At 41.4% G+C, this 121,896-nt stretch overlaps 1 protein-coding gene across 3 annotated transcripts; it reads right to left on the minus strand.

The window, feature by feature from the left end:
• Positions 1 to 50,696: 50,696 nt before the first annotated feature.
• On the minus strand, positions 50,697 to 118,979 carry CENPF (centromere protein F). 3 transcript variants are annotated; one of them, XM_073338916.2, is made up of 19 exons: positions 118,922 to 118,979; positions 113,217 to 113,423; positions 110,718 to 110,914; positions 104,339 to 104,454; positions 103,046 to 103,137; positions 101,028 to 101,319; positions 98,685 to 98,887; positions 88,090 to 88,215; positions 83,226 to 83,354; positions 80,802 to 80,924; positions 77,374 to 77,509; positions 72,165 to 75,727; positions 64,678 to 66,987; positions 60,765 to 60,941; positions 58,184 to 58,345; positions 56,528 to 56,690; positions 54,317 to 54,790; positions 52,931 to 53,124; positions 50,697 to 52,284 (listed from the first exon to the last, which is right to left on the minus strand). In XM_073338916.2, exons 2-19 carry the CDS (start codon positions 113,376 to 113,378, stop codon positions 52,075 to 52,077), a joined length of 8,829 nt encoding a protein of 2,942 aa, XP_073195017.1. In that variant the 5' UTR covers positions 113,379 to 113,423; positions 118,922 to 118,979; the 3' UTR covers positions 50,697 to 52,074. The 3 variants fall into 3 exon arrangements, with proteins under 3 accessions (XP_073195017.1, XP_073195018.1, XP_073195019.1); XM_073338917.2 differs by lacking the exon at positions 118,922 to 118,979 and adding an exon at positions 114,697 to 114,937; XM_073338918.1 differs by lacking the exon at positions 83,226 to 83,354.
• Positions 118,980 to 121,896: the final 2,917 nt, after the last annotated feature.

Here is a 121,896-nt window from a genome sequence, read left to right on the forward strand (position 1 = left end):
CCCCCACACAAATTCACTCTCCTGCTGGTGATAGCCCATCCAAAGTGACAACTCTTTACACAATGTGCATGACAATCAAGTTGGGCTATTTCCTGCACAAATCCAGGTTTTCTCACATCCCCCCACCCCCATACACACACAAACTCACTCTCCTGCTGGTAATAGCTCATCCAAACTGACCACTCTTCAAGTTTAAATCCAAGTTAAACCAGAACATCTGGGGGGGGGTAGGAAAAACAAGAGGAAACAGGCTACCCTGCATAATGACTTAGCCACTCCAAGTCTCTATTTAAGCCTAAATTAATAGTATCCAATTTGCAAATGAATTCCAATTCAGCAGTTTCTCGCTGGAGTCTGGATTTGAAGTTTTTTTGTTTTAAGATAGCGACCTTCATGTCTGTGATTGCGTGACCAGAGAGATTGAAGTGTTCTCTGACTGGTTTATGAATGTTATAATTCTTGACATCTGATTTGTGTCCATTTATTCTTTTACGTAGAGACTGTCCAGTTTGACCAATGTACATGGCAGAGGGGCATTGCTGGCACATGATGGCATATATCACATTGGTGGATGTGCAGGTGAACGAGCCTCTGATAGTGTGGCTGATGTTATTAGGCCCTGTGATGGTGTCCCCTGAATAGATATGTGGGCACAATTGGCAACGGGCTTTGTTGCAAGGATAAGTTCCTGGGTTAGTGGTTCTGTTGTGGTGGTATGTGGTTGTTGGTGAGTATTTGCTTCAGGTTGCGGGGCTGTCTGTAGGCAAGGACTGGCCTGTCTCCCAAGATTTGTGAGAGTGTTGGGTCATCCTTTAGGATAGGTTGTAGATCCTTAATAATGCGTTGGAGGGGTTTTAGTTGGGGGCTGAAGGTGACGGCTAGTGGCGTTCTGTTATTTTCTTTGTTAGGCCTGTCCTGTAGTAGGTAACTTCTGGGAACTCTTCTGGCTCTATCAATCTGTTTCTTTACTTCTGCAGGTGGGTATTGTAGTTGTAAGAAAGCTTGACAGAGATCTTGTAGGTGTTTGTCTCTGTCTGAGGGGTTGGAGCAAACTCTGGACATCACTGGTGCCCCATTTAATTAAACTCAATAACAAGGCTAACCAAGATACAATGATGTTCTAAAAATGTAACAAAAGTCATCTTGGTTGTCACCAAGGAGTGAACCTGTGATCTCCAGAGCTAATAGCATGACCCCTTATTGCTCGAGGTAGAGCACTAGGTCTTCTAGGTGGGAGCTGTACTTGATTCATATTCTCTGTGGATCAAGCACAGAGGGGACACATAACATACACTGAGCAGTGGGTTACAATAGAATCACAGCAGAGATGGAAGAGATTCATCTCTCCAATTTCCAGCCCAAGTAACTGACGTGGGCATTGTGAATTGCACGGGGGAAATGATGGAGGCATCCTCCCTCCATCCCGGCCTACAGAGCTCTTGTGGAGGCTTCTCCAGGCAAATGGCTCAATGGTTTCTATGCCCCTAGTGCTGCTTCTCCATTCAGGAACAGGGGAAAAGGGAAAGACCAAATGATCCACAAAACAGCTGATTTCCTCACACCACCTTTCTGTGTTCAGCCCTCAGGGTTCCCCCACAGATCTGTGATCCAAGTGGGCAGAAGGTTCATAGATCATAGAATCTCAGGGTTGGAAGGGACCTCAGGAGGTCATCTAGTCTAACCCCCTGCTCAAAGCAGGGCTAATCCCCAATTTTTGCCCCAGATTCCTAAATGGCCCCCCTCAAGGATTGAACTCATAACCCTGGGTTTATCAGGCCAATGCTCAAACCACTGAGCTAATGCATAAGTCTATCCACCCATACCCTCCTGTCCCCCTTGCACAGCACAGTAGGGTTGAAGTGGTGTGGAGAGTCCATTGTAGGCTCTATGCACTGAAGTGAATGTTGCCCTAAATGTGTAGAAATGGGTCTGATTTTTCAGAGGTGCTGAGCACTCACTGCTGAAGCTGAGGTCAGTGGGAGGCTGCATTTGCAAGCTGGGCCCAATGTATCTTTGCCTGTTATTTATCAGTAGACAGATGTAAACGGCTATTGTTCTTTTATACTTTACTGAAAGGCACTGGATGCCTAGCCAGTCGTCTTTCTGACAGATGAACCCCAGAAATGACTGTTTCCTGTGACATAAAGGTTTGTAAGCAGCAATGGACAAAATCACAATATTATCAAGAATGTCATATCCACAGGTAAGAAGTCAAAGTGAAGTGACCCATGGGAAATGGGTCTAAAGCTTTAAATAGGACACTAACACAATGGAACTACAGTCACAGCTAATGGGGTTGATGTGCAAATCATTCCTGCAGTATACAATGACTTAATGGTTACAAAAATAGGCCTCTGCTTAGTATTTGCATTTTGAAAAGTACTGAATAAACAGGGGATGTTTTGCGAAGCTATTAGAGTGATATGAGGACATAGGTATCAGAGTAGCAGCCGTGTTAGTCTGTATCCGCAAAAAAGAAAAGGAGGACTTGTGGCACCTTAGAGAGTAACAAATTTATTTGAGCATAAGCTTTTGTGAGCTACAGCTCACTTCATCGGATGCATGCAGTGGAAAATACAGTGGGGAAATTTTATATACACAGAGAACATGAAACAATGGGTGTTACCACACAGACTGTAAAGGGAGTGATCAGGTAAGGTGAGCTATTACCAGCAGGAGAGGTGGGGGTGGGAGGAGAAAGATCTGTCTCCCAATATCTGTGAGAGTGATGGGACACTACGGTGCTAATAAGCAATGGTCACATAAACACCACCCTATAACGGAAACCTACTGACCTCTATGCTTACCTACATGCCTACAGCTTTCATCCAGACCACACCACATGATCCATTGTCTACAGCCAAGCTCTACGATACAACCGCATTTGCTCCAACCCCTCAGACAGAGACAAACACCTACAAGATCTCTATCAAGCATTCTTACAACTACAATACCCACCTGCTGAAGTGAAGAAACAGATTGACAGAGCCAGAAGAGTACCCAGAAGTCACCTACTACAGGACAGGCCCAACAAAGAAAATAACAGAACGCCACTAGCCATCACCTTCAGCCCCCAACTAAAACCTCTCCAACGCATCATCAAGGATCTACAGCCTATCCTGAAGGACGACCCATCACTCTCACAGATCTTGGGAGACAGGCCAGTCCTTGCTAACAGACAGCCCACCAACCTGAAGCAAATACTCACCAACAACCACACACCACACAACAAAAACACTAACCCAGGAACCTATCCTTGCAGCAAAGCCCGTTGCCAACTGTGTCCACAGATCTATTCAGGGGACATCATCATAGGGCCTAATCACATCAGCCACACTATCAGAGGCTCGTTCACCTGCGCATCTACCAATGTGATATATGCCATCATGTGCCAGCAATGCCCCTCTGCCATGTACATTGGCCAAACTGGACAGTCTCTACTTAAAAGAATAAATGGACACAAGTCAGACATCAAGAATTATAACATTCAAAAAGCAGTTGGAGAACACTTCAATCTCTTTGGTCACTCGATTACAAACCAAAAGTAGCAATTCTTCAATAAAAATACTTCAGAAACAGACTCCAACGAGAGACTGCTGAATTGGAATTAATTTGCAACCTGGATACAATTAACTTAGGCTTGAATAAAGAGTGGGAATGGATGTGTCATTACACAAAGTAAAACTATTTCCCACCCCCACCGTTCCTCACACGTTCTTGTCAACTGCTGGAAATGGCCCACCTTGATCATCACTACAAAAGGTCCCCGCCCGCTCTCCTGCTGGTAATAGCTCACCTTACCTGATCACTCTTGTTACTGTTTGTATGGTAACACCCATTGTTTCATGTTCTCTGTGTATATAAAATCTCCCCACTGTATTTTCCACTACATGCATCCGATGAAGTGAACTGTAGCTCACAAAAGCTTATGCTCAAATAAATTTGTTAGTCTCTAAGGTGCCACAAGTACTCCTTTTCTTTATGAGGACACAGCTAATTTTCTCCCTAGTAGAAGATTATAGTGTGTTCTTTTCATTCAAAAAATTGAGAAAACTTTCCCCCTCTTAATGATGTTACTGTTTAATAAATATGGCATTCCTTTAAGTCCATGCAGGTTACCATAAAGGGCAAGGGCTTTGATAAACACAGACTCTGGTATCACAACAATCATTCTTCATGATTTCTTACCTTGTCTTAGTCCACATGCTCCTGTAAATACAGGTCATGCATTTGGAAAGCTCCTGTAAATACAGGTGATGCATTTGGCCTGTAAGAAAATTCAGGTCATTCAATAGCGAAGCCAAACAGCTGCTGAGATAAATTTAAATCCAGATTCTCTGAGACAATGGCAGAAATACTGTATACCAATTCTTTGTTTGTTTTAATGAAGAATAAATACACCACGGACATCTATCTTGTAAGTAGTTAGCTCCTTTGACGATCTGAAAATGCACTGTTTTACAAGATGTTTATACTTTCACTGATTAAGACATATATGGGCAGGACAGGTGCTAAGACGTCCAGTTTGTAGGACTTTCCCCTCGAAGCCTTCAGATAGACTTTGGATTTAAAAATGCTTTTTTTCCTCCTTACAGTCATTTGCCTTTACTGTGTTCACATTTACACAGCCACGTACTCTAGAGTAGCTAGGAGTATGGTGAGAATTAGCTGTATGTACTTCAAGAAGGGGAACTCATTTCCCACACACTGTGTTGAAACACTCTTCTTATGGGCCTTTGAATCTGGTTAAGAACTTGACTTAGATGCAGCCTCAGCATAGTGCACAAATGACAGTGTACTAGCACATGTTCCTAAATAAGGACTCTGTTTTACGCATATCTGCCACCCTTGAAATTTGATAGCACCAGAACCCTGCATTACTGTCTGTGCTTTTTGTTTGTCATAATTTTAGAGCATAAAATATGAATAAAATGGCATACAAAATATAGTGTTCATGCATTTTCCGGTACATCAGATTTTAATATATTTCCAGCACAAGCTTGTTATGGCTTTTCTGACTTATTTATGTTGTTATACAGTCTGAGCTTGCTAACAAAAAGGGAAATGGTTATGTACAGTAGGGACCTTAATACGTAACTTAATAGTGCAGCAAGAAAACCAGTGACATACAGAATTTTCCAGTATACAGTAACAGCCCTTGCTAAGAAATATAAGTGAACAAAAATAGACGTAAACATTTTCACCTGGCAAACTTGTGAAGGTCAATATTTTATATATGAAAAAGGTCAAATATTTTATTTATGAAACAAAGTCTTGCCATCTTTGGGTAGTTCCAGTATTTTTTAAAAAGTGGTTTACAGATTGTCTTAGTTCATGAGATCCTTTGATCCTATGGCTATTGGGCTCAAGGTATGCTTTTGTTGGAGAGTTTAATACTTTGGTACTGGGGCTGGGAAGCAAGGAGCTGATTCTCAATCAGAATATTTTACCTTTTGATCAGGGGAAGTCTTGAAAAGAGACTTCACAGTAGTTAGTGCATTTGGCAGGACTATAGGTTTTAATGCTGCATCTTTAATAAGGGGATTCTTATGCTGAATGCTTCCAGTTTCACACACAGTGAAACAGGGCATCAGCAAACTGCTTCATTGGTGGGTGGGTGTGTAAAATAAATAAAACTGTACCCAATATATGTTGAGATGCTTTGGGTTGGTCTCTAAGATAGAAGCAAGACTAATAAGGGTGGTCTCTTGTATTGGCTATGGAATGATAACTAACTCAGGTCAAATAATGAGGCTTGTACGCTTCAATCTAGTAATGGCCACCATTCAAAACTTCTGTTGAGATTATGCAGTCTGATGGCAAATGTTGCAGGGAGAAGGATAGTGGCACTGGGAGGATCTCTGAGCTATCTTAGCTACACAACACATGGCTGGGTCCAAGTCTTCGTCATATTGGTGAGATTGTTGCTCTTGCTATTAGAACGGGAAAGCAAGTGCCCAGCACTCAATTCTCCTCAAAGGATTGGGGAGAAGGGTCTATCAGCCTCATGACTGAGAAGTAAAAGCATCTGCTTTAGTCACATCAGTGTCTAGCAGAATGTGAGACCTGGTTCCTCATCTGTGGTCTCACAAATAAGCATCGCTGTTGCAGATAAAAGGAAGCAGAGATACTTTCAAAAGCCATGAAAGTGGCACTGACCTCTGAAAACACACTTGATTTCATGGCCATCCCTATGGCCTGGGCTGCTGTGCTGAAAATGCCTGCTCAGGAGGAATTTTGGGTTTCCCACCGTCAGAATCAGTGGAAATCAGGTTTGCTACAAAGGTGGTGCACTCACTCTGTGGGGAAAGGGCATTTGGTGCACTCCTTTCAAGACCACGTCAGAAGCTAAGTTTGAGAGCTACCTTGGAGGAAGACAAACATCCTACACCTTCCTCTGGAAATAGTGGGGTATAATAATCATGTGTTAATGGCAAATAAGAATTATGGTGTCAAAAGAAGTTTCAGAGTAAAAACAAATTCTTCAGGAAAAATTGACAGATTTTTATCATTACACACAGTGGGCCTGATTCTGCTTTCAGTGAAGTGTAAATCTGGAGTAACTTCACTGAAATCAGGGGGCCAGATCCTCATTTGGTGTAAATTGACATAGCTCAACTTGACTTCATTGAATTACTGTAAATCTTGATGGAGTTATGTCAGTTTACACTAGCTGACGCTCTGGCCCAATGGACTTAAACTGGTCTAAAGTCTGTATAAGTGAAGTGAGAATCAAGTCCAGTGTGAGTGTATTTTATATACATATATATAACTCCGCTTCTAGGTACCAGTGGAGCAACAAGAGCTGGGTTCCGTCTGTTAGCTCTGACTTAAGCAGTTAAAAGGAAATATTTCAAATAAATACAAAATTGCAGTATCTTTCCACAAGAGAGCTGCAGCCTATGTGGGTAATCTATATTAATCAATTACATAAATCGAGCCTTTTCCCTGTAGGATGTAGGAGTATTAGTCTCCATAAATGTAGGAAAATGTGATGGATTATTCAGCAGTCTGTGAGAATTAACTTGTTTATATACACACACACACACACATTAATGCTCTATAAAATTTGTAGTGCAGGTGTTTTAATAATTCTTTAATTTTATGAGTTATGAAAACAGTTGTGCATGTGTACCAAAGACAGAGTTCTAATGAAGTGAGTGAGATTACAACCACATGTAAGAGTTTAGTTTACTATATCATAGTCAAATATCTATGCTAGATCAATCAACTCAACTGGTTCTTTTCCCTGCAAGTTTCACAGTAATGCCTAGAAGCTCCCGCTGAGATGAGGGCCCCATTGTGCTAGGTGCTGCACCTATATCTCGGCAGAGGCAATCTCAGAGGGTTTAATGCCCAAAGAGACATGACACAAAGAGTGGGGGAAAGGAAATCTTATCCCCATTTAACAGATGAGGAACTGAGGCATAAGGTGGTTAATTAACTTGCCTAACGTCACCTAGAAGACTAGGGTTGAGATGGGAATTGAACTCAGATCTTTTGACTCGGACACCAGTGCCTTCACCACAAAACCATCCTTCCTCTCACAGTGAGCCAATATAGTGATAGTTGAGAGTGTATGTAAAGATATACATTTATTTAATCTCTGTTGAGAAATGACACTCTACTAGTACCATTTCAGCATACAGAGATCAAGAATACTACCACAAGCATTGTGTATTGAGTCTGTTTTAACTGGACTTCTCTATGCCATTGTCAAAGCAAAGTAAACTTCAGCAGATTTTCTGTACTTAACAGAATTGAAAGAAATCACATGTGCTTATGGTACTGCAGCTTTTACAATTCCATTTTTTGCAGTATACCAGTTGCATGCTAATAGATCTTGGGTTGCATTTTATCCCCATCTCCTTTTGGTTTTGTCTTATCAAACATTTCAGAAAAAGCAAACAAAGGACACGGAAAGATATGTTTGTCAAGAATACCCAGAATCCACACCTTCTTATCAGTTTTCAGCCAAACTTATACTAAACTAAATATTATTATTATTATTATTATTATTATAATATTACAAACTAAATATTATTTCTGTATATTCTATCATCTTCATCATCATGTAGCTGGATCGTTAACTTATTCTCATGGAATAACAGTGCAGCCAAATTTGTTATTTCACGGCACATATATTCAGATATAAATAAATATGTTCAGAAACCAAGGAAATTTGAGAAAACAGTGAGTATTTTCATCTCCTAAAGCCAGGAATGAGTGGCACCACTCAACTAGAGTAAGGAGTTATTTCCAGAAGTAGAGATGCACATTTCCATTGCATATGGATGGACGCAGGACTGGTTGACTCAGGGAACTGGTAAAACCAAAAGCAAAGAAACAAAAACACCAAGCATCATTTGATATCCCAACTTTGTGATATGAAATTTTGTTCTCAAGAATAATCAAGAATGGTTCTTGATTTCTTGATCAGAACAGGGCACAAGGGAAAACTGGCAACTGAGGCCCTCCTCCCCTCACACCAGCCCCTTTTCAAGGAATAGAGGAAGATGTTCAATGTGGCTGTAAGAGATTTTACCAGTTTCTTACAGTTTAGGAGGCTAGAAATATGATAAAATCAAAACCTGTTTTGCCAGATTCACCACCGTGTTAGATTAGTTCCAGGTGTGTGATTTCCATGGATTTACACTATTCTTCCCATAAAAGAAACAAGACAACTATGGTTTGGGATATAGATTTTACAGGTGGTTTTTTGTTTTTTTTTAAAATTCTTTGGCATTGACAATGGTTATATGAAAGCAGTAGAGACAGACAGATGATCCTACTGTCCTTAGAAAATTCTTGCTTGTGAGCAGTGCAACCTAAATAGCTTGAGCAGTTGAGCTTGATAAGATAGTAGATAACATTCAAAGAGCACATTACTGCATAACCTGAAGAGAACTGGTGCATGTTGTGTTTGAAAAGAAGTGATAACCAGATGGAAGCAAAAAGGGCTTCCACTTTTAACCCTTTCATTGATAAATTTAATAGTGATCTATGATGACAAAGTAGGCAGTGCTACCACATTTGGGTTGGAGGGGTGAACCGTTGGATTCTCACCAGCCCCAGGGACTGAGGGGGAGGGATAGCTCAGTGGTTTGAGCATTGGCCTGCTAAACCCAGAGTTGTGAGTTCAATCCTTGAGGGGGCCATTTAGGGATCTGGGGCAAAAATTGGGGATTGGTCCTGCTTTGAGCAGGGGGTTGGACTAGATGACCTCCTGAGGTCCCTTCCAACCCTGATATTCTATGATGACTTTGGTAGACAATCACCAAGGTGACTTGGTGCTCCTGCTAAACCCCAAATCCCACAGCTCCAAATGTCACCAAGCCATTGCCTGGTAGGCCAGGATAACTTCCCCCAACCCTTTCTGTAATGGTCAGAAAAAAACAAGCTACAGAAAACGTAGTTCCAAAACACCATCATCCACACCTAAAGTCTTTAGCCCCAGTTTCCTAAAAGTTCTCTTATCTGTCAGCCAAGTCCAAAGTCTCCTAAGGAGGCAGGCCCCAGCCTCTGCCCCGCTCTCCCCAAATTCAATACCTTTTCCCTAAGGGGTTTGTCTCTCCTGCCTCATTCCAGAACTGTTTTCCCCTTGGCACTCCTTCAGTCTTAAGTGTTGCCTCTCCTCTCTTTCTAGAATGAGCTGGGTCTGGCTTACATAGACCCCAGACCGCTCCCCCTCCCAGCAGCCTCAGAGAGAGTAGTTAATTGGAGTCAGCTTCCTGTGTTTTCTTTTCCTCCTTTTCTGCCCAGGAGACAGTTCACACTGTTGCATGGGAGGGGAGTGCAGGAAAGGTGGGGAGCAAAGAGCATTGCACAGTGAATTGGAGAGGGCAGTGTGGGTATGAGGGCTTTAGCAATACTGGAGCAATGAGATGTGGAGAAGGAGCACAGGGAGAGAAACAGATGGGAAGGATCATCTGAAAGAAGAGAAAAGCTGGAGAGGGCACTGCTAGGAGGGCTTGTAGGCGAGTGAGCAAAGCAAGGGGGGCCCATTGTGGGAGTTGTCAGGCAGCTTGGACACGCACGCCAGCCATTTCCAAATGGCTTTGTGCGGGTGAGGTGTGTAAGAAAAAACAGTCTGTTGACTGTTGGGGAAGAGGGCTGGAAATGGCTAGAAAAGCCAGCCCAGGAGATTTCCTGACACGTGTCTTTTGATATCACACGTTGCTTTGAAGTGAGAGAAGTCGCAGTGCATTTCTGTAGTGGTGTGTCAGAGCCAAGGCGTTTACACCTGGCCAAGGCACCACCAGCTTACTGCAGGAGTGGGTCAATGCCTTGTTAAAGTGTCATTGAACTCAGCATGAAGTGCTGCTGCTGAATAAGCAGAAGTGTTAAAAACTTTCTAAAGTAGGTCCTACAAAAAGTAATATTTCTGTTTTCTTGTAGAAGAAATAGTTGATTTTTTTAAAAAGCAGTTAGATGTTTAGAATCCAAAAGGCAATTTGGTAATAGGCATCATTTTGGGCATAGACTGGCCGAGAATGGCTCTTTAAAGTGGCTGAAGGGTTTTTGGTGCACTGAAAAAAGTGATAGCTATGAACAATAGCTAAAATTGGTGAAATCAGTTTTCCCTTCAGCCTTGTAACCTGGCTTCCAGGCTTGCAAGGACGTGCGATCATAGCATCATCCTATTAAGAACATGGTGAGAATGCTAAATCCTATTCAGATCAATGGAAAGCAAAAGGATTATAAAACCCATCGGGAAAAGTAACAAATGTTCAGTAACTATCATTCAGAGTTTAATATCTTGAGCTTTTATCTGTGTTTGCACAGCAACCAGCACAATTAGTCCTCATTATATAATTTTTATTTTAATTATAATGTGCAGGCAGTTTAGTCTAGTCACAGTCAGGAAACGTGAGTTCTGTTCCTGCCACAGACCTATTACATGACCTTGGGAGAGTCACTTCACCTCTGTATGTTTCTGGTTTTTGTATGTTATTTCTCTTTTAGATTGTAAACTCAAGGCAGGATCTCTCTCTTATCATGGGTTTGTGAAGCATTTAGCACAATGTCGGTGAGAGGTCCTAAATGTTACTGTAATATAAATAATGTTATAAAGAGACAGAGTTTTGTTACATATCACAACTCATTCAGATATATCCCTTTCATTTAGAAAATTAAAAAACAATGCTCAGATGCCACATGGAAGACACATTTGAGATGAAATCCTGGTTCCACTGAAGTCAATGGGAATTTTGTCATTGATGTCATAGGATCAGGATTTCTCCCTCAATGTAGATTTAGTAGGAAGGTAACTTGATAGAGTAGCTACTGAGATAAAGTAGGAAAAAGATGCAAGGTAAGCAGATGGTTGCTATAGATAGCTACATAAATAGGTCTTACATTCAAAGCATAAGGAGAAAAGGGCTCAATGGTCTGTGGCATTTTAAACGCAAGATGTCTTTGCTTTTGTAGTTTTAAGGTGCAAAGTAAGCTGTTGTAGTGTAAGTTGTGTACTTGTTTTCACAGACTGTAACAGCGTTCTATTACAGTAGTGGACTGGTGACAGGAAAAACAGGCTGCCCCACGTATGCCCCCTGCTTTTATTAATTTTCACACTAATAAGAAAACAGGGTTATGGATAATCAAATAAATCCATTCAGCTTCCTTAAAGCTGCAGTGCTGCCAGTCATGACTTTCCACTGGTGGGCATTCATGCCAAATGTTAATGCATAATGTTGATGACCATACAGTATTAAATGCTAATGAACATAATATTGAATGCAAGTGGTTTGTGAACCACCCCCTATATAAGCCCCCTGCTCTCTGTCCCCTGACCACCCCCTCCCTAGACCCCCCACCCTAATTGCCTCCCAAGACCCCACCCCCTACCCAACCCCCTCTGCTCCCTGATTGCCCTGACCCCTATCCACACCCAGGCCCTATGGGACTCCCACGCCCTATCGAAACCCTCCCCCCTGTTGCCTGTCCCCTGACTGCCCCCCCAGAACCTCCACCCCATCCAACCACCCCCTGCTCTCTGTCCCCTGACTGACCCCCGGGACTCCCTGCTCCTTATTCAACCGCCCAGCCCCGGCCCCCTTACCATGCTGTGTGTGGCCTGGACGGAGCTAGACGCGCTGCCCTGCAGGAGCGCACAGCCCCGCCCCACCCGTGAGGCGGAGTGGCTCCTGGGAAGGGGGAAATGGGGGGGGAGGGGCTGGGGGCTAGTCTCCCTGCCGGGAGCTCAGGGGCTGGGCAGGACGGGCCTGTGAGCCAGATGTGGCCCGCGGGCCGTAGTTTGCCCACCCCTGGTCTGTTGTCACTAACTGTGAAAATTTAGATTGAGTGATTAAAAAACTAAAAAAAAAATGCTTAAAACCTATAATGATCTGCAACCATGAAAATTTAAAAAGATAAAAATTGAAAAAAATGCTTAAAAATAAACACTGATATTATCCATCAAAATTATCAATGAATATCAAATTCTTCTAACCTTACAAATAAATGACAGAAGTAGCTCATCAGGTAGGTATTAATACAAAAATTGACATGGCATGTATGTCTGTTTGATTGCATAGAAATCTGAAACTGTTGTCACTGGTGATCCTCAAAGAAACTGCAAACCTTAGACTGCAACAATTGACAAACACGTTTGTATTTCAGCTAGTAATGGATCACCTCACATTAAGCTCACTGAATGGTCATCATAACAGGTCACTGAGGAGCAGTGTTGATATACAAAGTATCAGGAAGTTGTTTACTGTACTTTGGACCATAACCACCTCCCATTTAAATCAGTGGAGAGACTTTCATTCAGTGGGAGCTGAATCAGACCTTTGGTGATTAATTATTGTGTCCGCTGATAGTTTTGAAAAGCTAAAAAGACCAGATAACATTAACGATGGGATTTTCAAAAGTACTCAGTGAAGGCTTAAATCTGCTCCCACAGACTTCAATGTTCATTTGATTCCCAATTCCTTCTAATATATGGTTTTTAAGCGTGGGATTTTCAAAGCACTCCGTTCTGGCCTAATTCAGTTCCCATCCATTTCTCCAAACCCTTGTCCTTCGACCACTTTAGATTGAGTGGAGAAGGAGACTAGAAAGTGCAGTTTCTATTCACTGTCCAGTGACAAAATCTCCCCAGCGTAGATGGCTCATGGAGCTGGCTCAGTGTAGATGGCTCATGCAAGGCTCTGGGCTGAATTTCACCCCAAATACAATGCTTTTTTGGTGAGCTCTGGGGAGTAACTGAGTGAACTTGCCGATGAAACCTTCCGAAGACAGGGGATTTGCCATCTCTGTATGTAAGTGGGTGTCAAGAGAAGGTGATATCACCTGGGGGGCAAATACTAATATTCTGTCACTTGACCATTGCTTAGCCTTGTAACGGTTCCTTTTGCATTCTCACATGTACAGACAGGGATCAGCAAAAAAAAGAAAGACTTGTCAAAGCAGTTGAAAAATATAAGAAGGAACTTGTATGGATAGTTTCTGCCCCCAAATTTAACTGCAGGAGTGTTTCCACGAAACAGTAGAAGGTAAGCATATTCCTTGCTGGCTGTTGTTGTAGGATCTGAGTACATTTGCATTAAGATGGCATTGAAGTGCATGCAAAGGAGACACAAGCTTTCTCTCAAATGGCTGTAGTCTGAAAGGCATGTAGTGCAGTTTTAAATGCAGTTTTATTACCTATGGCTTGTTTATGTGTTAACCAAACAACTGTATTATTATTGTTTAACATAGTTTATTAAATCAGGAATAATGTTTGATTTAAGTTTGGGGAACAAACTAAAAAAAACCCAAAGCCCCTTTGCTACTCTCATGCTGAATAAAACTAAACCACCATGATTTTTTGACACAAGCTGTAATACACTGCCTTAGTCATTTTTGATGATAGCTACAGCTTATGCCTACTGCAACCTACTCATCTCACTGTTCTAATCCTTACTTGGCCTCATCACTGACAAAATAGGTCTTCCTGAAACACACGTTTGCTCATTTGAGCCATGGTGTTTTAATGTTCAGCCCAGGAAAGATACTTAAGCCCTGGAACAGGTTACCTAAGAAGGTTGTAGAATTCCTGACACTGGAGGTTTTTAAGAACAAGTCAGAGAAATATGTGTGAGAGATGGTCTAGGTATGCATAATGCTACCTCAGCATCTGAGGTCCCTTCTAGCCCTACATTTCTATGATTCTATAAAGTATGATACAAGAAAAAGCTATTGTATTTTTTGTGTGCATGCTATGGAAATGACTGACATTTAGTTCTTTTTGAAAATGTATTCTTACAAAACTAGTCCTTCCTCATAGCAGTGATGGAAAGTACATCGTTAATTTTTTACAAGTGAATTATTTCAAATGATTCTTTAACATGTAATGGCACTTGATTTTTGTTTTCCAACTTTGATATTGACTCATTAGCCCCAAGCATCAATGCAAAGTGACCAGTTACAAATTTTCATCCCTAATATTTAACTCGAATCTCCCTTGCTAGAAACTAAGCTGGTTACTTCTCATCCTATCCCCGGTAGACATGGAGAACAATTGATCACCATCTTCTTTATAACAACCTTTACATATTTGAAGATTGTTTTGTCCAATCATAGCCTTCTCTTCTCTAGACTAAACATGCCGAATTCTTTCAATCTTTCCTTATAGGTCATGTTTTCTAAACTTCTGGTCATTTTTATTGCTCTCTTATGAGCTCTCCCCAATTTGTCCACATCCTTTGATGCCCAAAACTGGACACTGTACTTGAGGCTCACCATTGCCGAATAGACCAGGACAACTACCTCCCTTCTCTTACATACAACACTCCTGTTAATACATCCAAAAATGACATTTGCCCATTTTGTCACAGCATCATACTATTGACTCATATTCAATTTGTGATCTACTGCAGTCCCCAAATCCTTTTCATCATACCTACTTCCTAGCCAGTTATTTCCCACTTTATAACTGAGCATTTGATTTTTCCTTCTTAAATGTTGTACTTTACAATAGTCTTTATTGAATTTCATCTTATTGATTTCAGACCAATTCTCCAATATGATCAAGATAATTTTGAATGCTAACCCTGTCCTCCAAAGTGATTGCACCTCTCCCAACTTAACATTGGCCATAAAGTTTATAAGCGTACTTTCCACTCCTTCATCCAAGTCATTAAGGAAAATATTGAACAGTTCTGGACCCAAGATTGACTCCTCTGGGACCCCATTTGATATGTACTCACAGCTGGAACCGTTGATGATTACTCTTTGAATACAGTCTTTCAACTAGTTGTGCCATTCACCATACAGTAATTTCATTATTTCAGGAAGAAATGAAGACAAATAGAATTTGCTTAATCTGTCTACGTGTTTAACTGTCAATTACCACAGCATGCAGAGACTTGTAGCACTGTGGGTAGGTGCTGTGAAATCTTCCACACCAAACTCTGCTAAAGGACTTCACTTCTAACCTGCAAGCCCACTACAGTTCTACTACCAGTCCCTGACTCTGTCTTGAGCAGAAATTGCTTAGCAAGTACATTGTGAGGTTCGGGTTTTCTTAGAGGGTTTGGAATTTTCGTTTGTTTGTTTGTGGTATGACAAATGTTTACCTGGAACTTGGATGAGACAAGGCTGTGTGCCTTTCTGGAAGATATGCTTTAGTCTGAACACAAGGGTAACTGGGTGACATTCTATCGCCTGTGTTATACAGTAGGTCAGACTTGATGATCTGGTGGTGTTCCCTGATGTTAAAATCTTAACTGTGACAATACAGTCTGTCTGAAGAGGTGGAAGGTTAGCATAATAACCCCATTGCACCACCAAACCTGAACTCCTGCTTTGACTTAAATCAGTACTTTATTCATTCCAGTACAACTGTACAAGGAAGTTACATTTCTTACATCCTTCAAATTCCCATTGGCTCTGTTCATGGAGTTATGCCATGAAGCGTGTTGCAAGCATCTGAATTATGTAAGGGTTAAGCAACACATGACAGATGAAATCCTGACTTCATTGAAGCCAGTGTCAAATCTCCCATTGACTTCAGTGCGGCCAGGATTTCACCATTTATGTTTAGAGCAATCAGACAGCATATGACTTCCTATTTGAATTCAAACATTGGGGACCAGTTGTGCTAACACCTGCATGTGTATATAAGGCAGAAAGTGGATGATGCAGTCCCAGTGGATTCTGTTTTGGTAGAGAGTCTGTGAGCTTGTTTCCAGGGGGCACCAGTTCCACAAGCAGGAATACACAGAAGCCTGTGGAGAAGGAAGAGACATTCCCCTCTTCCGATCCGTCTCCTTGAGCCAGGCCCAGCATACCAGGAGCTCTTGAGCTGAGGGAGAGCAGTGACTCTCCAGAGCTAGTGTTACTATGAGCCTTAACCTCCATAAAGGGCATAGAGTTGGGGGCAAGGCCATGACCAGGTGTAAGGGTGGCACAGCAGCTTTGCTTCCATCGCAGTCCCCAGAGCTCTGGAAGTCATTGTGACGCAAGGCCATGTAGAGCTCCTTCTGGAGCAGTGAGCCTCCTCTTAATCATTCTTAAACAGAACACTATGGTGAAACGGATTCGTTAGAGACACTCTGTCTTTTGTAAGCTGCGGCATTTGTGTCTCATCTGTTTTGTTCTCTGAACTGCAGTGGCTGGATAAGAGTCGCCTGTATTTGGCACCACGTGGGAAAGTCTGCTCCGTGACTCAGGAAGAACAGCGCTCACCTGTACCCTTTCAGAAACCCCCCTCAAGAATTCCATCACCCGTTTTAACTGCACAAGAGACTATTCAAGACACTGTTCAGCAAGCTTTGTCTCAGACTCCTGTTCACAGATCCAATATGCTCAAACTATCCACTACACCACATAGCTAGGCTCACCTGTGTGCGGTGGTTTGCAGCAGGAAGACAACATTTCAAGACCCTCAGAAGAAAACATATAGTGGCGACCTCCTTGACAAACATTCTGATTGGTTCACAGAAAAAAAACAGCCTTTTGCCCCCCAAATTTTAAAGACATCAAGTCAATCTTTTCTTTCAAGGTACGGGTATTATAATCCTCCCCACAAAATGAAGAGCATCTCACCTGGAAGACCATCTCTTAGATCAACTGGAACATACTGTGTAAGGCCAAGAGAGTTATGCAGGTAAAATACTGGAAGAAAAGGGGTACTTCTCTCTTCTGTTTGCACATTAATGCTAAAAATTAAATGATTTCATTTCCAAGAAAATCATTTAAAACTGCAGTCATTTTTATTGATCATTTTTCATTTAATCTTTCAGCTCTGTAGAAGATGCACATCTGAGATCTGATGCAGATTGCTCCACGCGGCATCCAGTTAAGGTTATTGTACTCATTTGGTATGAGGTGAAAATATATGGCAGCACTATTCAGAGACAAAAGCTGACTTGGTTCTGAATGTAATGTGCTTTAAGAACAATTGATAACATAATGGGGCTTCATGGGACATAGCTAAAGGAGAGTGACAAACTTGAATCATGTTATAAGGTTTCATTTATTTAAACAGGATATGTAAGCTATTGAGAAGTGAGAAATCTGAGGAATCTAGCATGTTAGGCTAGATAATGACAATAGGTGTGTGTGGTTACAATAGAAACAGCTAAAATAACTGAGTTCTTTGAAAAACACAAATTAGGCTCTGAGGTATATAAAAATAATAGCTCAATATATTCCAGCACCCTGAGTTCTTTACGCAGGGAATGAATGTGAAGGCATATTTGTGTGTGAAACTAGTCTAATATAGTTAGTTATCAGATGGGAAAATGCACAATTCTGTTTCTATTCTACAAGTCCTATTTTCTTAATGTCAAATGCTATCCTATATTTATTTTGCTTTTGAGATGTCAAAGTGACAGGGAACAAGAACAGCGAACAAGAAGTCTGAAACCATCTTGCAGAGCGTCCCCTATTTCTTTTCCATTTGGCCAGTCTTGAATATTGCAAAGGCAGTGGGGACTGCATGTACTCTGAAGAGTTCCAAAGGATTTTCAAAGACAGCAAGAGTGATCTCAAATCAAAAGCCAAGTGTATCTACAGTGTATGTGTAATGAAGTGAATCTTATTCTCTGCCAAGTTGATGAAAATAGAATTCACAGCTAGGAAGGAACTCACAGAGCTCTGGGAAATGAGGAACATTTACTGAATTTGGTTTCTTAACTCATCAGAGCAAGGACTGGTATTTTTAGTAGATGCTTCTAAATCCTTGTGAGACAATAGCATTGTATGCATCTTGTAATGTAGCGGTTAGATAAGACTGATGAGTGGAGATGTACTGCTAAACAAAGCCGCTCTAATGGTAAGCTAGCACAGCTTCACACAGTGGGCAGTTGTTTTAGTTCAGGGATATAAAAAATGCAGAGTCTCATCCCTCCTGCAATATGATGAAGATGCTTTATGCATTGGATTGGACCCAGATGCCCTGGTTGTCTGAGAATGCACAAGCCCATTCTGCTGAAAGTGAACTTTTCCCTGGTCCTAGCTGGCCAACATCCCCCATTACTAACCGTCCTTTCTCTGAAGCCCCTTGGCCCTGCTGACCTCCTGATGCCCTCCACTCCGAAGATTAGGAGCCCAGAAGCACTCTGTTGAAACATTAAGCACACAGGAATGCAATGGAGTTTGGGCCGTTCCATATCCCTAATTCATTTGCCAAAACCTTCCTGCACCCTCCTTAAACTCAACCCTGGTCCCAACTGCTAAGCCCTTGTGCACCTTCCGGTGAGAGATGTGTCACATACAACTCCCTTCCTCATTAGTGTTTTGTGTCTCTCTGTCATAGATCCAAAGGATTGGTGCTATGGCCCCGGATTTGGAACAATCTCTGGGAGGACCCCTTCAGAGAGCCAGACCCGCTGGGGGTCTCACTCTTCCTCCAGGGGAAGCCACGCAGCTTCACCACCTCTCTAAGCTGGACCTCAGGTCCTTCAGACTCCTGCTGCACAATGTGAGCTCCGTTCAGTGAGTCCAGCTGAGGCAAATACTTGAGGGAGACTTGTACAATCTTAGGGAGCAAGGCACCTCTTCCAGTATCTGCAGGGACACTCAGCCAGCATTGTCAAACAGTAGGGTTTATTAGTCGACTGGAACACAGCATAGGAAGTCCTTGGTTAGCATAGAGGAAAGAAAGTTACAGCATAGTCCATCTTGGTCAGCAGAGCTCAAAGCCCTGTCTCTCTCTTTGTGCTAGTTCAGGTGTGTGCCAGAAACCCTCAGCAGCCAACCTTCACCCACCATCCCCAGCACCTTCCCAGTCCTTTGTTCTCCAAATGGGCAAACAGTGCTGGCCTTCTTGAAGTGAAGTGGGCCATCCGTGGTTGTTGGTTGCCAGGTATCAAAGTCCCGCTGAGTAGAGTTGCCACTGTCACCTCAAAAGCTCCTTTGATATGGGGCCCAAACCCTAGACAGCTAGGAGCCATTCAGCCCCAAGTCTCTGAGCCTTTATGGAAAGCAAACAACCCTTTCTACTCCCTAGGTAACGCTGCAGTACATAGGGGAAACTGAGACATACCTCAGCTTCATTAAAAAAAATACAAAAATTCCCACTTTCTCACACTCTCTTTTATAGATAAAGAAATGTATTCTAGGATGCATCCTGGAAAAAAAAGTCTTGAAATTATTTTAGGAAACTCCTCAACTGTTCTCCATTTCTCGAAACCTGCCATTTCAATTTATTGTAGTGCTTGTATCCTTCATATCAGGTTGTGAATGTTTGTTTTTCTATCTACATAGACACATTCTGCTTTAAAATGATATATTTCCCCTGTACTTTGCTCATACTGATTATCATTCCCGGGGGTTTCATATGCCACTGAGTCATCTACTGTGTATGAATCGGTCTGTTGCTTCAGTGTGCTGCTGTGTAAAAGCAACAGAACTGGAGTGCTCTTATATGTGTTTCAAGCCCAAATAGTTTTCCCCTGACAATTTCATTGGGAATATAAAATGTTAATATAGCGGTATTAAAGAATCTTATTTCTCTTCATTTGAAAATGATAGGAACATGAATTGTGGTTTTTGAAGCCTCAAACTCCTCATTCTCTAAGATCACAACTTAAGGAGAAGTAAGTGAATTATTTGTTCTCCCTTTCAATTATTTTTTATTGTGTGTTGAAATATTTAAAGTAAGAAGCTAACAGAAAATTGAAACCATATCACCAAAGCTTGTTTAACTACCAGGAAACGGGTACAATACAGTAAGCAGAAGTGACGACACAAATGATACAGATTTTTGTCATGTAGATGGGGGATTATCTCACAGTAACCATACCCCTGGATGTTGCTATTATTTTTCTTAAATAGGTTATACATAAAAGGCGAAGATTTTTCGAAGTAATATTTGGGTGCCCAACTTTAAACATTTTAAAGAAGCTTGATTTTCAGAAAGTTCAAAGCTCCCTACCTCTGAAAATCAGGCCCCAGCTCTTGCAGGTTGGGCACCCAAAAGTGGAGACACCCAAAAATCAATAAAAAGAACAAGAGTACTTATGGCACCTTAGAGACTAACAAATTTATTTGAGCATAAGCTTTCGTGAGCTACAGCTCACTTCATTGGATGCAAAAATCAGTAGTCACTACTGAAAATCTTGACCAAATTCTTTATTAGAAAAGTCTTGTAATCACTGTGAATGCCAGCCAAATAAGAACTTTCTGGGAATGTTCTTCAGTAAATGTTTTCATCCATAGGATTGCTCAATAAAATCAGTCCTTAAACAAGAGCTGCAAATAAAACAAAGCCTCTCTTTTGAATGTTAAAATCAGTGGTATTGGCATTGCAGTAGGAGAATATTGACAATGGCCTGGAAAAAGCACCATGCTAAGATAAGGATGAGTGATAAAGGGAGGGTGTGTGTGTGGGGACCACTGACTAGCATGAACTGCTCTCCTGGACGAGCAATGATCAAAGAAAGAAAGGCCTATATCTCAGAACAGCCAGCATATTTACAATTCTTGCAAATAGGAACAATTGGCAGACAGCAAGCCCTCCATATAGGAGCAGGGACATCCCCAAAAGCTGTTTTCCTGTCTGCATCCCTGGGAAAGGGTGCATTGTCCATGCTCTGAGTTGGCACATAAGCTTACTTTACTAGATACCTTTGAACTTTTGTTCACATTTTAACAAAGCCTCTTAGGGTTTGTCTCTCTTTACAATAAACTGGTCAGGTAGACAAGGATAATATGGTGACCAGTGTGAACTCTGCTAACTTGACTATTCAAAGCTGTACTGAAACACAGTAAGATTTCCTAATGAAGACAAGCCTTTAAAATGCAATCAGTAGTAAAAAATGAAAGCCACCTTTGTTGAAATAAGATCACACTCATTAGTACTGCAAGTTGGTTTGTGTTCTGTTTACATTAAAAAAGGAAGGAAATAAAACACAAAGCCCTATCTTGTCTGGGGATATTGATGCTGATGGTCTGTTTCATGTTTGTATAGAGAAGAAGAGTTGAAATACCTTCAGTTTCTTCAAGAAGTTACAAATGATATTTTGATTAGAAGTTGTTACCACAAGGAGTAAGTAACTTGACATTTCTTCTTATTTATTCATCTGAAGAAAGAAATTGTGACTAATTTTATAATCAGTATGAAGTATTGGAGGACTTGTGAAGATGAAGGCCATAATGCTATTCTTGAAATCAATTCCTTTGATTTGTCCTTTTTTTCTTTCCTGGCTTTTACACTTTGTAATAGAATCGCCAATAACACACACAGCTGAGAAACAAAATGGGAAATATTTGCAGTGATCTTCCTATTTCCTGATAATGTAGAGTAGATGTAAACAGACATTATGTTCTCAGAGTCTATTCGTAGGACTGAGCTATTGCATAAAATGGTGAGATGCATTGTTGTTATAGTGATGGCTCTGTGTTCCAGTTCTGGTTTTAATTGGTTTCTCAGAGCCTAGATAAAGTAACACAGAGCTACATTGAGTCTTCTGTAATAAAGTGCCTCAGAGCAAGAGGTTTTGCACAGGGGGCTTTTTCTCCCCAACACAAGAACAAAAAAGGTGGAATAAATTAATATCTATATAGAAATGCTTTTTTCTTTAGAGTATACAATGCATCATTCCACTTGACTTCTCTTATTAAATCATTAATGAGGATAAAAAACTAATATGCCCAGCCAACGCAGGTACCTAACTGTTGCATCATGTGCAGTTTTCATGTTGCCTAATTTAAATTATGCATTTACACTCTTACACTGTTTTACATTTCTAATAATGAAGGTTGTGGAAGGTTCTGATAAACCACACTTCCCTGTTTGCCCTCAGTGAATCCAAGCATGACAAAATGTACTTTAATGTAAGTCTGCCCTCTCCTATTCTACTTGATGCCCTGCACCTTAACTAGAAGGTGTTTTGTCTGTAAGGATGAGAGAGAATTTAACTGCAAGCATGTTTAGACCTTGATCTTTGTGAGGTGCCATCTAGAGAAGGGAGAGGTGCCAATCCTCACAATCAGTCATGTCGTCTTCTTCGGCTATCCCTTGATGCGAGGATAATGTCTGCCAAGGGGGGCTCACTGATGGGTTTTTAAGTGGCTGAGGAGCCCGATTCGTGCAGATTTTTCCACAGAAGTGACAGGTGTAATCTTGGAGGAGACATAGTTGTTGGCTGGACTGTTGTGCCCTTTCTTTCCTCCTTTGTCATTTCTCTGTCTCATGAGAATGTCTGTTCTCCTCAAAATGAGCTGTGGTTTGGTGTATGATGTGGCGCCACTGTGTTCTGTTCCACACTGAGTCTTCTCAGTTTGTTGGGTTGATGCCTCCCTTTTTAAAGGTGTACTTTCATACATCTTTGAAGCACTTCCGCTGCCCACCATGAACCCTTCTTCCCTGACTTAACTGAGAGAAGAGTACATGCTTCAGGAGGCAAGTGTCAGGTATACATACACAGCGGCCATCCCAGCGGAGTTTTATGACCTGTGCCTCTATACTGCTGATGTGGGCTGCAGAAAGAACGCTGATGTCAGTGTGTCGATCTTCCCAGCTGATCCTGAGAGGCAGCGCTGTTGGAACCATTCCAGTCACTTGAGATGTCCTCTGTAGATTACCCAAGTCTCACACTCATAGAGAAGGGTGAGGGTGACAACTGCCTTGTAAACCAAGGTCTTGGTGCCCGTTTCTAGATCCCTATCATTGAAGACTTGTTTGAGTGGTCTTCCAAAGGATGTGCTGACACAGCGTATCCTGTATTCCATTTCTGTGTCAATGCTGCTTCTTTGGGAGAGGTGGCTGCCAAGGTATGGAAAATGGTCCACATTTTCTCCAAGGGTTTTCCGCTGATGGAGATTTGTGGAATACGAAGAGTAGTTTGTGCAGGTGAGGGCTAGTAGAGTACCTTGGTTTTCCTGGTGTTGAGAGAGAGACCCAGGCTGTGATAGGCATCTGCAAAAAGATTTAGGACTTTGCAGATTGGCCTGTGTGTGTGCGTGCGTGAGAATGACACAGTCATCTGCATACTGAAGGTCAGTGATGCCTATTCTTGTGATCTTAGATTTTGTTTGGAGACGTCAGAGATTGAAGAGTTCACCATCCATACAATGCTCAATCCCGATTCCATCAGGAAGGCGGTCATGAATGAGAATCAGGATCACAGCAAGGTAAATGGAGAAGAGTGTTGGAGTAATGACACAGTCTTGGTTGACACCAGTGCGAATGATGAATGGTTTGGTCTCTGAGCCATTGCAGAGTGATGGCACTTTTCCCATCATGGAATAGTCTGATGATGGAAATGAATTTCTGTGGACAGCCAAACCTACACAGTACCTTCTATAGGGCATCCCGATGGATAGAGACAAAGGCCTTGGTTAGATCAATGAATGCCATGAACAGTTCCTGGTGTTGCTCTCTGCACTTCTATTGAATCTGTCATGCCACGAAGATCAAGTCAGTTGTGCCTCGGGGTGGCCTGAAGCCACACTGTGATTCGGGAAGAAGTTCCTCAGCAATGGGGAGAAGGCAGTTTAGTAGGATCTGGGCAAGGATCTTCCCTGTGATAGAGAGAAGGGCAATACCTCTGTAGTTCCCACACAAAGATTTGTCCCCTTTCTTGAATTGTGTAACAATGTTCACATTCTTAAAGTCAGGTGGAATTTCTTCAAAGGTCCAGAATGTCAAGGAGTTGCCAAAGTTTGCGTTGGGGCATTGTTCCACTGTCCTTAAAAAACCTCAGCTAGGATGCCTTCTGGGCCTTGTGTCTTGTGAATTTTTTGTCTTGGTGTTGGCACACTGGATTTCCTCAGAAGATGGGGGATCAGCAAGATGTTCCATTGCCAAGCATTGTGGAATAGACTCCATGGTGTCTTCAGAGACTGTGGATTCATGGTTTAGTAGGCTCTCAAAGTGCTCCTTCTAGCGTTGTTTAATGGCGCATTGTCCTTGAGGAGGGTGGAGTCATCCTGGGAACATAAAGGGGTTGGGCTGTTGGAGCTTGGCCCATATATAGCTTTTATTGCTTGAAAGAAGCTTCTTATGTCATCCTGGTCCATGAAACCCTAAATCTCAGAAGATCTCTTGCCACCACTTATTTTTAATGTCTCATAGCCTCCTTTGGACTTCAGCTTTGAGCAGGTGGTAAGCCTCATGTTTTCGTTGGTTAGAGGAATCATTTTGCCAGTTGCAGAATGCAGTTCTTTTCTGTTGAATTAATGCTAGGATTTCCTAGTTGTTTTCGTCACTGACACCAAATCAGAATCTGTCATTTTCCTTCTAGCAGACTCCAGCCAAAATCTTTAAGATTGAAATTAAAAAAACAACAAAAAACCAGCCATTAACACAATTGTGAGGTTTTGGTTCTTGTTGGATTTTTTTGAGAAATCACTTAAAGTTCAGGGTTTTCTTCCTGCCCCATCAAGGATAAATGGAACAGGTCTCTGACAACCTTAGGCTCAGCGGAAAGCACACTTCTATGCACTGGTTTATATCAGTTTACATTTTTAATAGCCTAGGAACATTCGTCATTTGTTTAAAAAATACTGAAGCTTTGCTAGGTTTGGGAAGTTGCAATTAATTAAATATTTTGTGTGCCTATGAATATATTTGTAACTTAGATATTATTTTAAAGCATGCGCTGGCAGCAACTAATTGAATTGGAAGGATTGGTGTCCATCAGAAAATACCGCAAATATCATCATCAAATAAAAATCACACAACTGTAGCTACATTAACCTTCTTTACTGTGGTTTCCTAAAACAGTCACAAGTGGCTCTCTTTGCCAGATCACCTTTTAGCTTTCCCCTAGGCATACATAGTACTAGATTATGCCTTGTCCTGTCTGGGTGCACAGAAGGTGCAGGGTGCCTATCATCTGCAATGTGGGAGATAGACACAATCCCAGTATAGCACCTCAGTCCTGCAAGGACTGGAAGATCTTAACACCCAGAGCAGAGCTAGACTCCTTAAAGAAGGTGGGATGAGGCCATCATCCTTCTTTCCCTGTTTCCATTGGCCAGTAGAGCTGAGCTGGTGTATGGGAATGAGAGAAGAGTGTGCCCCACACCCTGCACATTGACATAGCCACAGGTGCTGCTGTGTGGGGCTCCCATAAGTATCTTACCTTTCTGTATCACAGTGTCCTTGGGAACAGCCACCAGTGCACAGCCTCACTTCCCCACAACTCAACGCCACGTTTGCCCTTTTGCTCTCTGAACATACAGGGGTCTTGGGACATGTGGTTTGATGCAGGTTGTCCACACTACAGGCCTACAGGGTGCGTGAACCAAAGTCTGCTGGGGACTTCCCTGTTGATTTTCTGTTGAAGGCACTCAGATACTATGATGATGGGTGGCAGAATAAAACTCTAAGATAGATATATTATAAAAAGTGAATAGTGGCCCAGTATTGTTCTGGTAAATCTCTAACAACAACATTTAATCTCCTTGAAGATTAAAACTTCTGGTCAGTAATGGTCTCTTTTTAAAAAACTCAGAGTTGAATTGCTAAATTGATTTTAAGGAGAGCCTATAAAAGGTACAACTGGTGGCCTTGGCTGATTTCTTGCAGAATGAATATAATAGACGTACGTTTTAAAGACTCCCCTCATTTAGCTCAGTATCTCCAAAGGAAAATACCCAGTTCAGATATGCAATATAAGTATAATGCTTGAAGAATTTGACTGAGACTTCTAGTTCATTACAGTTATGCAATCACTGGGGCAGAACTAGATCTGAATTACGATTGCAGAACTTGAAGTTCTAATTTCCCGATTCAGTTAAACCCTTATTTCTTATGTCTACCTGTTTCCATTAGTGTTTCTTTTATATTTGTCACAGCCATCTTGAAAAATAGGGATTTACCTACTGGAGTAAGAAACACATTCTGAAAGCATTTTCACAACAGAACACACCTTGTAGTATAAAGTGTAAGAGGTTGTGTTCAGGTTAACAAGGATTTGAGCTATGAAAGTTCTCCCCTTAGTGAGTCCCTTAAGAGTTATTGAAAGAGAAGCCTGTTTAGAGAGCGAACCTACAAATGGCGTATGTGGATACCAAAAGGTAATACATTTTGAAATCCAAACATTCTTGTCTGAATAGCGCTATGTTCGCAGCATGTACACACAGAGTTAGAAACAAAACATCAGTACTCTAACACACAACAATCAAACACAGAGAGCGATATAGCCGGCTGTCACTTAAAGCAAAGGGGCACAATTCAACCCACGTTTCTCCAGACTGGCTCTTTTGCAGACTATTGCAGAGGACCCTGATCACGTGCTTCCCTCGGAGATTCCCTAGCCTGCAAGCAAGACCAAGAAATCCTTAGGATTTAAAGTGATAGCTTGTAAGTATTGTAAAGGTACGTCACTCAAATGTTGATCCTGCCCCCTGAGTCCATAAGGCTCCCACCACGCTCCATAAGACCCTCCCATGGTGTATTACTTCCAGGGCAGAGATTAGCACGTGTCAGGAAGGAAAGGATAGTATGTGACCCTTCTAAAAAGGGTCTCTCCACTGCTCTCTACCAAATGGAAATGGTTTCAGCACAGTAGGTCCTCCCCAAGAGCAATGTGACCAATTGGTGCACGTGTAAAAAACTTTGTCACTCATTTTTTCGCTTCTTACAGGAATAATTGTTTTCTTTCACATCTAAATGTCACTCAGTTGAGAACCTTTCGCCCAACTCTTACTGGGCCACCCTAACCATTTCACCAGTAGCCACTTTTTTCTCCCCTTTCTTCTCTCATTTAGAACTTTTTTTAAAATCCTGTAAATCCTGTCCTGTTTGGGGTTAATTTTTTGTACTTTTTCAGGGTAAAAAGAGCCAGAAATTTTCTCACCCCCATAATCTTTTAATCGGCATATAGTTCTCTATTCCTTGGTTAAGGCTTCATCCCCTTTGAATATTTCATCAGTAAACGTTTCTTCATAACCTGTTTCAACAGCTCCTTTGCTTTCAGATGGTTGCATTCTGTCGTCTTTTCTAAAAGGGGTACCAATCTTCTTTATTTTAAAACTCTCTTCAAAAAACATTTTTCATACCTTCAGAGAATTTGAGGGATTAACGTCAGCAGGTCTGATACATATAATTCTGTGAAAGTTTTAGTTGTAACTGTTTATAAACTCTGGTAACACGTCAACGTAGTGAAACGTGTTGTGGGTTGTAAAATATCTCCACATCTTAGATTTTAAAGTTATGTTAAACGGCTATACAACCCCTGCTTTAACTTCAGTATTAGTAACAAAATGTTGAACATTATGTTGCTTTAGCAGTTTACTTAAAATTCTTTCCCCCATTTGCTTTGTAATTTTTGAGGCATGAGACCTTCGCTGAAAATAGTTTTAAAGGTTTTGGATACTTCACCTCCCATATTGTCTTTTAGGAGTAGGACCTAAGCATGTTTAAATATAATGTCTATCGCTGTTAGGATATACTTAAAACCACTGTTGTGTGGGGAGACCTGCTGCATATCCACCAAATCTTCCTGCCATTGTGCATCCACATCTGAAACAACGGTCTTGTTTCTTTTGACACGTGTTCGCACCAGTTTGTGTAAAGTGTAAGTATCCTGGTCTGAAAGCCAATATGTTCCCTGTCTTCTATGCAAAGTTTTACTAGGTTTTTTGGCCGCTTGAAAAAGAGGGCTCACCCTCTGTAGCTTCCAACTGTCCCGGGGGCATAATATATTTTCTTTAACTGAGCCTCCTGTGTAGATATGACAGTTATAATCTCTTTTACTAACACGAGTATAGAGAAGATGTTCATAGTGACAAAACAAAAACAAGTTTTATAGTCACATGGTTTAACACGCTCTACAGCAGCTTGTGGAAAAAGAGTGCTGTGACCCATGACAATTACAAGGTCTGAGCTGGTACATTCTTCCATTTTGTTTTTATCTGGGGTCTCCTCTGTGAACTCTGCGTCTCAGACATGAGCCAAAACAACTGATGCATGATAGATTCAGCCCTACTGCACTACCGTTGTGTAGGTTTTTAGAGGTCTCTAGAAAAGTGTTGTCATCAGTGATCTTCCTGAAAACATCATCCTAGCCACTGTGGATGTAGAAGCCCTCTACACCAACATTCCACACAAAGATGGACTACAAGCTGTCAGGAACAGTATCCCCGATAATGTCATGGCAAACCTGGTGGCTGAACATTGTGACTTTGTCCTCGCCCATAACTATTTCACATTTGGGGACGATGTATACCTTTAAATCAGCGGCACTGCTATAGGTACCCACGTGGCCCCACAGTATGCCAACATTTTTATGGTTGACTTAGAACAGCGCTTCCTCAGCTCTCGTCCTCTAATGCCCCTACTCTACTTGCGCTACACTGATGACATCTTCATCATCTGGATCCATGGAAAAGAAGCCCTGGAGGAAATCCACCATAATTTCAACAATTTCTATCCCACCATCAATCTCAGCCTGGACCAGTCCACATAAGAGATCCACTTCCTGGACACTACAGTGCTAATAAGCGATGGTCACATAACCACCACCCTATACCAGAAACCTACTGACCACTATACTTACCTACATGCCTCCAGCTTTCATCCAGATCACACCACACAATCCATTGTCTACAGCCAAGCTCTAAGATACAACCGCATTTGCTCCAACCCCTCAGACAGAGACAAACACCTACAAGATTTCTATCAAGCATTCTTACAACTACAATACCCACTGCTGAAGTGAAGAAACAGATTGACAGAGCCAGAAGACACCTACTACAGGACAGGCCCAACAAAGAAAACAACAGAACGCCACTAGCCATCACCTGCAGCCCCCAACTAAAACCTCTCCAACGTATCATCAAGGATCTACAGCCTATCCTGAAGGACGACCCATCACTCTCACAGATCTTGGGAGACAGGCCAGTCCTTGCTTATAGACAGCCCCCCAACCTGAAGCAAATACTCACCAGCAACCACACTCCACACAACAGAACCACTAACCCAGGAACCTATCCTTGCAACAAAGCCCGTTGCCAACTGTGTCCACAGATCTATTCAGGGGACACCATCATAGGGCCTAATCACATCAGCCACACTATCAGAGGCTCATTCATCTGCACATCTACCAATGTGATATATGCCATCATGTGCCAGCAATCCCCTCTGCCATGTACATTGGCCAAACTGGACAGTCTCTACGTAAAAGAATAAATGGACACAAGTCAGACGTCAAGAATTATAACATTCAAAAAGCAGTTGGAGAACACTTCAATCTCTTTGGTCACTCGATTACAGACCAAAAGTCTTAATTCTTCAACAAAAAAACTTCAAAAACAGACTCCAACGAGAGACTGCTGAATTGGAATTAATTTGCAAACTGGACACCATTACCTTAGGCTTGAATAAAGAGTGGGAGTGGATGTGTCATTACACAAAGTAAAACTATTTCCCCATGTTTATTCCCCGCCCCCCTCCACTGTTCCTCACACGTTCTTATCAACTGCTGGAAATGGCCCACCTTGATTATCACTACAAAAGAGGGTTTGTTTGTTTGTTTGTTTGTTTTCCCTCCTCTCTCCTGCTGGTAATAGCTCACCTTGCCTGATCACTCTCGTTACAGTGTGTATGGTAATACCCATTGTTTCATGTTCTCTGTATATAAAATCTCCCCACTGTATTTTCCACTACATGCATCCGATGAAGTGAGCTGTAGCTCACGAAAGCTTACGCTCAAATAAATTTGTTAGTCTCTAAGGTGCCACAAGTACTCCTTCTCTTGAAGTTGTTGAGAGATTTTCAGAAAAGAAACAGCTGTAAATCTCCTGTTTAGATTTACACAACCCCAGGGCAGTTCCTACCCCATTACAACTACCTTGACCTCTGCTTTTTATAGTCTATTTACCTGAGCTATTCCAAGGAGCCTTCCTCCATGGGTTCAGTTGTTGGGTGGGCATCTTACTGATCACGCTGACTCATAATTTCATAGGTCTTGCTGTCAGGTTCTGGTGTGTCCAGGAATAGCTGGGACAAAGGGTACAATCATCCTTTGGCACCACAGTTACAATTTGTGGTGTGGTTGGGACATAGCAGGACAGCCTGAGGCAGCTTACTGGGACTTAGATCTAACCTGCAATACAAGTGTTATAAGGGGGCCACCATGTTGCAATTGAGTGTTATATTGGTACCATAGACAGACCCTCCATTAAAGGTGGACGAAAGGAATATATAGGAATTGAAATTAAAAGCACGAAGTGGGAGCCCTGTTGTTATCTGGTTGTATTTCATCCCAGACAGAACTCTCACTGATTGATGTGCGTACTTCAGAATGAAGGGGATTAGAATTTTTTAAAAAAAAAAATTCAAATACTTGTGAGGTTAAAAAAAATATGATTATACCTTTGGTAGAAAAGTAGGGAACCTAGAATAAAAGTGAAAAGTTAGGATGCATCTATAAAGATTTGAAAGATGAACCAATCAGTATTTTTTATTTGCAAATATATTGTCTTTCATGTGGGTTTTTTTTGTGCTGATAATGGGGGCGGGAGGGGTTGTTCTCTTTCTAAGGCAATAGAGGATGTATTTCAAATGCACATTAGAAGTAGAAACCATGACCTTGATGAGGTGAGCAAAAAATATTATTAAATACTCTGTCACCTAGAGCAGGAGAAATATTTTAATATCAGTGCGCAACAATTTATACCATTCTGACTCCTACGCAATTTAAAATGAAAAGAGGTGAGGGGGCAGGGAGAGAAGAAACCCTGTTCCGACAAAAGGCAACAGCTACAGGATATGTTATAGCTAGAGCTAGCAAAACAAAATTTTTCCTGTATGCTTGTATGTACATTTCTATTGTGGCTTCCCAAAAGCTTTTAATTAAGTACTTAATGTTCAGATTAGTTTAAATTGCACAGGGCCTCTGTGCAAGTGTTTGTCTCTACAGATTTCTGCTCTTTCTGCCATTGCTGTAGCAGACAAAGCAAGGGAGGATTTGTACCCCAATGTTTTGAAAGTGGGTCGATAGAAGGATGAACTTCAAAGCTCAGCAACAAACTTTGAAGTTCCCTCAGCTTCAAAACCCATTCCTTGCAGCATGTTGTGGACCAAAGTGCAGGCTGAGTGAAGCCAAATAAATACTGCAAAGCATCATGAACATTAATTTAGACAAGAACTGCAAATCTGCCTGAATCCTATTGGTGACCCCTTTTGTTTTCACTCCCTGGGTATTCATCTAAGCAAATGTTCATTTGCAGAAAACTCTAAAAGAGCTATGACTGTGCATCCATGCTGCACATGTTTGGCAGCCATTTTGAAGGTTTTAGGAGTCATCCAGTCAGATAGCAGTCAGCATGTGTAAAGTCTGTGGGACTGGAACAATCTTTTTGTTCTATATTTATACAGCGTCTAGCAAAATGGGGTTCTGACCCATGGCTGGGGCTCCCAGGCACCAATAACACACCATCTAGCTCTTCTTTAGTGCTCTTCATCGGTAGAGCTCCAGGTGCTTTATCAAGGAGGTAAGGATCAATCCCCTATTTTACAGATGGGGAAACTGAGGCACAGAAGGGGTGATGTAACTTACTGAAGGCCACTGAGGAGGCCAGTGGCCAAGTCAAGAATAGAACCCCGGTCTCCTACATCGCACTCCAGTGGACTGGCCACATTATGCCATTCAAATAAATAATAGGACTGGCAACCAGTCACTGCAAATAGCAAATTACTAAGAGAAAACATTTTAAGCAAAAGCCCTGACAAAGAGTTTGTGAGCAACCCATATGCAGCAATACACTCACACAAATAATGTCAAATAATGAGATAATCTGAAAAGATTGAAGCCTCCTTATGGATAACACAAACAGAAAGAGGGGTTTAAAGTAATACATTGTTCTCTGGAAATGGTTTGTCCAGCTCTAGGACTGACCCATACTGGATAGTAAAGTTAGTTGATAACCACTTAGGGGTATGAAAAAGAGGAGGAAGAATGGTCCAGTGGTTAGAGCACTGGCCTAGGATTTGGGAGACTGGGTTCAGGTCTCTCCTGTGACACAGACTGCCTGTGTGAACTTTGGCAAGTCACTTAGAATGGGATCCATGAAGAGACTGAGGCATTGCAATGCTGAGCCTGGCAGTGCCTAACTTTTAGACACCTAGAAAAATCACAGGAACCAACACTGTGACCCACAAATACCAGTGGTTCTCAACCAGGAAGGATAAAACTGGGGCTGGGGGTCTCATGGCGTATGTGGTCCAGGACCCCCCAAAACACCTGGATCCTTAAAGTGGTGAACGTCACATTTAGAAAAAAGTAGCTGTCATTTGCTTCTCTTGCACTAGAGTGTGGTACTTACCTTTATGGAAATCAAAGTTCTGGGTCCTTCTCATTGGCGGTACTGCTGACTGCTGCACACTGGCATCAGTGGTTTTTTGTTTGTGCATATATCTGATCCAGGAGATCCATGTCACTCACGTTACGCCACTGAAACATCTGTGTTAGAAACTTTCTCACAGACGTTAAATATTTTAGTATTCAATTCTCTGCCCCTGGAAGAAACAGCTTTCCAATGAGACTCAAAGGCAATGAAAAGGGAGAATGTTAAAGAGACCGCATTCCCCTAAGCCCATCTTCTCTAACCTGTGTCCTCTGCGCTTGCATTAGTGGTCAGAATGCCCAAGAACTAAATGATTAGCAGCGTCAGACTGGCTAACTGCTGTATCTTTCCATCATTGCTATGTTATTATTTGCATTCTGGTAGCATCTAGAGGTTGCCAGTCAATGAATAGGGCCCTCTTGTGCTAAGCACAAAGTACTAAAATATGACTTGGTGGGATAACTCACATGACTGGAGTACTGTCATGGATGGTTATAAACTGTTCAGGAAGGACAGGCAGGGCAGAAAAGGTGGGGGAGTAGCACTGTATGTAAGGGAGCAGTATGACTGCTCAGAGCTCCGGTACAAAACTGTAGAAAAACCTGAGTGTCTCTGGATTAAGTTTAGAAGTGTGTGCAACAAGAGTGATGTAGTGGTGGGAGTCTGCTATGGACCACCGGACCAAGGGGATGAGGTAGATGAGGCTTTCTTCCGCCAGCTCACGGAACCTACTAGATCGCATGCCCTGATTCTCATGGGTGACTTTAATTTTCCTGATATCTGCTGGGAGAGCAATACAGCGGTGCATAGACAATCCAGGAAGTTTTTGGAAAGCGTAGGGGACAATTTCCTGGCGCAAGTGCTAGAGGAGCCAACTAGGGGGGGCGCTTTTCTTGACCTGCTGCTCACAAACCGGGTAGAATTAGTGGGGGAAGCAAAAGTGGATGGGAATCTGGGAGGCAGTGACCATGAGTTGGTTGAGTTCAGGATCCTGACACAGGGAAGAAAGGTAAGCAGCAGGATACGGACCCTGGACTTCAGGAAAGCAGACTTCGACTCCCTCAGGGAACGGATGGCCAGGATCCCCTGGGGGACTAACTTGAAGGGGAAAGGAGTCCAGGAGAGCTGGCTGTATTTCAAGGAATCCCTGTTGAGGTTACAGGGACAAACCATCCCAATGAGTCGAAAGAATAGTAAATATGGCAGGCGACCAGCTTGGCTTAATGGTGAAATCCTAGCAGATCTTAAACATAAAAAAGAAGCTTACAAGAAGTGTAAGTTTGGACATATGACCAGGGAAGAGTATAAAAATATTGCTCGGGCATGTAGGAATGATATCAGGAGGGCCAAATCGCATCTGGAGCTGCAGCTAGCAAGAGATGTCAAGAGTAACAAGAAGGGTTTCTTCAGGTATGTTGGCAACAAGAAGAAAGCCAAGGAAAGTGTGGGCCCCTTACTGAATGAGGGAGGCAACCTAGTGACAGAGGATGTGGAAAAAGCTAATGTACTCAATGCTTTTTTTGCCTCTGTCTTCACTAACAAGGTCAGCTCCCAGACTGCTGCGCTGGGCATCACAAAATGGGGAAGAGATGGCCAGCCCTCTGTGGAGATAGAGGTGGTTAGTGACTATTTAGAAAAGCTGGACGTGCACAAGTCCATGGGGCCGGACGAGTTGCATCCGAGAGTGCTGAAGGAATTGGTGGCTGTGATTGCAGAGCCATTGGCCATTATCTTTGAAAACTCGTGGCGAACCGGGGAAGTCCCGGATGACTGGAAAAAGGCTAATGTAGTGCCAATCTTTAAAAAAGGGAAGAAGGAGGATCCTGGGAACTACAGGCCAGTCAGCCTCACCACAGTCCCCGGAAAAATCATGGAGCAGGTCCTCAAAGAATCAATCCTGATGCACTTGCATGAGAGGAAAGTGATCAGGAACAGCCAGCATGGATTCACCAAGGGAAGGTCTTGCCTGACTAATCTAATCGCCTTTTATGATGAGATTACTGGTTCTGTGGATGAAGGGAAAGCAGTGGATGTATTGTTTCTTGACTTTAGTAAAGCTTTTGACACGGTCTCCCACAGTATTCTTGTCAGCAAGTTAAGGAAGTATGGGCTGGATGAATGTACTATAAGGTGGGTAGAAAGCTGGCTAGATTGTCGGGCTCAACGGGTAGCAATCAATGGCTCCATGTCTAGTTGGCAGCCGGTATCAAGTGGAGTGCCCCAAGGGTCGGTCCTGGGGCCGGTTTTGTTCAATATCTTCATAAATGATCTGGAGAATGGTGTGGATTGCACTCTCAGCAAATTTGCGGATGATACTAAACTGGGAGGAGTGGTAGATACGCTGGAGGGGAGGGATAGGATACAGAAGGACCTAGACAAATGGGAGGATTGGGCCAAAAGAAATCTGATGAGGCTCAATAAGGATAAGTGCAGGGTCCTGCACTTAGGATGGAAGAATCCAATGCACCGCTACAGACTAGGGACCGAATGGCTAGGCAGCAGTTCTGCGGAAAAGGACCTAGGGGTGACAGTGGACAAGAAGCTGGATATGAGTCAGCAGTGTGCCCTTGTTGCCAAGAAGGCCAATGGCATTTTGGGATGTATAAGTAGGGGCATAGCGAGCAGATCGAGGGACGTGATCGTTCCCCTCTATTCAACATTGGTGAGGCCTCATCTGGAGTACTGTGTCCAGTTTTGGGCCCCACACTACAAGAAGGATGTGGATAAATTGGAGAGAGTCCAGCGAAGGGCAGCAAAAATGATTAGGGGTCTAGAACACATGACTTATGAGGAGAGGGTGAGGGAGCTGGGATTGTTTAGCCTGCAGAAGAGAAGAATGAAGGGGGATTTGATAGCTGCTTTCAACTACCTGAAAGGGGGTTCCAAAGAGGATGGCTCTAGACTGTTCTCAATGGTAGCAGATGACAGAACGAGGAGTAATGGTCTCAAGTTGCAGTGGGGGAGGTTTAGATTGGATATTAGGAAAAACTTTTTCACTAAGAGGGTGGTGAAACACTGGAACGCGTTACCTAGGGAGGTGGTAGAATCTCCTTCCTTAGAGGTTTTTAAGGTCAGGCTTGACAAAGCCCTGGCTGGGATGATTTAACTGGGAATTGGTCCTGCTTCGAGCAGGGGGTTGGACTAGATGACCTTCAGGGGTCCCTTCCAACCCTGATATTCTATGATTCTATGACAGGGTATTCATACAGCTCACTGCATGGGGTTCCCTTGGGTGAGAAATTTAAAAATTGAGTTTCTCTTCTGACTGGACAACTAAGACTTCATGGGTCCTTTCACAGGAGAAAAGATTAGTCACTATAACCTTGACCAACATTCTATACCCTCAAAGCCCCTTATAGTTCAGTGTGTAGTGTGCCCTTTTGAGTATGACTTTGTGTATTTATGTACTGTGCGTTGGCATCTTTTCAGATGAAAGGAAGAGACACGTATAAATTAATAGTATTTATTATTGATGCACCAGGCATTCATTCTTCAGAAATACGGTGCATGTTATAAGAATATATATAAATAACAGAGCTAAACTGAATATCACACAAACAAACAATAATGACTAAGACCTTAATACATGGAATTTCCTAGGGTTTAATGATCAACTGGAGTTAATGACGCAAGGTTTAGGGTATTGCTGCTTAAAACTCACACTGCTGCAATAGATTCAAGTAGAATCAGTTTTTGAGGAATTGGCATGCAATGTCCTTTAAAACTGTAGGGCTGTCTTTGCTTACTTGTTTCCATAGTGTTGGAGTGCTGCCTGGTGTACTCTCTTAAACAGTGGGTTATGTGGGAGTTAAACCATGTGCCTTGCATGAAGATTAAATAGCAATCTAGATAATTACAAAGTAATTGGAATGCAAAACGTAATTTTGTGTCTTTTGAAGTGCTTCAATTCAGCTAGAATGGGTGTTTTTGGTAGCAGTTTAGACATTAGTCTGAGTGACAGTCAGTAGGCAGGGAAAAGGCTATTGAAGAACAATCAAAGCTGAAGTTAGTGAATTCTAGGTTAATTTCATAGACAAAGGAACTTTCTGAAGTGATGCATTAAATTGAAAGGATCTGTAATTTAGTCCTGACTAGACAATGCCGAGTGTATATTGCTTAAGGTCTAATCCTACAAGATCCTGAATGCCATATGTTGAGATACTGTGCACCGTCAACTCCAGTGGGAACTGGAGGGGGCTTTATTCCTCTCTGGAGACACTCAGCACTTCTAAGGATAGGGTCCTTAAATGGTAGTGGATTTTTTTTTATTGTATCCCACTGCACTGTATTTGTTACCCAAGAATTTACTGTACTGTCCCCAGACTAAGAAGTTGAGGTCTGGGCATATTCCTGTCAAAATTATTAACTAACTAGAGTGAATTCAGAAAAGAACAACAAAAATTATTAGAGCAGAGGAGGAATTGATTTATAAGGAAGAGTTTTTAAAATGTCAGGTATAACTGAGGTTGGCTAAGCAGTATTTGCTGGGGAACAGCAAGATCATCTAGACGAGTTTGAAAAGTGTAAACACCAAGGAGGGAGAGGTATCATATAAAAGGGTATAAATAAGGCTTAGATTAAATAAATGAGAAATGTACTCTTTTTGTCAGAAACTTGCTGACACAGATAAGATTGGAGAATAGTTTCGCTTACCCTCCATCCCCACACAAGGGAGGTGATGGAAGCCCACTTACTTTGAGACTTTAATGCATAGTCCCCATCATCTCTTTAGAGAAGAATCCTGCATTGGCAGTGCCTTGATGATCTAGATCTTCTCCACTTTCAGTTTCTATTTGTCTTTAAAACAAAGCATTTGTTTTCACTTAACATCTTTTTAGACACACAACCCTTTCCAGAGGATGTCTGCAAGCCCAGTTGGACTTCTAGGCAACTAGTCATTTGACTAGTAGGGTGGTTACTTCTTTAAGCTACAAGGCTGGTCAGCTCCTCCCATACACATACTCTCCAAAGTCAGTGTGGATCTCTCTATTCCTGATGGCAGCTGAATGTACAGCACAATGCCTCAGACCTAAACATAGAAACAGCACCTACTATGGACCCTTGCTATGTGTGCATCACCAGGGAGCTAAGGTGAATTGGGTGGCCTTGCCCATTGTTCTTTTAACTTGCCTCTGCTGAGCCTCATATGCCACCCAATTTGGCTTGAAGCTCTTCCTCTTATTTACTAGGTGTGATAGGGCATCCACCCCACAGTAGCATGCAGGAGGAGCTGCAAGGAACAGCCAATCTGGGCACAGCAGGCCCATATAAGAAGAGCTGCAGGGCAGGGCAAGATCAGCTACTCCCTGGTGCTCACGGAGGAAGAACTGGGTGCCTGGCAGGCAGAAGGAAGCTATCACCCTGGACAGAGCAGTGCTGCTAGCAAGGATCAGGGGAGATAGAGAACAGTTCCTGACTGGTTGCTGGGTTTTGCAGGCTGAGGCAAGGGTGAAGAAGGTGCTGGGCCACAGGGAAGTGGCTGGACAATTGGCTGCAGTCACCACTGTGGAAATGGCGGGACAGTTGGACTGCAACCCTTGCCCTTGGAATGGGGTAGCACAGTTCATAACATGGCTGGAGGACTGTGTTATGAAGATAATGCTGTAGTCCTTGGAGTAATGTGGGCTCTGAGAGCAGAAGTGATGGCAGGTGAGGAACCACCAGGAGTGGGCATACTGATCTGCGAAGCTAATCCCCAATACAACTGCAGCAGCCACCAGTGTGGTGAGTGGAGCCATATTACATGAGGAAACAAGCATCTGCAGCAACAGTAGCCTCCTCCCAACCTCTGGAGAAGAGGCAAGATAGAGCAGAATCATAGCCAAGTTAGGGAAGGAGATTATGTGCTTTAGTGGATGATAGGGGAGATGAGAGTTTGAACAGATAGGTTAGAAAAGAAAGAGGAGAATGGGAAAGCTGGGAGGGAGGGAAAGTGTGTAGAATGACACAGGGAACAATACACTACAAGGTATCCTGGGAAGGAAAGTGAAAGAAGGACAAACACTGGAGCCACAGGAAGTTAAAATATTTAAGAAGTGTTAAAATAAAACACCCACAAATAGTGCCATAGTGGCTGATTTATATAGACTATGTATTTATCAGTGGCAAGTGGAGGCACAAAAGGAAGTACTCTGTCTGATGGAGTTCAGTCCCTTCACTAGTCTCCACCCTGACACCGCTTTCATCCCAGGCTCAGCCAAATACTTCAGAGGAGCAATTTTGTTTGCCTTTGGAATTAATGTTCTTGCATGATAATTACAATTATGAGGAGCACATAATTCCAAACTATTTGCACCTCTCCAGCCCTGGAAGTTCATAGATGTTTCCTTGGGCTTTATGACAGCCTTTTATCTTTAACATTAAGGAATTCAGGAGTTTTCTGACAGCTTTTTATGGAGAGACATTGTCCCTATTTACTGCAGTAAGGGTCATCGTGATTGGAAATTACTGCCTTAAGGGCTGCTTACCTTTCCCCCCCCCGATCAAAAATTAAATTTGGGAGTCCATTAACCCTTAGAAGTACATTAGCGATACAGAAGATCATTCTCAAAATCTGTTCCATGCTCAGATTCAATTCAAGAAGCCATAACATCCATGGGAAATTTTCTTTAAAAAAAACGTATCTTCTCATGTTAGGAGCCAAAAAGAGGGCTTCTAGGAATTCAACAAGCTGGAAAATGTCAGTCTTAGCCCTAAGCTAGCTGCTGCAATATGTTTGTAAGTACAGCATACCATTTTGTGAAATGGCTGGTAAATAACAGCAGCTGTTGGGGGGGGCAGGGCGGCTCTGGTGGCTCTTCTTCTGCAAAACAGCTCATTCCAAGTAACTCCTTTCCTGGAAATTTGTCATAGAAACCAAAAGATAAATAGATTTAGAAGACAGTGTAGCAATATCTGACATTTATGGAATGCCTTTAATTTCAGCTGATCCTGAAGTGCTCTCTCAACCAAGGGTAGCCAGACACCACTCCAACTAGCCTGGGGGTGAAGCACAGCAGCTGTTAAACAGCACTTAGCAATGTTACTAAACATTTTAGGCTAGGAAGTGAAGAATATTATAGGCAGCTGAATGCCTCACCTAGTTGATAGTGTAGGGAGCCATTTAACTAGGCAGAAAGTAATTACTAGATCTGGAATTTGTGTAGGATATTCAACGTCCTGCAGAAAGCACTATGGGATTTTAATAGTCATAAGTGGTCAGGACCATAGTTTTAGTACCTTATATCCAAAAGATGGTCCAGCTAGAATCACAGTGCTAACACTATGCTGGCTCATTGCTTCAGTACTGAAGCAGAAAAAAGAATGCCTGTATTGAATCCCTCAATACTGTCTCCTAGGGTTCTCTGGTTTTCCCCTATCCCAGTACTAACCCCTCCCTTGCTTAGCTTGGCAGAGCTAACGGGATCACAATATAAGAAAGTATAGTTGCTGGCCAGCATAACTTGAAATATGTGAAAGCATTAATTACCAGCTTAATCATCAAAACTTATAAGCATTTACAACAAACATTTTCAGCATCATGTACTGGTATTGTTTAAATCCAAGGTAACAACAACTTGGTTTTCTTATATGCTGTAACTGGATGTGGCATTCGGAGGTATTTTAAAGACAGATAACAGTAAATATCAAAATATTCCTGCTGTGAAACTAAAACAGTGTCCAACTGTTGATCTGTTGCAGTTTGTATCCTCACCAGATAGAATTCTGTACAGTTTTTTGACTTGCAGAAAATTCTGCCAGTGAGCCAGTAAATGGAACTCTTCTCTTGGAGTCAATATAGAAGCAATGGCCCCAGCATGGTACTTTTCTGCTGGAGGTTCCATCTTCATGATGAGACTTAAAAACAGGGATCTTATGCCCATTAATGATACCATGGTACTTCTCTGTAAGAGCAGGAGCATTATCCTTGCTGTCCTAGCCAAATTCTAGCTTGAGTGATTATGTTTTGCTTATTTATATTCTCTTTGAGGTTTTGTATGGATACACTGTTCTTCACTGCCTGCCCTGACCTAGGGTAGAGCACTGCTATATACTGTTAAACTTGCCTCATTTCATGCATTTTGATGGTGGACATAGTGATCCCTCTGTGCCATTCAGTTACTATTGCAGTCAGTTTTCCTATTGACTTCAGTGGGATCAGGCCCTGTGGGCCCAATCCTGCAACCCTTCTCTCCAGATGAGTTCATGCAAGTAGTGTCCTGCAAGTTGACTAAAGGTTGTAGGATCAGACTTTACATTTGCAGAGCACTTTCTGATTCTCTGGAATCTGTCACTCTTATGTATGTAAAATAGCACTGATCAGCTTGGTATGTGAATGCCTGTGTGATGAAAGGTTTCAGAGTAACAGCCGTGTTAGTCTGTATTCGCAAAAAGAAAAGGAGTACTTGTGGCACCTTAGAGACTAACCAATTTATTTGAGCATGAGCTTTCGTGAGCTACAGCTCACTTCATCGGATGAAAGGCACTATTTAAATATAGAATAGTGCTATGAGTAGGGCTCCTTACTAGTCTGTAAGAATAACCTATTGGTGGGTCCACTTACTGCAAGGAATCTAACCTTCTGTTGACACACCTTCAAATCAATCTTTTCTCTTGCTCACCTATTATGCTGGATCATAGATGCATTTAGCACATATCCCATAACTTGTAAGGTTGCAGTGGACGAAAGTTGGTCACAGGATAGCACAGAAAAATCTGATCTACACTAGAGAATTTTGGAATTGCAAACATCTACCATGCTTGGTAAGAAACCATGTGTCTGTGCACACCAAAAAAACAACGCTTGCAGTGGTTCACAAGCACTGCCAGCAGTTACAATTACACCTCTTTAAAAGAATTCTTGCTGCTAGCCATGTTGCCGTTCTAGTGTAGATAGAAAGCACATTGGTGCTGATAGACTGTTAAAATTGTTTCCCCCGGAACAATCACAGAATGTCCAGCAATTCTTTCATCAACATGCTGTGGTTATTCTCTGGTTAGAAAATGCCATGAGGATAGTCTTCTGCCACAAGTAGTTACATTTCGCTTACTTAAACTCACTCTGCAGTTTCAACTTGATACGGTAGAACTTTTCACTTCCCACGCCACACTATTCTATACTGCTGCTATACTCTGTTAAATGGCTATTATATTTCACCCCAGCACTAGCTGCATTTTGTTGCTGATTGAAGTGAACCTGGGCTATGTAGTCTGAATAGTGGGGTGCAAATCTCTTTGGGAGGCCTGTAGATGAAAGGTGCTGAATAAAAAGAAAGATATCCAGTCACTGAGTCTCCTTTTAATGAGCTAAAAGATATAAATGAATGAGATGGTGAGGGCAAAAATAGTATGTACACTGATTGAAACCTTATTCCAGTTTGCTTTTCTAAAGCCAATTGAGTACAGAGAGAAATTAGCATAGAAGGCATATTTTAAAGTAATGATGTACTGCCAAAAATCAGATGTTAACACGGCTTTCAAATAATTTGGGGGGTGGGGAGGAAAGAATGAATAGGAGTGCTGAATGATGTACTTTTCATCATCCAGCAGTGTGAGTAAGATGTTTGACCGGGAACTGCTGTACAATACTGGCTGCTGAATTGGTGAGTTCGTAGAAATCTCTCCAGTGTCCTAAAGACAAAATAAGAATTTTGTGAACTCCCTCTGCTTGCTAAGAGTAACCGAGCAACAGGGCCAGCTTGGATAGAGGACAGGAGAATAGCATTCCCAGCAAATTCGTAGAATATACTAGATGCAACAGCTATAACTGCAGTGACAGAAAATGGTCTATTAGTTCCTAGGCAGGTTGTAATCAAATCGTTTCCACTCACAGTAAAAGATGTGTGCTCGGAAACAAAATGGAAGGAAATGCCCAATGACATTTCGCAGTTGCAGCATCTTTCATTTTAGCAGCTCAAAGCTTCTTACAAGTTGAGCTTCACTCCACCCTCCGAGACAGGAGAGTACTGGTATCAATCTCAGCTGTAGCACAGGATCAACAGGCATAGTACTTGCCAGATGTTTATGCAGTCCGTCTCAGAGTGCTGCCACCCAGAATTCAGTTTACCCAAATATGAAGGAGCCGACCCGAGGCCACATTTACAGAGGCTCTCGCAGCCATACTAAGGACATAATCTCATTCTAGTCAATTCAGTTGCCTTTCTATTTTTATGTGACTTTAGGAACTGAAAATAATGGTTTTAATACAAGGCACCAGCCAGCTGCTGTGTAAGCTTCTCAGACTGTTCTAGCAGTACACCTCCATCTTGACTTGCAGTTTCAGTTTTGGTCCCCCTATGCACAGATGGCCAATCATGTCCAATTGAAGTGAGAAACTTATTTCTCCCAATTCCCTAGTTCAGCAGTTATGAAAAGTGAGTATATTAAACCCTCTCATCCCCAGCAAATCATAAGGAGGATGTGATTGCAGAGCCATTGGCCATTATCTTTGAAAACTCATGGCGATCGGGGGAGGTGCCAGATGACTGGAAAAAGGCTAATTTAGTGCCCATCTTTAAAAAAGGGAAGGAGGAGGATCCGGGGAACTACAGGCCGGTCAGCCTCACCTCAGTCCCTGGAAAAATCATGGAGCAGGTCCTCAAGGAATCAATTCTGAAGCACTTAGAGGAGAGGAAAGTGATCAGGAACAGTCAGCATGGATTCACCAAGGGCAAGTCATGCCTGACTAATCTAATTGCCTTCTATGACGAGATATCTGGCTCTGTGGAAGAGAGGAAAGCCGTGGACTTGTTATTCCTTGACTTTAGCAAAGCTTTTGGCATGGTCTCCCACAGTATTCTTGCCAGCAAGTTAAAGAAGTATGGGCTGGATGAATGGACTATAACGTGGATAGAAAGCTGGCTAGATTGTCGGGCTCAACGGGTAGTGATCAATGGCTCCATGTCTAGTTGGCAGCCGGTATCAAGCGGAGTGCCCCACGGGTCGGTCCTCGGGCCGGTATTGTTCAATATCTTCATTAATGATCTGGAGGATGGCGTGGATTGCACCCTCAGCAAGTTTGCAGATGACACTAAACTGGGAGGAGAGGTAGATACGCTGGCGAGTAGGGATAGGATACAGAGCGACCTAGACAAATTGGAGGTTTGGGCCAAAAGAAATATGATGAGGTTCAACAAGGACAAGTGCAGAGTCCTGCACTTAGGACGGAAGAATCTCATGCACTGCTACAGACTAGGGACCAAATGGCAAGAGAGCAGTTCTGCAGAAAAGGACCTAGGGGCTATAGTGGACGAAGCTGAATATGAGTCAACAGTATGCTCTTGTTGCCAAGAAGGCCAATGGTATTTTGGGCTGTATAAGTAGGGGCATTGCCAGCAGATCGAGGGACGTGATCATTCCCCTCTATTTGACATTGGTGAGGTCTCATCTAGAGTAGCGTCCCCAGTTTTGGGCCCCACGCTATAAGAAGGATGTGAAAAAATTGGAAAGTGTCCAGCGGAGGGCAACAAAAATGATTAGGGGACTGGAATACATGACCTATGAGGAGAAGCTGAGGGAACCGGGATTGTTTAGTCTGTGGAAGAGAAGAATGAGGGGGGATTTGATGCTGCTTTCAATTACCTAAAAGGAGGGTTCCAAAGAGGATGGATCTAGACTGTTCTCAGTGATAGCAGTTGACAGAATGAGGAGTAATGGTCTCAAGTTGCAGTGCGGGATGTTTAGGTTAGATATTAGGAAAAACTAACTTTTTCACTAGAAGGGTGGTGAAGCACTGGAATGCGTTACCTAGGGAAGTGGTGGAATCTCCTTCCTTAGAGATTTTTTTAAGGTCAGGCTTGACAAAGCCCTGGCTGGGATGATTTAGTTGCGGATTGGTCCTGCTTTGAGCAGGGGTTGGACTAGATGACCTCCTGAGGTCCCTTCCAACCCTGATATTCAATGATTCTATGAACTGCTGGGGTTTTTTGTGAAGAAATCCTAAATATTTTGGTTAGGTAGCTTCCCAAATACTTCAGTCCAAACACACTGGCTTAGATAAAACAACAAAACAAATGTATTGACAATAGAAAGATAGATTTTAAATTACTACAAGTAATGAGGCATCTAAATCAGAATCGGTTACAAGGAAATAAGTTAGGAATTAGTTGTGTTTTACCTTTTAACAAGCTAAGTGAATAAAAAGCAAAGATCTCTCTCTCACCACATGTTCCAGCAGTCTTACTGGGTGAACCTCTTTCAGTCAGGATCTCACCCCCAGTCCAGTGCTACTTCCTTTGTTCTTCAGGTGTGGATGATGCCAGTGGCAGAGAGCAAGGGAGAGATGATTTGAGGCATCAGCCATCTCCTCTTATAGCCCTGTCTCTTGCACAAGTATCATCTCCAGCTGATGTCTGGCCAGGAAACAAACTACTTTGTTGTCAAAATGTAGATGTTTTCCCCCATACCTCTCTTCTGCCAAAGCGTGGCCACTTACACAGGGGGTTGTTCATTTGAGCTCATTAACACCTGGCTGAGCCATGGGCTAGCCTTTTGTCTCTGGGGAACTTGTTTGTGACTGCCCTCCAGAACATGTTGGAACCTATCTTTGGTTATCTTTGAAAAGTCATAGAAGATGGGAGCGATTCCAGAAGACTGGAAAAGGGAAAATATAGCGTCCGTCTATAAAAAGGAAAGTAAGGACAACCCAGGGAATTACAGGCCAGTCAGCTTAACTTCAGTACCCAGAAAGATAATGAGGGAACTAATTTGCAGACAGCTAGAAGATAATAAGGTGATAAGCAACAGTCAGCATGGAATTGTCAAGGACAAATCATGTCAGACCAACCGAATAGCTTTCTTTGACAGGGTAACAAGCCTTGTGGATGGGGGGGAAGCAGTAGATGTGGTATATCTTCACTTTAGTAAGGCTTTTGGTACTATCTTATATGATCCTCTCATAAACAAACTAGGGAAATACAACCTAGATGGAGCTACTATAAGGTGGGTGTATACCTGGTTGGAAAACCATTCCCAGAGAGTAGTTATCAGTTCATAGTCAAGCTGGAAGGGCATATTTAATGGGGTCCCGCATGGATCAGTTCTGGGTCCAGTTCTGTTCAATATCTTCATCAATAATTTAGATAATGGCATAGAGAATTCACTTATAAAAGTATGCGGCTGATACCAAGCTGGGAGGGGTTGTGTGACAGGGTCTGCTTACCCTGCACTAGCCCAGACAGGGTTAAGCCCATATTATTGACAGTGGAAGTCCCACCTCCTCAGTGGGACTGGGCATGCTCCAAATGTTCTTGTAGTATAAAGGGAGGAAGCCCAGCTCATTCTGGGCTGGCAGCTGCAGGGGAAGGACCTATCTGGGAAGCTTCTGCAGTAGGCCAGCCACAGCCCCTGACTGCATCGGGAATCAGAGCCTCCCCAGGCCCAATTGAACTCGGGCAACTGGAGGAGTCAGAGAAGGCAGCCAGCACAGCTGTCCAGGGAGACTCCGAAGACTCATGGGAGACAAACACAGAGACCAGTAGGAAGTGACCCAAGGAGGGTGAAGGAGTGGTACTAAACAATCCCAGTTCCTTCAGCCTGTCCACATAAGTCATGTGCTCCAGCCCCCTAATCATTTTTGTTGCCCTCTGCTGGACTCTTTCCCATTTTTCCACATCCTCCTTGTAGTGTGGGGCCCAAAACTGAACACAGTACTCCAGATGAGGCCTCACCAATGCCGAATATATGGGAAAAGACAGTTACCTTTTCTGTAACTGGTGTTCTTTGTCTATTCCACAATAGGTGTGCGTGCTCGCCACATACACTGGAAGTTTTTCCCCTAGCAGTACCCCTAGGGGGGGGGAGCGCCCCAGCGACCCCTGGAGTGGCACCTCCATGGGAGTCTTCTCTTCTCCAGACTAAACAAACCCAATTTTTTCAATTTTTCCTCATAGGTCACGTTTTCTAGACCTTGAATCATTTTTGTTGCTCTCCTCGGCCCTTTCTCCAGTTTGTCCACTTCGTTGCCAGAGTGTGGTGTCATAACTTGCCACAGTACTCCAGTTGGGGTCTTACCAGTGCTGAATAGAGTGGTAGAATTACTTCTTGTGTTTTGCTTAATACACTCGTGCTAATATTTCTTTTTGACTTTCTCAGAAGAATTGAGGACCCTAATTGATCGCTGCTGACCAAAACTACTGATAGGTTATTTTTCAATTATATAATAAATCCAGGCCATTCATACTTTGAAAAATCAGTAGTAGCACAGTGTATTGAGAGTTACTTAGCACAAGCCTGAAAGAATAAAAACGAATACTTATTTCAGTGCAAATCAATGGAAAAAAACAATTCTGTCTCATTTGCTTCTAAAAGATGTAGGACAATGAAAACCAAAATATAGAACATGTTAATGTGGTCTGGATGGTTGCCTAAGTGTCTGTAAATTAAATAAAAAGAAAAGGAGTACTTGTGGCACCTTAGAGACTAACAAATTTATTTGAGCATAAGCTTTTGTGAGCTACAGCTCACTTCATTGGATGCATTCAGTGGAAAATACAGCGGGGAGATTTATATACACAGAGAACATGAAACAATGGGTGTGACCATACACACTGTTAACGAGAGTGATCACTTAAGGTCAGCTATTAAGCAGGAGAGCGGGGGTGGGGGGGACCTTTTGCAGCAATAATCAAGTTGGGCCAAATCCACACAGACACACCCCTGGAACCCTGACCTGGGGTTTTCTATCTGCTACCCAAGATCCATAAACCTGGAAATCCTGGATGCCCCATCATCTCAGGCATTGTCACCCGGACAGCAGGATTGTCTAGCTATGTAGACTCCCACCTCAGGCCCTACGCTACCAGCACTCCCAGCTATCTTTGAGACACCACTGACTTCCTGAGGAAACTACAATCCATCGGTGATCCTCCTGAAAACACCATCCTGGCCACTATGGATGTAGAAGCCCTCTACACCAACATTCCACACAAAGATGGACTAAAAGCCGTCAGGAACAGTATCCTTGATAATGTCATGGCAAACCTGGTGGCTGAACTTTGTGACTTTGTCCTCACCCATAACTATTTCATATTTGGGGACGATGTATACCTTCAAATCAGCGGCACTGCTATGGGTACCCGCATGGCCCTCACAGTATGCCAACATTTTTATGGCTGACTTAGAACAATGCTTCCTCAACTCTCGTCCTCTAATGTCCCTACTCTACTTGCCCATCATAGATGACATCTTCATCATCTGGACCCATGGAAAAGAAGCCCTGGAGGAATTTCACCATGATTTCAACAATTTCCATCCCACCATCAACCTCAGCCTGGAGCAGTCTGCACAAGAGATCCACTTCCTGGACATTACTGTGCTCATAAGCGATGGTCACATAAACACCACCCTATACCAGAAACCTACTGACCGCTATTCCTACCTACATACCTCCAGCTTTCATCCAGACCACACCACACAATCCATTGTCTACAGCCAAGCTCTGCGATAAAACCGCATTTGCTCCAACCCCTCAGACAAACACCTACAAGATCTCTATCAAGCATTCTTACAACTACAATACCCACCTGCTGAAGTGAAGAAACAGATCGACAGAGCCAGAAGAGTTCCCAGAAGTCACCTACTACAGGAGAGGCCCAACAAAGAAAATAACAGAAAGCCACTAGCCATCACCTTCAGGCCCCAACTAAAACCTCTTCAACGCATCATCAAGGATCTACAACCTATCCTGAAGGACGACCCATCACTCTCACAGATCTTAGGAGACAGCCCCTCAACCTGAAGCAAATACTGACCAGCAACCACACACCACACAATAGAACCACTAACCCAGGAACCTATCCTGGCAACAAAGCCCGTTGCCAATTCTGTCCACAGATCTATTCAGGGGACACCATCATAGGGCCTAATCACATCAGCCACATTATCAGTGGCTCGTTCACCTGCACATCTACCAATGTGATATATGCCATCATGTGCCAGCAATGCCCCGCTGCCATGTACATTGGCCAAACTGGACAGTCTCTACGTAAAAGAATAAATGGACACAAATCAGACGTCAAGGATTATAACATTCAAAAACCCGTTGGAGAACTCTTCAATCTCTTTGGTCACTCGATTACAGACCTAAAAGTTGCAATTCTTCAACAAAAAAAACTTCAAAAACAGACTCCAACAAGAGACTGCTGAATTGGAATTAATTTACAACCTGGATACTATTAACTTAGGCTTGAATAAAGAGTGGGAGTGGATGGGTCATTACACAAAGTAAAACTATTTCCGCATGTTTATTCACCCCCACCCCCTGTTCCTCAGACATTCTTGTCAATTGCTGGAAATGGCCCACCTTGATTATCACTACAAAAGGTTTTTCCCCGCCCTGCCCTCCTGCTTAATAGCTCACCTTACCTGATCACTCTTGTTACAGTGTGTATGGTAACACCCATTGTTTCATGTTCTCTATGTATATAAATCTCCCTGCTGTATTTTCCACTGAATGCATCCGATGAAGTGAGCTGTAGCTCATGAAAGCTTATGCTCAAATAAATTTGTTAGTTTCTAAGGTGCCACAAGTACTCCTTTTCTTTTTATGAATACAGACTAACACAGCTGCTACTCTGAAACCTGTAAGTTAAATGTTTGTCTTTTCAGCAATGTTATTAGAAGCATATACATCATGTTCCACACCTACTCTAAGTGGCTCCCTTCAAGGAACTTGCAACTCTCAGAAGACAGTACGGAATATTGAAAACAGACTTTCACTAATCTGTCATTTTTCTATTTAATTTATAAAATGGGACATAGAGAGGAGAACATTGAGGGCTGCAGATTTTGCAGTAAACAGATCAGTCTCAGAAGCATTCACATAAAGATCTGAAAGCTTGAATTATGAATATAGATTGATTTGTCAGGCATTTAAAGAAGACAAAACAATGCAAATATATTTGAGGATACTGAATTGTTTTAAAGCTACCCTCTAGCTTTTCAAAGTGCTGTTCAGTTTCTGAGCACATTAGACATTGAAAAGCTTTATATATAATTGTATCATCTTTGGAACCGCAATCTTAACAGTTCCATTTTGATGCAAATCCAGGAATTTACTGTGGGTTTATAAAATCAATTTCAGTACTATCATGGTTGAGATTATATTGTAATCCACATTTTATAGAAGACAACCAAATAAATACTCATCAGCATTGCCAGAAAAAGTTTAAAAAATTGTTTTGAACTGAACTCTCCACAGAGGATTGAAAACCTTAGTATATCTTGTTTAATAAGGCTGTTGCTAGGTAGGACATGTTTTGCTTCATAGTGGTGATGGGAATTAAAGCCATTACAAGGGTCAAGTTGGCCTAAGTCCTAATGAACAGGAAGCAGCCAGGCAAAACCAGTCACAGGGGCAAATCTATAGAGAAGGGCTGTAATCTACACCAAGGGCCAATGTTTTTCTTCAGGACAGGGCACATTTACCTTAGTCGGCTAAGTTTTCATTTATAAAATGAGCACATTTGTAATTCATAATGTAAAGAAAATCCAGTTTAGTACACATGTTCTAGTTCCCTCTCTGATCTTCTTCTAAGAATTGTAGGACTACATGGAATTATATTCCAATGTACATGTCTGAATCTGCCCAGGTTTCAGATATAGATAGCAGCTCCACCTAATATGTTATTAATATTTTCTCCTTAACATGTGACACAATTGTGTGCAATCACTACCAGCAGCAGACAGAGAGAAGCAGAAAAAGCAACAAGATGGATGGTGTTAAGGCATTTCTTCCCCTTCTCAAGAAAAATTCTTACAGGACTAGTAAATTCTTGTGAAGAGCGTGATGTATAGCTAGCATTAACTACTGCAGCGGTGTACACAACAAGGCAGTCTGGTGTTCCCTTTGAATACTGGCGCTTCAAAAAGTAGCATAGGTTTGGTAAGTACGTTTAGTTCAGTTGGGAGCTATATATGTATACTGTTGGACATGAATGAACTGAGTTGCTAGGTGGACTGTAGCTGTCAAGGCAAATGTTGAGAAATCATATGTGGAGAAAGTGAATAAGGAAGAGTTATTTATTCCTTCACATAACACAAGAACCAGGGGTCACCCAATGAAATTAATAGTGCTGGACAGCATAGACATCAGTACAAGTGTTGAATGCTCTTGCAGAGCAGGGCATCAACGCAAACTATATCAAAATATTAAAGGAAGCAAATTCTGACGACACTACAGATATAACCTTATTTGATACTCCCCTTCACATCCCAGTTAAGAACGGTGTGAAACAAGGCGACATGGTTTCACCAAAACTCTTCACAGCTTGCCTTGAAATGGTAATGAGGCACATGAATTAGAAGGGTGGAATCAACATCAACGGAGAACAGTTTAACCATCTTGGATTCATGGACTATATTGTGTTGATTGCCAAAAATACTATCAAACTACAGAAAATGCTGCGAGAACTCAACACAAAAAACAGCCAAGTTGGACTGAAAATTAACCACTCCAAAACTAAATTTATGCAGTTTGATACCTTGCCAATAGCCCAAATAACAATCAAGGGAGAACAAATAGAAGAAGTAGAGAAATATGTCTATTTGGGCCAAGAAATTAACATGCGCCATGATCAGGATGGTGAACTCTCGCAAAGAAAGAAAGCATGTCGGTGCGCATTCAATTCCATCAAGGATGTCCTCAAGGAAAAATCAACAAGGCAACATGCACCAGCCTCTTCAACTCAACCGTACTGCAATGTTGTACGGCAGCAAAACACAGGCACTGACAGAGGAGCAGCAACTGTCTGTCATGGAGAAGGCGATGGAAAGAAGAATTCTGGGAATTTCAATCCACGTCCGAGTCTCCTTGAAGTGATCAGACAGCAGAGTGGAGTGCAGGATGTTGTTGTTGAGAGCAGGCATAGTAAAATGCGATGGGCTGGGCATATAGTGAGGCTCACTGACAATCGATGGACTGCAGCTGTCGCTAAGTGGTACTCACGGGAACTGAAATGATCACTTGGCCGACCTCCAAAGAGATGGGTAGATCTTATCATGAAAAGACATGGTCACACATACTGCTAATGTAATGTAATGTGTGGTTTGGTATTTAACTGCATTTCTATTAAACTTTATTTCAGACAAGTTTCTATAGAATTATTTACAGAACATTGTAGAATGATCACCTACATTACCAACATATTGAGAAATAAAAATGGATATGTCCATTCTTTCAACATAACACTTACTGATATCTATGTCAGTAAAGCTAACAACAAGTCCTATAAAAATGATTTAGTGTTCAAAGTAGTATACAAATGCTTTTGACAAAAAATAGTGGGCATATAGTTTTCATACCTAGTCATGAAAACTATTTATCTTCCAAAGGTTATTTTGATCTGAAGTGATATAACTGCAGGTTTACTGTACCATACAGTTTTTTTCTTGTTCATTTTGATCAGGCAATGTTTGTGTGCTCAGGGAACATCTGCCTTTGTGTGTGTTAAGATTCTCCCTACAGATCCCAGCAACAGCTTTTGTGGTTTGCTTATTTATGCAAAGAGGAGATCTTGAACTAGATTCCATGGGTTCAATAGCTGTTTCCGCTTGGCACTGTTGAGTATCAGCTACCTGCAACATAAACAAAAAAAAATCTCATGCTTTAGTGGTATGGGAGAACCTTGTTAATTACCAGCAGGAAGTGAGAGACCCATTCCAAGTGACTGAATAGCATGAATTAGCAGACACACTCTAAAAGCAAGAATCTTCAATGTTTATATTTATCACTTTTAAAATACAGCAGTGCTATACTGTGCTAAGGGGAGGAGAGGAAAACTGGGACTGGCTGAGCAGAGAGACTGGGACAAGGAGCCTTAATTCTGGCATATCCGAACTTTTGAGTGCTTTTGCGTGTAATCCATATACGCATGCACACATACCCCCCCTGCTCTAGGCATCCAGGTCTTTCAAGAAATAATCAAATATTTGTGCATTTGAGCATTAAAGTAGGAAGATTTACCTCATTTCCATTTACCAAGTTAATGAGCACTTGGCATGAGATCACAGATTTGATCATACCAACAATTTTAAGTTTACCATTATGCCCAGACCTTTGTTACGCCAAGCTTTATTCATTGTATTTACATTTATGACCTTGTCTTCAGTAGATTCATGGCAGATATACCATGGCATATCTTCAAACTCACCTGGATAAATAAATACATAATGTGGATTTCCCATGCCCTGCATATTTAGATACATTTTTAAGATCAGTTACCTTTTGTGATTTGCTGCCACCAGCTGTCAGTTTAGAGATCTCGGCAAGATTATCTGAACTGCCTTTTTGTAAACTTTGGGCACTTAGTGACAATATTTGGCTTTGGGCAGCAAGATGGGGACTGGTTCTTAGGTTTAGAGTTGTTCTACGCAAAACATAAGGACTGATTTTCTCAACAGGAATATCAGCAAACCCTGAAAAATAAACAGCTTCAATTAACCAGTTGATTAAATTACTTTATTGTTCAAATCAATTTGATCTTCCTCATTTCAAGATGGAGATGACAACAGATAATAATATAAGAAAGTAAAATGGCATTTACTCACTGAATAAAATATAATGGGGGAATTATTAGGACTATTTTGTGTTTCCAGAATTTTATATATGAACTCAGGCAAGCGTGTGGATCTCTCCAACAACTCTACTAAAAAGGCAAAAAGAGTTTTCCCCAAGAAAATGTTCCCTTTTTCCTTTAAAAGGGACACCATTAACTGAAAAATAATTTCCATCTGAAAATGATGTCTTTTCTATTGTTCTAAGTAGAGCTGGCCAGAGGGTGACAATTCTGTTTTGCGACACCTTTCGAGGTTTCAGAATTCATTTTTTTCCTGATTGGAATGAAAACAAAAGCCTTTCAAATGCTTTCACAAAATGAAATTGTATCAAAAACATCAGGTTTTCAATTTGGGGGCCTTCCTCCCTGCAAGAGTTCACTTTGCACCTCAGAAACCTTCCCAGCGAAAACTTTGTCAGAATCAATACATCTCCGTGAAACATTTAGGCTTTGACAATACAGCATATTTCAATGAAAAAACATTTAGTCAAAAATGTTTAATCAAAAATATTCCCCCTTCCTATCAACCAGAAGGAAGGGGTGTTTTATATTGGGAATGACTGGGCCTGGAATCCCTCTCTTTTTGCCAGAGGACTTTTGCAAAGTTTTTGGAGGAGTCCCAAAGTCAACAAAATTTATCTAGACTGATTTTCAAAACTACAACCTGATTTTAGGATTCTGGATTTCAGAATTTTTGGCTGTTTTCCTTTTGTCATCAACTACTACAAAACTGTACAGATGGGCAGACATCACACAGACCAAAAGACAAAACCACTAAAAATTACATACACCTACAACAAAAGATACTGTCCCCTTATAGCCTTAATTGTATAATAGGGCTTTTTTTTAAAACATATGGGACTAAACTCAGCTCTGACAAGTTGAGTTTAATGGAGTTATGCAACCTATACCAGGACTGAATTTGGCCAATGATATCCAAGTTTTTACAATGCTTCCAGGTCACACATATGACAACACGATTATTTAGATAAGCATGCGCACACACACTCCCCACAAATGTGGACAGTTCTCCTCTAAAAAGTAACAATTACCTTTTTTCACCACCTCTGGGAGTCCGTCTGGCTCATACTCAGTATTCTCATGGGTCAGTGAATGTTGGTAGAATGCTCCCTTTTTCATTTTTTTAGATAAGGTCTCTGGTATAGGGGATTTTGGTTCCCCATCATCTTTCTTGGTTTCTTGGCATCTTTGTCTTTTACCTGAAAGCTTAGTAGGGTCTTCATCTGACCTCTTCTCTGTAACTGACTGATTGTTAAGTGTTACTGGATTATCTGAATTTTGTGAAGGAGAATTAACACCATTTGCTGGTTGTTTCAGCTGAGCACTCAGCAGAGAGACCTGCGTTTTTAACATCTCATTTTCTTCCTCTAGTTTATAGTTCTTAATAATCAGAGTGCAGTACTTCTCCAGGTTCTCTTCTGCTTCCTTGGTTTTCTCTTCTACAGATTCTTTTAGTTCTTCCAGCTTCAACCTCATTTCTTCTGCACTGGCAACCTCATCAGCACCTGACCAAAGGAAAGAGTCATTACCTGTACAAATAACTTTAAGGAGACTCTGCATTGTAAACTCATCTTTCCAATGATCTCAATCATTCATTTGTTAATTAAGTACATAAGGTGTGTCCTTGTGCAACCACAATAAACTAAACTATACCAAAAAAAACCAAAACAGACATCATGTAAAGGTTACTTTACAGAAGAGATCTCAGTTGATACCATATTTACTGTAAGGATGCCATGTACCCCAATTCTTTGGAATCTGTTCCTGACACACCATGCATGGGCAACATTAATTCTGGCATTTTCTAACTTTTAAGTGCTTAACATTACCACCTTACCATTATTTTAACAGTTTTTGTTTATATAATTGAATATAGCTTACCTCAGAAATATGGATCCCTTTTTATACCACTAGCGATTCTGCTTATTGGACACTCATGAATATTTGCTAGCCTAACTTACCCTAGATAATGGCAGTCAAGTTGTAGTATTTTACACATTGTGGTGATCACTTTAAATTGTTGTTCTATTTAGCTCTGTACTTAGTCTCTGACAACTCTTGAAATGATTGAAGTTTGTGATCAATAAAACCCCTATGTATGTGTCTTAAAAAACATTATTTGTTCAAATTAATAAACTCCAGCACTTCCTGGTCCCAGAAAGCTGCAGCTAGTACCAGGCTGATGATATTTAGAAAGTGGAGGTACTGTCTGAAGCATAACACTTTAAGAGCTGCTCCTCTCTCACTGTCTACAATCCAGGAGGACACCAAAAGCTGTTGGGAAGGACATATGTATAAACTCTAAAAGATGTAAATTTTTCCGTGGTGGATGCTGAACTATCAGCCATCTATACCCAGAATGTGAATTTTCTTTGTTGTTATGGTCAGCAACGGAAAGAACAGACACACTCCAACATTTTACATTCTGTCAGTAGTAAATGTCTCAAACAAAGCATTTGTAAGAAGTTACACACCACACTCTACTGTTGTTTAAAAAAAATAGGCTCCCTTTCATCCTAAGGTCATTTTCGATTTCAAAACATAGATGTTGGAAATTTATATTCATAACATATAAGAAGACTCTGAAATTTGAGGAGACAGATCTTGGGCCAGATTCTCAGCTGGTGTGAATGGCATAGCTTCAGAAGCTATACTGATTTACACCAGCTGAGGATCTAGCCCCTCATCTGAATCTAATGTAATAATGGATGTTCTGAAAACATGTTTTATAAATGAATGCATTAAGGCTAGAAACAGGATCATGATTAAGGCTGTGTTTTAGCCACGAGTATTTTAAGTAAAACTCACGGACAGGTCACAGGCAATAAACAAAAAGTCACGTCCCCATGACCTGTCTATGACTTTTACTAAAAATACCCATGACTAAATCTCACCTACTGGGAGGGGGGGTGCTCCTGAAGACTGCTGCAGGGGGGGAGGACAGAGCAGGGTGATGCTGCTGTGGGGGGGGGGGGGAGGGGTGTGGCCAGGGGCCCCGCCACCGCTGGTCCCAGACTGGTGCTCCAGGGACCAGCTGCCTGGAGCTGCCAGAGCAGTGGCTGGTGATGTTGGCTCCTGGGCTTCCCCAGCTGTTGGGGTGGTCCTGGGGTCAGCTGCACCAGCGCTGCAAAATTCAGGGAAGTCACGGAAACTGTGACTTTCGTGAATGATTTGCAGCCTTAATTATGATTCACTTATAATGACATTCTAGTATAGCGTTTCCTTATTAAACTACCACATACTTGGCTTTTGTTTCTTTAATAGAGCACCATGTTCAGCAATTTGTTTCTGCAACATTTCTTTTTCCTGCTTTAGCTGTTTACAGGATTTCATCCATATCTCCATTTTACTACAAGCAAATTCATTTCGCTTCTTCAGTTGAACTATACACTTCAGATTGTCCACCTATAAAATAAAAATATTATTTTTAGTTGCTAACAGGAAACTCCATTCTTCTGTCTAAGCATTATATGCTCACTAATGACATCTCATCTGCCAGTAAAAGTTCAGTGCAACTAAAAAAACCAGACAAAAGTTATAATATGAATTTGTACAGTAGGAGTTCACTTAGTAATATACAATTGAATTATAGGTTTCAGAGTAGCAGCCGTGTTAGTCTGTATTCGCAAAAAGAAAAGGAGGACTTGTGGCACCTTAGAGAGTAACAGATTTATCTGAGCATAAGCTTTCGTGAGCTACAGCTCACTTCATCGGATGCATTCAGTGGAAAATACAGCTTATGCTCAAATAAATCTGTTAGTCTCTAAGGTGCCACAAGTACTTCTTTTCTTTTAATTGAATTATAGCAGCTTCTAATTCCAACAGAGAAACATTAAAGCCATGTTTATTGGAAAGCTACGCGTGTAGATTTCCTTGATAGAGAAATAATAATTAAATATAATATTTGAAATAAACAAATGACAAAACCCAGCTGAAAAGCACATGGTCCAGGCAGGTTTGTCCACCCTATGTGCATTGGAATGCCAAAATAAATGAATGGTGGATATCTAGCAGCCTCATAAAATACACCTCAGGATACGTAAATATCAAGCACAGTGCTCCATTAGCTGGGCATGGAGTGAGTACTGTAACTCAGTGCCTGCTTGCCACAATATCAGCTCCACAGTGTGCTACATGAGTGCTTTTTGATGTGTTTATTTCTGAAGTGAGAGCACAGAACTACAGTCCGTCATTCACCACAAATGGAAGTAGAAAAAGACTGCACGCTAGAAAATACAGAGGGAATTGATAAGAAAAATTCAGCTAGATGGACAGGTTTAAAAACTTTACCCCTTCTGATTGGCAGTAAACACCCAACCTATGTGCGTTACAAGTAAAACTTCATACAGTCCTTATCAGTTTTTTTTTTTGCAATGACGTGGAATTGTTCACACTCCTATCTAAATTATTAGCAAAAATAGTGCTGTCATAAGAAGAATCACTAAATAATTTAGATGGAAATTCTGCATACATCAGGACTGATATGCTCGCACAAAGTGAGTGTGACATAATGAAACACTATTTAAAGACAATAGGGGCATGTCTACACTGGAAAGTTTCATAAGGTATTAATTAATGTGTTAATTAACATGATGTTACAACATGCAGTGTCGACACTGCACTGTTATGTTTAATATCACATCAGTCAGTTATGGTTAACCTTAGGGGCAGAGTGAAAAATGTTAAACACGGTGTAATTTTCAAGTACAGACCTTGGCAAATAAGGTATCTTCATTTTAGTTGGTGAAATTAAGGCAGAGTCAAAGCCAGAGGTCAGCTCAGGAGCTCTTTACTTCCAGTTCTGTGCTTATACCATTATACTATGCCTCTTTCTAGATACTACATTGCAATTTAGTTTGAAAGTCAAAAATTAAACAGCTTATAGGGAAAATACATACCTTAATTTTCTTAAGTTCTTCTATTGTCTGGTTAGCATCTTTCAGAGAATTATTTAATTCCTCTTTACTTGACTTCAAGAGCTCCATTTCCAACTTTTGTTCACTCAGACACTGCTCCAATGAATTCAATTTCTCTTGACAGGCCTGAATTTCTACTTCATTCTATAGGCAAATAAATAGATAACAAGTACAATTTTTAAAAGGCCCCCTACAGAATACTACACAGAAAATGTACTTATTGTCTGCAGGAGCTTTGCAGTAAGCTTGCATAATATAAATATTTATTTTGAATTTAAAATGGGAAAGACCAATTTGCTTTATGTGTAAAACTGGAAGAATTCTACAATATTTTAAAAAGAATAGTTTACTAGAATTCTTGTTTAAAAACAAAAACAATGTTTTTAATTCATAGGAATGAAAAGAATAAAAAGACACACAGAATTTCAAATGGGTTATTTATTACAAGAACTAGGGCACTGAGTATCTGAAAAGCTTCCAGGTACACATTTTTGCAGATAAGCAGACAACTCTTTCAAAAGGAGAAAGGAGGACTTTTTAATGACTATTGAGTAAATATATATTCTGAAGTGTTGTTAAGCCTTGTATTTTTCAGTACAATTTGTAAAGTATAACTATTTTGAAAAATCTATAGAACTAAGTTACAGTAACGTTCAGTGTGACTTAAGCTCACAAAAGCCAAACATTACACTTAAAGATGAGAAGAGATCCTTAAACAAATCAAAGCGTTGTACAACACTGGCAGATCTAACAGATCATGCTTTTTCTTGTTTTCATAGGTTCAGACCAATCATTCATATTTTACTAGCTTTTCTGTATGGGATCTATATGGGCTCTCTGTAAGACCAAACAGTTAAAAGTTGTGTTAGCATTCCTACTAAAAGCCTCCAATTCTTGCATTACTAAGCTAAATGTAGAAATACTACTCCTCAAGGTTCTCCCTTCTATTTGCTCTCATTTCTCCAGCTGCCTCTCAAATCTTCTGCTTGGATGCCACACAGGCTCCAGCTCAGTCTCTTCAAATCTGAAGTTCTTGGGTCAGATTCTGCTGCCCTGCACCTTGTGTTGTCATTTACCCCACTGCAAAGTTACTTTACACTGGTGTAGATGACTACCACACAATGCAGCACACAGAGAATCTGGCCCTTTATATATTTGCTATTAATTAATTTTCACCACATTCCACCTCTGTCACCTCTGATACAATGGGACACCTACTTCACAGAGATGTTTTGTGGCTTAAATAATTGTTTGTGAAACAATGAAATCCTAGGATAGAAGGACTAGTATTATTACTATTACTATTATTATTATTACTAGTATTATTATTATATTAGTATTATGACCGCTATCCTGTCACCTTCAACTCTTTCCTTTCCCTCATATTCAGTCTCTTCTCAAATCCTGCCACGTCCTCCTTTTAATCACACTTGACTCTTTCCTCACAATCCCCAATGCTGTAACCTTTGTCTTTACCTAGATTACCATAATATTAGACCCACTCTAACAAGCCCTTCCTCCCTGGAATAGTCCCAGTGAAGATGTGTGAACACAGCACTCAAAGTATTAAGTTTATGACAGACTATACACATTCATTTTTCCCCATAGTAATTATCGGAAGTAAGTGCTTTGAAATACTATAGCAAAGACAACCTCTTTTTAGGGGATATTATATACACATAAGTTGTTTGCTGAATATTCAAATCTTCCTTAAGATCCCCTGTCATAAATACAAAGGGAAGGGTAAACCCCTTTAAAATCCGTCCTGGCCAGAGGAAAAATCCTCTCACCTGTAAAGGGTTAAGAAGCTAAAGGTAACCTCGCTGGCACCTGACCAAAATGACCAATGAGGAGACAAGATATTTTCAAAAGCTGGGAGGAGGGAGAGAAACAAAGGGTCTGTGTCTGTCGGTATGCTGCTTTTGCCGGGGATAGACCAGGAATGGAGTCTTAGAACTTTAGTAAGTAATCTAGCTAGGTATGTGTTAGATTATGATTTCTTTAAATGGCTGAGAAAAGAATTGTGCTGAATAGAATGACTATTTCTGAGTGTGTGTCTTTTTTGTAACTTAAGGTTTTGCCTAGAGGGATTCTCTATGTTTTGAATCTAATTACCCTGTAAGGTATCTACCATCCTGATTTTACAGAGGTGATTCCTTTACTTCTATTTACTTCTATTTCTATTAGAAGTCTTCTTGTAAGAAAACTGAATGCTTTTTCATTGTTCTCAGATCCAAGGGTTTGGGTCTGTGGTCACCTATGCAAATTGGTGAAGATTTTTTCCAAACCTTTCCCAGGAAGTGGGGTGCAAGGGTTGGGAGGATTTTTGGGGGAAAGACGTGTCCAAACTATGTTTCCCAGTAAACCCAGTTAGAGTTTGGTGGTGGCAGTGGATATTCCAAGGACAAAGGATAAAATTAATTTGTACCTTGGGGAAGTTTTAACTTAAGCTGGTAAAAGTAAGCTTAGGAGGTTTTCATGCAGGTCCCCACATCTGTACCCTAGAGTTCAGAGTGGGGGAGGAACCTTGACATCCCCCGTGCCCTTTTCTTGTTTGCTTTACCTTTCTGTTTGCTTCTGCCAGAAAAGCCTGATGATTTTTCTCCACTTGAAGAAGTCTGCTTTGATATTCGGATATTTCTCTTTCGATTTCTCTCTTTTTTTCCTCCAGCTCTTTCTGAACCCCATCCAAACTCTTATTTGGTTCATTTTTTTCTGAAGTAGTTGGATCCAGTTGAATCTACAAACAAAAGTTGCTCAGTCTTTGGTAATTACATTTTTATAGATTGGGAAATAGCTGACATATTAGACAATTTGGCTTTGCATCTGGAAAAATCTTTAAATGTCAAAAACTGACAAGGTAAGAGAAAACTATTTAATGGCTGTATAAGTACAGTACTGTAGTCCCAGACTCAAACTTTTTAAACACAAAACAGTAGCATACAAGATTACAGAGAAGATGGGCCTCTCTGTCATTTACAAAGGCATTTTAGCTCTGGTTTGTACAAGAAGCTTCATCCCACAAATGATGTTAGCATTAAAGCCAAAGCTAACTTCACAACATATACAGCAATTGTTCCTACTGAGAATGTTCTGAGAAGTTCAGGGTCATTAGTCTCACCATGACAAAGATGTTGCAACAATCTGAAGTATTTAAGCTGTCTATTTTTGTGACTATTCTGTGGACATATTAGGATATAGAGAGTTAATTCTGGGTCTGATTCCTAAAAGTCACACTGAAATTCAGGGCAAAACATTTATTGACATCCAGGAACAGGCCCATAGCCATGTAGTTTTGCACACGGTTTCTGCAGCTAACATGCCTATTTAAATTAGAAGCAATGGTTACATAAACAAAAGCAAGGCTGCACTTCATATGATTTGTAAGACATCAAATGTGGAGAATGAAATATGAGCACTTTAGAATAAGAGGCTTAAATATGAACCTAGATTTTATCTACCCTAGAGAGAGCTGTCAAAAAGTTTATTTTTAAAAAATAAGTACTTGAGAAACATTATACTTGTTATCAAATTGATCTCAGATACTCCGCTCATGGAAGACATATAAATGCCTGAAATAGAGAAGAGCCCTTTGTCATAGCAGCCTTTCCAGGCTGACATCCTGAGGCCTCCCATTTCATAGATAGATAGATATCTAGGCCAGAAGGGACCATTATGATCATCTAGTCTGACCTCCTGCACAACGCAGGCCACAGAATTTCACCCACCACTCCTAAAAAAGACCCCACACCTATATCTGTGCTATTGAAGTCCTCAAATTGTAGTTTGAAGACCTCAAGGAGCAGAGAATCCTCCAGCAAGTGACCCGTGCCCCATGCTACAGAGGAAGGCGAAAAACCTCCAGGGCCTTCCAATCTGCCCTGGAGGAAAATTCCTTCCCGACCCCAAATATGGCGATCAGCTAAACCCTGAGCATATGGGCAAGATTCATCAGCCAGATACTACAGAAAATTCTTTCCCGGGTAACTTGGATCTTACCCCATCTAAAAACCCATCACAGGCCATTGGGCCTATTTACCATGAATATTTAATTACCAAAACCATGTTATCCCATCATACCATCTCCTCCATAAACTTATCGAGTTTAATCTTAAAGCAAGATAGATCTTTTGCCCCCACTACTTCCCTCGGAAGGCTATTCCAAAACTTCACTCCTCTGATGGTTAGAAACCTTCGTCTAATTTCTAATCTAAATTTCCTAGTGGCCAGTTTATATCCATTTGTTCTTGTGTCCACATCGGTACTGAGTTTAAATAATTCCTCTCCCTCTCTGGTATTTATCCCTCTGATATATTTATAGAGAGCAATCATATCTCCCCTCAACCTTCTTTTAGTTAGGCTAAACAAGCCAAGCTCCCTGAGTCTCCTTTCATAAGACAAGTTTTCCATTCCTCGGATCATCCTAGTAGCCCTTCTCTGTACCTGTTCCAGTTTGAATTCATCCTTCTTACACATGGGAAACCAGAACTGCACACAGTATTCCAGGTGAGGTCTCACCAGTGCCTTATATAACGGTACTAAAACCTCCTTATCCCTACTGGAAATACCTCTCCTGATACATCCCAAGACGACATTAGCTTTTTTCACAGCCATATCACATTGGCAGCTCATAGTCATCCTATGATCAACCAATACTCCAAGGTCCTTTTCCTCCTCCGTTACTTCTAGTTGATGCGTCCCTAGCTTATAACTAAAATTCTTGTTATTAATCCCTAAATGCATGACCGTACACTTCTCACTATTAAATTTCATCCTATTCCTATTACTCCAGTTTACAAGGTCATCCAGATCCTCCTGTAGGGTATCCCTGTCCTTCTCTAAATTAGCAATACCTCCCAGCTTTGTATCATCTGCAAACTTTATTAGCACACTCCCACTTTTTGTGCCCAGGTCAGTAATAAAAAGATTAAATAAGATTGGTCCCAAAACTGATCCTTGAGGAACTCCACTGGTAACCTCCCTCCAACTTGACAGTTCACCTTTCAGTAGGACCCGTTGTAGTCTCCCCTTTAACCAATTCCCTATCCACCTTTCAATTTTCCTATTGATGCCCATCTTATCCAATTTAACTAATAATTCCCCATGTGGCACAGTATCAAACGCCTTACTAAAATCTAAGTAAATTAGATCCACTGTGTTTCCTTTATCTAAAAAATCTGTTACTCTCTCAAAGAAGGAGATCAGGTTGGTTTGGCACGATCTACCTTTTGTAAAACCATGTTGTATTTTGTCCCATTTACCATTGACTTCAATGTCCTTAACTACCTTCTCCTTCAAAATTTTTTCCAAGACCTTTCCAGTGGAACAGTTTTCAAATACAAAGTATGAAGGAAAGGGAAAGAACAGTGAGCTCATCTTCATTCTGTATTAGAGGAGAATATTAACAGAGTATTAAATTTCCTAAAATGTTGGAGCCAGAACCTCAGTTGCTTTAAACTGGCAGAGATCCATGGACTTCAATGAAGATACACAGATTTACACCAGCTGAGCATCTGGCCCTCAAACTTGGAAAAGTCAATTCCTCATACAGTAACGAACTTGGCTGTTTTCCCTCTGTTCCTGAAGATTATTCATCTTTCTGACTGCTTTTTCCGCAGACTACCTTTACTCCCCTCCCCCCCCCCGTGTCCCCCAATGTTAATTTCATTGTCCTTTCTCCTCTTCCCTTCTCAGGGAAGAGAAAGATTCTGGCATTACACTTACTCTTCCTCACGCGCTCTCTCCTGTTTCTCTAGCTCTGAGTCATCTCTCCACAGCCTAGTGGCAGTCTCCAGCTCTATAACCCTCCCGGAATACCTTGATCCAGGATACATTTTAAAAGGGACATTTGTTAAATAGGCAATAAGAATCTGATTCAAAGCCCAATGAAGTCAATAGGAGTCTTCCCATCGACTTCCATGGACTCTGACTTGCGCCCTAAAGCTGCCAACGATACCACATATACAAAAACCCTAAATACAAAACACACACAGCTTTCAGTAGGTCTGTGGGTATAGGCAAACAAACACCTACATTGCATACACATTACCTGGTAAGTGAATGCATATCTGTTAGTGCATACACCCAAAATCTTCGTAGACTTGCAAGTGCACACATACAATCTTATGGCTTTTCTACATTGAGGAATTAATTCAGATTATGGTAGGGTATGAATTTATAGTGGCATAGTTATTCCTGATTAACTCCCTGCAAGGATGATCTTATTCCAGAGTAAAAGTATCCACATAGGGAGTTAATCACAAATAGCTATTATAGAACAACTCAGTGTGAGACAAACATTCACTGAAAATCAGACCTATTGTTTCCACAGCACCACAAATTGTCGTCAGTGATTACTGTACAACCCTCAGTTTAAACTCGTCTGGACTTTAATTTGTCAAGGAAGCGGTCAGCCCAGAGGACTTTCTATCTCCATTCTTACAAAGAGGGCTGTACAATAGCTTAAATTGAATTACCTTTTCAACAAGAGCATTTTTTTCAGACAGTGTGGACTCCAGCTCCTTTTCAAGATCTTTATGAGTTGCTTTTAGATTTTCTAGGATAGTCTGCAAAATTTCATTATTAGATAGACGTTGAACCTTCTGCTTCAATTCAGCTATCAAATTCTGCAGCCCTTCTTTTTCCTGCTTCCAGCATTCACGTTCACTTTCTGCATGTGACAGCTGTACAGAAAGCTGCTCTACATTTTTAATCTTCTTTTGTAGCGCACCATTTTCTTGGATCTTCTCATCCAGGGTTTGTTTACAGTCTGCAAGTTCCTGTACAAATGCTTCCAGTGATTGTTCTAGTTTGGTACTGATGTTTCTTACTTCCTGAAGTTCTAGTAATAGTTGTGTTTTATCATGTTCAAGACAACCCACTTGATAAATTAAGTCTTGTTCTTTTGCCTTACAAATTTCTAGTTCATTGAAAGAAAGCTTTATTTCCTCACTTGCATTTTTCAGCTGAGATTTTATCAATACCGTGACATTTTCAGACTCTTCTTTAATTTGCATATTTTCTTTCTCCTTTTCTTCCAGCAGTCTTACAATGTTAGAGTTAGAAGATTCTAATTCAGATATCTTTTCTTGCTTTTCTTGTAGTTCTTTAGTCAAACCTTCTTTTTCTGACCTGAAGGCACTGACTGCTAATTCTAAACTTTTCAACCTTTCAGCCATCTCTTCCATCTCAATTTTTAATGTTTCTGTCTCTGTGTTAGCAGTCTCTGCCTGAAGAATTGCACCTTCTAGATTTTCTTCTGACATCTGCAATTCTCTTTCAAGCTTCTCAGTTTTGTCCAGAAGAAAGTCTGCTTTCCGTTCACTCTCTTTCAGTTTTTCAACTGTGTGGCGCTTTTTCTTCTCATCAGATTCTATTTTCATTTTCAACTTCTCAATTCCGTATCGCAGTTGATCCACCTCTTCTTGTGTTGAGTTCAGTCTAGCAGCAAGTTCGCCCTTTTCAATTAATGAGCCTTCCAAAGTTTTGGAAAGCTTAGAGTTTTCCATTTCTGATTCACTTAACTTAGTCTGCAACATTTCAGGCTCCCCTAGAATCAATTTTTTTTCCTCCTCCAGATCCTGCATTTGGTTTTGCAACTTTTCTTTTTCTAATGTGAGAACCTCTGCATCCTTTTCCACATTCTGCAATTGCTGCACAAGATAGTCTTTTTCCCTTGATAACTGATCTACATCAGATTTTGTGGTCTGAAGCAGTTTGGTTTGTGTCTTAGCTTCAGCCTCTAATATCCTGATAAATTCAGTAGCATCTACTTTATTTGACTCTAGCTCTTTTATTTTCTCCTGCAGTGTTTGATACAATTGATCCAACTCCTCTTTGTTCTCTGACAAAATGCTCAGTTCTTGACTGAGTTGGTTTCTCTCCCTTGTGATTACAGCAAGTTGCTCTTGAAGAGTTGAAATAGTTTTCAGTTTATTTTCACTGTCTTTTTCTAACTGCTGATTTTTTCTCTCAAGTTCCTCTATGTTACCTTCTATGGACAGGGCATGGTTCTCAATGTTCTCTTTCTCAGATTTTGTTCTCCTCAATTCGTTTTCAGACTGAAGGAACTTCTCATGCCAGTCTCCTTTGGTCATTTCTAAGTCCTCCAGCATGTCTGTTACATCAGATAATCTAACTTTGTACACGTCCAGGTCAGACTTTGCTTTGTCAAGTTCTTTTTCTAGAATCATAACTTTATAAGCTATCTGGTGCTTATCAAAAGAAACAGATTCAAGTTTCTCATTTAAGTCCGAGTTTTCTTTTTTAAGTACTAGAACTGTTTTTTCTAGTTCTGCATAAGCAGTTACCTTTGCAGTTAGTTCTGTATGCTGCAAATCCAACCTTGAGTTTAATTCTTTGATTTCCATGAGCAGAGCATCAACCTTTTTATTGCTTTCTTCTATGCCATGGAGCAGCTTCAGGTTTTCACTAGATGTCTGCTTTATCTGTAGCTGAAGAGTTTCAATTGTTACCTGATTTTCCAAGAAATCCAGAGGTGTTAGAGATATGTTGTGATTGGAAAATGATGATTCACTGTGGCAGTCTGTCTTTTTCTCCGATGTATTTCTATATTCAGTCTCAGAGATCAGTTTTGCTGGACATTCTTCTGCAGATCTTGCTTCCGTGACCTCAGCTACATTTTCACATTCAGAGTTCTTTTCTATAGTAATTTGTTCACATAGTCTTATCTCAGGTTTCTCTCGCTTGGGTGCCAAGTTTTCATTAGGCAAACTATGCACTTGCAACGGATGCACGCCGTTATTTTCTTGTTCATTAGGAGAAGTCTGCAATTAGTAAAAATCAGTGAAAATAAGAGTGAGTCTACAAAGAACACAGAGAAATTTCTTACCTGGTAATTTTCCGCTAGCAACTTCTCTTGTTCCTAACAAATCGGTAATGTCACTCACCTGTGCAATTTGATCCAGTATTGTTGCTGGAGGCTACAGGATCAAGTCTCACCCTTCAACTCAGGCCATTACAAGAGTTATTCCAAAGATATAGGAAAACTCTCGCAAACTATAACTAACCTTAAGACAACCTGAAATTATAATAACTAATCTTAAAATGATTATATATTTAAATCTCCCTTTAGAAAAAATATTCCAATTTTTTATAAATTGTGTCATGTTCATTTATCAGATAAGGACAGTGGGCTGAATGAAGAGATGCTACTAGTAGAAAGAAAATGATCAGGTAAGAAATTTCTAGGGCTGTCGATTAATCATAGTTAACTCACACGATTAAATTTAAAAAATTAATCACGATCAATCACAGTTTTAATTGCACTGTTAAACAATAGAACACCAATTGAAATGTATTAAATATTTTTGGATGTTTTTCTACATTTTCAAATATATTGATTTCAATTACAACACAGAATACGAAGTGTACAGTGCTCACTTTACATTATTTTATTACAAATATTTGCACTGTATAAATGATAAACAAAAAATAGTATTTTTCAATTACCTCATACAAGTATCGTAATGCAATCTCTTTATCGTGAAGTGCAACTAACAAATGTAGATTTTTTTTGTTACATAGCTGCACTCAAAAACAAAACAATGTAAAACTTTAGAACCTACAAGTCCACTCAGTCCTACTTCTTGTTCAGCCAATGGCTTACACAAACAAGTTTGTTTACATTTACGGGAGATACTGCTGCCTGCTTCTTATTTACAATGTCACCTGAAAGTGAAAACAGGTGTTTGCGTGGCACTTTTGTAGCCAGCCTTGCACGGTATTTATGTGCCAGATATGCTAAACATTTGTGTGCCCCTTCATGCTTCAGCCACCTGTAGCAGGGTGGTCACCTGCTCCTGCCCTTAGGGGCTTAAAACAGTCCAGGAGAGGGTTGTGGCTGGGGGCAAGCAGCTCCTGGGCTGATTGGGGAAGCAGCCTCAGTTGTGGCCACGCCCCAATCAGAGTTCAGCTGGCCCTCATAAGAGGGCAGTGGGCTAAGAGCTTGCTCTCTCTGCCTTTAGAGGGAGAAGGGCCTGGCTGCTGGGGAGCATACCTATGTACCTAAGGTGGAGCAGGGCTGGGGGAAGGAAAGAGGAGGTGGGGAGCTCCAGCCTGGAAACCCCCCAGGCTGTGGCCTAGTATAAGGCCGAATAGGTACTGGGGTTGCAGGGGACAGCCCAAGGGTAGGCAGAGGCAGCAGGTCCAACCCCCCCCTTGCCTGTGATGAGTGGTTTGTACACTGCAGTCTGCCCCAGTGTGCGGGGGCTAGATGGTGACTGGCAGTAGCCAAAGACTGAGGTGAGGTAGGGATAGTGGGTGGGGGTTCCCCGGGGAGGGGAGACCCAGAGACTGTGGGGGTACTGCTAGGGGGCAGCACCCTGGGTAAAAGGGGCACCGGGGTCCAGGATGGACACGGGGGCCAGTGGCACGTGGGACAACGGCCTGCAGAGGGCGCTCCGGAGGCTGGAAGAGCTAATTCCCTGAGAGACCAGCAGGAGGTGCCACAGGGGTGAGTCTCGCTCTGTGACACCACTATTCTGGAGGACATGCTTCCACGCTGATGATGTTTGTTAAAAATATAGTGCATTAATTAAATTTGTGACTGAACATCTTGGGGAAGAATTGTATGTCCCCTGCTCTGTTTTAGCCACATTCTGCCATATATTTCTTGTTATAGCAGTCTCGGATGATGACCCAGCACATGTTGTTTGATTTACAAACACTGTCACTGCAGATTTGACAAAAATGCAACGAAGGTACCAATGTGAGATTTCTAAAAATAGCTACAGCACTTGACCCAAGGTTTAAGAATATGAAGTGCCGTCCAAAATCTGAGAGAGACTAGGTGTGGAGCATGCTTTCAGAAGTCTTAAAAGAGCAACACTCTGATGCAGAAACTACAGCACCCGAACCACCAAAAAAGAAAAATCAACCTTCTACTGGTGGCATCTGACTTAGAGGATGAAAATGAATATGCGTCAGATCATTACTGAGCAGAACCTATCATCAGCATGGATGCACGTCCTTTGGAATGGTGGTTGAAGCATGAAGGGAGATATGAATCTTCAGCGCATCTGGTACGTAAATACCTTGCAACGCTGGCTACAACAGTGCCATGCGAATGCCTGTTTTCACTTTCACGTGACATTGTAAACAAGAAGTGGGCAGCATTATCTCCTGAAAATGTAAACAAACTTGTTTCTCTGAGTGACTGGCTGAACAAGAAGTAGGACTGGGTGAACTTGTAGGCTCTAAAGTTCGACATTAAAAAAAAACAATGCAGTCTTTTGTACATAATTCTACATTTTTAAGTTCAACTTTCATGATAAAGAGAGTGCTATTATTAAGCACTATTATTAACAGCGTGATTAATTTTTTTAGTCGCTTGACAAGCCCTTGAAATTTCTCATTATGCTGAAGAACTTCTCTTCATTCATCACAAATGGGAAATAGCAAGCAGTGATTCACAGAAGTGTGTGTGGGAGGGAAAAAGGATAAATCAGAATTTTCAGTTTTGTTAGAATAGGACAGAATTAGGAGTTCACCCCATATAAAGCAAAAGCTTCATATTGAAGGAATTATTTCGGAATCAACCAAGGAGCAACCTACAAAAGGATGCCTCTGCAGAGAAATGGGAACCTACTTTGCAAATCTTCCTCAGATGACGCTGATACTTTTGTCCCACAATACCATTAGGGACCTTAGGGAGAGAGCCTTGATTCACTCAGTGAATGGTTTCTCAAATGCCTAGGGTGCCAACTAGTGAAGGATTTTAATATCTTGTCTGTAGCAACTTTGAAACCCCCAGGTCCTGCATTTTGGATGTCAAGAGATGATGAAGTGTACCCTGACATACTGAAAAACTGTACAGCACAAGTTGTGAGGTTGAGAAAGCTGGATGCTCTTTTTTCTGAGTGAGGGACCATAACCCTGGGGTCATCTTGCCTTCCAGGTATGCTCTTCACTATGTGAGATTTGTTCCTGTAGCAATCATCCAAGGGCCAAAGTGAAAACTGGGTTGGCTTAAAGTATGTTGCTTGTACTTACCTGCCCCAAAAGAGACATTTGGACAGGATCTGAGAATGACATGTCCACAAAAGGAATTTCTGGAGGCACATTGTGAAATCCCACTCAGAAGATAGTACCAATGCATGGCATCAGCAAACCTGGTCACTGGAGAAGGCTGGCTACAGGGTGACTGCTGCCAGGATACAACTGATGAGATGAAGTTTTGGGTCTTCGTAAATCTTTACCATAGTGGTAAATTTATAGTCAAAGCCATGCCTATTTTTAACCTGGTTTAACATCTAGTTTTAACTGGAAATGATGATCTCAAAGGAGGAAAGTATGAGAAACTAGATAGTTTATTATAGAGGTTTTTTTCAAGACACTGGTTTCCAGTGCTGAGAGTCATCTGGATCTGGGGTTTTTTTCTGTGTGGTGGTGTACATGGGGTACTTCCCCCAATTGTTTACAGAAGTGAGGTAGCGTAATCATCCTGATCTGGGGATTTCTCAACTAAGGAGGGATACTGAGACAAATGCTGATTGTTAGAATAGCCTGCTAGATGGCCCCAGGCGCTTGAAAGGGTTCTGTCTACACCCTCAGGCTGGCCAGGCAAGAACCCAGGTAAGTACTTCCAAAGAAAATTAGTACCACTTGGGGCTTTTTACTCAGTAAAGCAGGAGCCATTTTGAACATGGGAAGGGATTTCTCCTTGACACCTCTGTAATCCTGTGATGGTGCAGGTACATAAGGAATGGAATTCTTAAGTGCCTCTGTTCTGGGCACACACTGTCTGAAAGCTCCTTAGACTTCAACGCTGAGCAAGCCTATGGAGAGGAGGAGGAGACTCCAAACTCCTTTCCCTGGTAAAGCGTGCGTCCTTGACCTGATAGATGGACAGGAACAATTCCCACTCCATTGTGACCTAAAATTTGGGGCCCCTTCCCTGGTTGAAAGAGGGTCCCAGGCTGAAAAGCAGAGATAAACAATTTACATTACCCTGCCACCTCAGACAGGGCTTCACAGAAGTAACGTGTCTCTGCATGCCCAGATATACTGCAGGGTAGGAGGGTTCAGTGACACTGATACAGAGCACTCCAGGAGACCCGTATATAGGAGAAAACTCCAGCAAACGCATCCTAAGAGTGGGAAGGCAAGAGAAAATGTTTAAAGCCTGATGTTTATACAACCTGCTCATTAATTATACATATGACTTCCTTACAAAGGGGACAATTCCTTTTGTCTTTTTGGGACCCAGAGCATATGGAGTATCCAAGTGTTATTCCTGAGCAGGCTATGTGGGGTTCTCATCAACTAGAGAATCCTCATTCTCCTCATCAAGCCTTCTCACAATGGAATCAGGGCTTCAAATAGGTGTGTTATGTGTGCATGCATGGCACTAGTACGTTGGTCCAACAGAGCCCCATCCCCTCACAGAGCAAGGATTGGTGGCTTGTAGCAGCAGAACATAGGTCACCCTCTAAGGCCTGGTCTACACGGGGGGGGGGGGGGGCGGGGGAGGTATCACCGCTTTGTTACGAATGAGGAGAAAAGCTGGGCAGCAGAACAAACAAAATGTGCACATTTTACCATGTTTTCAAGTGTCCCGCTAAAGACCTCCTGTATCTTTGATAGCCAGAAGTTTATAAGATAACAGATTTAATAAGATTTCCATACTACTAATGAAGCAGTTATATCAAATGTTATATGAGAATAGATATTAAAAAGGACACAATTTAATATTTTTGCTCTTAAAAGCTTAAGTATAAAATGCCTTATTAAATGTCAGCAAAGGATACTGATATTGCTCTTATCCAGCATTGATAACAGAGACTGAAAATAACATGGCTTTGTTATTTTCTGTATTGTACCATTTCAACTAAGATATAGGACAAATCATTTTGAACAGTTTCCATTTTACCTAAGTGAACCTGGTTTTGGTTTTACTATAAATCAAATGAAAACAATGATGCACACAAAATTCCTTACTTACATCTTCAATATCTATGCATAGCAGGGAACGTGAACTTAAATCAAGGCCTTGTAGCTGGAGTCTTGCTACTTCTAGCTCCAGAGACAAGTGCTCAATCTGTTTCTTCTCTGCTGCCAGTTTATATTCCATCTCCATTGTCACATTACTCAGTTTTTGTTGCCACTGTTCATTGTCAGATATATTTTGCTTTCTGAGGTCATCTGATTCTTTCCTTTCAGAAATAATTAGTTGTTTTAGCTCTTGTATCTCATTTTTCATATTTTCACGAGACTGAAATTGCTCTTCAAAGCTCTTGATGGACTTTTCATATGTCTGACATATCATCTGAAGTTCTCTAATTTTACTCTCCAGATTAGATTTTCTATGTATAATGCTCTCTCTCTTTGCAATGAAGTCCAATGCCTGATCATTATGGGGCTCTTCAACTAAACTAATTTCTGTTTTATCTCCTAGAACAGATTCTTGAGAAATATTCAGCCAAATACTTTCTTCTCTCCATTTGCACAGATCGCTATCAAAGGACAACTCCAAAAGATTTGCTTCTGGAAAATATGGCATCTCATTAAGACATGATGGACAAAAGGTGGACTTGGTTTCCTCTAATTTAAATTCTCCATCTTTTTGGCGAGAAGTCACCTGCACTTCCACTGAATCAGCATTAACTTTATTCAGACTTGTTGACAATGCAGAATTTTCTGCCTTAAGAGTTTTAATACAGGACTGTAGCTCAGACACTTTGAAGATCATACTACAGTGTTGCTCATGTAAGATTTGATGCTCTCTTTGTAAAGACAAAATTTTCTCTTTTACTTCAGCAAAGTGCATTTTAACTTCTTTGTTGGACAGTTTTAAATCTTCATAGTTATAGTTAGGTTCAGTACTACATTCCAGAGATTTGAAAGACATTTGCTCATTATCAAAGTGTATTCCTACTTCATTTTCAACATTCTGATCCATTAATTCATCAGGAAAAATAGCTTTTTCATCTTTTAATATTTTAACTTCACTCACTATTTTTTCTACCTCTTCTGCCATTTTATCAGTAGTGGTGCATTCAGTTTTTGAGTCATTAAGTTCGGATGTTAACACTAACTTTTCAATCTGCAGCATTTCACACATTTTCTCCAATTCATTTAGTCTGTTCATTGTCGTCTGTAAAGAGGATACTAGTTGGACATCATCATTCTGGCTTGTCGTCAGCTCATGAAGAGCCAAAGAGTACTTTTCATCTATTTCTCTTTTAGAGTTGACCTGGGAATCAGCATCAACAACAGACTCCACTGATTGGTCATTCTTATCCACCACTATAAGCTTAGGATCTGGAGTTTCCAATCCTTCTTTAATAGTTTGTAATTCTTGCTGCATCCTCTCTTTTTCCTTTTCACTTTCCTCAAGTTTTCTTTCCACACTTTTTAAAGCAGCCTCCAACTGCATTACCTGTGTGCTGTAGTTTTCTACAGAGACTTCTCTGTCCTCAAGATCCATCTGAAGTAGCTCAAGTTTAACTTGATATTTATTCAGCTCGTTCTCTTTTTCTTCCATGGACACACTCAACTGTTCTGATGTAGGCCTTCTGTCATGAACTAAGTCACACGCTAGAGATTCATTCTTTGTTTTTATTACCTTGCTCATTTGCTCATTCTCTTGAAGCAAGGCGTTATGTTCTTCTTGCATTTTGTTTTGTTCTGCCCTGACATTTAACATTTCCTGTCTCAAACAATCCAACTCAGCTGAAGATACATTTTGGATGTGAGCAATCTCAGATTGTTTAAATTGCAACTCTGACTGCACTTTCTCAAGTTCCTGAATCAAATCTTTATTTTTTCCCTCTAAGGACACTAGTTTAGAGAAGAATTCATTACGCTCATCCCTAAGCTGTTTCTCTTGTCGTTCTGATTCTGCTTTACTCTCCTGAAAGTGACTTTTTTGCTGTCTTAAAATGCCTTCTGTGTTGGCATTTTTTTCTTCCATTGATTTGTATTTTCCTTGTAGATCTACAAGTTCTTTTTCAATTTCTTCATATCTTTCTATGAGTGACAGTCTTTCCTCCTTGTGTCTTCTGGATAACTCAGAAATGCTTTCCTCTCTTTCCTTTAAACTATTAGAAAAAATTATGTTTGTTTCTAGTAAGTCTACTTTTTCTTGTTCTAAAGCCTTGTTAATGCCCTTAAGGGTTCCATTTTCTTCAGTAAGGTCCTCAATTTCTTTTTCACGTAAGGAAAGCATTGTAGACATGTCTTTTTTCTTGAAATTCCATGCGTCACACACAAGTTGTAGCTGCTTTACTGAATCCTCAAGCAATTTATTATTTATTTTTAAATCCCAAATCTCTGCTTGTTGAGTTTCTAATTCTTTGTTCAAAGTGTGCAATTGCTTGTCCTTTTCCTCAAGGGCAGCTAATGTTTTATCAACACAATCCTGCTGAGCAGAAGTATCCCCTTGCAAGTTACGAATATGGTTTTTAGTCTCTGTCACAAAACTTCCATGCATCTGTTCTGCTTCAACTAGCTTTTTTTCTGTCTCACCTTTGATTTCTACCAGCTTTTCATAGGGTTTCTGCAAAAGTGACTTAAACTGCTTTTGAGCCATTAATGAAATCTCAAGAGAAGAGACCTGATCTTGTAGGATTGACATATCCTGTCGATCATTTTTATCTGTTTCTAGGACAGCTTTTGCACAACGGTCTTCCCAATCCTCACTGATTGTTCCAGGTTCTCTCATTAATACATCTGTGATGGAATTTTTCACTGGAAGTTGTTCTTCACCACCCAAAACAGTCCTGCAATGTTTATTCTGTAAATGTAGTTCTCCGTCTTCTGTTACTTCAGAAATATCTTTTGATTTTACAAGATAGCAAATTTTCTCATATTTACCATGCAACTCATGATAACATTGATCCTTTTCCAGTACTTCATTTGCTGCTAACTGTAGCTTTTGTTCTAGAATTTCAACTTGGTTGGTGAGCGGAGATATTTTCCAGGTCATATTTTCTATTTCTTTCCGATATTTTTGATCTGAACATTCCACTTTTTGTTGAAGTTCATCATAAGATTTTTTCTGTACCTCTAGTTTTTCACTTTTATATTCCACCATGTCTCTGAGATTTTTAATCTCTAAACTATATTTTTCTTTCTCATTTACCATTATTCTGACAGTCTCACTACTTTCATTACTTTTAACTTGTTGAATCTTGAGAAAACTTTCCAAGTCATTAATTTTGCTCAGCAATTCTTCCTTTTCAGACTCAAGCTTATTCACAAGTTGTTCATTTTCATTTTTCCATTGAGAAAGAATAGTAAACTCCTTTTTTAGTTCTTCACATTCTCCCTCCTTTAATCCAACAACTTTCAGCAAGGCTTCTGATTCCTTCTCCATTTTACTTATCTTACTGTTTAGTTCCTCAGTATGGCTTTCTCTTTGCTTCAGCAGATGTTGAATGGAGTCTCGTTGCTTTTCCAGATCAGCTATAGCTAATTTCAATTTCTCCAAAGTGAGAGAGGCATCTTGTTTGTTGAGTTTCTCTTGGAGTATCTTTAGGTCTTCTTCCTGAGACAAACTCTTATCTATAGTAATAAAATAATTAAGTGGTTAATTTGTGAAAGCAAACTATGTCAAATATGCAATAGTAGCTTTTATGGGTAACACCATAAAATGGCAATATTGACATTTTTCAATTTTTCACCTAGCAATAAATTTTCTTAGAATTTCAGAATATAATTACATATGTGTTCCAAAACTGCCTTTATTCCCAAACCATGAAATTGTATAGCTGAGACAATTTCAGCATTGCCAGAATTCAGTTTTGCAGAAAGAACATACTGCTGCTAGTCAAATTGCTCTATGCTTCACAGTTGTATCTCTGTTTCTACAGCCCATTTTTACTGAGGTCTGATGGCTTGTACTCTGAAACGCATGGTTGACAGGTAACAGTACCAGATGAAGAATTTTGGTGCCCTATTTGTCCATTTTCCCGTCTTCAAGATCCAGAATATATAAAAATAATCAAGGTGTTTGATGGACTGATTTATGAAGTAAAATTAAGAGATGCAGACAATACAAGAGATTTCCTGTATTGCAAAGAGAATTCTATTGAATAACACCAACTTACCATATAAAACAAGACCACGCATTCCCTTCCAACAGGACAAGGAAAATTCAATGTCTCCAAGACCCCAGAATTTGGCGATTCAAAGGGGGAAAAAAGGTATAACTAGAGAGGATAATCAGAGACTAATTAGAGAGGAAGAACTGTCCGGGGGTTAAAGGTGACAGCCTAGGACTCTGGGCACCCACATTCACTTATGTTTCAATTAGGACAAGTTATTGTTGGTTGCAGTGCAGAGCTACAGCACAAACATCTTCTGACTTATTTTTTTGTTCATAACTATTCCCTCCAGAAAACTGAGATAATGCTATCTTTTGACACCTTACTAGAGGTAGAGTAAGAACCACAGATATAAGATAGTGAAAGCAAGAAAATGGACTTAGAAGGCATTACATTTTATTAGCTAGCCAAAAGTGCTGCCACATGCCAGAAATAAGATCAAAACACAAAGCAGTTATTTGGGTGGACTCATGGATTGGAAAGTGCAGAAATACTGATTAAAATGGGAGCAGGACTGGTTCCATAAATTTAATTTTGAAATCTCATTAAGTGAGGTTAGACTTCTACAGAGATAAGCAGGAGCAGTCTCCTTTTCAATGACTATTTAGCAGAATTACCGGTTCTCTTAAACCATAGTATGCAAAATGCATTTTCCCAACAAAATATACAAATGTAGGGAAAAGTCAAATTAGGGCTCAGCAGGTAATATTTCATCACATTTTAGCTTGATGGAGTCCATATTCAAGCTAAAGAATAATAATTTGAGGTGTATTTGTTTGCTTGGGATTTTAAAAACACAGGAGCACATTGTAGTATTTAATTTGCTGACCATATAGTTTTGTTTGGGACATATTTATTCCTCATTTTAAATACCTTTAAAACCATATAATTTTATGAGTTAGAATATCTGTATAAAAAAGTTCCATCTCAGTTTGGAAAGAAAATTGCATGTATTAGCTAAAAGTTAATTTAACTATATCACACAGTGGGAACTTTTTTCCCTTGGGTATGCTTCAAATCACCATTTATAATGAGGTTTACAGATCCTCCACGCTAAAGTAATGGTTTGTAATAGAATTTAATAGGTAGAAATCTGTAACTCACTTTTCATCTCTTCAGCATAATTCTGGCTCTCCTTTAGAAACTGTTTGGCTGTTTTTAGTTGTTCTTCCAGCTGATGGATTTCTCGTGACTTTTGATCAGACTGGCAGCGAAGTAGGTTTTTTTCCTTCTTCATTTCCTACAACAAAACATTAGTTACAAAACAGTTGATTAAGTCAATAAACTTAGAGTAGTGTAATGTGGTATACTACCCATCTGAGTCCCATAAAGACTCTGGAAAGTTGGGCCTTGGTTTCCGCTGGCACAGATCACAGCAGTACTTAAGTGGCTCAGGGTATGGAACTAGGGAGCTGCAACCAGTTCTCTGTTGCCTGCCCATAGCAGATCTTGACACCGGATAGAATCCAGCCCACAAAAACTGAGTCAGTGAAGTTAAGTGACTTGCCCAAAGCCACAGAGTGGAGTCAATTTCACTGCCAGTATCAGAACTCAGGAGAAGTTTCCAGTTCCAGCTCCTGTTCTCAGACCACCCATCTCTCAGTGTGGATGATTCAAATATATGAAATTGCTCGTCAGTAAGATAGATGTAAAGTATTATTAGTCAGTAATACCTGGGGGTTCAGGATAGTACATTTTCTAAGTATCTTTTTTCCAAATAAGTTAAGAAAAGTTAAAATACCCCATACAACTATGTCCTACCTGGGAACTTAAATAAAAGTTATTTCCTTCCACCCAAACTCCTGCATTGCTGGGTAACAGATGGCATGGCATTGGTGGGACTCTATTGGACGCAAGCCATCGTTTATTCATCTACTTACTACTAGCAGATGGGCACCAGTGCACAGAAGCCAAATTCAAGAAAAGGCAGGGTCTGGATGGAAAACAAATTAAAACCTTGCTGCACAGCAGGTCTGTATTTTCAGCTATTTAAACAAGTCACCCAAAGAACATAAATAAAACAGTGGCTGCTTCTAGTTATTTTCCTTTCCTCTCACAACTTCCTAGTCCAAAATATTCAACTGTTATACCGAAACACACACACACTCTCTGCTATCAATCACTCTAAAACACACAGGTGTCAAGAGACACAATTTTCAGGCAATGCTGATGTATGACAAATGTTTCAAAGCTGTATGAATTCTGAGCTTCCTGTGTTCAAAATACCAATGAAATTCAAGGGGTTTAAATGGCTAAAACACCCGCCCCTCTTGCTGTGACTTTGCACAAGTGGCTCTGATTAAGAAACATTCAACACAAACCTGGAACAAACAACCTAACATAGCTGCAAAAAAATCCCATGCTCTGATGCTGGACTTTCACAAAATCATTTGCAAGAAATGCATTCTCCCACCTTAATCTGGTAAGGCTACATCTCATCATTTGGGATTACAATTTGGCCTCAAATCACATAGGCCTTCATTAACTCCTGGTTGAATAAATGAAATCCAATGTATTTAGACTTGACTGCATCAGCCCTGAAAAATCTGCAACAGTTACAGAACACAGCAGCATACCTTCTCAGTAATACAGGTTCACCTGAGTACATCAGTCCTATGCTTCACTCACTCTCTGATTCCCCAACAGAACACTGAATCAAGACTCAAAGTTATTTTCAAAGCTACAAAGAACATGGGCCCAAAATACCATCTTACTCTCTCAGACTTCAGTAGCTGTGTTCAAGAACAACTGTCTACACATCAGCAGTAAAACTAGCATATGCAGGAGACAGGGCTTTTTCAGGAGCTGGCCCAATACTATGAAACTGACTCCTGCAAAAACTTAGAATGACAACATACATCACCATTTTTTCATATTTACTCCCCGCCACACACCCCCTTTACCCTCTAGGACAGTGGTTTTCAACCTCTTTTCCATTTGCAGACCCTAGAAAATTTCAGATGGAGGTGCAGACCCCTTTGGAAATCTTAGACATAGTCTGTGGACCCCCAGTGGTCCACAGACCACAGGTTGAAAACCACTGTCCCATTGTAACGACAACCTTTCAAGGACCCCTTAGATAGTCTGTGAACTCCCAGGGGTTTGTTGACCACAGGTTGAAAACCACTGCTCTGGGGTATATGGGAGAAATAGAAACCTCAAATGACAGATTCTAGTCACCTTAATTATTCTTAAGTCTGGAAAGCATTCAGATACAACAGCAATTGGCACAATATAGGAACTTAAAAAACAACAATCTCTGATGTTCCTTCTATGACTATTCAGAGCTCTCTTCCCTTTCATTTTCCTTCTAACTACAAATTAAAGAAAAAATCTTTTAATTTTTTTAAAATCAAAACTTACAGCCAGATCCTTGCAGTGTAAATTGGAATAACTTTATTGATTTCAATGGAGCTACGCTAATATATGCCAAGTCAGGATCTGGCTTCATAGCTAGAATTTTGTTGATAATGCTGGTCTATAGTGCTTACAATAGTAAAAATGTACTTGTTTTGGTTGTTAGCAAAGCAAATATAACTAAAAAGACATGTAATGGAACATTATACTGGAGGAGCAGACTTACCCATGTGAATGCAAAGAGGCAAAGAGTTTGGCAGTACCTCCCAGGGATTCATTATTTATACAAATCGTTTTGGGGATTTTCTCTTGCTTTAAATTGATTGTGTGACCAAAAAAGTACCCATTCCACCATGAAATCTTGGAATTAGGCAAAACACATATCTTAGGAAGCAGCTCATGATTCCAGAATTTCCAAATGAACTCAAACAGATATTTAAAATGTTTTATTTTTAGGACTAAACATAGAAAGAGTCTCTTGAACCATACTACATAATTAGATTAGACAAATAACTCCACATGAACTCCACCTTAATATGCAAACTAGATATCATTAACTTGGGTTTGAATAGAGACTGGGGGTGGCTGGGTCATTACACAGATTGAATCTATTTCCCCATGTTAAGTATCCTCACATCTTCTTGTCAACTGTCTAAATGGGCCATCTTGATTATCACTACAAAACCTCTTACAGTCGGTATGGCTACTTCCACCTTTTCATGTTCTCTGTATGTGCATATATATATCTTCTTACTAGATGTTCCATTCTATGCATCCGATGAAGTGGGCTGTAGCCCACGAAAGCTTATGCTCAAGTAAATTTGTTAGTCTCTAAGGTGCCACAAGTTCTCCTGTTCTCTTTCCACATGAACTGTAACCCTATCTGTAGTATGCTGGGGCAAAATTATTTTTTTAAACCCTGACCATACAAACAATTTTGCGCATGGGGTTAGTCCACATGGAATCAACTGCAAAAACTGCAAGATCAGGGCCTTATTTTGTATCACAACTATAAGACAGTATCAAAACACAACTTCTGGTGGAAATATACTATTCTCCAACATACAGCTTGCAGAGTTCCCCTGTGAGTAAGTAAGGCATATATGGGGCACCAGTTCTTACTGATTCCCAGTTTAAATTATTAATTATTCCAGTTGCCCCTCTGATTTATTTACCTCAAAGTTTCTCCTCATGTCATTTTCCTTTGACTGGTTTGCTAGTAAAGCCTGTTCTGCTCTGCACAGCTTCTGTGTAAGCTCACTGGAGTTGTTTTCCAAACGTTGTTTCACTGCTATTGCCTATGAGGAAAACACATCACATTTTATTTGTAGTCATATTTAATCTATTTTAAAAAACTAAAAATTCCTGATGTCCCTTTAATGATGAGCTCCGAAGATATGTCATAAAACAAATAAAGAATAAGCTACGTTCTGCTTCCTCTTACAGAAAGAGAAGTCTGAAGTAACTGTTAACTTCAGTGTTGTACAACTAAGAGCAGAATTTGGCCCTAAACCTTGAAACTCAGCATGATGGCTTTAAAAAAATGCAATTAAAAATAGCCCAGATATCTGAAACATCCATCCTCCTTTCACTGCCCAATCCCGGGGTCTAGATTTTGTATTTCCCTCACAAAAGTTCAAGTAACCATACCAAAAACAGTACATGTTAAGGTAACACAAATCTTTAATTCAAGACTGGGCAAGGATATGAAAAATATTTTCAGGCAAATTTTCAATAATATAGTTGTAATGTATAAATATATTCATAATTTAAGCTATATTTATAGTACAGTATGTTAATCATTGGGAATCCTAACCAGTGCTTTCTTTTAAGTTCAATCATAAGGGCAGCAGATTTAACACTTGCTCTCAACTTTTATAAAGTAACATACTTTGTCAAAGGAAGCACCTATTAGGTTTAGAAGATGCTTCCCCATTCCCACTTAGTCCTCCTCAACTGCTCATTTGAGAGGTAACATTTAGGTGTTGGACTGATGATCAGCTATCACCAAATGTGCCATTGAACAGCCAACAAATGGAAAGGATCAATACCAAACTAGACTCAATGCTGTATAATCCAAATACCAAGAGATTGACAAATTACTCTACCTTTTCCACTTACTATATATTCAAGGAATAGATTACATGTTCTTAAAACCCAGTATTTGTACACCTTAATTTTCTGCATTTATGGACCAACAAAGACATTCAGCTTGCACCTCTGTCTCCATAACTACAGTCTTCGGGGGTAAGGGAAATTAGTGTAGTGCTATCCTCTACCTTAAGTTTATCTTATGACTTTATACCACTATCGAAACCAGAAACTTAAAAGGATCATAACGGTAACACCACCAAATTCTAACTGGTTTTCAACCTTTTTTATCTGTTTTATATCTGTCACAATAGCTCTATAGTACTCCAAATTAAAAAGGAAGTACATTTATTACCAACATCAAGAGGAAAAAAATGAGAATGAAATCATCTAGTTCCATTCTAGAAAGGAGCACGCTTTTCTGGATAAAAATCTATAGACATCCAAGTTTCGGTATGAATCTAGTGTTTAAAGAGTAAACATGGAAAAAAGAGTATGTGTAGAGAAAATACTAACCACCTCTGTAGAAAATGTTTGATTAATGTGCTCAGACAGCTAGGATGACACATAGCTATGCAGGACAGCTATCATGGACAAATTTAGAACCTCTGTATTAAGTCAGTGTAGACCGTGTGTATCATAAATCATAAATAAAAAAGCAGTTTTCTGCTAAAGAGTGTGGGTGGAGAAAAAGCAGCGCTCAAATCAGAACAAGGCTAAAGGGAACTGTTGCAGGACATTACGCCCAGACTGCCTTTGGGCCCATCTGTTACCTCAGTTTACCTTCAATCTTTCATCAAACCAGCTGTCATGTGGCGATTTTACAGTAGTGCTCTCTTCCAGTTTGGTTTATTATCATAACACAATACTCAAACATACTCTTACCAGCCTCAATTATTCCTTTCAGTTTATAATGCCTCATAAGTTTTTCCAGGTCTTTATCAGAGCATGCCCATCCTTGTAGTCCAACCTCTCTCCTAGCTGCGACTTCTTCATCCTGCAGGTCCATCAATGGAGGCTTATCCCTGCAGTTTCCAGTTCCTTGCAAATCTCTTCCCCCAAAAGTCTTCTGCCTTGGAGTTCTGGAAAATTTTCACCTGCCCTCTTCACAGGCTACCTGCCTGGGAGCTAAGGAGCGAGTAGGTCTCTGAACTTTTGGGGCGGGGGAGTGTCTCTTTCTTGAATGGCCACAGGCTGCCCTTTTACATGCCAGCAGGCCTAGTTTAAATGCATGCTTCTGTATTGACCCTTGTATTTATTCCCATCATACAGGGAGATGCGCTAAACCTGACAAAAGGTGCAGCTGTGCCCCAGTCTTTTAATGGGCCAACTCACCCTGTGACAGGAGCATACCGCAGCTTGCTCTGACCTTTGATGTATTTAGTTGCACTTAAATATTAGTCATGTATATATCTTTAAACACAGAAAAGAGGACAGTTAAATTTTACTTAAAATAAAAACTCAGCATCACCCTTCCATTTGAATAGTTCAGATATTAAAAATCCTACTTTGTCAAGTTCTGCCCGTAGAGCATTGTAGTCATTCTTGGCTTGCTGCAAGTCCTGGTTCAGTTTGGCTTTTGTCTGGTTGCACTGCTGATCCACTGTCTGTAAGGAATGTTGCTGACGAAACAGTTCCTAGAAATTTAGATGTTGGGGTTGGGGGCAGAAACACACGTTTCTCCTCAAGTTACTGTAACTATTTACACTGGAAAACGTGGGTGAGGGACTGTAAATAATCTCTAACTAATTACTAATTATACTAATGCCCTCTCTTACAGAATCAAAAAGAGTTTAAAAACCAATTTCAAGTAAAGCATAAATTCCGTTATGGCCACTAATGGGTCCTGACTCAGTTTGGCCAATCAATCAGAGTAGCCTACTTAATCTGTTACACCAAAACAGGTGGATAAAAAAAAAAATACTAGCAAATAATGGAATGAAGCTTATATGGAGGAGATCTTCTTTTGAATCGATATAACATTGAGCATTACAACTAAGCAACCAGACTAATCCTCAATAACCATGGTCCTTTGGGGAAAAAAATTCCCTTCTTTGCTATGGTTACATGTTTAACTTATTGCTGTAACAATGTTTTTCGTGGGGAAAATGCCTTAGTTTTTTCAATTTGACTTAACATAAGACTGAGCAGCAACAGAAGTTTGGTAGAGGGGCATTCACTCCTCCCTCCTCAGGTCTGGGGGAGCAGAACTTCACTAATGCACACCTCCTATCTCCTGCAATCTTTAGGAGATACAAAGTAGATATCCATCCAAGTATCATTCTTTTCTGAGGCTTCTTCCCAGCCCCACGGTCCTTATGGTTGGGGATCTAGATGAATTTGAGAGGGGATTTATGTGGGGGAATAGGGCTATGAAGGGCATGGGACTTTTAGAAGGGGGTGTTGGAGTTGGTAAAGAGAAGAGAGGGCTAAGTAGGGGAGCAGAAAGCAGAGGAAAATAGGGGAAGGAAAGCACTAGTGGCTTCTCCTGGCAACAAACCTCTCTGCCAAACTTCTCTTGGCAGTAGCTGTAGGACTCCCCTCTAACAAATCATAGCAGGTTTGTCAGATGGAGAAGGTAGTGAAGTACTAGTGCTTCCCCTCTGCTTTCTCCTAAGCACCCTCCTATCCTCCTGCAAGACACCTGTTCCATCCCATGTCCTCAAGTACCCCCACAGCCTGTTCCCACTCTCACTGCCAGCCAGAGACCTGTCCTATGAAGTCCCCAACCCTCTTGGCTCCCAGTGATCCATTTCCCAAAATATCTGTGTCTTTCCCCTTTACCCCCAGCCTCTCTACCCTCATACCCTTTCCAAAGACCCACTCCTACCCTGGGCTGGCCTGCCAGGAGCAGAAGAATGCAGGTGGCGAGGTTCACACTCAGGAATAAGTGAGCCAGTTACTAGCAAAATGTTCAAACTTTTTTCTGATTTTTTTTCATCTAACTATAAATTAGAGGTGAACAAATTGGTAGCCTGCCTGCCCAGCCTATCTTGAAGAAAAAGAATGGATTCACTTCCACCAAGTTATAACCACCAGACTACTATTATCAACAGCTAGGGAACATGGTTTTAGTCAGTTTAATTCATGGTAGGTCAATAAATTGTTTCACTAACAAATGCAGATCCATCCAGCTGCCAAACTAAAATAAAAGAAAAAAACGTAGCAAGAGAGTGTGACAAAGGAGAAAAAAATGAAAGGAGGAAGGTCAGAGTGGAGATACTTAAAATATTTTCCCTCTAAGTTTCCCTCAATTTGCATATGAGCTACTAAAATTTGCCCCTTAGTAGCACAACTAGAATATCATGTGACAAAAACAGTTGTTTTCCTTACACTAACTGGTTTCTTTTTAGATGTTTTGTCTACATGGATCCTGCTCTAGGTGTGCATGTGCCCCAGGTGCATGATATTGGGTTCTTTTGGTTGACAGTGTGCAGATGTAGCATCATCAGGTATCTTAATATGCATGCACACACCCACACACCTGCAGGCAGAGCAGGCCCAGCCACTTCTCAGTTTCTTTGCCAATATAGAATCCCAAAACTAATAGATTTCACAGTAGTGGAGAAAGAGGACTGGTCGTGGGGTCCATGTGGGCAGAACAGCCTGAAGAACCAGAATTACTGTAAGGTAAGTAATTGGGGTTTTGTCTCCAAGTATCTGTTAACATGGATCTCACTTTAGGTGACTAGCAGTTATCTCCCTATGGAGGGGAATGTCAAGAGTCCAATTTACATAAAGAGTGCAGGACTGCCCTAATAAACTGGGCATCAGAACTAGGAGTTGCAACTAGTGAGTAGTGCTGAATAAAAGTATGCAATGAGCTCCCAGTGACTTCTTTGCAAATTTCTGACATAGGAACATTCCTCAAGCATGTGTGTGTCACTTAAGCCCTAATATAGTTTGCTTTAATATAAGAAGGTGGATCTAATTTATTTAGTTCACAGAAGATCCTTATGCAATCAAATATCCATTTCAAGAATCTCTGGGTTGAAATAACAAGCCCTCTAGACCTGTACCAAATATTGCAAAAAAAGTTCTAGGCCAGTTATGGAAAGGCTTTGTTCTATGGAGGTAGTAGAAAAGTGCCCTAAAGACATCACTCATATGAAGTTCTGCCCCTCCAGGAGTCAAATGAGGTTTGGGGGAAAACACTGAAGGTGTATGCATTGATGCAAACAAAAGACTGAGACCACTCTGAATAAGAACCTAGGGCAAGATCAAAGAAGAGTCATCTTGTCTTTGTGAAATGTAGTAAAAGAGGTCCTGCCATTAATGCCTAAATCTAGCTTATCCTGTGAGCGGAGATAACAGCCACCAAATATCCTGTTTTCATAGAGAGGTGATAAGGAACATGATGCTAAAGGCTCTTAACAGGGACGGGGGGGGGAGACGGACGGACCATTAGGTCCAGGTATACAATACTTTGGTCCCAGGAAGGTCCCTCACTTCAGGAAGTGTAGTTGCTGCAGCCAAAATGTCGAACAGGTTGTCAGTCGGCTCCTTGAGCACCACAATCTCTAGCCCCAAGTTGGAGGCCACTCTTAAGCAGGTCCTGGTGGGTACAGAAATTGTAGGGTAGCAAAAGGTTGGCAGGTCCAGCCACTGCCTCGTCAGGGAAGGAGGCAGCCATGGGCGTTGCAGCCGGTTCATCCTCAACTGCTGGTGCTGACTGTGCAGGGGTCGCCGGAGTCTCGGTGCCAGGGTCTGGTTCTGAGCCGGATTCCGGTGGCACTGTAGCCAAGGCCTGGCCCTCAGAAACTACTAAGGGTGCCTGGAGAGAATATGAGCACAGCATGGGAGAGAACCCCCAAAGGGTCCAATACAGCCACTGGGGTGGCCATTGGGTGGATGGCCAGGGACCTGACGGCAGGCCTGCTGCGGGCTCCAGCCTGTAAGACTGGTGCTGATGATGCCTCTGGGTTGGGGAGGGCTCACTCTTGGACCCCGAGGAAGATTCCTCCCTAGGAGACTAAGGTGGAGCTGAGGTGGCCTCATGCTGGTAGCCATGGCTTGCTGGGGATCACCATTACACCAGGGAGCAGCACTGAGGGGAAGGTGACCGGTGTCTCCAAGCTAGAGATGTGCTTCGCAGTACTGAGAACTGGTGCCAGGAAGGTGGAGACCAGCGAAGTGGCGAGCAGTGATGTGGTGATGGGGAGCGACAGGCTGGGGAGCGGTGCCACGTCGGAGGCCCAGAAGGTAGCCTCATCACAGGTTTCCCTTTAGAGGGAACAGCCTTCAAGGTGTCTTCCAAAGATGGGCCTAGGTTCCGAGGCATGGGTGGCACAGGGAGAGACATCTAGTCTCTTGCTGCTCGGAATGCCTCCAACATTGAAGGTGTCATGAAATGTTGTGGGCCCCGACGGCTCCCAGGAGTAGATGGTGGTTCCCAATTTGGCCTCGGTGCCCTACATGGTGTGGCCGCTGCCAGATGTGACTCTGGGGAAATCGAGCAGCCCTGTGCAGGTCTCAACTCGTGTGGTCACTCCCAGGTAGCTATGTATGGTGTCGGAGAATGACCTCGTTCCAACCGTGACTTCTTATGCCTCTTCTTAGGCTGGGGAGAAGGGGAGTGGCACCAGGAAGATCCTGGTGTCGGAGGGGCACTCCGCACCAACACCAAGGTGCTCGATGCAGAGTCGGAGCGGCATGGTTCCAACGCGGGGCACAGGGCAGCCTCCATCAACAGGGCTTTTAAATCGGCTGTCCCTGTCTTTAAGAGTGTGAGGTCTGAAGTTTTTGCAGATCCTGCACTTCTCTTTAATATGCAACTCTCTGAGGCACTTAAGGGAGCTCTTGTGCAGGTCACTAATAGGCATAGGTTTGCTGCACCCAGCACACGATTTAAACCCCAGGGACCAGGGCATACCCTGTCCCTGGGGCTATGTCCCTAATGGGACTCCGCTCCTAAATGCTAACTACTACTAACTATAATACTAACACTACAGTAACTATATACCAGAAAAACTCAAAGAGTCCGAAGTTAGAGAAACCACTATCGGATTTGTGAAAACAAGGAGCATTCCAACAACCATCACTGGTGGAAAGAAGGAACTGAGAGGGCGTGGGGCCAGCAGGGCCCAATATACTGGCACATAAGCACGGGGCTCCAGAGTTTGCCAAAGACAGCCCTAGGGGTACCACTAGGGGAAAAATTTCTGACAGCGTGCACAAGGGCGCGCACACATCAAACATGGAATCGACATGAGCAAGCACTCAAAGAAGAAGTATCCAATCTTGCGTGCCTGAGGCACATATACACCTAGAGTGGGATCTACGTGGACAAATACTCAATGAACAACTTGTTCTCTCTGATAATAGCAGTCTGGAGGCAACTTTAAACTTGTGAAAAAATGGGTCTTGTCTTACCTTTTGGAATTCCTTTTCCTTTTCTTTTACTTTCTGTTCTAATGAGCGACGAGCACTTTCAGCATTTTCTCTTTGACAATTCAATTCTTCTGACAGTTTTTTCATCTTTTGCTCCACCATTTCATACTACAAAAAGTTTCATCATAAATCACAGCGATACAAGGGGAATATTTATTATTTGTACTACAATAGCAATCCCGCCCCCACAATCAGGATTGAAACCCCACTTTAGTAGGCACCTTAAAAAAACAAAAAAACCATACATACATACGAGGAAGTCATGGTCTTTGCCCCAAAACTGCTTACAGTCTTCCATGATGCAGTGGACACCCACATAGGTATCCCATACCAAACTGATAACCAATTACACTTGGCTACAGTACAAGTGTGTGCTAAGTTTCAATAAGTGAGCAGCAAAAACTGAAAAAAACTAGAAGTGTTTAGGCACAGGAGATAAATTCAATGCAACTTAATTTACAGTGAATCAGCACATTGATTCAACAGAAAAACATTACTGAACTATTTTGAACAGCAAGAACAGAACAATTTTCATTGTTTAAAGTAGGTTAGACTGAAATTTTAAACTGAAAATCAATATGCTAAGAATTTCCTTTTGAGAGGAAATTCTCCTATTAGAAGTGTTTCAGTTTATCTGTCATTTTTATTAAAATAATATATTGCTTGTAATTTTGGTGGTTTATAAAGAACCAGAGTACACTGAAACCCCATTTAATAAATTCCCAGTGTAATTTCTATTGTGAAAACAATCTGCTGATATAAGTCTGAAAGTTGCCGAAAGCACACTACTATGCATTTTCTCAGAACACAATACAACTGTTTGTAATGCTACTGCTCCTTTGTCTCTTACAGTTTCATTACGTTTGCAGCATGTTAGGGAGACTTACAACCAATTTACCAGAAAGCTGTCCTAGCAGAATAACTGTTCTTCTCTCTCTATGGAACATATTTTTATTTTCTGAAATCTTTTCTTTACGGCAAGTAACTATTCTTAAAGGTAATAAAAAAGTGAACCACTGATAAGATTTAAATCAACTTCATGGTTGGATACTTTTAAAGCAGATGAACAATTTATTTGAATATAATTTTAAAGGGATGTGACAATGTTACTGGCATATGTGGAGTTATATTTCATTTTAATTTATGCTTTGTTGAAGTGAGGTCCTGCTTACACATAAATGAATTAGAATATTAATGGAATAGAACGTTGTGACAAGAGCATCTCCTGTTGCTTCAGCTTTTATGTATTTATGGAACGTAATTATGGTGAAAAGCCAATGATTTTCAAAGAAGGAGACAGTGGTGCTGTTAAAATGTCTTTTTATTACACTTTCAAATGGCTTTAGCATATATAAAATATCTGTGTTTCTTAGATGTTTGTTATAGTTATTCACTCTACCACAACAACAATACTGCATTGCTGGCTGCCTCATTAGAGAGCTGGCCTACTATTTGTTCAGTCTATCAGAGCAACTTATCCATAAAGGAAAAGTTTTCAAAGTGCAGATCTTCCCCACAGCACCCTCCCACATAGCTGGGATAGGTGCTGGGAATTTCTGAAAGGGAGAAGGTAGGGAAAAAAAAGGAACCAATCACTAATCCCAAAAGGTATAGAGCAGAAGATGATCCACTAGTTTCCATGGTTCTCCTGCTCTGTTGTCCAGTATAGCAGTGCAGTGGCTGATCGACTAAACCAAACCACATGCAGTGGCAAGGAAGCTCCTGCAGAGAAAGGAAGCGTTGTGCAGGTTGCTGAAGTCTTGCCCACCCTCTCCCATATAGCAAAGTGTAGGTCCCTTCATGGGAATGGGAAGACAGGGGCCAAAGAGGGATTTATCTCTTAATGAAAGGCTGGGTTTGACTGGCTTAATTTCTTTACTCTTATCAGTGTACAGCTGTCTGGCATCTGTTTTAGCTAGCAAAAAAAAAAAATCCATTTTATATGATTAATACACGTTTGCTCCACTAATGCAAATTATTTCAACATTTCAATTATATCAGTACTATAGCCACAGAAATTTCTTGGGCTTCTTTGCACTGAATACAAGAGGCCCTTTTTCCCCTCGATTCTTCTGGAGCAAAATGTAGAGGTCTTGGAAAGATCCAAGATCTTGCATTCTGAGCACTTTAAAACTCTTCAGTATGGTGTGTAAATTCTTTCCTGTCATGGAAGGGATCCAGAGGTACCACTAGTATTTAGAGGGTCCAAAGGATATAGAAAAATTCTGTCCTGGATCATGCAGGTCTGTGACTCTAAGTGGATAGCTCTATTCTGTTTCCTTGTTTATGTATCAGCTTTACAGACTGCATTACAGTTCTACGAATAGGGTTTATTAACTTCTGCCTGTGCTGGTGCTGCATAAGCAAAAGTACAAGATGTTTTAGCTCATGTAAAGATATTTATTTTAAATTTTTTAAGGGCAGAGGGAAATGGAGGAAAATGGTGGACTTAAATAAAAACAGTAGAACCTCAAGAGTTATGAGCAACTCGGGAATGGACGTTGTTCGTAACTCTGAACAAAATGTTATGGTTGTTCTTTTAAAAGTTTACAACTGAACATTGACTTAATACAGCTTTAAAACTAAACTATGCAGAAGAAAAAACGCTGCTTTCCCTTTATTTTTTAATAGTTTATGTTTAACACAGTACTGTACTGTATTTGCCTTTTGGGGGGGGGGGGTTGTCTCTGCTGCTGCCTAATTGTGTACTTCTGGTTCCAAATGAGCTTTGTGGGGTTGACTGATCAGTTCATAACTCTGGTGTTCGTAACTCTGAAGTTCTACTGTAAATTATGGAGCCACCATTAGCAAGCACATACAAAGTTAAGCTTTGTTGAAGAACTGTGTAATGAACTGTGTTAGTTAAATATGTACTAAGTAATGTTAGAGAAATTAATATTATATATAATCCTATAAGAAAATATGAAGGAATTTTTGCTTTTTGTATTTATTTCTGATGCTTTAGATCGTGAGATTTTGCTGAAATAGTTTGTAAATCAGAAAACTGGGTTGTGTGTCTCATATATAAAATTCTTGGCCAAGCGGATAGCAGGCTTGAGAAGAGAGCTGTTAGCTTTCAGTAAGTCAGGTACAATCCCTCACCCTCCACCCGTCCATTCGACCAGCTAACAAGTAAAAACTAAAAGCCACAAAAACAGATGAGTAAGAATAAAAATTGCTGTAAAGTAAGTACAACTGGATGGAGCCAGTGGCCATGACAGCAAGGAATAGATGTGTTGGGAACTACACAGATGTAAGTAAGTTTTAGCAAGATAGGCAAAACATTTATTAAATTGGGTTAGTTATTGTGATTTATGCAGGAGAATCTTCTAAGTAGGGGGTTAGAAGGGAATGTATATGGTGTGACAGGGTCAGGCCAGATGGCTACAGGAGAGTGACAGAAGGCAGATATATTAGCCCCAGGTAAAGTAGGTCCCTTTTCCCTGGGTAAGGTAACAGGGAAGGTTCCAGAACAATCAGGAACTTTCTGGAAACAATTAAGGCAGACAAGCTGATTAGAACACCTGCAGCCAATCAAGGAGCTGCTAGAATCAATTAAGACAGGCAGGCTAATCAGGGCACCTGGGTTTAAAAAAGGAGCTCACTTCAGTTTGTGGTGCACGTGCGAGGAGCTGGGAGCAAGAGGCACAAGAAGCTGAGAGTGAGAATGCGGACTGTTGGAGGACTGAGGTGTACAAGCATTATCAGACACCAGGAGGAAGGTCCTATGGTAAGGATAAAGAAGGTGTTGGGAGGAGGCCATGGGGAAGTAGTCCAGGGAGTTGTAGCTGTCACGCAGCTGTTACCTGAGCCACTGTAGACAGCTGCAATCCACAGGGCCCTGGGCTGGAACCCAGAGTAGAGGGCGGGCCTGGTTCCCCCCATCCCTCCAACTCCCTACTTGATACCGGAGGAGTTGACCTGGACTGTGGGTTCCACCACAGGGGAAGGTCTCTGACCTGTTCCCCGATCCACTACGTGGATCAGCAGAGACTGTGGGGATTGTTCTTCTTCCTTTTCCCCATGTTGGCCAGTGATGAGGCGAACTGAGTGAATGGCAGATTTGAGCCACGAAAGTGGCCAAACGGAGGGCTGCCGTGAACCTCTGAGGCGAGCAAATCCGCCAATAAGCGCAGGACCCACCAAGGCGGAGGAGGAACTTTATCACCATACATAAAGACAGAGATGAGGTAGGTTCCTATACTGAGTCTGCGCAAAGTTACAGAACAGAGGATTAAAAAAAAAAAAAGATAATTGACATAATAGTGGAGAAGATACAGGGAAAAAATAGCCAAGCATAGCAGAGATTTGTAAAGAGTCACCCTGTCCCCAAGAAAGAGAACCTGAGCATTTCCTTTTCTTGCCTTACCTTTTTTTGCATGTTTATGTAATTCATAGGTGATAGTAGCATTGTCTTAAAACATATATAATAAAGGCTAAAATAAATTGTTTACGCCTAAATTGAAGAGGATCTGATTCTCACCCAACAAGTTGACATTGGCATTTAAAGCGGAACTAAAAATCCTTGTTTCACAGTATAATAAATTAATCTATTTTCCAAGTTTAGCAGTTACACTTTAAATGACCTATTAATTTTCTGCATAAAATAGTTTCTTACTTTGCCAGAGAAAACTAATTTTTTTAAGATCACAATATTAATAAAATTCACCACTTGTTCTCTCACCTTATTCTTGGCTTTGATTATCTCAGTGATAGACCACCACAGGCTCTTCATATGTTCCAAATTTAATACTATAAATTTGTAATTAAATCAGATTTAAAACTCATTTAAAGAAGCTGGATTGTAATAAGAAAAGCTCTTAACAGTCACATCTAGAGGTTATGGTGACAGAACTATGCCAGTAACTCAGGTGATTCATAAGTAGCATTATTGTGACATCAGAACTAGCAACCAATCAATCTTTCCTCTCCAGTTTGCTGTCAGTGAAGTGGAGAGGGCCTAGTCACAGGTCAAAAGTTCTCATTGTTAAATTACTTGAACATCTGTATACAAACATGGTAATAACACTGGATTGGCTCAATGTCTCAGGCCTCAACCTACTCCCAGCCAAGACCATCTCTCAATGGGGTCCTCACAGAGGTAGCAAACAACCACCATTGCTGTATCTCTCCAGAGGCAAATTCTTAACCCCCATTCATGTGATCGTATAATCTTCAGCATCCTGTATATGGGATGTAGGAAGCAGCAGAATTTCTAACATTCTTAGGTAGGCAGCAGAATCTGCATGCATTCATAAAAACCCTGACAGGAAAGGGTAGGTGACAACCATCACACCTACAGAAGACACATGTGGTGGTTTCCCCAAGGCAACATAACTTCTTTAATCTAAGGGTATGTCTACTCTACGAAATTAGGTCGAATTTATAGAAGTCAATATTTAGGAAGCAATTTTATACCGTCGATTGTGCGTGTCCCCACTAAGTGCATTAAGTCGGCGGAGTGTGTCCACAGTACCGAGGCTACCATTGACTTTCAGAGCATTGCACTGTACGTAGCTATCCCACAGTTCCTGCAGTCTCCGCCACCCATTGGAATTCTGGGTTAAGCTCCCAATGCCTGATGGGGCAAAAACATTGTCGCGGGTGGTTTTGGGTACATGTTGTCAGTCACCCCTCCCTCCGTGAAAGCAATGGCAGACAATAGTTTTGTGCCTTTTTTCCATGTGGGCACCATACTGCTTTCAGCAGATGGTGCAGTAGGTCTGCAAACCGTCGTCATGGAACGACCGCTTCCACTGCCACTCTGCTCTCCTGGTGGTCTCGCAGGGCCGCTTCCACTGCAACTCTGCTCGGCTGCTCTGTCCCGGCAGCAGACGGTGCACTAGGTCTGGAAACCATCGTCATCGAACAACCGCTTCCGCTACCACTCTGCTCTCCTGGTGGTCTCGCAGGTCCTCTGTATGACTGTTGTCATCCGCCACTTCTGCTGCAACTCTGCTTGGCTGCTCTTGTGTCACCATACCACGGCGAGCATGCAGCCCACTCAGCTGTTGTCCTGGCAGCAGACGGTACAGTAGGTGTGCAAAACTGGTCATCCAACCACCGCTTCCTGTGCAACTCTGCTCTCCTGCTCACGCCATACCACAAGCAGCATGGAGCCCGCTCAGATCACTGCAACAGTTATGAGCATTGTAAACACCTCATGCATTATCATGCAGTATATGCAGAACCAGAACCTGCTAAAGCAGGTGAGGAGGCGATGGCAGCGCAGTGACAAGTTGTGAGGACATGGACACAGACTTCTCTTAAAGTAGGGGCCCTGGCAATTTGGCCATCCTGGTGGCAATGGGGCAGGCTCATGCTGTGGAACGTCAATTCTGGGACTGGGAAACAAGCAGAGACTGGTGGGACTGCATAATGTTGCGGGTCTGGGATGATTCCCAGTGGCTGCGCAACTTTTGCATGCATAAGGGCACTTTCATGGAACTTTGTGACTTGCTTTCCCCTGCCCTGAAGTGCAAGAATACCAAGATGAGAGCAGCCCTCACAGTTCACAAGCGAGTGGCGCTAGCCCTCTGGAAGCTTGCAAAGCCAGACAGCTACTGGTCAGTCAGAAATCAAATTGGAGTGGGCAAATCTACTGTGGGGACTGCTGTGATCCAAGTAGCCAACGCGATCATTGAGTTGCTTCTATCAAGGGTAGTGACTCTAGGAAATGTGCAGGTCATAGTGGATGGCTTTGCTGCAATGGGATTCCCTAACTGTGGTGGGGCCACAGATGAAACCCATATCCCTATCTTGGCACCGGAGCACCAAGGAAGCCAGTACATAAACCGAAAGGGGTACTTTTCAATGGTGCTGCAAGCACTGGTGGATCACAAGGGATGTTTCACCAACATCAGCATGGGATGGCCGGGAAAGGTACAAGACGGTCGTCTCTTCAGGGACTCTGGTCTATATGAACAGCTGCAGCAAGGGACTTACTTTCCAGATCAGAAAATAACCGTTGCGGATGTTGAAATGCCTATAGTTATCCTTGGGGACCCAGCTTACCCCTTAATGCCATGGCTCATGAAGCCACACACAGGCACCCTGGACAGTAGTCAGGAGCTGTTCAACTACAGGCTGAGCAAGTGCAGAATGGTGGTAGAATGTGCATTTGGACGTTTAAAAGCACGCTGGTGCAGTTTACTGACTCGGTTAGACCTCAGCGAAACCAATATTCCACTGTTATTACTGCTTGCTGTGCGCTCCACAATATCTGTGAGAGTCAGGGGGAGACGTTTATGGAGGAGTGGGAAGTTGAGGCAAATTGCCTGGCTGCTGATTACACACAGCCAGACACCAAGGAGATTAGAAGAGCGCAGCAGGGTGCGCTGCGCATCAGAGAAGTTTTGAAAACCACTTTGTTTCTGTTTGTTTCTCCTTGATGAAAACCCGCCCCCTTGGTTCACTCTACTTCCCTGTAGCCAACTGTCCTCCCCTCCCCGCTTCAATCACCACTTGCAGAGGCAATAAAGTGGTCATTGTTTCAAATTAATGCATTCTTTATTAATTTGTCACACAAATAGGGGGATAATTGCCAAGGTAGCCTGCGAGGGGTGGGGGAGGAGGGAAGGACAAGGCCACACTGCACTTCAAAACTTATTAAATGCCAGTCCTCTGGGATGGAGTGGTTGGGTGCCTGGAGGCCCCTCCCCGTGTGTTCTTGGGCATCTGGGTGAGGAGGCTATGGAACTTGGGGAGGAGGGCAGTTGGTTACACAGGGACTGCAGTGGCGGTCAGTGCTTTTCCTGCACCTCAACCATATGCCAGAGCATATCAGTTTGATCCTCCAGTAGCCTCAGTATTGCATCCTGCCTCCTCTCATCATGCTGCCGCCACCTTTCCTCTTGATCCCGCCACCTCTCCTGTTGCTCCCGCCACCTGTCCTCTCGTGCGTCCCTCCTGTCCTCGCATTCATTTTGTGCTTTCCTGGACTCTGCCATTGTCTGCCTCTATGCATTCTGCTGGGCTCTTTCTAGTTTGGGTGGACGGCACGAGCGCAGAAAACATTTCATCGCTAGTGTGGTTTTTTCGCCTTCTTATCTGCGCTAGCCTCTGGGACAGAGATGCTAGTGGCAGTGTTGAAACATTTGCAGCTACAGGAGGAAAAAAAAGGGAGAGTAAAACTGAAAAAGACACATTGGCCATTTAAAAGGAGGGGCTGATGTTTTCGGGTTAATGTGCAGCACAAACCCAACTAACCCCCCCACACACACCCAATTCTCTGGGATGATCACTTCACCCCTCCCCACACCGTGTGGCTAACAATGGGGATGATTTCTTTTCAGCCACAGGCAAACAGCCCAGCAGGAACAGCCACCTCTGAATGTCCCCTTAATAAAATTCCCCTATTTCAACCAGGTGATCATGAATGATTTCACTCTCCTGAGGATAACACAGAGAGATAAAGAACAGATGCTGCTTGAATGCCTGCCAACACCGGGACCACACGCTGCCATACTTTCTTATGCAATGATTCCAGACTACATGCTACTGGCCTGCCATGGTAAAGTGTCCTACCATGGAGGACGCAATAAGGCTGCCCTCCCCAGAAACCTTTTGCAAAGGCTTTGGGAGTACCTCCAGGAGAGCTTCATTGAGATGTCCCTGGAGGATTTCTGCTCCACCCCCAGACACGTTAACAGACTTTTCCAATAGCTGTACTGGCCGCGAATGCATACCAAGTCTTCAGGTAAAATTAATCATTAAACATGCTTGCTTTTAAACTGTGTATTATATTTACAAAGGTACACTCACCAGAGGTGCTTTGTCCGCCTTCAATGTCCGGGAGCCCGGGTTGGGAGGGTACTGTCTCCAGGGTGATAAACAGTTCCTGGCTGTCGGGGAGAACCATTTCTCCCCTTGCCTGGTGTGCACTATCTTCCTTGTCCCCAAAATCCTCATCCCTGTTGCGTGAGACTCCCTTGCAGGAGTCCACGTACAGGTGTGGGGTAGTAGTAGCACCCCCTAGAATTGCATGCAGCTCATCATAGAAGCGGCATGTCTGGGGCTCTAACCCCAAGTGGGCGTTTGCCTCTTTGTTTTTTTTGGTAGGCTTGCCTGAGCTCCTTAAGTTTCACACGGCACTGCTGCGGGTCCCTGTTATAGCCTCTGTCCTTCATGCCCTTGGAGATTTTTTCAAATATTTTGGCATTTCATCTTTTTGAACATAGTTCTGATAGCACGGATTCATCTCCCCATACAGCGATCAGATCCAATATCTCCCGTTCAGTCCATGCTGGAGCTCTTTTGCGATTCTGGGACTCCATGGTCACCTCTGCTGATGAGATCTGCACGGTCACCTGTGCTGATCCGCTTGCCACGCTGGCCAAATAGGAAATGAAATTCAAAAGTTCGCGGGCCTTTTCCTGTCTACCTGGCCAGTGCATCCGAGTTGAGAGTGCTGTCTAGAGCGGTCACAATGAAGCCCTCTGGGATAGCTCCCAGAGGCCAATACCATCAAATTGGGTCCACACTAACCCAAATTCGACCCGGCGATGTCGATTTCAGCGCTAATCCCCTCGTTGGGGAGGAGTACAGAAATAGATTTTAAGAGCCCATTAAGTTGACAAAAATGGCTTCATTGTGTGGATGGGTGCAGGGTTAAATCGATCTAACTCTGCTAAATTCGACCTAAGCTCGTAGTGTAGACCAGGGCTAAGTGTTTATGGAGAGGCAGAAACAACATGCAAACAACATGCCAAAGCATGTCTGGCATTCAACATATGGAGCATAGCATGAGCCTTAGAAGCAGGTGGTTCAAAGAAAAATATAGGCAGATGAATCTGCTAGTTCAGATGTAAGTCTGTGACAACTGTCAGTAGGAACACAGGATGTGTCCTAAACACACTTTGTCCGGACATAAGATAGCATAAGTTGGATCTGCATAAAAGCTTGGATTTCTCCACCCTTCTTTGAGGAGATCTTAGTCTGGGATCATCTCTGTACTCTTCCATCTCTGTACCTTTTTCACAGAAAGCTTCTTGTCCAACATGCCAGATTTTGAAACAGGATGTTGCTGATGAGGCCCAGGAAGTTAAGGACCCAGTACTAGCACTCTAAGGAGCAGAGAAGGCATTTACAGGACGGTTATATGACCCAGGTCCTGAAGCTAGTCTCATTGCTTCACCCATTAAGTAAATCTGGAGCAGGGCTTCTCTAGATTTGCAGAAATGCTGGTCTCCCCTGTGAAATCTTTTGTGTACTTTTATCCTGTTCTATACAGACCAGATTTCACGGTCTGTGATGTGCTTTTCATGGCCGTGAATTTGGTAGGGCCCTACTTACCAGAAAAGATGTTCCAGATCTCTAGTGAATCATGCCCAAAGGCATGAGGCTGCAAGATGCTAAGTACCTGCTAAGAAGTGCTTGGAACCTTGCAGAAAATGGCAAGCTAATTAAGAACTTTAGGTTGTCCAACATAATACGTACTTTCAATTCATTATCCTCAGGATGTTCTAAGAAACATTATTCAATATCTTGAATCTTGTAAATATGACTGAATGTTTGCACACACTACTGCTAACAATAATTATAAAAGCAGCCAGAAGAGGCCTGGTGCAACATGGTACCTGGGCAGTAGCTTGATCACGTTGTGCTGTCATTCTATTCAATTCATCTCTAATTTTGTGCAAAATAGAATCTTTGTCCATGAATTCCAGTTTTGTTTTCTCCAGCTGGAGTTGAGTTTCTTGAAGTTTGTTCATATGGAATTTCTTTTCTTTTTCTTGATCTTGTAGCTGATGCTCTAGTTCTTGAACTCTGGAGCTTAATTCTTAATTTAAAAGAAAAAGGATTAATATGATGCCTTCTACTTAAAAAGTTATTTACTGTATTAGTACTTTAAAGCAGCCTACACATTCTAATTAGACATATTCTATGCACTTGATAAGACTTCAGGCACCTATCAAATGCAAATAAAAAATAAAAACTATTTAAAAACTGCTTATCAGATTAAATATGTAGCAATATAAAAATTTTAAAAATCTATTAAATTAGGAAAATTGAAAGGCCTTTAAAAGTCTAGTTGGCTCAATTTATGTTTATTTTTTGAGCTTGGATAGTGACTATCGATCAGTTTCACTTTGTTTTTTACTAGCTTCATTTTCCAATTTTTATGCATTGGCACAACGTTGCAGTGTTTAGGCCACCAATTTTGCAGAGGTTCTTTGTTTTTAAGAACTACCTCCACTGGAATTTTCTAAAAAGTTATTGAAACATTTCTGCTTGGTCTTAAGTTTTGAAAAAGCTGCTTCTTAAGAAAAGCTATTACAAACCTATGTTTTGGGCCAAATTTAACCAAACAGTGTTCGTTTAGCTTATTCAATGCATGTCTCTCTTTTTGGAAGGGTCCTTTAGTAAATACAATCTGTGGGCTCTTAGTAAATACAATCTATGGTCTTTTTTTCACATCACTAAAACATTGCGTATTACAAATCAAAACTGCTTTTGTCATGATACACATGTGTGTGTTTGGGGAGGCTCAGAATCTATACAGTTTCTTTTCCACACACTTCAATGGAATTTTATACATGAAGAACAGTAGTCAGCAATTACAGATTATTAGCATGTGAAATAAATTATCTGATCATTCTTTCATGAGGACCTATTCCACTGATACTCTAGCTGCAAACAAACAGATGGCAGCCAATAGCAGTTGAGAATTTTCCTTTTTTCAGTCTCTGACCCTTCTCCCTGCCCCAGCCCCCCAAAAACCCTTTAGTCTTCCAAAGCTGAAACTTCAGTTTAGGTTTGCAATGAACTTTACGATGTGACCATGCATATAAGCTAAACATTGAATGAAAACTCTACCCAATTGAACTAACAGTAAGCAAAGGGTGAGTGTTTGAATTGATACAACTACCCTGCAGAACAGCATTACCATTTAAAAAGTTATCTTTTCTGAAGACCACTTGCCAACAATTTTGGCTTAATTGGATTAAAGTAGAAGTCTAAGAAAGGAGGCGCATCCATTCACTGAGAAAATGGAGGATCCAGACTGTCCTAAACACTTCCAACAATGTAACAAAATTAACCGACAGAAAGCTGAAGACCAAAGACAGAAAAACAGAGCACAAGTTATGAAATGGCCCTAAGTCACCTGTCACCTTATCTGCTGAAGACAAGGTTCATCCTATAGTGTTTATTAAATGTCTACAAAGACTTCCGAGTGGATATCCTGCACAGCTGAACTGAGGCTATGGCTACACTACAGCTTAAGTCGACATAAGGTATGTTGTTCAGCGGTGTGAATTAGCCACCCACCTGAGCGACGTAACTTAGACTTAAGCGTCAGCGTGGACAGCACTATGTTGGCGGGAGCGCGTCTCCTGCCGACATAGCTACCATTGCTTGCGGGGCGTGGAGTAATTAAGCTGACGGGAGACCTCTATCCCATCAGCTTAAAGTGGCTACACTAAAGAGCTTAAAGCGGAACAGTTGCACCAATGCAGCTCTAAACTCTCTAGTGTAGCCATAGTCGGGGGGGACGGGAGGGGGACAACACGACACTTCTCAGTTGAAGAAGCTCCAAATGTTCATTCTACTATGGTTTTAGTTTAACCAGGCAAGGATCTCCATGAAAAATGACTTCTTGATAGAGCAGATTACTCTACAGAATCTTCCAAAGAATTAAATTCAAAACACAATAAAACAAGTCATTTTATTACTTCAGTTAATTTTTTCTTACTGGAAAAACTTTATAAATCAATAAAATAATTAATAAACACGTATATAGTGTTTTTTACCCAGAGATCTCAAAAAGTCTTACAAGTTGAGAAGGTATTTTACCCACATTTTATATATAAAACAGCCTTCAATGAAGTCCTTAAACACAGAGGGTTTTAATTATCTTTAAAAAATGATGTTCTTATTTATAAAATAGATTTCAAGTCATAACTATACTTGCAAGATACCTTGGTTCTGTGTTTTTAACTGCTTGATGACAGAAGAATTATCACAATTGTCAGAGAAACTGTTGCTGAAATCTGTCTTCTTTGATCTTAAGCCACAGTGGCTAGGAGTTGCCTCTTGTTCCCATGGAAAATGGGATGAAGTAAAACCTCTCTTTAAAGGGGTTTCTTGACTGCTGAATGAAGGACAGCTTGGTGTCTTCTCTTGTTGCCACGAGAATACTGATGAAGAAGCCTGATGCCGAGCAATCTCTCTGTGACTCTTAGTACTTTGAGGATGAGAATGATTTATTTTCTATTTAAAAAAAGAGGGTGGGGAAAGCATATCTACCTTTACACAGCTGACAATTTATAAAAGAATTCATTCACTACTGTATGGTGGAAATAAGATAGGGCACTAGGTCACGCTGTCAGTTACAATTTTTGATAACAGAGTCAGCAACACAGATCATCCATTAGTACAAAGTACTATACAAATCACACCAGTCTGCTTTTATACCCCCAACAGTCAACTGACTGGAATACTTTGCCAATTAACATCACAGGCAGCTGAACAGGGTTGGGATAGTACTATCTGCAGTTCAAATACATCTAAGCTGGCCAGCATCTCAATGACAAGAAGTTTGACTTGTGGTTCCTTATATTGAGCATATCAGGTTTTTTGTTTTGTTTTTTTAAGAGAGGCGTCCTATCAATTAACGCTGAGTTACTTCCCTCCACATTCCTCACAATCAGATCAGTTTTGTAAAGCTAGCTGTTGACATGCATAACATTCATTTATGTACTTTGTTCTAGACTTACTGTAAATTATATCTGATACTCATTTGTGTTCTGTGGAAAAATATAGATACAATTTTAGACTATGGGCTCTATTCATCTCCAAATGTGTGGTGATCCCATTAGCAAGAATTCTACATGTAAATCGTTCCATACACAAGAGAGAGATTATTTGCACTTACTTTTACAAAATACCTCGACTCAAAAAACATGTTTAGGCTCTAATATCAGATATTTTTCTTTCACTAGACAAGCTCTGTGTCCCTAAACCTCTGACAGCCAGAAGCCGGGACTGGATGACAGGGGATGGATCACTCAGTAAATTGCCCTGTTCTGTTCATTCCCTCTGAACCATCTGACATCATCCAGAAGCCAGGATAATGGGCTAGATGGATCATTGGTCTGATCCATTAGGGCCATTATGTTCTAAAAATACAAGAAAGCTGCTATTGGTACTTACTGAACTTGGTTTTTCAATATGTCTAACATTTGAATGGAGTTTGTGACTAAAGCACTAGGGGCCCCAATATTGGTCCCCCAAAATTAACAAGAATGTAATCCCTGATTTCCGTGGCAGCACTATCAGTCTTTAAAACTTCAACAAAGGAAGCACCAACTGAAAAACTTTAATGGGAATACTCCTGGATATTTACACTGAGTTTATTGTGTAAATAAACTTTTAAATTTACTAGAAAGTGATTGTACAAGTATTGTATTAATTTTGTTTGTAGCTTTTCAGTACACATTTCCTAAAAAAGGATTAAAGCATGTTGAAGTAGTATAAATATTCTTAAGGTGGTAAAACAACTGTGCCCAACTTGAGTAGGTTAGGTTTTTTGTTTGTTCTGTTTTTGAAACAGAAGAGGTCATTTTCAGATTTTGAATGCAAAAACATATACGTTCCTCATAAATTCTATCCCTCTTTATAACTGTGGGTAATGAGAAATTCTCAGTCATGTGTGATTATTTAGATGAAAACATTATATTTAAAAAATCCTTTTTGTGTATTCTGATTCATACTAACTTTTTGAAAATGCTGTCAGGAAATTAACCATACCCACTGCTTACTCTTCTTAAATCTACACTTTAATCTCAGTGGCATGAACAGTGAGCAAATTTAATTTCACCAGTTTCCCTGAAAAATCATATGGCTAATTTTGAAGAACTGCACCTTTCTCCATTTCACACAATAAATGAGATTATAATTCTGAGATACTCTATACCCCATTTCAAATGATACTTACTTTAATCTGGATATTTCTCAGTTCTGCCTCCAGCCTTTTTCTTTCTTCAACTTCTTTATTGTATTTTTCTTGGAGTTCTTCAAACTTGGAATCTACAAATTGACAATGAATATTTGTTGTTAATCTGGCTCATTTCATACATAATATCTTTCTTATACCATTTCTTATGCCTAATATTAAGCAAGGGTGATAAAAGCAACAGCCCTCATTAACCTCTAGTGATATATAAAAGACAACAACTCAAGGGGAGTTCTTCTAAAACCAGTAAAACTGAGTATTTCAGGGACTGAAAACTGAGATCTGGAACTCAGTGCCACAATGAAAATGCAACCATTAGACTGAGGGACGAATACCAGGGCTATAAGTGTATATTGTAATATCACCTGAATGAAGAATTTTTTCCCCATCGCTCCCCTGGAATTAACATTCATTTGTAGCATGACTGAAATATCAGGCATTGAGATTCAGATATTCAAAGAAGCTTAAAAAGAAAAACCAGTGGGACTTGGACACCTAATTTCTTGCTAATGGGAATCACCACATATTTGAAAATCTCAGCTTAAAGTCACATCACTCAGATTCCTATCTTGCTTCTTTCCACTTTAATTCCTACATAACTGTAGCAGCCACTTTCTCAAGCAACACCATAGCCAGAATGCTTTGCATCTTCCGAAAGCATCTGAAATCTCAGCTTTCAAATGAGAACAAGGACTGATCTCCACTTCCAGTTAGTCAGGTAGCCAAATGCAAGTTTTTGGCAGTACCTTGTTTTAGTGTCCATGAAATGTGTTTGTTTTGTATTGTAGATTCTGAATTTCACAACCCTAAACACAAATAAATTGTGTGATGTACATTGTCACTGGCAAACATTTTGAAATCTGAGCATTTACTACTAAATCCCTCAAGACCCCAATTCACCAGCCAGCGAAACTGAATTTCAATTATTTTTAATGAACCTTCACCTGAATGTTTTGTTATAGAACATAATTAGGATGTACATATGTTATGTCTATATTAGTATCTGCATTTGTGCCCTCCCCTGAATCAAGACAGAGCATATTCTTGGACTCTCAAAGCATGCTCCCTTAAATTCTTACATATTCACTCATGAGAACTAATTTTCAAATATTGGAAATTTATAGACATTAACAGATTATAAGCCAAACACATGGTCAACTGTTTTCTTCATTCACCTTCTGTTTTCTTTTATGCTTCTGGAGTGACATGTATTTTCAAACGAATTTACATTTTATTCAATTGCCTACTAGACACGGGGGGGGGGGGGGGGATTACCATTGTGATTTTGATTTGGTGTTAAAGGAGCAGCAAAATTCTTCTGTGGTGTACTACTGAATGATAAGTCTCCTGTAATCAATGTTTGCTGACTTCTCTCAAGTTCAGATTTGTACCTGTTTAAAAGAAAATTAGAAGTTCAGGGAATTAGTTACAGAAACAAATAGGGCCCAATCATACATTTTTAAGAGCCCAAAATGCACATTGAATGGCAATTTTGGTTACTCAAGGAATATAAAATTGGGCACAATAAAGATATATCACTAAAAATATGATTTATATATCAATTCTAGATTACAATACGACACCTTCAAATAAATATTGGAATCTGTACTTTCACTTCTAGTGATATTTGGTTGTTTTAAATTTATTCTTATACGAAAGAGACAATTTGTTTATATTTTAGATACACACAAGATTTAAGATTTCAGAAGACTCGAAACAAAAAGGACACATGGATGAAAAGGAATTACAATTATACAGTATTAAGATCAGTCAGTTCTGATAAAGCTCCCTCTGCTGGACATTCACAAGACTGCTGTGTTTAGATCCCAATATGCTAGATTTGTGCTCTTAAGCTTCCCTTGGCCTGAATAGGCTGCAGCACTGCCTTTTCCTTTGGCTTCTCTGGTACACTTCCAGGGCACAGGCTCTTAGTTCCACTTCACAGAAATGGGTCCACACAACCTAGCTGTCTTAGGCATCCAGGCCAGCACCGACCCCGCCGACAAACACACCGGTTTCCCCAGAGCTCCAACGTTGTGGGCACTCTGGGTACACAGTTCACCTCTTCAGTGACATGTGGTAGCTGAATACAGACACACAGACTTTACAAGCATTCCCAAAAACCACTCTGTTAGCAAGCACAATAAGTATTCAGATCTGGCCAAAAAAAAAAAAAAAAAACCCTATACACAATTCCCTGCTTCAATTTCCTCACCACTCTTAGAGCATTCTTTGGACCTAGCTCAGAGTCCTCTAGTTCAGGATTCTTCCTCTCTCTCTGCCCTCCTGCACATGGTTTCTCCTCTGAATCATGGAGTATCTGTAGTCTTTTCTCTCCTTGCCCCCCTCCTAGGGTTAGAGACCCTCTTATTATCTCCCCCCACTTTCTCAGGTGACTCCCAATCAGCCTCATCAGCTAATTAAAGTACCTTCCCACAGATTCTGTTGCTTAGTTACCATCATGCCTAGAATTCAAATTTTGAAAAAACTAGTTTGGCCTGGATGGTAGCCCTTGCTTTGTCCCAGGGCTTTAGTTAAATGCTAAATGCTCCAGTTAAATGATCATCAGAGTTTAACAGTCTGTCATTGTTTGCTTTGTGCCCCCACCACTTGGAATTTTAGTCCAAGATGGAGGTAAAAAGAAAGAGGCTAAAAGATCCACATTCAAAACGGAGTTTGCAGTCTGACACAGGGTCCCCAATATCAAACAATTCATAAACTGTACATAGACAGATTCCCCAAATGTTCATAATTAAATTGTTTTATTAAGATTCCATTTTATGAAGCTACTGCTCTATGTACAACAATCCCCTTAAGGGTCATATAACCTCCAAACTCTTTATATTATATTAATGAGAGTGATAAAGTTAGAGCATTAGGTCAACATTTTCAAGCCTGTCTCTCTAAAAAGTTGCACTAGAAAGCTGCAGTGGTAAAAATTCTGTTGTCATAGTGACACTACCAAAACTATTTTGGCAAAGCGCATTTTACACTCTGCCATTTCTGCTGGCATGATATGTCTAAATAGCATTGAATTATACTGGCAAAAACACATTGCACTCTGAATAGGCATTCCAGTGCTATATTCCCAAAGACTCAGCATTCAAAGACTCAGCTGAGGATAACTGGAAAATAAATGCAGAGGGTATTCATGGAACAACCACATTTGGTGGAGTGGCAGTTTTGAGCCTGTCTAATGAGTGGTGGGCCCAAATTGTCACAAAGCTGGGACAATCGGTGGTTCTAGAACTTTTAGATGCAGAAGTTCATTCCTAGAGTTGCATGCTCAGCTCACCCCAATCCCTCAACACAGAAACAGCAAGGTGAAAGCTGCCCTTACAGTGGGGAAACAAATGGTGATTGCCCTATGGTATCTTACAACACCAGTTTGCTATCAATTAGTGGGGTAATCAATTTGGTGTTACAAAAAAAGATCAATGGTAAGGACACTCATCATTGAGGTATGCAAGACAATAAAGCATACCCTGCTGTACAGGGTAGTTAGGCTAGGCAATTGTGGGGAAAAAAAATGAATAAATGGATTCAATAAGCTGGGTTTCCCTAAATATGGTAGGGTTACAGGTGGGGAATATAATCCCCATTCTGTGTTCCCCCTGCCCAGCTTCTGAGCATTAAAAAAAAAAAAAAAAAAAAAAAAAAGTAATTTCAAAATGTATACAGGCCTTGGTAAATCACAAGGGAAAAGTTGCTAACAAACACTAGCTGGTTCAGAAAAATTCAGGACACCCACCGTTTTTAGAAACACTGTGCTTTTTGACGTATTGAAAGCAGACTCCCCACTCCATCCAACTGGAATTAATGACGTTTCTGTGCCAATCATAGTTTATGGAAGCTATCTACCCTTAATTCTCTGGCTCAAGAAACCATATACTAGCAAGCTGGACAGAAGCAAAGAAAGATTTGATTCTCACCTGTGCAGCTGAAGAAGGAATGTAAAGTGGACAGAGTTGGAAGGGTCTCATGCCAAAGCTCCATATCAACAAGTAAAACATTCTCCGTTCTAATGCAATGCACAGCATTCAGCACTATCTGATAAGACCCTATTGCCAGGGTGGATGAGTGAGGTGGACAGGCTGGATCTAAAATAGGCTAACTAACAGTTGCATTGCTAACGCGGTTCAGGTAAGGGAAGCTTTAAAAGCTTACTTCGACAGTAGGTAATAGTTTAAAAGAAACGGGGTTAGGTTATTAATAGAACATGTGTTGGTTTTTTGAGATACACATGACTTTTAAGGAATTTGTTATTGAAGTATGGAAGATTGACAGTGTTTCTATGGCCATCAGTATAGTACAGGTAGTGTATTTCTAGACTAAAAGGCTAGCATTTCTGTAATATACATGTATTGACTTTTTTGAGAGGTATGGAAGCCTTTCTGGTTGTATTACTTTCTAGCACTGCAATACTAAAGAGTCACAATAAAGTTGCACCAACTTTCAAGTATGTATTTTATTAACACCACGGCATACTAGACATTAAAAAAAAAGATTACTTATAAATAACTTTACTAGCTATATACCTTGACTAGGTACAAGTACAACATGCAGACTAGATGTCAGTGCATCACAGATGACTGTATGTGTAATCAAAGTTCTTTGTTCCCTAACATGTTGTCCATGGGAGTAGAATACAGAGGGAACTGACACAAGGGGATGAGGTGTCTATGATCCCCCAACACCCCATATTTATCCATGCTTTGGAGTGGGTGAACTAATTCAGTGAGATCCTTAATGCTCCCTGATCAACAATGTATTTGAGCAGCTGGATCAACAGCAGCATTTCTTTTTGCATCTTTATCCTCCCTCTACTCCTTCAGCAGCTGTTCACACCCCTGCCTTATTGCTCTTGCATTTCACTTTTACACCTGCATAACCTCACAGAGCACATCCTTCTCTATGCACTTCCTTTTGGCTCTGACAGTGACCAGACATCTGCACAGGTGTTAGGGAGAATCTTGAGGAGAATCCCACTATCAAGGTTACTGATAAAGAGAGAACTGTTAGGTGGAGAGGAAGGGAGGTGGTCTTCCATGACATAATTGTTGCAGCTACTCAGATTTTCCTACCTTGTACATGATAACTATGTGGATTGCCTCTAAATTATTAAGGCAAAATGAGTGCTAGACCTTACATGGAGAGTACAGCAAGTTTCTTAACCCAATGCCTTGGGGAGGGGATAGGGTTCATTCTGATATATAAAAAGGATAGCATTTAATAAAGACAACTGCACTTAGCAAGGGGCATGACTTCCTGAAATGATCCTAAAGTGGCAAAGAAGGAGCTGTTTAAGAGGCCTTATTATGCCCATAGAAGCATGCAGCCATGCTGTTTTCTGCAATAATCCCCCTCAGAGGTCCTGGCAAAGTGGCATGGGGATGTGTCATACCATGGTGGGCTGGTCAAAGCGTATCTTCAACATAATGTTTGGGTAAGCCTTACATACTACTCCCTGAAAAAAAAGTTCATGAAATTGTGCCCACAAACCAGAAAGCTTTGTGTGTAAAAATTAACAGGCTGCTCTGTCTATACCTCAAAGCACCGCAAGACACCAACTGATAGCGTGCCAACTTGCTTCCTTTCTCTGGCCATACTGTTCCTTGAAATGTTTAAAATTGAACGTGTCTCCGCTTTGTGCCCGCTGTATCCGATCCACGTGGTATGTATGCACTTGCAGTTCAGGATGACTTTCCACACTGTATATACTGCCATCAGATCAGTAACATTGCAGTGCTATCTCAACTGAAAGGAAGTGTAGGTCGCGTAGTCTTGACTTTCTAAGCCTAGAGTGCACTATGTTTCAATTCATGGTTTATAGTGCTTTGTCAAGCTACATGTAATGCCTTAAAGTGCAGATTTGTTATTAGAGAATGTATACACCTAGATTCTGTATGTAATTGTAATCCTAGGATATCAACTTAATGAAGCTAGTTATTGTCAATTGTGTCTCATTGACTTTGCTACAAACAATTCTGCCTCCTGTTACTATTGATGCAGTTAGAACCTTTGCAGTAAAAGTCTTGTTTTAAAAGAGACGTTTTCAGTACACTGTATGCTGGTCTGTCTTTTTGAGAGGAAGATTTGATTATAATATGGGCACTAGATCTAGATTTGGGTACAGCTCCTGAGAGAAACTAGGTAAGGGGCAGATCACTTTGGGAACGTTGAGAATAGAAAAACCCACACCAGAGTGTCTGTTACGGATGACTGACAAAGTGGGGAATGTGGAGTAATGGCTGACTGTTTGCAGCCATAATGGGGGGTATGCGGAGGATATAGGGGAAATACCACCTTACTGTCTGCACACAAGTATGCATTTGCCAAAAGTTAAGGCATATCAGCAAACAATAGTTTATTTAATGGGATATTAACCACTTTCACCTATCACACTCTGCCTTCACCCAAGGAGGAAACATTGATGCATGTCATGGCTAGGTATGAAACAGCTCCTGGCTGTCACCTGCCTTGCTGTATCTCTCCTTGTCCCCACCTTCCTGGTCAGGGCCAGATACCTCTTGCTCATCCATTACTACAGGGAGGGATTACCTTCTCCTCAGCAGGAGTGTCCACAGGGTTACGGGGAGGAGGCAGGGCCCCTCCAGAATATAGTGCCCTGCTCACAATGAGAGACAGGTCATGCAGGTGGCTCCAAAATTCATCTTTTCTTCACCTTCTGGTACCACTGCCTCAGCTCCTTTTCCTTTGTGTAGCACTGAACCTCTCTGAGGAGGCTGAATTTTGCCATAGCCTTCACCCAATTGCTGTAAATATTCTTCTTCCATCAGGAGTGCTGTAGATGTGCCTGCCCATGCTCCTCCCCACACAGTGCAAGGAAACTGAACACCCCCCCTCTTGGAATGGACAGCAGCATGAGACAGAACTAGGAACCTACACTCAGTGAAAATGTAGCAGGGAACAAGAAACATATTGGCATTTAAAAGCGAGGGGAGGACAACTTCCAGGTTGCTGCACTCTGGACAGTGGAGTTCAAGAGTACTACCAGACCGACAGTCACTCTGGAAGGGAAAGTTGCATTGTGGGATTGCAGGTACATGTGCATCCATAAGAACTATACTGGCAGGGGACTTATGTCACTTTGAAAAAGAGAAATAATTAATGCCAGAAAAAGCAGATTTTGTTGGAATAGAGAAAATTAAATGTGGACACACACCAAGCTGTGCTATAAAAGATGAATTTTGCCAAGACAACTTTCAAGTGTTTAGGCACATATTTAACAAGGCCTAATCTTGACAGGCAAATAAAGTATGTATTTTTTTCAATCCTGTTAAGCTAACAGGTTTGAAACATAAAACTTTTTTTGCCCAACAAAGAAAGGGCCAAATATTCAAATGTGCTGAGTACCTATGAATTCCACTGAGCTCAGTAGGAGTTCCAGGTGTGCATTACATTAGATAATCAGAGGCCTAAAGGTGGGACTTTAGGAGCCCTATTTTAGGCACCCAGGTTTGAAGATTTTGGCCACAAATTCAAACTTCTATTTAAACATGGAATACAGTTAAATTAAAATAAGATAAAGTGGACGAAGACAGTAATTTGATAGTCATCTACATGTCTAAGCAAAATAATATTTAAATGGGATAACAGACACACTAGTTAAAGCAGAACAGTATGGTCTCACCTTTTAAGTTCCTGTTCTAGTCTTTCAATTTGTTTCTTGCTTGAAGTTAGTTGTCCCGCTTGATAATTAACTTGCGATTCTTTTACTTGAAGATCATGTGAAATTTTCTGCTTTGTTTTTTCAAGATTATCACACAATTCCATCAAGCTCTGGTTTTCTCTTTTTAGTGTTGCTCCTTCGTTTTTTTCATTTTCAACCTAATTTGATTAGTCAATTATAAAAAACATAAAAAAAATCTTATTTTAAAATTTTGATCAAGCCTGAGAATAAACCTCTTTATTCAGAGTGAAGCGTGGAGACCACTTACAAAATAAACAATTTCTGCTTTATTATATAGTACTTGAGAATATTTTTATTCACTACATTTCAAAGGCCTGACACTGAAAATTTCAGTTACACACAAAGCTATTTTGCTATTCTAATAATGTCCATATCACATTTTTGAAAAGGCTTCCCTGTGTAACATTTAAAATCAAAATATAGTCACCACAAGTCTATGTTAATTTCCACCTTGGTATTAATATTAAAACGATTTCTCTAATCAGTGGCCCCACACCAGTTCTTGGAAGAGTTTATTGGCTATAAAAACACCTATCCAGCCCTTGCACATCATCAGACGAGCTAAACTGATGACTCTGATCATCATCTTGCCCCTCTCCCTTCAAATCTGTCAATTTTAGCAATCAGTATTTCCTGAATGACTAGAGTTAGAAATCAATGCTCAAGTTGCATTGCCTCAAGATAGCAGCTGGAGCAGCCATGTCTGATTTGAAGTAGGGATGCAAGATAGTAGTCAGAATAATGCAATTTCAAGATCCCTCTCTCTCATGATCTGTGTTGCGTTATGTAGCATTGGAAAACAGATTTGACATTTCCAGCCTTTGCAAAGTATAGTGCATACATTCCTATCCCTGATAGAATGGTCCCAAAAAAGCACTACCAGAGCAAGAGGCCAGTGACAGGTTAAGACTGAATACATAGCAAGGCCTGGATAGTGGGCTAGTGTAATTTTCATTCACTACTTTACACAGGTGTGAATCACTGCTCAGAGTGATTATTAGCACAAAAAACTGAGTGAGTAGTCTACATTTTACTGGTAAGTTAATTTTTTGATGGCAGCATAGACGTTTTGCAAATATTCATCTGATCAGCTATAAACCTAGGTATTATGGCTTTTTTGTGACTAAAGCCCTGATTAAATTGGAGGCTCTATACCGAAGAGTCAAGTCCTTTTAGCTCAAGTGATAGTCTGTGCTAATAATGATAAGGTTTGGGGTTCAAACTATGCTGATGATGCATAAATGGGGGATTATTACAGTTGTACATAATATTTTTAGATTTTAAAGTGAAGACTGGATGTTTCTCTAGAAGATATGCTCCAGGAATTATTTCTGGGAGGTTCTGAGACTTATGTTATATAAAAGATCAGAACGGATGATCACAATGCTCCCTTCTGGCCTAGGACTCTAGGAAAATAAAAGCAGCAATTTTTAATAGCCATTATAACAGAGTTTATTCCAGTACTTTAAAACCACCACACATATACAGACAAGTTTGTGTAAATTCTGAATGAGCCTGTTGCTGGGTACAAAATAAGTTGAGCTAATCATTCACAAAATACCAATGAGTATCTGATATGAGAAACTGGGCGCAGATCATCAACATGACAATTTTGGTATGTTTATAAAAATTTTATATGAAGTGATGAGTGTTCACAGATGTCCATTTGTAGAAATAATTTGTTTTACAAAGCACCCTGTATAATCAAAACAATTTACATAAAGGTCTTTTTAAAAAATTTTACTTTTTCCACTGTGCCTTATAAGATTAATGTTTGCACAGCACTCTAGACGCATTGTATAAGTGATGGTTTGCTATTACCATAACACCTAGGAGCCCTCGTCATGGACCAGTACCCCCACTGTGTTAAGCGCTGTACAAACAGAACAATAAGACGATCCCTATCCCAAAGAGCTTACAATTTAAGTACAAAACAAGGAAAAAGGGGAGAGTACAAGGAAACAATGAGAAAACATTGGTCACTAGGATAGGCAGCTTGTGTACTGAGACCACAGCTTAACTGTTGTCAAGTTTTTGTAGGCATCACAGCAAAGGATAGTTGCAAGGAGGGCTTTGAAAGAAGATGAAGGGACTTCGCGGATGGTTATGGGGAGCTCCTCCCAAGCATAAGTTGACAGTCAGCATGGGAGAAAGCATAAAGGTGCTTGTTGAAAAATTTAAAATTTATTATGGGCTGATTGGATGCAGGAGTTGACATTTCAATAGTGAATGAAAAAAGGATGCCTTGGTTGGGGTAGGCCATGAAGGAGCTTGGAAGTGAAGACAAGCAGCTTGTTTTCTGCAGTAGTGAACAGAGGGGTGCCAAGAGAGGTGACATGGTCAAAGTGACAGGCAGGAGAATCTTTGCAGCAGCACTCTGAATGGATACGAGCAGAACAAAATTGCATTAAAAGTTACATGGTGCATTAAAACTATTACCTTCTGCTTCTGCTTTTGCAAAGCTGCCTCCAGTGATTCAAGCTGAAACTGTCTTTGCTGCCGTTCTTTTTTAAGCTTGTCTAGTTGACTTTCAAGCTCTTGAATCTTCTGAAGGGCCCTTGTGGAAAGGCCTTCTTTCCACTCTTCCACAACCCAGCTCATTTTATATCTGCTTTTTTCCTTAATACAAAGTGAATATCACTGAACCTGAAACACAAGGAGAACATTACTAAAACTGATTTTTAAAAGGCTTAGGTTTCAAAATTTTGATGTTATTCATTGAATGCAGTAAAGAATATGTATTTTAAAATTACTCCTCACTTTCATAATAATTAAGACAGGGCTCAAAAGAATTTTACTCTATGAAACTGTTACAACATTGGATCACATTCCGGTCTCTTGAACCAGGGTTAGCAATTTATATCTGGAGCATAACTTCTAATTTGACATTCTGATTCCTTAGGCTATATCTATACTAGAGACCTACAGCAGTGGTGCTGTAAGGTCTCCCATATAGCTGCTCTATGCTGACAGCAGAGAATTCTCCCATCAGCATAATTAAAACACTCCCAATAAGTAGCAGTAGCTATGTCAGTGGGAGACACAGTGCAGCCCACATTGGCACTTTTGTTGGTGAACAACAAAAGTTTTACTGACAAAAGTACTAGTGGAGACATAGCTTATTAAATTAAGTTGGAAAAAGGTAAGTGACTTCCATCTCCTATAGGGATAATTTTACCTCTACTGGTCCCCACACTTGAGATGCATTTCAGAAAGATGCCTCCTACTATGTTATTTTTATGATCACACAAAAACAGTTTGCTAAAGATCTTTCCATTGATGTGTTGCTATGTATGCAAAACACTCACACACGTGTTCACTCTGAAAGCCTTGCTTTCTCTGCTGAGAAAAATTATACCTTCATTTTAGGTATCTGCTGTGCTTTTCTCTTTACAAGTTTTACAGTTTTTGGAAAGCAAAATAGCTGAGTAGCAGAGTACAAAAGTAGTTTGTAAGCACTGTTTCTGCCAGCCTGAGGCAAACACTCAAATGTAAACATGCATTCAACCGCTGTGCGTATTGATGCAGCTGTAGGATTACCTGTTTCTTCAAAATGAACTGTATTTTGATGTAATGGCAAATAAAGTAATCAGATTTTTGAGATTATTAAGACAGAAAAAGTTTATTAGTTTGAAGCACTGCAAATAATTGCCAGGAAAGCAGATATAGATTTTTCTTTGTTGAGAAGCTATTGTACTACCAAATGAAAATAAGCACTTAGGTATGGCATACACTAACAAGTTAGGCTGATGTTAAGCCTAGTTGTCGACATAGTTGTGCATGTGTTTACACTTAAATGTCTCTCCTACTGATGTAAGCGCCCCATTACAGCAACACAGTAACACCAACTCCCCAAGCAACGCTGAACCATGGTCAACGTACCTAGGTCAATGCAGAACAAGTATAGATGCTGCGTTACCTTTGTCGGCACTAACAATCCTCCAGCAGCTGTCCCACAACGCCTGACACTGACGGCTCTAGTCACAACTGCAAACTCCATTGCCCAGGGATCAGAGACCAGAATGAAAAAAATCTCCCTGTTAAAGTCCCGCAACTTTTTGAATGCCTTTTTCTTGACTGTCTCCCTAGCATTTCTCCATTCCTGTGTGCAACTGCCCAGCTGAACATGCCAGCCACATGTGCTCCAGCTTGGAGTAAACAGGAGATACTGGATCTCCTGGGCCTCTGGGAAGAAGAGGCTGTGTAAGCACAGCTATGGACCAGCCACAGAAATGTGGACACCTATGAGCAGGCTGCATGGGGGAATTCAGGAGAAGAGGTGCGACAGGGACTAGCAGCAGTGCCATGTGAAAGCAAAGAATCTGCACCAGGCATATCAGAAGGCCAAAGAGGCCAACAGTCAGTCTGCCATCGCCACCCCACAAACCATCGTGGATAACTCAGAGGAGCCCAAGCCACAGGCCCCTGGTGTGAACAGTGAGGACAAGGAGGTGGAGGGGAAGTGAAGGATGAAAACCATGCAACCGGGGAATCCAGCTATGCCATGAGCCAGGACCTGTTTGAGATTCCACCGCAGCCCAGTCAGTCCCAGCAGCTGAGCACAGGCAAGCCCAATGCAGGGTAAGGAACTTTAGGTAAGTGTTTGTTTTTCCTATTACAATTGTGTACTTATGGCATCCCCAATTTAACAGGGCACAGCTATCGACTTTTCATTAATTCACTCAGAGAGGAAGTGGTACAACAAAGAGGTAGCATTATCTGCTTTTCATTCCCCCTGTAGAATTAGGCAAGAGGGGCTAGGTGGAGCAGTTTGTTTACATACACAGGGACGGTTCCTTGTATCCTCCTGCAGCGCAATGAAGAGTATCTCCATGAAAGTTTTAATCCTCTGCCAAAGGTTTGGGATGGAAGCCTTATTTCTTCCTCCATAGTAGGATGCTTTCCCATGCCAGTCCATGATAACTTTGGAAGGCATCACTGCAGTACCCAGGCTAGCAACATGCGGACAGCTTCAGAATGCCAGCAGCAGCTGTGTTCCCTAGATCTTTGTTACCCTCAGGAGCTATTACCTAAAAATCACCACCACCTGTAGAAAATGGTGCCAGTATTCAGTAGCATTGCCCTGAACTCAGTTTCATGCCACTGAGCAATTCCTTCACCCCTAGCAGGCTGTACTAAGCATGAGTGTTGCTATGAGTGATGCTGTGCACAAGCACTCTAATAAAGTGTCAGTACGTGCATCTCGTTTAAAACTTTAAGGGAGCAAGGGAAGGGAGTTCTGAATTGTAACTTGCACTTTCCAATGTGACTATGGTAGAACATCAGGGTTGGGAATGGAGGTTGTTCATAACTCTGAACAAAACATTAGGGTTGTTCTTTCAAAAGTTTACAGCTGAACGTTGACTTAATGCAGCTTTGAACCTTTACTATGCGGAACAAAAATGCTGCTTTCCCTTTTTTTTGTTTTGTTTTAAGTAGTTTACATTTAACACACTACTGTACTGTATTTGCCTTTTTTTTTTTGGTCTCTGCTGCCAGATTGTGTACTTCCAGTTCCAAACATGGCGTGTGGCTGACTGGTCAGTTCTTAACTCTGGTGTTTGTAACTCTGAGGTTCTACTATATATCAACAATGGTACCTATGTGTTTTATCTGAACCTGCTGCTGTTGCAGCCTTGAGAGGTTCCCTCTCCACACCCATAGAATGCCAGAGTAACGGATTTCCAGTGCCAGAGTTACTGTACAGCATGACAACTAATAGAATCGGTGACAGTGTAATATTTATAGATTTACACCAAGCACCCCACAATTCCCAAAAGGCCCCAAAACAGCAGGACCAGGTAGAGCACAGTACACAACGTATTACTATGGCTCAATGTTAAAGTGCTCTTTCAAAGCCTCCCTGAGCCATACAGCTTCACTTTGAACTTTAACAACCCTCATGTCTAGCTAGTCGAACTCAGCAGTCAGCCACTCCACCACCAACCTAGTGGCAACTTTTCCCCCCTTTGCTTCACAGATATTATGCAGGATACAGCAGTCAGCTAAACCATGGGTTCCCCATCCCGAGATCCAATCTTGTGATTAAACACCACCAGTGCCCCTTCTATCTACCAAAAGCATATTCAACTGTCATTCCACACATGCTGAGCTGGTAGCTGAATCTTTCTTTGGTGCTGTTGAGGTGGATGGCTTCATGAGTCAAGAGAAAAAGAGAGAGGTTGGGTCCCCCCCAGTATCACTACTGACATTTCAACATTATAGTAATCTGCCAGTCAAGAAAGTAGCTGATTGCAACTTTCAACAGTCCTGTGTTCTTAACAATGCAAGCATCATGCACCTTCTCTGACCAGCCAACACTGATGTTGGTGAAGCATTTCTGGTGACCCACCAATGCTTGCATAACCATATAAAAGTAGCCCTTTCTGTTGATGTACCCTGTGGCAAGGTGCCAAAATAGGGATGTGTGTGCCATCTATCACCCCACCAGTTTGGGAATCTCATTGCTGCAAATCCATCCACTATGTCCTGCACATTGCCAAGAGTCATAGTCCTGCATAGGAGGAGATAAATGGCCCTGTACACTTACATGACAAGGGCCCCCACAATGGATTTTCCGACTTCAAAATGATTTCCCACTGACCAACAACAATCCAGTGTTACAAGTTTCCACAGCATAATCACCACTCACTTCTCCACTCTCAGTGCAGCTCTCATTTTGGTCTCCCTGCACCAGAGGGCTGCACCAAAAGTTCTGCAGCCACTGCTAGTCATCTCAAACCTGAATTACAATGCAATCTCACCAGTTAATCCTCATTTCTCAGCCTCAGAACCAGTGCTACAGGAACATCACCAACAACCTTGAATTGGTTCTGACTATGTCCCACAGCAATCTGTCCTCCAAGAAAGTCATGTTCCCGACTGATTCGATTCTTCTTATGGCTCTAGAAATGCTGGAGGATCACGCGTCCTATGCTTGCAATGCTTATGAAAATAGTGCAGAGCTGTGCGCTTTCCATGCTTGTCAGAGATCGCGGACAGCGAGGAGGACCATGCAGCTTTGTGGAATTTTAGAAAGGCCTGAAAATTATAGGATAGAACAGCAGCCCCTGAACTTTTGACAGTTGCACTCCTCCCTCCCCCCCCCCCGCTGCATTCTCCCAGAGGTGGGGCCAGGAGCAGAGCTGTGGCTCCAATGGGGGGAGGGGGGTGGGGAGAGGGGACCCATATAGGAGTAAGGGGGCCAAGGCTGGGGCTGCAGCTGGGGGGGAGGGTGGGTCTGGGGCCAGAGGCAGGGGCCGGAGCCAGCAGCTGAGCCCACAGGACCCATACCCCTGAGGTGAGAAGCCACTCCAAGCAGCAAGCAACAGAGAGCAGTCTTAAGCCAAGCCTCACAGCTGGGATTACATGTGTTATAAAACCCTAGCAAAGACATGCCCTAGATTAGCTGTGTCCTGAGCTCTACCACTGAGTCTTATCCCAGAAGATCTAGACATTCTGGGAGGCTTTCCATGAAGATCTAAAGTGAAATCCTCAACAATCTAATAAACAGCTCCTTGGCCCTAATCATACAAACCTGTAAAGACTTTGGACAAGTCATCCAAGGTGGTACTAGGAAAAATGATAACATCCGACCAGCAGGCCAAATTGCTCACCATTTGCTACAAAGAAAGACGTTTTCTCACAACAGTTGACAGCAGTCACAAGAAAAAAAACAGTGCAGCAGGAGTCAGAAGATGCTAAGCAAAGAGATCTGCACACAAACGATCCGTTTTTCCAAGGAGGAGGGTACACAAGGGAGTTTGAGAAACAGTGACCTGCTGGCACTTGCTCTGGAGTACCCGCCCCAAATCTGCTCCTAGTGGCCAGCGCCCTGTCCAGGCTGGGCCAGCACAGCACACTCCCGGCGAGCACAGGCGGCCTGCTACGGGCCACGCTTACACACGCAGCTGAAGCCGGGGCTGCAGCGGGAGGCTCGGGGAGGGGGATCGATACACAGCAGGGCAGAGCCAAGCTGGGGCAAGGCAGAGCCCTCCCGCCCCCCGGCCGCCCTTGTCTCCACGCAGGAGCCAGTTTTACCCGAGCCTTTCCAGGGACGAAGCCTAAACCGTAGCCCAGAGGCAGGGGGAGAAGCGATCTCTGAGCGCCCGCTAGCACCCGGCTCCCCCCAGCCCCCCACTCACCGCAGCGCCCGGGGCTGCCAGACGCCCGGCCCCGCTCCCTTCCCCAGCGCCAAAGTTCGAAAAGCTGCCGCCGCACGGTCAGTTACACACATCCCGGGATAGCGCTGATTGGCCACTAGCGCAGCCGCTCACAAACCAGCCCTCCCCGTTGGACCAATGGGCTCAAGCCGCAGGGCCGAGCCTCTTCGATTGGTGCGTTCGGAATGATTCAAACTCCATTGGCTGTTGCGGGAGGAGGGTGGGGTGTGATTGGCTCTGAGGCTGCAGCGCAGGCTGGGGCGGGCTGTCGGCGCAAATAGGCAGCAATCGCGGCGGGCCTGGGAGTTAGTGGCTGTTTATTAGGGAGGTTCAGAAGCAACACGTCAGCCAGTATGTCCAATGGGATGGGTAGATCCCTCACCAAAACCAGGGCTGGGTTCTATGGTGCTGTGAAGGGGCAGGAAAAAGAAAGGCCGCATGGAAACGAGATGGTGACACGATAGTGAGCGGTGCTTCTGACTGTACACATCTGCCTCCACCCCCTTTCCACACCACATCACACGGGTTGATCCTGCAGTCCGAACTCATATTTACCTCAGTGGGACTCTTGCATAAAGATCAGCTGCCTGTCATGGTGCCTACAAACCCCAGCCTGCTGATCTTGGCTAGAGAGGTGAAAAGCTGTGCCTATTCCTTTCCTTTCCCTTCTCAGTTCTTTCCTTCCTCTAACCCCCATTTAAAGGGGGAAAAAACACCTCCACGATACAAGGTTTCAGAGTAGCATGAAGTGAGCTGTAGCTCATGAAAGCTTATGCTCTAATACATTTGTTAGTCTCTAAGATGCTACAAGTCCTCCTTTTCTTTCCACAATACAAGTTACTAAGAAAACTCTGCCAACTCTTCACCACACTTTATATCCTCTACCTGTCCTCTGTTTGTATTTTGAATTAGTAAGCCTTTTAGGGCAAGGAGTGTGTATTTTCTGTGTTTATACACCACCCAGCACAATGGGCCCATAGGCCCTTGGGTGCTATCTTAATATAAATTACAGACAAAAAATGCATTAAAATGGTGTTATTTAGGTTGGAAAGTCAAGCACTCCAAAGTTAAGAAATGCCAAGTTTAAGGATGCTCATGCAACCTAATTCTGCCCCTTGTGCATCCATCCTGTGCAGTAAATGAGGCAGGGTCCTGTGACAAACATTGTGTGTTATCATGTAATAAAGGACAGTATCGTAATGCCTCAGGCACAAGGGGACTGAATTAAGGTTGCACAAGTAACTGTAAATCTGGTTGTGCAACTATAACAATCCCCCTGCCATCACCAGTGGGACTTTAACCTTTAGCAACATAGGATTATAGCTGGCAACAGGAGAAAGCTGTTATTCCAGAGGAGGAAATGGACTACTGGGTCTAGCTGCTGCCTGGGTCTTGGGTGTGGTCAAAGGGGAGAGTTGAGCTCAACACTGGTATTTCTTTCTCTCTCTCCCTCTCTCCCTGTTCCCCAAGAAACTGGTGCAGCTCCTGCCCTTGTGGTACCCCTGCAGGGGGGATGGGCACTTGAAGCCATGTGCTAAATCCAGGAGTTGTTTGTGGGGAGTGTGGCCCATCTCTCTCTCTCTTCCCACCCTCCTTTGCAGTTGGCAGAACTACAGTCCCACATAGTAGCCCCTGAGGTGTGTGCGTAGGAAATGAACTACTGAGGCCAGATGCTGAGTCTGGCAGGATCCAGAGGAATGTGGGGAGGAAGTCCCATATAGTGTCTCCAGAGGCGTTGTATGAGATCCAAAGGGGTGGGACCTCATGCTGATCAGCTCTCTTTCCCCTTAACTCCATGCCACTATAGTTTAGCTGGCTGTTCTCAGGCATTGCCATATATCTGACTCTGCTGCTGCTGCTGCTTTGGTGGATGTATATGCCCAACCTTCGAATGTTGTGTTTGGTTATTCTTTTAGCCTACTGCCAACATTTTATTGAGGAACACAAGTGAAAGAAAGAAATAATAGAAAAAGACCTCAAGGGGTCATCTAGTCTATCCCTCCATGATGAGGCAGTCTTAGACCATCCCTGATAGATGTTTGTATAACATTTTCTTAAAAGCCTGCTGATTTTTAACTGTTTGTACATCAGGAAAAGCTGAAAGGAATTTCAGGGGACAAAGAAAAGGCACTTTCCTAGGCTAAGGGTAGTCTCACTGTTGAATGTTAACAGACCACTGCAAACAATAGAGGTGTGAGAACTTCTCAAAGGAATGATCTCAAAAATCCTTTATAACAGAAAGTGTTGGACAATCTAACTTGAGGGGTTACAACCAGCTCCCCCTATATTCACTCCTCCTCCTCCTTTAACCAATAATTTGTCCACTTAGCTTTAATCCCTCTGAGCAGACCCACCCTTACATCCACCAACAACATATAACATTGGACACAAGCCTATTGTACAGAATAGGCCTGAAATGGCAAAAACAAAGCAAAATCCTATCATTCTTATCCTGAGAAAGACACCCTCTTTATCCTACATAATAATTAGCATAGCAAGGTCAACAAACAGTCAGTTAAAAGATGCAAACCAAATTCAGGATTAATTCGAAATTTGTTATAAACAGAAACTCAGAATAATTCCCACTTTACTGAAAAACCAACTACAGTGCAACTACTAGCCTCAAATATACAGACATATACCATAGCATATTTTGAAGGCTATGAAATTGAGCTTGCGCATACATCAGTTAATTTTTTTTCCCCAAACCTCATAAGAGATCTTTTCCCACATAACTCAAGTAAGAATTTAGGCCTTTCAGTAATATCATTTGCACTTAAGGGTTTTTCTGCACTTGCCATTTATTTTTTTGTCTGAAAAATTTCCAACTGATGTTAGCAGGCAGCCACAGGTGCCAACTTTCTTCTTTCCGGTGAGTGCTCCACCCCTGCACCGTCCAGACCCCACTCCCATTCCATCCCATCCCCCAAGGCCCCACCCTTGCTCTGCCTTTTCCC

This window comes from Lepidochelys kempii, chromosome 3 (assembly GCF_965140285.1).
Source record: "Lepidochelys kempii isolate rLepKem1 chromosome 3, rLepKem1.hap1, whole genome shotgun sequence".
Classification (NCBI taxonomy): Eukaryota; Metazoa; Chordata; order Testudines; family Cheloniidae; genus Lepidochelys; species Lepidochelys kempii.

Bases quoted from the DNA above. Each gene is read 5' to 3' on its own strand.
- CENPF (XM_073338916.2), bottom strand. From the start codon at position 113,378: ATGAGCTGGGTTGTGGAAGAGTGGAAAGAAGGCCTTTCCACAAGGGCC. The intron at 88,216-98,684 runs GTACCATGTTGC...AACTTTTTGTAG, and splicing joins GTGATCAAGCTACTGCCCAG to TATGAAATGGTGGAGCAAAA. The intron at 56,691-58,183 runs GTATGTATTTTC...TTTATTTTATAG, and splicing joins AAGAACTTAAGAAAATTAAG to GTGGACAATCTGAAGTGTAT.